Genomic DNA, 144,179 nt, shown 5'->3' with positions numbered 1-144,179 from the left:
CGAAGGCCTTCTCAGCGTCCATCGACACCAGGAGAAGAGGAGTGTTGCGGGAGTGAGCCAGTGCCATCAGATTCAACACCTTCATGGTATTATCTCTGGGCTCGCGTCCCGGAACAAAGCCGGCTTGATCACTGTGTATAAGCTTAGGGAGGAGTGGATTAAGCCGAAATGAGAGGATTTTGGCGAGGATTTTGAGGTCGACATTGATGAGCGAGATCGGGCGGTAATTACCACAGATCTCGGGGTCCTTGCCCGGCTTCGGAATGACCGTGATGTGGGCAACGTTAGCCTGAGGGTCAAGAGAAGACCCGGAGGCCAGAGCATTAAACAGGGACACCATGTGGGGGCCAAGGGCGCGCAAAAATTTACTGTAGTAGAGTGGGGTGAAGCCGTCTGGACCCGGGCTCTTGCCTTTCGGAAGGGACTTAACCGCCCTCTCCACCTCCTCTAGGGTAATAGGCGAGTTAAGGCCGGCCCTTTCGTCGGCAGAGAGTCTGAGTTTAAGGTGCTTGTCTAAGTAGGCTGCTATGCGGGGAAGCGCTGCGTCACCTGGGTCTTTACCCTCACCGATATTATAGAGCTTGGAGTAATAATCAGAAAAACAGCGGGCAATATCCCCTGTGTGGTGGTGCAGGGTACCGGATACGTCCCTGACCCTGGGGATGTATGTGGCAGCCCTCTTGACCCGGAGCGCCCTGGCGAGGAGCTTTCCAGGCCTGTCCCCTAATTCGTAAAAGTGTCTCCTAGTGAGGAGATAATTCTGTTTGACCCTGGAGTCCAGGAGGGCAGAGAGGCGAGTACGTAGGGCTTGGAGCTGTTCGAAAATTTCGTGGGACAAAGTCAATTTATGTCTAAGTTCCAGTTCCGCTATCTGACGCGTCAGGGAGATAAGGGACAAGCGATCCAAGCGTTTGAGTTTGGCGCCAAGCTGAATCAAGTGACCTCTCATCACCGCCTTATGGGCCTCCCAGACTGTCGGGACCGGGGTGCCACAAGAGGAGTTGTCAACAAAGTAATTCTTGAGGTGCTCCTCAAGCTCCGGAAGGAACGTGGGGTCATTAATCAAATTGGCATTAAGGCGCCAGCACCACACCTTGGGAGGTAACAAGGGGAGATGAAGGGTGGCGTGGACCGGAGCATGATCGCTAAGTGCCTGAGAGCCAATAGAAGCGGAGCGGAGATAGGACAGGTGGTGGTGGGACAAGAAGAGAGCGTCAATACGTGTGTAGCGGTCATGAGGGGGGGAGTAGAAAGTGTAGTCAAGGGTGGTGGGATGGGAGGCCCTCCAAACATCAACCAGTTGGTTGAGGAGAAGCATACGTTTAACTTTCTTGATGTTTGCATAGGAGAGGTGGTATGTACCCGTCGAACAGTCGAGTCTGGGGTCCAGGACCATGTTAAGGTCCCCCCCGAAAACCGTCACCCCCTCCTGACAGTCCGCCAACCTGGAAAGGAAGCGAACCAAAAAAGGGATTTGGTCCTTGTTGGGGGCATAGACAGTAGCGAGTGTAATTTTGTGCATGCCCAAATACCCTTTAACAATCAGACCCCTGCCCTCTGTGTCTCTCCATACATCGAGAAGCTGAAAAGGGAGGCTATTGTGCAGAAGGATAGCGACCCCCTTGGTCTTAGTAGTGGGGGAGCTGGAGAAATATGCCAAGTGAAAGCGGTTATCGGTAAGGTGAAACTCCTTCCCGGCCACAAAGTGGGTCTCCTGAAGGAAGGCAATATGCGTTTTGTAAGAGCGGAGGAGGTAAAGTAATTTAGACCGCTGCTGAGGTTTATTGAGGCCCCTGACGTTCAGAGATGTACAGTTAATGTGGGGGGCAGCCATGGGGTATAAAAGAAAGAAAAACAAGAATTAACGAGAACGGCGCAACACACCACCCGATAAGGCACCCTATGGCAAGGAATACAAATGATATCACGTACAATGAAATAAGAAAAACAAAAACGGAATCGAACTGGGCAACGAGAAGCCCGATGTAGCCACATCGAATTTTGAGCCGAGCGACCAGGGTAGTGGTCAGTGACCTAGTGTCCATGCCCAGAGGGCAAGGTAGGTAGGCTCTGGTGGGGGAAGTGGAACAGCTGAATGTACGGCGCAAAAAGGCAACAAAAAGAACAAAAACAGGACAAACCATGATGGACATGTGGTGGTGAGGCAGGATGCGTGAGCACCCTCTCCGTGTCTAAGTGTCGGCGTAAACGGCAGCGTGTGTGCGTGCGTGTGTGGGGGGAGAACGGCCATGAGGCCGGTAGGCGGTGGAGGCAAGAGGGCCCGTCCCGGGAAGGCAACCGGTCAGGGCTAACAACCGTACACCCCAAGTAATCAGAAGGGAGGGGGCAGAAGGGGGAGCAAGGCCCGACCAGACAACAGCACTGTGGGGCGCGGTGACAGAACACCATGCACCCCCGCAGGGGGACAGCGTAGCATCGGGTGAGCGGAGAGAAGGAGCAGACCCCTACAAAAAAGGCGCGTCACCCAAAACCGAACAGGGCGGCATAGGGCAGTATAATGGAGCGGGCCAGGAGGAGAGAGGCATAGGCCTGTGTGCAAGGGGGGGGGGGGAGGGCGTGTGGAAAGGGGGAACGAAGGCGACCCTATGGGCAACGGGAGCCAGGGGCGCCCGTGTATCAAGGGCACAGGGGCGGGAAAAAATAAAAATAAAAAAAAGGGAATCACCGTGGAACAGCGACTGGGGGGCCAGGGCCTAGCAGTACAGCAGAGCGTCCAGAAGAGAGTCCAAGGCCGCAGCCCACAAAAGTCCAGAAGAAGATCAACCCGACGGCGTCACGGTGCAGGAGCCGAAAAATCGAAGTGTCCCGGCGGTAATCCAGAGGTCCTCATCACGGGCGGGCGACGCAGCAGAGTCATGGCGTCGGGAGCTTCTGGCGCTTGGCCCTCCGAGGCTTGGGCATCCAGTCCTGAGCAGGGTCCCGCAGGGTCGTGGGAGCGGAAAGGGCCAACTCCCAGTCCGGAACGGGTATAGGGGGCAGTCCCAGGCTCTCTAGAAAAGACGGGGCGTCCGAGGCTTGGCGGAGGATGAACGTGTCGGCATCCTTCCGAGCGATCAGCGCGAACGGGAAACCCCACTGATAGGGGATAGAAGCCGCTCGTAGTGCCGCTGTAACCGGCCTCAGGACGCGCCTCGTCTGCAGGGTAGAGGGGGAGAGGTCCGGGAAAATGGAGATGGCGTGCCCATTCCACTTTGGGTCGCCGCTTGCACGGCAGGCTTTAAGAATACTCTCCTTCACGGAGTAGTAGTGGAGCCTGCAGACAATATCCCGCGGAGGGGCACCGGCATCACTACGCGGCCTGAGGGCCCTGTGAGCCCGGTCAAATTCGATTGGGGTGTCTATAGGGCGTTGCAGGACGCCGTTGAAAATGGCCTGCAGGGTCGAGGCGAGGTCAGTGTGGTTGACGTCCTCCGGGACACCGCGTACCCTTAGGTTGTTGCGCCTGCCCCGATTGTCTAGATCCTCAAATTTGCGAGCCAGAGTCCGCAGCATGTGTGAGTGATCAGTGACACGCGAGGAGAGAGTATCCACAGTTTCAGCGATCCGAGCCGCGTCGGTCTCTACCGTCGCCACGCGGTCACCGAGGTGCTGGACATCAGCCTTCAGCTCAGTTAAGGCGTCACGGATGCCCTGAGTAGCCTTTTCTATAAGCGGCACCATGTCGTCTTTCGTAGGTAATTGCCGGAGAGTATCGCGGAGGGTAGAGTATTCCCTGGAGTCTGCACCAGAATCCTCTGGGCCGTCGCTACACGAACCGGCAGGAGAAGGCGCCATTTTGTGAAGGGAGTCGCTAGAGTCATTGTCGTGGGCTCCTTGGAAATAGGAGCGGACCGAGGTGAGTGAGGACTTTTCCCTAGGTGCGGAGGGCTTCGGGGTGCCGGGAGGTCTGTTGGTCTTGCCCATGGCAGAAAAAAACACGCGGTTTGTGACAGAAACACGGAGAGGGGCTGAGGAGCAAAGTGCCTAAGCAGCCATCTTCGTCCGCAGCTAGCCACACCCCCTTCTGGCCTCAATTCTTAACAACAAACTACAACGCTCCTTTTTGAAAACCAAGGCCCTGTTTTATGAGCACGGTGACAAGCCCGGCAGGTACTTGGCCAGGGCTCTTCGCGCGGTTAGGAAGCCTACGTATGTCTCCAGGGTGCGCTCCTCCAGGGGCCGCATTCATTCTCACCCCCTTGATGTTTCCCGTTGCTTTCAGGACTATTACGAAGCACTGTACAATCTCCATCCGAACCCACACGGCAGCTCCCCCTCCGGTAGGGCAGCTGCTGTCGAGGCATATCTGTCTAAGACAATTCGCTGGTCGCTCAAAGCGGATGAGGCGGCTCTCATTGATTCTCCGATCACTTTACCAGAATTCCTACTGGCCCTGAAGTCCTCCCCTTCTGGAAAATGTCCCGGCCCTGACGGGTTGCCGCTACGTTACTACTCTGCGTTCCGGGATATCTTGGCCCCTCGCTTCGTGGATGCCTTCAATTCTATCTTAGAGGGCGGTCATATCCATTCCCATACCTTATCGGCCTCCATCACTCTGATCCCTAAGGAGGGCAAGGATCCCGAGCAATGCGGTAGCTACCATCCTATATCCTTACTGAACTCTGATTTAAAACTATTTGCCAAGATACTTGCTAATAGAATCAAACCTTTCCTGCCCTTTTTGGTACACCCTGACCAGACGGGCTTCGTCCCGGGTCATGAGGCCAGGGACAGCACTATTAGGGCTCTTTCCCTTATGCACTTTGCAAAACACACGTCTACCCCGACAGTGCTCCTCTCTACTGATGCTGAAAAGGCTTTTGACAGGGTGGATTGGTCTTTTATGTTTTCCACCCTGAATCACATGGGATTTGGCCCGGGTTTACTCACCTGGATCAGATCTTTATACTCTACTCCCACGGCACGAGTTCGGATCAATGGCTCCTTTTCTGACCCTTTCCCTATACGGAATGGGACTAGGCAGGGCTGTCCCTTATCTCCACTGCTCTTTGTGCTCTCCCTAGAGCCCCTCCTTCAGGCCGTCAGGTTGAACCCTGATATCTGTGGACTCCAAGTGGGTTCCACGCACCATAAAATCCTGGGCTACGCCGACGACCTCTTATTCGCTGTCACCCGCCCGGGGATTTCCCTCCCTAATATTCTTAAAGACCTTTCCCTGTACGGTGCCCTTACCAATTTTAAAATTAATTCATTTAAGTCGGAGATTCTCAATGTGAATTTGCCCCAGGCGGCTGCTCTCCCGCTTCAGACCTCCTTTCCCTTTGCTTGGCGTTGCCCCAAAACTTTTCCCAACTTTTCCACTATAATTTTGCGCCCCTTCTGGCCGCTCTTCAGGCTGATTTGGCTACATGGAAGAAACTGGCGCTCTCCTGGGTTGGTCGCATTAATACGATTAAGATGAATATTATGCCCCGTGTTCTTTATTTGTTCCAGGCTCTCCCTATCTCCGTCCCTCCCTCCTTTTTTGACTCGCTCCAGTCCACCTTCTTGCGATTTGTGTGGGGCATTCGTGCACCTCGAATTCGCTTCACCACGTTGATACTCCCCAAGTCTAAAGGTGGTCTTGCTTTGCCCTGCCCCCGCTCTTATTATAGGGCGTGCCACCTGCTCCGTGTTCTGGAGTGGGCACATAGTCCGCTCCATAAGCAATGGGTGGGCGTCGAGGCGGCCTTGCTGGATCTACCCATGAAGGTCTTACCTTGGTTGTCGATTCCGACAGCTCGCGCGATCACTTCGCCTCACCCTTTTATCCGGGCCACTTATATGACTTGGCTTCAGATCCTTCGGAAGACGCAACTTTCTTCTATCCCCTCCCCATTGACCTCGGTCAGGGATAATCCTGACTTTGCTGCCGGGATGGGCCGCGACCTTTTCCCGGCTTCTCCTGCTGTGGTGGGACAGGGGATTGGTTCCTTTCTGACCTCTGAAGGCCTTAAGCCCTTGGCCGTACTGTCCTCCCGCTCGCCCCCCTCTTTCTTCGATTCCTTCCGTTACGCACAATTGTGCAGTTTCTTCCGGTCCTTGCCTCGGAAACATGCTGTGTTGCAAGATCGCACACAGTTTGAGGAGCTCTGTGTGGCCTCCACGCTCCCGCCCCATGGCATCTCTAGGCTATACGGCCTTTTACTTGTGTCCTTTTACCCGATATCACCGCCGTTCATGGGGGGCTGGGAATCTGAGCTGCAGGTCATCTTCTCCGAGGTACAATGGGAGAAGATATGTGTCATCACCCACAGCTGCTCTAGGAGTAACAGAGACCGGGAAATGGCATACAAATTGTTGTCCCGCTGGTATCGACCCCCGGCCTTGACTTCCACTTACCGCCCAGATGTGCCTAACAGATGTTGGAGATGTGACGCCTCTCCTGGCTCCCTTCTCCACCTCTGGTGGCACTGCCCACGGCTCGCTCCTTTTTGGACCTCGGTCCATCAGCACTTGCAGCGCTTCACGGACAGGACCATCCCTTTTACGCCAGAATTCCTCCTCCTTCATCATCTGCCCTACCCTGTGCGCTGGTTCCGGAGATCGGTGATCCGTCACCTCTTGACGGCAGCTAAGGCGCTAATTCCTCAACGCTGGGGCAGCCCTGCCCCACCCACCCTTAAAGACTGGGTTCTACGGGTGGAACAGATACGCGTCTTTGATGAGTTGCAACTCCTGTCCGATGAGTCCATTGAGCGATATAGGTCCACTTGGTTCCACTGGCTGGAATTTGTGTCGGGGCCTGATATTCGTCCTTTATTGGACTAGCGGCATAGACATGTACCCCCTGGGTTGGGCAGCTGGGTCGCTGGGCTTTCTTCCCTTCTTTCATTCTTCCTCTCTTTCATTCTCTCAGTTTTCTATTTCTTTCATTCTTAATTTTTTTTTCTCTTTGTTTTCTCCCATTAGTTTTCCTTCCCTCCTCCTCCTCCCACTGGGCTCTCAGCTCGTTTCCTTGAGACGGTTCTGTACTATGCCACGTCTCGCTGTGCTGCCCGCGTGTGCCTGCTCCAGTTCATCTGTGGTCATGATGTTTCTCATTTCGTTATCACACTACTGTCTGGGGCTTTTCGACTAGCGCCCGAGGCTGCTGTCATGACTTCCCCCCCTCCACTAATTTGGTTGCTTTGTTGTTCCCTGTTGGTTTACCTCCCTCGTCTCTCCGAGTGGGCTCACAGCGAATTTTTCTGAGAGTGATGTGTACTTTACCATGTCTCACATGATTGCTCATGCTCTCCTGCTCAACTGTGTACCTTGCTCATGATTGCTCATGCTCTCCTGCTCAACTGTCATGATGTTTCTCATTTTGTTACCACAACCAGCGAAGAGGCACCAGACAGGTGCCTCTTCGCTGGCACCTTGTGTTGCTGTTCTGACTCCCCCTCCCCCCCTAATTTTTCCTTCTGTACCCTCCATCCACAAAAACCGATTTAAAATAAAGAAAAACTGATTTACCCCTAACCTTTACTAGCCATCCTGCACCATGGGCAGAAATAAAAAGCTGCAAGACGACTCGGAGACCCTAGGGGCAAGGGCAATCCAGCTTCCACCTCATTACGGGAATATTTTCAGATGCCACGAGATCTCACCTCTTAACCATCTGAAGGCCTTGAGGTTCCCTCGCCTGTGAGCACAGTGGGTACAGAAGACAGCAGGCAAAGTGGAGGTGAGGACTTCACACGGTGAAGGAGGAGATGGCGTCGCTGAGGGCAGAACTGCCTCGAGAAACGACTTACCCGCCTGATAGGAGGCCACCTGCCTGACCCATAATCTCTCGCAGGTGGTGAAAATATCCACACAACACACCCTTTACCTGGCAGATTACCGAAGGCGCTTAGGAGATCTGGATAACAGAGGCAGGAGGCATAACGTCAGAGTTCGAGGCCTGGCTGAAGCGTGACCCCAGGAGGAGGAAGACGTGTTTCAGGTACTTACCGAACTATTTAATTCGCTTCTCAACAGGCCCTGAGATGCGGTAGTCTGTATGGACCATGCTCAAAGAGCTTTACGGCCACGTGGCTCCCCGTCAGCCCCCCTACGAGATGTAATTTGCCATATGGTAGATTATCGGCTGAAGGAAACCATTATGACGCGGGCGCAGGAAGTGGGCTCTTGGCCGTATGAAGTATCTTTCTGTCACGATATTTCTGACTTGACCCTGCAAACCCGGCGGCTACTATACCCGTTGATGAGAGAACTGCAAAGGCGAGAGCTTAGGTATAGTTGGGGTTACACCTTCAGCCTGAATGTTTGGATCAATCACACCATTAAATCACTGAGATACAACCATGAGCTTCTAGAGTTTTTGGAAGACCTCGGGATTGCTGATCTACACATCGAGGACTGGGGACTGCCAGAGCTGCGCTTACCTGGGGACCCGGTAGATCGTCTATCCCGTCGGCGCCACCTTGAGACATCCAGACCCAGGGGACCTCCGAGACAGCTGGATTCGATTCCTTTCCCTCGCCGTTACGCTGATCTTCAGAGAGTTTGTGAGACAGTGATGGTTGTCCCGCGCAGTGAGTGGTCTCCGAGTTTTTCAGCCCTACGGTTCTTGATTTTTAGCCTGTCCGGCTTTGCTTAAGGCTTACTCCACGTTTGATTGACTTGCCTGTTAGGTTTAAGTTTTTTTTCCTTTTTTTTTATGTGTCTGGTCTCCGGACCTGCGTTCTACGGTGTGTGCCTCACCCAAGATGTGTGACGGGACATTTACCTTTAAATTACCTATTTTATTTTTGTTATGGGACCTTTGGGTGTTTGGGGTTATGCTCTTCCATCCAGCGGTTATATTTACGGACCACATCAGGGGAATGTGCGTTGCTTTGGCTGCTGGGTCACACACAAGTTATAGCTGCTGCCACGGATGTCATGCATATACTTTATGTAATGTACGATTTTGTTTTGTGATTTGCACTTCCTCAGTTCTGAGCATCCCTGAGGCGTGTGCTTCGGTTTCTCTGATTTATTTAGGGACTCGCACAGTCCTGCTTCATTCGATAGAGGGCTTTTTGCTTGCCTTTCACAGAGAATATACACAAATATATATATATTTTATATATATATATATATATATATATATATATAGCTATGCTCGTGATCAGACCCTGTTGCCGGAGCACTTGCTTTCTGGGTATTACTCCTCCCTGTCCTTCACTGGTTTCCTCTCCACACGATGTTGCTACCCTTGGTTGGGGCTCCGTGCCTGGATTTACTCTTATATTCTGCATATACTTTATGTACTGTAATATTTTGTTCCATGATTTGCACTTTCTTTTTTCTGAGCATCCCCAAGGCATGTGCTCCGGTCATGTGCTCCGATCTATTTGGGGAGTCACACACTCCTGCTTCATTCGATAGAGGTCTCTTTGATTGCCTCTCATAGATGATATACACAAATATATATACACGAAAATATACCGTATTTGCTCGATTATAAGACGAGGTTTTTTTCAGAGCAAATGCTCTGAAAAATACCCCTCGTCTTATAATCGAGGTCGTCTTCTAATCAGACCTCAAAAAATGTCCGCTGGGGCCAGGCTGCTTACCGGTGCTTTGGTCGCGAGCAGCGTCTCTTCTAGCAGCAGGAGAACAGGAAGCTAGCAGAGTGTCACATAATTCTGCCTCCCCCCTCCTTCCTCTGGGGGCAGGGCCAGAGAAGTTGCTCGCACAGCCGGGCCCCTGCAGAAGTCTTCGAGTGAGAGATCTGCAGTTCAGGTAAGGGGGTGGGGGAGGGTTTTTGAGCAAGTGTGTGTGATTAACCCCTTCGTGACAAAGGCTGATTTTACTTTTTGTACCCTTCGTGACAATGGCCGTTTTAACATTTCTGCGCTGCTCGTGTTTAGTTGTAATTTTCTTCTTTCCCGTTTACTGAACCCACACACATTAGATATTGTTTTTTTCAGGACAAGAAGGGCTTTCTTTAGATGACATTGTTTTGATTGTATCATATTATTTACTATTAAAAAAAGTATAAAATATGGTGAAAAATTTAGAAAAAAATGACTGTTTCTAACTTTTAGTTGAAAAATCTTTTACTCATCTATAAAAGGTAATGAAAAAACCTGCTAAATAGATTCTACTATTTGTCCTGAGTTTAGAAATACCCAATGTTTTTATGTTTTTTTACTTTTTTCTACACATTATGGGGCAAAAAGTACAGGTAGTGTTTTGCTATTTCAAAGCCATTTTTTCCAAATCTGGTAATTCTTCCCCCCATGTGCCATTTCAGGTATCTTTGAAGCCGGCCAATGCAATTTACCCCATCAAGTCATATATTTTTGAAAACTATACAGTCCAGGGTATTCCAAATGCTAGTATTTGAACCCTTTCCAAGCACTAATTCTACCATCAGCCTTTGTCAAACTTTATGGTAGTCATTTTTTTTGCATTTGTTTTTTCACACACATTTTACTTTAGGTATGAATAAACAGGTTCTGGTATATGTCACTATCATATAACACCCCAATATGTGTTTAGCAACATATCCTGAGTACAGCGATACCTCACATGAATGATTTTGCCTGGCTGTTTGGGGGCAAAAGGGCTACATTTGGGGCATGCGCATTTTCAATGTTGAACTTTGGCATTTGGGGATCCACTGCCCATGCCCTATTTGGTACATCTTTGAGCTGGGCCATTTCAGTATGCCCAATAAAGCCATATATTTTTGAAAACTAGACACCCCAGGGTATTTTAAATGCTGGTATTTTAACTCTTTGCATGCACACATTTTACCACCAGCATTTTTTCAAAGTTTGCAGTAGTATTTTTGTGTGTGTATTTTTCCCACACACACCTACTTTATGTATGAATGCCTGGTATATGCCGCTGTCACACGACACCCCAATATGTGTTCAGCAACATCTCCTGAGTACAGTGATACCCCACATGCATGGGTTTGTCATTTTTGGGGGGAACTAAAAGGCCACATTTGGTACGTGTGCATTTTTCTAATTGGAAATTAGATGTGTGGCCATCCTTCCATCCCCGTGTTAATTGGGACATTGTTGAATCCGGCCAATTCAATTTACCCCATCAAATCATACATTTTTTTAAAGTAGACACCCCATGGGCATTTAATATGCCAGTATTTTAACTCTTTCCATGCGAGAATTGTTTAAAGCTAATGTGCTAATTTTAGGACTTGCTCACAAAAATATATTTTTTGTATATATATTTTAATTTTTTTTTGCCTTTTTTAAAACATTTTTAACATTTTTTTTCAACTTGAAGGTTCCCCTGATAGTGACATCAGAGGGAAATTATTTTTACATTTTACTGGTTTTTTACTATTTTTTTTCTAATTATTATTAATTTTATTTTATTTTTAATTTATTTTTTCTAATCACAGTGATTAGAAAGCTGGGCTCCATTGACTTGCATGGTTGAATGCAGTACCTGTAATCAACCTGCAAGTGGAGCCAGAGTTCTCTAGAGGGTCAGGAGACCGTCTAGCGAACCTTTTCATCTTTATTATTTTTTTTCCCGGGCCGCCGCCATCTTGCTGATGGCGAAGATCACCGGCAGCTGCGGCTGTGACCGCTCTCCGGAGCGGTCACAGTCCATCAAGAGGTAAGTGTTTGGTGTCGCTGGATGCCTCCTGATCGAGGCATTCCAGCGACACCATTTATGTTTAGGAGGTGATCGTTGATCGCCTCCTAAACGCTTTTAAAACGGGCGTCAACGATCGCCTCCTAAACGCTTTTAAAACGGGCGTCATACATTGTATGGCGGATGTTGACGCCCCGGGGAGGGGCCAGACATGGCCCCTGATTCCGATCATGGCGTTGCTGAGCGTTTGGGTAAAAAAAAAAAAAAAAATCGATCACGGATCGATTTTTTTTACCCGTTTTAACAAATGACGGTCCTGGCACGTCATTTGTCGTTAACGTCATGTATTTCCGTGACGTGCCCGGACCAGCAATTGTCATCAAAGGGTTAATGGAATGAATGAGTATTTAAATGTCTGTGAATGAGTGTGTGTGTGATAGCATAGATGTGTAAGGGGGGTGGTGGTAGCATGGCATAGGGAGGCTGTACTCACACTCTTATCATCCCCAGGTTCCAGCATGTACTGGCTGCCTTGGCTTGATACACATATATACCTCCAGAAATGCCTTTTAACCCCCTATTTGCCACTCTGCCCCATGATATGCCTTTTAACCCCCTATATGCCACTCTGGCATATAGGGGGTTAAAAGGCATATCATGGGGCAGAGTGGCATATAGGAGGGTATAAGACATTTCTGGAGGCAGAGTGGCATATAGAGGGTTAAAATGCACATCATGGGGCAGAGTGGCAAATAGGGGGTAAAAGGCATTTCTGGGGGCAGAGTGGCAACCCTGGGGGCAGATGTGCATAACTGGGGGGGCAGGTTGGCAAATAAAAGGAAATAAAAAATTATATATTTTTCTCAATCATAGCTTTTATTAAATATGAAAAAATTGTTTACATGAATTAATATTTACTAGTAAAACCTTTTTTTCTATAGGGTAGTCTTATATTCAGGCTTTTTGTTTTTTTCCTAAATTAATATTTAGATTTTGGGGGGTCGTCTTATAATCAGGGTCGTCGAGCAAATACGGTGTATATATATATATATTTTTTAGATATATATATTGTAACACGCCTCCCTTTTTTGTCAAGGATCTTGGTTGTAACCACAGTCTTCTAGGGTAAATGAAGCCCAGGACACATCCAGCTCAGTTTCAATGTTTATTTTGCAGAAATAAACAACAGCAGTTATAAGCAGCACAGAATAACAAGTCTTTTGCTTGAGCACTTGCTTAGAACAAAACAGCTCCAAACATTCACCATTTAACAAGTCACAAGTTACCATCAAAACGGCATTTCAGAGAGAAACCGCTCCTCAGTTCATCAGCTATTCTAGCTGGCATAACAATGGCTTCCTCCTCTGTATCAGGCTCAAACCCTTTTACCCTCTGCCTGCTAATTAATCAACCACAGGCGAGCTGTTACTTAGTCCACACCTGTGGAGCTCCTGTCCAGATTGCAGACTCTGGACTGGATCAAAACAGCAATTAGTGCTGTTGGAGCGCTGGCCCACCCTGCTCTTCCAGATGCTCCGCCCCAGGGACCCTTACCATGTTTTGCAAACTGCCAGTAGTGCAGTTTGTAAACAAACAATATCTTTATTTTAACCCCTTCAATCCCCTATGGACGTACCGGGACGTCTAAAAAACGCCTCTTAAGAAACCCCTATGGACGTACCGGTACGTCCAGCCCTTCTTGCAGCGTCAGGGACACATCCCTGCCGCTGCACTTGAGATCAGGCTGTCGTTTGACAGCCTGGACTCCCCACTGACAGCAGAAGCCGGCATCTCCAGCTTGTTGCTGTCCGATCTGATGTAACAGCTTCCGGCATGGAGGGGATTTTCCATCACTTTACCTAATTTTGTGAGGATTCTGAGGAAAAATTGTCGCTAGTTTTTACTAAATTTCTCATTATAAATTTTCAGCTAATCATCCAACTATGGTATCAAAAGAAAGCTCTATCTCTCCTTGAAAAAACAATATATCGCTTACATGGGTACACTATTCACAGGAAAGGAGAATAATCGCTAAACCGACATACCGCAAAAATGGCAAAATTGCTATGGGACCAGGTACCAAAAACCCCTGGGATTGAAGGGGTTAAAGCAGGCTAGTATTGACCAAGGCTGGTCTAATAGACCTTCCATCTACCACACCTTTTGTCACAAAATATATATATATATACACACAAACCTATGCTCGCGGTCAAATCTTGTTACCAGAGCACTTGCTTTCTGGGAATTAGTTCTACATGTCTTTCATTGGGTTCCTCTCTCCACAATGTTGCTACCCTTAGCCGGGGCTCCACACTTGGATTGGATTTCATATTATATTGTGCATATGCTTCCTGCAGTGGGATATTTTGCTCTGTGATTTGCACTTCCCCATTCCCCGTTTATTAATCTTTTTGATTACCTCTTACAGATAATATACACAAATATATACATACACAAAATAACCCCCCCTTTTTTTTCCCTATATATAAAAACCCGGCTGCCTGGGCATTTGCATTCTGGGTATTATCCTAGAATGTCCTTCACTGGGTTACACTTTATGACAAATGCTGATCTGCGCAATCGCAACGGATTCCTTATTTCTTGCTTGATTATGATTAGGTTTGTTTTATGATTCCTTATCGGATCATTTACCGTTTTTGTTCTCAGTAAAGGGGCAACTGTTCAGTCCTGTTTATGTTGTTTCTTCCTCCGTCATTTGTTCGTTCCTGCGGGATCTGAATGTTAAGCTATATGTTTTGGGTGGTGGCGGACGCCTCCCGTGCCATTGTTATTTTTTCATTAATTTTCATTGGATGTAGTGCTCCTGGTCCTCTTTTGGGCAGGTGTTAGGGACCAGGAACCAGACGGACACGAAACGTAAAATGCAATCACCTTTATTGTAATGACAATAGTGAACAAAGCCAAATCGCGATCCAAAAGCATATACCAAAAGGCAAGCTGGGTACTCAGACAAGCCGGGGTCAGGAATACGGAGATCAACGAAGTCAGGATCAAGCCAGGAATCAGGAGCCGAGAGGGATGTCAGAGAAAGCCAGGTCATACACAGGAATTCAGGAACACAGAGATAGTACTTGCAGCCGGAAACAACACAAGGGCAAGGAGAAAGTGAAGTTTAGCTGCTTAAATAGCCAAAAGGGCTGAGTCACAGGAGTGTAGTCATGGCAACCCAGCCACGCTGTATTAGCCTCCAGTAATGCAGCAGAAAAGCAGCTAGACCAGAACAGCAGGTGACACTTACCCCCTCATTGGGAGTGCTTTACGATACTTGGGGTGGTTACGGCTGCTGTCCTTCCTTAGGGGTGGCGCGTTCCACTATCTTGTAGACACTCCAGGTGGTTTTCTTTCCCTTCTTAGCCTCCCTCCGCCCTTTATTTTTTTTTCCATTTTGCATACGTTTGCATTATAAGACCCTTGGCGACACGGCACCTTCCTTATGTGCACAAGACCTCACCATTGTTTCGTATAATGTGAGGGGTCTAAATATACCTCAAAAACATTCTCATTTGATGAGAGACCTGAAACATCATAAAGCATCCGTGGTCTATCATCCGGAAACCCATTTTAAGGTGCCAATGCCACCTACGTTACTCAAGGCTTCTTACCCGATGGGGTTTTCTAGTAATAATCTAGCATCTAAGTACAAAGGCACAGCTATACTTTTTGATAAACATACACCATTTATTGAGAAAGCCCACGTGACTAACCCCGGTGGTAGATTTGTTTTTGTGAAGGGTACTATCGCGGATTCCCTATATACCTTCGCTAATGTTTATTTACCCAATAGAGAGCAGCATCCCTGCGTTTCCGGGATTCTCAGATTACTGCGGTCTTTTCAAGAGGGTCTCTTGATCCTTGGCAGAGAGTTCAACGTAGCTTTTGAACCCAGAGTGGATACTTCTGAAGGGCTTTCCTTCACTCCTGCCCCGCATGTCTCCCAAAAGATGAAAGCAGCATTACATGACTTCCAGCTGGTACACTGCTGAAGGCTGCTACATCCCTGTGATAGGGATTATAGTTTTTATTCCATTCCCAGAGGGCTCTACACTAGAATTGATTGTCGATTTATGCCATATTATCATCTTACTAAATTGAAGACGGCGCACTACGGACTGATCACTTGGTCAGACCACGCATCGCCTATTAATGTATCAGACTAGACCAACTTCTGCGACGTGGAGACTTAATTAAGCGCTTTTTTCTGATGCGGGGTGCCAGGCTTAAAAGAAAATGCTTTTGACTATTTTTTGGACAACAGTTTGCCAGACGTTTCCCCGCTGACTGTCTGGGAGGCTCATAAATGTGTGGTTCGTGTGCATTTAATAAAGGTTGGTGCTGAAAGGAAGAGAGCTGATTCGGCCGTCTTTGGGAAACTATATCAAGAAATAGTGACTTTAGAACAAGCACATAAGGATACTATAACAGACACGACCTTTCAGCAGTTGGTTCTTTTTCGCAAAGACTTATCTTCTCTGCTTGTCGCTAGAGTGAGGCTTTCTTTTCTGAGTCTGAGGGCTTTGTATTATGAACATGGGGACAAAGCCGGTAAATTTTTAGCTCGGGCATTGCGTACTCGCCACAGGCAATTCTATATTCCTAAAATAAGATTCAAATCAGGACCCCATTGTACACTCCCTCACGAGATAATGGCAGCCTTCACAGAATATTATTCTGGTTTGTATAATCTGTCCGACACTACTTCCTCCGATGCACAGGCTGCTGCATCGGCTAAAATACATACTTACCTCTCTAGGACTCTAAGTAGGAAGTTATCTGTGGCGGAGTAGGGCGGTATGGAGGCTCCAATTGGGGGCAGCAATTAAGGAGTCGAAGTTGGGAAAATTCCCTGGGCCCGACGGGCTTCCTTTACTTTATTAGAAGAGACTGCTGGAGGTCTTGGGTCCACAGTTGGTGCACTCCTTTAACCCCTTCGTGACAAAGGCTGATTTTATTTTTTGTACCCTTCGTGACAATGGCGGTTTTAACATTTCTGTGCTGCTCGTGTTTAGCTGTAATTTTCTTCTTTCCCGTTTACAAGTTATATATTGTTTTTTTCAGGACAAGAAGGGCTTTCTTTAGATGACATTGTTTTGATTGTACCATATTATTTACTATTAAAACAAGTATAAAATATGGTGAAACATTTAGAAAAAAAAATACTTTTTCTAACTTTTACTTGAAAATCTTGTGCTCATCTATAAAGGTAATGAAAAAACCTGCTAAATAGATTCTACTATTTCATTCTGAGTGTCATTTTGGGTCTCTTTGAAGCTGTCCAATGCAATTTACCCCATTAAATCATATATTTTTGACAACTAGGCACCCCATGGTATTTCAAATGCCAGTATTTTAACTCTTTCCATGCACTAATTCTACCACCAGTCTTTGTCAAACTTTGTGGTAGCCACTTTTCTGCATTTTTGTTTCATACACATTTTACTTCAGGTATGAATTAACAGGTCCTGGTATATGTCACTGTCATAAAACACCCCAATATCTGTTCAGCAACATCTCCTGATTACAGCGATACACCACATGAATGGGTTTGCCTGGCTGTTTGGGGGAAAAGGGCCATATTTGAGGCATGCGCATTTTTCAATGTTGAACTTTGGCAATTGGTGATCCACTGCCCATACCCTATTTGGTACATCTTCATCTTGGCCATTTCAATATTTTTTTGACACAGGGTATTTCAAATGCTGGTATTTTAACTCTTTACATGCACACATTTTACCACCAGCATTTTTTCAAAGTTTGCAGTAGTATTTTTTGTGTGTTATTTTTCCCCTCACACCTACTTTAGGTATAAATTTCCAGCTCCTGGAAAGGCATATGGAGGCATATGTCGCTGTCACACAACACCCCAATATGTGTTCAGCAACATCCCCTGAGTACAGTGATACCCCACACGTGTTAATTGGGACATTGTTTAACCCTGCCAATTCAATTTACCCCATCAAATCATACATTTTTTAAAAGTAGACACCCCGTGGGCATTTAATATGCCAGTATTTTAATTCTTTCCATGCAAGAATTGTTTTATGCTAATGTGCTAATTTTAGGACTTGCTCACAAAAATATATATATATATACATACACAAATTACATATATATATATATATATATATATATATATATATTTATTTATTTTTTGCCTTTTTGATATTTATTTTTTTTTACATTTTTTGGAACTTGAAGGTTCTCCTGATGGTGACATCAGTGGGAAATTATTTTTACATTTTACTGTTTTTTTTTTAAATTATTATTATTATTTTTTAAATGTATTTTACTAATCACACTGTGATTAGAAAGCTGGGCTCTATTGACTTGCATGGTTGAATGCAGTACCTGTATTCAACCTGGAAGCCAGATTCTCAGGAGGGTCTGGAGAGACTCTTTTTGCGACTGGCAAAATCCCTCGCACTGGCAATTGTGACCGCTCTCCGGCGCGTCCTGGGGTGGGAGTACAGTATCGCTGAATGCCTCGCGATCGAGGCATTTCAGTGACACCTTTGAAGTTTAGGAGGCGATCAACTCTTTTAAAACGGGCGTCTGCCTCCATACAGTGTATGGCAGACGTTGACGCACCGGAGAGGGGCCAGACACTGCCCCTGATGCCGATCGCGGTGTTGCTGTAATGCCTCGACGTTGAGGCATTACAGCAACACCGTTTAGATGCAGAAAGTGAACGTAGATCAGCGTCAATTGTCATTAAGGGGTTAACGCCATCTTAGTTGGCAAGGACATTCACCCATACACCCTGATGGCTACTATTTCTTTGATCCATAAGGAAGGTAAAGATTTGGAACAATGTAGCAGCTTTCGGCCCATTTCCCTGCTCAATGCAGACCTTAAATTATTTTCTAAAATTGTGGCCACTAGGATTTGGCACTTTATCCCATCCCTAGTTCAAACCTGATCAAACAGGGTTTGTCCCGGGGCGAGAGTCCAGGGATAGCACACCCCGAGCCTTAAATTTGATACACTACGCGATAAAATCCAAGACTGAAACTATCCTCCTGTCCATGGATGCTGATAAAGCTTTTGACAGGCTGGATTGGTCATTTATGTTTGCGGTCTTGGATCACATGGGTTTTGGACCCAACCTGAGACGTTGGGTCGCATCTTTGTACTCTTTCCCGTCAGCCAGAATTAGGGTCAATGGGGTGCGTACTGATTCCTTTCCCATCACAAATGGGACTAGACAGAGTTGCCCGCTCTAACCCCTGCTTTTTATACTGTCCTTGGAGCCCTTTTATGGAATCCATCCGGCAGAACGTAGACATTCGGGGACTTCAAGTTGGGGAGACCACACATTAAATTTTAGGTTATTTGCTCTTCACTGTTATACATCCGCGGTTGTCGCTTCCGGTTATTCCCCGGGAGTTTAGGGAACACGGGGAACTGGCGAATTTGAAAATAAATAATTCCAAATCAGACATCTTGAACATCAATATGGCTGCAAACACCGCAACACATTTACAATCTAACTTCCCCTTCAAATGGTGTATGGAGAAGTTGAGATATCTGGGTGTCTGGCTCACAAGGGATCTGTCTGCTCTATATCGACATAATTGGCTCACAAGGGATCTGTCTGCTCTTATATCGACATAATTTCACCTCTATGTTGGTGGCCATATAAAAAGATCTTAATAAATGGATTCATCAACAAACATCTTGGTTTGGAAGAATCAACGCGATTAAGATGAATGTGATGGCCAAGCTTTTATTTTTATTTCAGTAGCTCCCGATCATGATTCCTTTATCTTTCTTTACGTCTCCCCAACCCACGAATGTACTCTCAGGCATGTCATTTTCTGAGGGACTTGGAGTGGTCCCATCGACCTACCCATAAACTTTGGATAGGCATTGAAACTCATGCAATTACTGTACCGTTACATCACCTTTTGTGGCTACCGCGGCATCACTCCAGAGCTCTTGCCCACAACCACCCATTTGTGACAGCTACACTACATATCTTACATTCCCTATATTTGACGCATACTCTGACGACATATCCCTCACCCTTGACGCCTATCAGAAATAACCCCGACTTCCCCAGAGTACAGGTCTTTTTTTGTTGACGTCACCAATGTACAAAGCTCCGATTTCAGTTTTTGGTTGACGCTACATTACGGGCCCCTAGAAGCAATTCTAGCAGACAGAATTCCCACCGTTATTCTCATTACCATCAATTGGCAAGTTTTTTTCTAAAGTTTTACGGAAACAGGCTATGGCGAGAGACCTTACTAGTTTTGAGCTCCTTGCCTACCCATGGAATTTTGCTGTTGTATCAGCTTCTATTACAAACACAGAATGCCATCCCGTTACGTTTTCAGGGCTATTGGGAGCAGGCGTTGCGGATCACTTTAGACCCAAAGGAGTGGGAAAAGATATTTCTTCTCACTCATAAATGTTCCCATACCACAAAGTTACAAGAAACTTTGTATAAACTCCTTACTCACTGGTACCGGTCCCCTGAAGCGCTCCATGGTGCCTTTCTGGATTTGCCAAATACGCGCCGGAGATGCAAGACTGAGGTGGGTACGCATTTACATCTATGGTAGGAGTGCCCAAGGATAGTTCCATTCTGGCGACAAATTCATGTGCTCTTGTTCGATACAGTTTTTGCCTAAAACATTACTATTGCACCATACCACTCAATCGATCTCAAGTTATAGGAAGTCGATAGTACCTCACCTACTGAACACCACAAAAGCTTTAATACCGCTTCATTGGAAAGACCCCTTACCTGTGACAGGATGTCATACAAGGCCCCAAGGTAGTCAGAGATGGCTGTCATACAAAGATTGCACAGGCAGGAACTCCATTGTGTAAACTAATCCCATTAACAGGATTGCTGCCAGGGGGAGATTCAGTAGCTAAAGGGGATTAAAGGTTGGGTTGTCTACATATACCTGTTTATCAATGTTAATTTATGTCAATGAAGTTCTGCGGATATATGAGTCTATGTTTTACAACAATAAACCACTCCACGCTGCCCCCCACATATGCCACTCCACGCTGCCTCCCACATATGGCACTCCACGCTGCCTCCCACATATGGCACTCCACGCTGCCTCCCACATATGGCACTCCACGCTGCCTCCCACATATGGCACTCCACGCTGCCTCCCACATATAATATTCCACGCTGCCTCCTACATATACCATTCCACGCTGCCTCCTACATATACCACTCCACGCTGCCTCCCACATATGCCATTCCACGCTGCCTCCCACATATGCCATTCCACACTGCCTCCCACATATGCCATTCCACGCTGCCTCCCACATTTGCCATTCCACGCTGCCTCCCCCATATGCCACTCCACGCTGCCTCCCACATATGCCACTCCACCTCCCACATATTCCACTCCACGCTGCCTCCCACATATACCACTCCACGCTGCCTCCCACATATACCACTCCACCCCCACATATGCCACTGTGCCTGATACGCCTTATACCCCCTGATACACCACTCCATCCTCCCCAGACAGGCCACACTGCCTCCCAGACACGCCACGCTGCCCTCCCCACATATGCCACTCCAGTCTACCCCCAGATATGCCACTGTGGCCCCAGATATGCCTTATACACCCTGATACACCACTCCGTCCTCCCCAGACATGCCACACTGCCCTCCCCACATATGCCTTATATAATGTATATGCCTTATACCCCCAGATATGTCACTCCGTCCTCCCCTGATATGCCTTATACCCCCCCAGATATCTCATAGTCCCCTCATAGAGTCACAGACCTGTTCACAGCACACTGACACCATACTTTTTTAAATAAGTACTGGGTTAATCTTCACTGCCCCCAGGATTTAGATTCCCCTTAGTCTGTCCCCCTTTATCTCTAACTGCACCTTAAGTCAACTTTATTAAATTAATCAAATTAACCCTCAGTCCTCATCATTAAATTAACCCTAAACACCCCATTAACCATAACTACCCCTAAATTAACTCTAAATACCCCATCAAAACAACTACCCTAAATTAACCCTAAACACCCCATTAACCATAACTGCCCCTAAATTAACCCTAAACACCCCATTAACCATAACTGCCCCTAAATTAACCCTAAACATCCATTAACCACAGCATCCCCTAAATTAACCCTAAAGACCCTGTCAACCACAACAGCCCCTAAATTAACCCTAAACATACCATTAACCACAACTGCCTCAAATTAACCCCAAACACCCCATTAACCACAGCTGCTCCTAAATTAACCCTAAACACCCCATTAACCATAACTGCCCCTAAATTAACTCTAAACACCCCATTAACCATAACTGCCCCTAAATTAACCCCCACCTCCCCTAACTTTCAGTAGCCCAAATATACATTTTATACTCACAGTTAGCTGAGTGTCACAGCCATGTGGTTCTGGCCTTCTGGGAGAAGGAAGGGGGCGGGGCCAGTTGTCACAGTGATTGCAGGGAGGGACTGGTAAGTAGGAGCTGCTGCTGTGAGTCACTGAAACGGTTTATATAATGAGGGGTATTTTTCAGAGCGTTTGCTCTGAAAAAACCCTCATTTTATAATCGATAATAATCGATTCAACTAATCGATAATGAAATTCGTTGGCAACGAATTTCATTATCGATTATTATCGATTTTATCGATTAGTTGTTGCAGCCCTAGTACACATAGCAGGGTTCCAAGGTGTGCATGCTGACTGGTGCTGGAAGTGATTTCAGGGACAACAGGAGGATACATGTGGGTGATCTCTGGGAGTTACTACAGCTCTCTTGGTGAACCGGTTAAACCTCCTTCATTCAAGGAGTGGATTTTGAAAGTGGAACACATAAGAGCATTGGCCTCTGATGACCAGAGTGAGACATACGGGAGAATGTGGTATTATTGGATGGAACATATCGCGAGTCCGGATGTTCAGTCCCTACTGGGAATGTAAGGGATGGAATGCTGTGTAGGGTGCTGTGTCGATTGTTGTTTGGGGGTGTTTTTTTTTTCTTCTTAGCCTTTGTTTCTCTGTTCCCTTTCCTCTTTGTCCTGTTTCTTGCCCTACCCTGTATGTCCTCCACTTGTTGTACTAGTTGGATTTTTGCTTTTCTGTGCTCAACAATGTTGACAGTCATGAGATGTGCTTTGGTTACTGACGCATGTATACACTTATGTGTTTCTGTACCTCATATGATATTGTATGTGGATGTTTACGGTTTTCCTTGTCCCGCTGCAACGGGTCTCATGTCTCCATTTTCCTTGGAGTGTTGTATTCCACCTATCCCTTCCCTTCCTGACCCTTCCTTTCCTCTACGCTTGTGAAAACCAATAAAATATATATTTACCCCCCAAAAAATATTCAAAACTTTGAACATCCCACAGAGAAATGGAAAGAATATAGCACCACAACAAACCTGCCATGAGAGGGCCACGCACCTAAACTTGTGGACCAGGAAAGGAGAGCATTTATCAGAGAGGCAACAAAGAGACCAAAGATAACTCTGAAGAAGCTGCAAAGCTGCACAGCGGAGTATCTGTCCATAGGACCCCTTTAAATTGTACACTCCACAGACCTGGGCTTTATGGAAGAATCAAGAATCAAGGAATGATTGATCGTGCTAAATTCTTGAGGGAAACCAGTTTCAGTCTTTCAGAGAGTTATGACCGAGATAGAGGTTCACCTTCCAGCAGGACAATGAACCCAAGCATACTGCTAACGCAACACTCCAGTGGTTTAAGACGTGACACTCAAGGGCAGAGCCGGCCTTAGGTGTTCCGGCGCCCTGTGCGAACTACTCCTCTGGCGCCCCCCCTCACTACCCCCCCCTCTACTATTCCGGCGCTCAACATGAAATGCCGGCACCGCGACGGAGTCACGGAGAGTAAGGGGCGTCGAGCGGTTGCCGAGAACTTCACGAGCAACCGCTCAGCACCCCTGCCCGGGACATAAATGAAAACATTGTTGGTTTTTTTTTTTTCTTTATTTAACATCCTCTATGTTAAATAAAGTAAAAAAAAACTTTATTTAACATGGAGGATGTTAAATAAAGTAAAAAAAAAACTTTATTTAACATGATGTTAAATAAAGTAAAAAAAAACAAAAAAAAACAACAATGCTTTCATTTAGGTGCACCCCGCGGCGGCGGCAGCGGCGTAGGAGGACCCCGCGGCGGCGGTGGAGGAGGAGGACGCGGCGGCGCTCCCCCTGGAGTGTGCGGTCACACAGGTCGCACACCCCAAAGGCCAGCCCTGCTCAAGGGACAAGGGACATGAAAGGGTATGAGGGTTAGGGATGAGAAACCCAGTATGCAGGAATATACAGTCAAATAGAAGTAATAGGGACAGATGCGCCACGTGCAACGAGGTCCAGAAACTTAGCCGAGTCAGGGTAAGTAAACACAGTCCAGTATACGAAGCCAATAGTCAGGGTAGGAGAGGTCAGCGAAATCCGTAATAACAATAGCCAGGGTCAGGATAATAGAAGTCAGCACTCTCCAAAGGGAATCCAAGGCCAGCAACAAGATAAAAAAAAAAACCAGCAATATGAAGAGGGAAGCTCAATAAGGCACAATATCTAAGCACTGAGTGATACTCAGTGCTGGTTTATAAATCCACCACCAGATGTCGCCCCGCCTCCGTCTACAGCGTCATCAGAGCGCGTTCCCCGCCATTCCAGGACTGGAAGGGTAAAGTTGAGGTGGGGGCGCGCGGGCACGTGCCTAGAACAGACTGCAGATGGCGCCGGAGAGGAAGCAGGAGCGGCATTGTCCCCGGCACTCGCGGGTGCTGGGTAATCAGGTGAGTTACTTTGTCGGGGTCTTAGATGTGGACCCTGACAAAGGGAGAACATGTCAGACGTGAGCAGTCTGCAGGGAAGGAAGGCAGCAAAAAAGTATTTAAAAAAAAAAAAAAATAGTTGGAGTGATAGATGGAAGGGGACCCATATTCAAAGGGTGGGGTGCCTTGGGACAACAATTAAATACAAAAAGAGGGTGGCAAGCAGTGTTCCATCTAAGCTGTCCGCTTGTGCGCGCGCACATAGCTTTTCGAGGGAGCGCACACGTTCTAACATTGTGCGCACAGTACCTAACGGGGATCAGGGTGACGCTGGCACTCCTCCACATACGGACATTAATGTCCGCCGCTGGAGGAGCAAGCTCGGTTGGGGAGATCAAAAATCTCACCCCAACCGGCTTAAAATCAATCAAGGGAGCGGGAGGTCTGTTAATACAGACCTCCGATCCTGCTCCCTTGCTATGCGCGCGGCAACTGATACTGTGCGTCGGGATTTGATGTCAGATCCCGGCACACAGCACTGAAGCCACGCCCACCTTCTTTACTGCACCGGAAGGACAGGACACAGAAGAAGAAGAAGAGTCAAGAGGAAGAACGAAGAGGAGGAGGAAAAGTAACTAACAGAGGAAAGGTAGGAAAACATTAAGTGAGAGTGGATTAGTAAGTGTGTGAGAGTGATGGGTGTTATGCTGTAGTTTATGCTGAATGTTTGTGAATGAGTGTGTGTGTGTGTGTGTGTGTGTAATAGCATGGATGTGTAAGGGGGGGGGGATAGCATGGCATAGGGAGGCTGTAATCACATTAATATGATTCCCAGGTTCCAGCATGTACTGGCTGCCTGGGCATGATAGGAGTGTGATTGCTGTTAGCAATTATATATATATATATATATATATATATATGTATATATAAACAAATACAAAAAGGAAGCACTCACCTGAACTAGCATTAATTATAAGGGGGTGCTGCTGAAGACCAAAATCATACACAATCTCTAAATCAGCGCACACACATCAAATAGATTATAAACTCTCATGACTGTAGTTAAAACTACTTAAAAACACCTTTCTAAGATGACAAAATTGGAGTTTTAGTCACATTATATGGCCATATTATGCTAAGCCCACCACTACGCCAAAGTACTCCAATGTAGGTGGGTCCTAACCTAAATACTGTTGCTTATATGGAGCTAAATCTTTGCAAGTACATTGCTTACCAGGAGCCAAAAGGCCTTCCTAAATACAGACACTCCTGCAATTTATAGGTTTCCAAGGACCTCACAAATGGAGCACCTGTGGTGGGGAGGGGTGCTGAACCAAAAACCTATTGGCTCCTGGTAAGCAATGTACTTGCAAAGATTTAGCTCTTATATAATATAATATAATATACACACACACACGTGTATATATATATATAAACACACACACGTGTATATATATATATACACACACACGTGTATATATATATATATATATACACACACACGTGTGTATATATATATATACACACACACACGTGTATATATATATATATATACACACACACGTGTATATATATATATATACACACACACGTGTATATATATATATATATATACACACACACGTGTATATATATATATATATACACACACACGTGTATATATATACACACACACGTGTATATACACACACACACGTGTATATATATACACACACATGTATATATACACACACACGTGTATATATACACACACACACGTATATATACACACACGTGTATATATATATATATACACACACACGTGTATATATACACACACGTGTATATATACACACACACACACGTGTATATATACACACACGTGTATATATATATACATACACACACACACACGTATATATATATACATGTCACGGAGCTGGCTTGTCCGACCGACTACCTCCGCTGTCTTGTGCTCCCTTAGCCTGGGACAACACACTTTCTTCGGTTCCCCAGTCACTAGCCGAGACTCAGTGTAGGGTAAAACCAAACGAAGACTGATTTATTTTAGACACACAGATCTGGATATATCCAGCAAAACACACATTAACATAAAACAAGATATTGGGACACAAACCGCCCCCTTAATCTGCCTCTCAGAGACAACAGGGGCAGTAACGGGATTAACAATACAATAGGGGGAAGACTGATTTATACAACATTAAACATCAAAGAATGGTGGTCACTCCCTGGTGGCAGATCCTGGCTGTCTGCTGGAGATAATCCCCTCAACCAGTGATGAGATGATACTGCTGGGGGTAGCCACAGAAGTCTTTACAAACCCAGGGCCCATAGTCAATAGGGAGGAGGCTGGCAGTCAGCCTTCTCCAGTGGCCCCAGTGATGGAGGCTTCCGTCACAATTCTCCCCCCTTCGAATTGGACTGACATAGGATGAGACCCCAAACGGGTTGACTCCGTAGTCAGTCAGTTTATTTGGCCCATTAATGCCCTCCCAAAATTGGTGCTCCTGATGCTGCTGGGGAGATGGGCCGGCTGCGCCATCTCCCGGGTACCGCTGGGGAGTGATGCCGCCTGCATCCCCTCCCTGGTGCTCCTGTTGCCGTTGAGGAGGGAGTTCCGGTTGATCCGGTCCTGGAATTAGGTTCTGCTGCTGGGGAGGCGGGTCGGCCGCTGTATCTCCCTGAACTCCTGCAGCTTTGGTAGGTGCTGGGCAGAGGCCAGCGATGCTCTGCCTGGTTGCCAGCACTTCAGCTGGGGTTAGGGAATCTTGTGGGTCGGCCTGCCGCTGGGGAGGGAGGGCCGGTTCCTCTGCTCCCGGACATGTGAGCTGCCGCTGGGAAGATGGACCGGCTGTCACATCTCTCGGTTCCTCCCACTGCCGCTGGGGAGGAAAAACAAGTTCCTCCGCTCCCGGACATGTGAGCTGACGCTGGGGAGAAGGGCCGGCTGCCACATCTCCCTGGATCCCTGTAGTCATTGCAGGTGTGGGGCAGTAGCCAGCAGTGCTCTGCCCTGTTGCCAGCTCTTCAGCTGGGACTAAGAGATCTGGGCAGACTGCCCAGCATTCTGAGGCCCCCGGTGTGGAGACCGCAGTGTTATCCACCCCTCTTGGGTTAACATCCTCAGATGTAAAATCAGTTAGATCCACAATCTCTGGATCTGGTTGTGGAGCACAGTCGCACAGCTCCAGTATCGGATCTGGATTAGCTGCCCAGTATCCCTCTGACTCAGGGGTGGAGACCGCAGTCCCATCCACCCCGCCTGAGTCAACATCCTCAGGTGACCACTCAATAACATCCACAAAATCCACACAATCCCTGGACACCGGGGCATTCTGTTGAACGCGGTCAAACAGTTTTTTATACGCCTTTTCCAGTTCCCACTCCTGCGTAATTAAAAAGTCTAAATCACCTTTAAGTCCTAGCGCATCTGGGAGGACCCACTCCCTGAAATCCCGGATGTCCTCAATCCGCCACTCCGCTGTACTGCCGAAGTCCGGATCCTCCTGAAGACTATCCCATAATAATCCCGGGCCACCAAAGTCATAGCCCTCTGGAGAACAATCTTTCGCAGTTCCCCAATATGCTTGTTCTGTATACCACTGCAGAGCCCTATAGTGATCTTCCAGCTCTACCTCCTGTTGGACCAGCTTGTCCAATTCGGATACCCATTGCTCCTGGGGTTGCTGTCCCAGGAAAGACATCCGTAGTTCCCGCTGGTCTCTAATCTTTTGTTCGGAGCTTGGAAGACACTGACCCCGGCGTATAACAGCCCTCTGCCATACTGACCGTCGAACCACTTGCCTCAGGTTCTGGTATTGTTCTGTAGGCAAAGCAGTGGTGTAGCAGGAGAGGATGACCCGCAGCAGCCCCTGGAATTCTGATACCACATCCATGTCCTTGTCAAGGCGACCGAAGTCTGCCGTCCTGTCGGTCAATCCCGGTAGAAAGTAAGTGTCCCTCAGACTAAGAAAAAATCCCGCCGCTTGCCACCAATGTCACGGAGCTGGCTTGTCCGACCGACTACCTCCGCTGTCTTGTGCTCCCTTAGCCTGGGACAACACACTTTCTTCGGTTCCCCAGTCACTAGCCGAGACTCAGTGTAGGGTAAAACCAAACGAAGACTGATTTATTTTAGACACACAGAGCTGGATATATCCAGCAAAACACACATAAACATAAAACAGGATATTGGGACACAAACCACCCCCTTAATCTGCCTCTCAGAGACAACAGGGGCAGTAACGGGATTAACAATACAATAGGGGGAAGACTGATTTATACAACATTAAACATCAAAGAATGGTGGTCACGCCCTGGTGGCAGATCCTGGCTGTCTGCTGGAGATAATCCCCTCAGACAGTGATGAGATGATACTGCTGGGGGTAGCCACAGAAGTCTTTACAAACCCAGGGCCCATAGTCAATAGGGAGGAGGCTGGCAGTCAGGCTTCTCCAGTGGCCCCAGTGATGGAGGCTTCCGTCACAATACACACACACACGTGTATATATATATACACACACACACACACACGTGTATATATATACACACACACACACACGTGTATATATATACATACACACACACACGTGTATATATACACACACACACACGTGTATATATACACACACACACGTGTATATATACACACACACACGTGTATATATATATACACACACACGTGTGTATATATATACACACACACGTGTGTATATATATATATATATATATATACACACACATGTGTGTATATATATATATATACACACACACGTGTATATATATATATATATATATACACACACACACACGTGTATATATATATATATATACACACACACGTGTATATATATATATATACACACACACACGTGTATATATATATATATACACACACACACACGTGTATATATATATATATATACACACACACGTGTATATATATATATATATATATACACACACACATGTGTATATATATACACACACGTGTATATATATACACACACACACACGTATATATATACACACACACACACGTGTATATATACACACGTGTATATATATACACACACACGTGTATATATACACACACACACACACACGTGTATATATACACACACACACACACACGTGTATATATACACACACACACGTGTATACACACACACACACGTGTGTATACACACACACACACGTGTGTATACATATACACACGTATATATATTAGGGCTGAAACAACGAATCGATAAAATCGATAATAATCGATAACGGAAATCGTTGTCAACGATTTCCGTTATCGATTAATCGAGTGATCGATTCGTTGTTGGAGCACTCGGCTCCTTTTATTTACCTCCGCGAGCGTTCCCCGCTTCCGCTGCACTCTCCGCCTTCTTTTAGTTGCGTGTGGCAGAGCGATTCGCTCTGTGCGAGTGGCTCCATTCGCACAGAGCGCTTCGCTCTGTGCGAGTGGCTCCATTCGCACAGAGCGCTTCGCTCTGTGCGAGTGGCTCCATTCGCACAGAGCGCTTCGCTCTGTGCGAGTGGCTCCATTCGCACAGAGCGCTTCGCTCTGTGCGAGTGGCTCCATTCGCACAGAGCAATTCGCGGGGGTGGGGGTGGGGTTTCAGGGGATGCAGGGCAGAGTGGGGGTGGGGGGGCAGGCCAGGGTAGGAGACTGAGTGCAGGGCAGAGTGGGGGTGGGGATGCAGGGCAGGGTGTGAGTGTGGGGGCAGGGCAGGAGACTGGGTGCAGGGCAGAGTGGGGGTGGGGGTGCAGGGCAGAGTTGGAGACTGGGTGCAGGGCAGAGTTGGAGACTGGGTGCAGGGCAGAGTGGGTGCAGGGTGTGAGTGTGGGTGCAGGGCAGAGTGGGTGCAGGGTGTGAGTGTGGGGGCAGGGCAGAATGTGGGTGCTGGGTGCAGGGGCAAAGTGCCAGGGCTGGGTGCAAAGTGCCAGGGCTGGGTGCAAAGTGCTGGGTGCACAGTGCCAGGGCTGGGGCAAAGTGCTGAGTGCTGGGTGCAAAGTGCCGGGTGCAAAGTGCCAGGGCTGGGTGCAAAGTTCTGGGTGCAAAGTGCCAGGGCTGGGTGCAAAGTTCTGGGTGCAAAGTGCCAGGGCTGGGGCAAAGTGCTGAGTGCTGGGTGCAAAGTGCCAGGGCTGGGTGCAAAGTGCCGGGTGCAAAGTGCTGGGTGCAAAGTGCCAGGGGTGGGGCAAAGTGCTGGGTGCAAAGTGCCAGGGCTGGGTGCAAAGTGCTGGGTGCAAAGTGCCAGGGCTGGGGCAAAGTTTCTTGAACAGTAATAGTCCACCTCTTTTCAGAATGTTTGGGGTTATTTTGTTTCATACATATTGTGTTTGGGTTTTTGTACTTTGAACATATTGTTTTTTTTATTACATCATAACAAAATAAAAATGTTAATGTAAATTTTAAGTTGTTTTTTAACATTCAGTTCATTAAATTTTAAATAAACAAAAAATTTGCATATTTTTTTTTTATCCGATTAATCGAAAAAATAATCGGCCAACTAATCGATTATTAAAATAATCGTTAGTTGCAGCCCTAATATATATATATATATATATACACACACGTGTCATATATATATATATATCTATATACACACACACACGTGTATATATATATATATATATATTTATTATATATATAATATTGTTGTTGGGGGTTTTTGTCCAATTTTGGTGTGTTATTTTTAATAAAGTGATTGCTGAATTTTCGGTCCAGAATTTTCATTTCGGTGCATCCCTATATACTAAGCCAGACACTGAAGCAGTAGTCCTACACCACATCAATGTTTGGCTTAGTATATAGTGATAGGGGTTATGCTACATAATTGGCAATGTCTGGCTCAATGTATAGTGATAGGTGTTGTGCTGTGCCTCAGTATACAGTGATAGGTGTTATGCTGTACCACCGTCAATGTCTGCCTCAGTATATAGTGATGTGTTATGCTGTAACCCAGTCAATGTGTGCCTCAGTATATAGTGATATGCTGTACCCCAGTCAATGTGTGCCTCAGTATATAGGTGATAGGTGTTATGCTGTACCCCTGTCAATGGTATGCAGTTTTTCCCAATAAAAAAAAAATAATAATATATATATATATATTGATCCTTTATGCAGCCCGGAGCCCCCGCTCATGATTCGCTCATAATTAATTTTTGCAGTGAGAATTTCACCTTTAGAATAGACCATGGAGTCAAAAGGGTTGGAAATATATAGCTCCACCCCCTTGCAATGTGATTTTTTTTTCAGCTCCACCAACTTTGGACTGTAGAAGCATATTGCACGCACAAAATTATGGCTCTGGGAAAAATTTTGCACAACAGAGATTTTCTGCGCACATCACAAGAAAAATTAGAGGGAACATTGGTGGCAAGGGGGTATAAGTACACAACAGGGTGGTTGGGGCAATACACATGGGTACATTAACCAGTACAAAAGGGAGGGGGGCTGGCTGGGGACATCACATTAATCAATACACAAGGGTGTTAGGGCATAAATGCACAAAGGGGGCACACAAGTGTGTGGGGGGAAATACATTAAAACCAAAGGGGGCATCAATACACAAAGGGGAAAAAACACAAAAAACAAACCAGTGTGGAAAGCATTTTTAATTCCTTGTGTAGATTAACCAGTACTGATGTGGGCGTCGGTGTTGCAGAGCTTGTCCTGGTGTGTGTGTTTGGGTGTCAGTGTGGCACAGCCTGTCCTGGTGTGTGTCTGGGTCTCTGTGTGGCAGAGCCTGTCCTGGTGTGTGTGTTTAGGTGTCAGTGTTGCAGAGCCTGTCCTGGTGTGTGTGTGTCTGGGTGTCGGTGTGGCAGAGCCTGTCCTAGTGTGTGTGTGTGTTTGGGTGTCAGTGCGGCAGAGCCAGTCCTGATGTGTGTGTTTGGTGTGTCTGTGTTGCAGAGCCTCTACTGGTTTGTGTGTGTTTGGTTGTCAGTGTCATGAATGACTCATATAATGTAGTGGATGCATGGAAGGGTAATCTTGCAGAGGTGGTTTGTTCCTTTGTATTAGCATTCCATGAGTTAATCTGATGTTGATTTAAATGTGTTTAAATACGCCCTCTGTATCTGTTCTGGCTAGAGGTGTCATCTTCCCAAAGGACCCCTGTGGTGATTCATGGTAGAGCCCTGCGTGGGACTGCTTTTTTAATCCCGCTCCAGCCCGTTCCCGCTGTTTTTAATCCCGCTCCCGCTGTTTTTAATCCCGCTCCTGCCCGCTCCCGCAATGTGGGTGTTCCGCTCCCGCCACATTTGTGGCCAATCCCGCACGCTCCCGCCACATTTGTGGCCAATCACACCCGCCTCCTTACCTGATTTCCCGCGCAGTCCCGCAAGGCTGCCCTCGAGTTGTTCCCTCACAGCGTCTCTTCTCTTGCTCCTGCCCGCAGCCCCAGCAAGACCGCCCGCAAGTTTTGCCTCCCAATGCAGTCCTCTAATTCATGGCCTAACAGACAAGGACCCTGAGAGGGGATTTCCATCACCTTTACCCCATCATAACTTATTGGCAGATCAAAGATGGGAACCAATTCTTGGAAATGTGGTCAGAGGGGCGTTTTCTTGCAAAAGAGCCTGATTTAGGGACAATGCAGAACTCCATGATATACTCTGATCGGAACAACATCATAAGAAACCGTCTGGATTTAAGGAGGTCCCACAGGCCTACTTATTGGAGAAACTTGTGAGTGAGAGCCCTGTGTTTAAGTCCCATTGTTTTTAAGAACTGTTTGCTTTTTTATTTTGTATGTCTTGTTTTTTGTAATTGTGGCACTGTGTAATATTCGTCTTTTTGTTATTAAAATATTCATAATCCATAAACCCTAAGAGAGGATAACTCGTTACCATATTGTTATTAAGTTCTACAGGAATATATTATATATATATATATATATATATACCGTATTTGCTCGATTATAAGACAAGGTTTTTTTCAGAGCAAATGCTCTGAAAAATACCCCTCGTCTTATAATCAGGGTCGTCTTATAATCAGACCTCAAAGTCTGACTATGAGACGACTAAGATCCATATCCCCACAGCCCCCCCCCCCGCCCCACTTACCGGTACTTCTGAGTCCCCGGTGTGTAGCTGGGGCAGCGTTTAGATGTCTACGCGATTCGCGTAGACAAGTTCCGTTGCAGCAGGAAGGAGGTGTGGCTAGCAGTGGGGGTTGTCTGCGTCCATCGTGCAGACCCTCCCCGGCTGTAAGAGATCAGAGTTCCCCGCACCGGTGCCGGTAACTCTGATCTCTGACAGCCAGGGAAGGTCTGCGCGATGGACGCAGACAACCCCCACTGCTAGCCACGCCTCCTTCCGGCTGCAGCGTAAGTGCGTGGGATCTACACGCTGCCCCGGCTATATGACAGGGAAGTCAGAAGCACCGGTAAGTTTGGGGGGGGGGGGCGGGGAGTGTTAAATGGGGGGCATAAGGCATTTCTGGAGGCAGAGTGCTCTGTGAAATGCCTTTTAACCCCCTAATGCCACTCTGCCTCCAGAAATGCCTTTTTAACCCTCTATACGCCACTGCCTCCTGAATGCCTTAAACCTCCCTATATGCCAATCTGCCCCATAATATGCCTTTTAACCCTCTAAATGCCAAGGTGGCATATAGGGGTATAAGGCATTTCTGGAGGCAGAGTGGCACATAGGGGGTCAAAAGGCATATCATGGGGCACAGTGGCATATAGGGTTAAAAGGCATATCATGGGGCACAGTGGCATTTAGAGGGTATAAGGCATTTCTGGGGCAGATGTGCATAATGGGGGGGCAGGTTGGAAAATAGAAGGAAATAAAACCAAAATATTTTTCTCAATCACAGCTTTTATTTAAAAAAAATAGTTTAGATGAATTAACATTTACTGGTAAAACTTTTTTCCTATAGGGTCGTCTTATATTCAGGCTTTTTCTTTTTTTCCTAAATTAATATTCAGATTTGGGGGGTTGTCTTATAATCGAGCAAATACGGTATATATATATATATATATATATATATATATATATATATATATTTGTTTGCCCGGGGTGGGTTGATAGAGATTAGATATAGAGAGCCAAATGTTCTAATTCGGATTTCTCACGTTATCAAAATCGTGAGTGGTGGCAGACTACCTGGGGGTATAGAGGCAGGATTTGGGGGTTAATTTGGTATAACTGATGCCTTGTTAAGGGTTGAAGTTAGTAAATCCAGAGGCCTGGTGCTATTAACCCCTTCATGCCCACACCCTCCACACAGTCACGGCTTGGCAAGTAGTCCTGGTGTTTGTGTTTAGGTGTCGGTGTGGCAGAGCCTGTCCTGGTGTGTGTGTGTGTTTGGGTGTCGGTGTTGCAGAGCCAGTCCTGATGTGTGTGTTTGGTGTGTCGGTGTTGCAGAGCCTGTACTGGTGTCAGGGCAGGCTGTTTGGGGACAAAGATGGATCACGCTAGGCTGTTTATGGACAAAGTTGGCTCATGCTGGGCTGTTTGGGGACAAAGTTGGCTCACTCTGAACTGTAATCTGCTTGTATAATGTGGGTGCTGGTAAGGTTCTATGTTGGCAGTGTGGACGCCTTTGGGGTATGTAACCTGTGATCAATGCCTTAATTTAGGGGGTTTATCTATACCTTTAATGCTGAGTTTCCAGTTGATCTATACCTGCAAAGCCTGGTTTGTGTGTTGTTCTGATGATCTGTATCTGCTATGCTGTTTCCATATATTGTTTATGTATACCTGCAAAAATAGGGTTTGCACATTTTACTCACTTGATCTATACATGCACGTGCTGTTTCCATGTGATGCTTATTTGATCTATATAACTACAGGGAGTAAGTAAAAGAGGGGTGTGGTTTAGTGAATGAGGGGGCAAAGGGGCTCGGGGGATGATTACGGGGGAGAGGACCTCTCAATGTCACGTAGGGTCAGACGGAGGTAAGACTGCACTGACTCTCACAGTCTCCCCCTAATGTGTGGCAAATATTTTTTTTGGTGTGGGAGTGGAGGGAGTGATTGCATGCTGGGGAGCGTGGCCCAAAAAAATGCTTTTGTTACAAAGATTATCTTTTTTCTATATTTAATGTATTAAACATACATTATTTTTACCAGTGTTTCAAGTTATATATTATTGTTCTTGTTTGCCAAAAAAGAGATGGGGAGAAAGTGGGGTAGGGGATAGTGAAGTTTGCTACAAAAGAGGTATCTGATGTGGTGAAAGAAGGGGGTATCTGATGGGGAATAATGCTATGCCCCAGATTTTTAGGGGTTCCGACACCCATGCTTGGTGTGTAAATACACACCAAACATGGGCGTAGGAACCCCTAAAAACAGAGGTCATCTGTTTCCTGGCACTTTACATTCTGTAGGGATAAATTGAACAAATTAAATTTTTTCTTATCCAGAGATAAAACGCCCTCCTAAATTTGTAGTCACTTCAGAGGACAAAACTTTCTAGGCCCAGAAATCAGTGAGAGGAAAAGTAAAGGTTTTGTGTTATGTACTCAATCTGCATATTTTATTAAAAGGATTAGTGGCGCTAAATTGCGGCTTTAGGTGTCCCGTGTACGATGACTTCTTTTTAGTGTACTGATGATTTGGTGGTGCAACAGGCCACTTGACTAGACTTGCCCCCCAGGCCTTAGTTATATGGGGCATAAGGCTTTTCTGGAGGCAGGTTGTCCCATGATATGGCTTTTAACCCCCTATATGCCACTCTGTCCCATGATATGCATTTTAACCCCCTATATGCCACTCTGTCCCATGATATGCATTTTAACCCCCTATATGCCACTATGTCCCATGATATGCCCCTGGCATATAGGGGTATAAGGCATTTCTGGCGGCAGAATGGCATAAAGGGGGTTAAAAGGCATATCATGGGGCAGAGTCCCAGTCCGGCCCTGTCTGTTGGAGAGCGGTTGTATATTACAAAAACTCTGTATATCCCTTCTAAATATGGAAATACGATAGAGTAACGTTTTTTTGGAAATAAAAATCACAATACCTACTTAATTCAGATAATGTGTTAATTTTGCAAATGAAGTAAAGATGATACCAGTACCTCCACTAACTAACTGAACCCCACTGTGGTCTCTTTGTTTTTCCAAGAATGTAGTAACTGAAGAAATCGCCTTCACGAACTTATTTGATAATAACGGCAGCACAGCAAATCGCTTGAAAGCGGTTCGCTATCACCCATACCTCGTTTACCTAAAAAAAAAATAATATATATATATATATAATTTTGTCACTCAATATTTGTTAACTTATACTACATTTATATATTTGGTACACACACACACACACACACACCCCCCGACACCACACCTTCAAGAAAACGTCACACAGATAAGACCAACCGGATACCGTACATACACCGGAAATATTCAAGACTCTATCCGGCCTTAGCTGTGTGAATGGTCACGTGGTGTGTAAGTGCAGCCGGTGAGTTATATCACGTGACGTCACTTTTTATTTTCTTTGTACTGAATTATATACATTTATGGAAATATTAATTTGTATATTCCGATCTTTACGCCACGCAGCTTTTCATAGATATATATATTTTTTTCTCTGTAACGTGGCCTACGTACGGAGTTGTGCCGTAATAAGACGAACATTAGTCTTTGTGCATTTTTAACGTGCAAACGTCTTAAAATGACCAGTGTACTATTTAGACTTTATATACTGCATGCTGTATATAATGGTTTATGGGTCGTTGTACAGCTATATGTAACCTGTTTGGTTTGTATGCAAGCCGTTTAACGTGTTTTCATTTTCTTTCGCTGTGTTTCGAGCGCCATATACATGCTATCTATTTGTGTCTTTTTAGAAATGTCAGAGTGTTCAGCGCTGGAGAGCCTCATAGAAATGGGTTTCCCCCAAAGCAGAGTGTAATTTTTATTTATTTATTTCTATAAAGCATCTAATTGTGTATCTTGATTATTTCAAGTGTTATTGTATATAGTAACATCTGCAAAACCACCATATCCAGATTATATTTCCTAAAAACAATAATAGAGTTTGATCTTTGCACCCCAGTCATGCTTTTTCTGATAAATTTGCACCTCACTAGTGTCACATTAAGTTGTTTTGGAGTAAAGAAATGCTTACTCTCAAAAGTGCTGTGGTAAACAGTGGGACGTCTGTCATTTTTTTTCACAATATATGCTGCAGCCTTTACATAAATCTCCATATTTCTGCAGTAACGCTTTACACTAATACAATTTTTTTTAAAAAAAAAACTCCCCCAAACTGTCTCCTCTGTTACCATGCCCTTTTATTACAGAGAGAAGGCTCTCGCTGCCACAGGGAATCAGGGGATAGAGTCTGCCATGGATTGGTATGTAAACAGTTCTCAAAATTGCCATGTTTTATGTCCGGTTTCAATATGGTGTCTTTCTTGTCAACACAGTTGGTTTTACTCTCAGGCTTGTTGAACATGAAGATGATCCTGTCGAAGAAGTACTAAATGAATCTGTCCATGAAGATTCTGAAGGGAAAGAAACAGACACAAGTGCAGGTCAGTGTGCTGTAATATATAATGTCAGGAATTTTAAAGATGCATTTTTAATAAAAGTCAGTCAAACATGATACCAATGGCAATACACGGGTCCCCCGAGAAGTTTCTTGGGGGAAACATTCCCCTAATTAACAAGGCACTCTGGTACCGTGTAGCCTCGCTATCATATGAGTATTAAAGTACTTTGTAAATATTTTAATAATTTCATGTACCTGACACCCCTACTATAGAAAATGCATACTAAGGTACACTGTCTGTACTTTTACCCCATGATGACAATTAAAGGTACGTCATCGGTTTTAAAGGAGAGTACAGAGATCAGCAATCCCTTTATTCACTCAGCTGGTATTGCTGCAATGCCTTGACATTGAGGCTAGTGATGTCCAGTTCACAAACAAATCGTTGTTTTGAACCGATTCTTTTCAATGATCCAGATGAATCGGTTCAGTAGACTGAACAATTCTTTTGTAACAGTTCAGTCTGTGAACATGAACTGCAGTTGTAATATGATCATAGAGTGAGTCATCGATTCACTGACTCGTTCAGAAGAACTATTAGTCATCGGTTCACTGATTTACCGAATCGTTCAGAGGAACTGAGTCATCGATTCACTGACTTGTTCAGACTCAGAGTAGCTCTGATTCATCAGTTCACTGATTCAAAGAACCGTTCAAAGCAGCTCTGAGCTACCAGTTCACTTATTCAAACCTTAGAGCATTTTCAAGTTATCAGTATACAGCACACTGACACAATTAGGAGCTGAAGAATAGGACATTTTTGTAAATGCTTATTGCAGATACATTAAATAACAAAATCATATACCACACAAGCATTTTAGCCCCCAACACTGTACTCAGGAGATGTTGCTGAACACATATTGGTGTGACAGTGACATATACTAGGACCTGTAAATTCATGCCTAAAGTACATGTGTGGGGAAAAATACACACACAAAAATACTACTGCAAACTTACAGGTCCTAGTATATGTCACTGTCACACCTGCCTCCAGTAATGCCTTTTAACCCCCAATATGCCACTCTGCCTCCAGAAATGCCTTATAACCCCCTCTATAGGAGGGTATAAGGCATATCAGGGAGGCAGAGTGGCATATGGGAGGGTATAAGGCTTATCAGGGAGGCAGAGTGGCAAGCCTGGTGGCAGGTTGGCAAATAAAAGGAAATAAAAACAAAAATATTTTTCTCAATTATAGCTTTTACTAAATATGAAAAAATAGTTTACATGAATTAATATTTACTAATAAAACTTTTTTCCTATAGGGTCGTCTTATATTAAGGCTTTTTCTTTTTCCTAAATTAATGTTCAGATTCAGTCTTATAATGTAATAAATATGGTAAAAAGTGTGTGAACAAAAATGACTACCACAAAGTTTCACAGAGACTGGTGGTAGAACCAGTGGATGGAGAGAGTTAAAATACTAACATTTGAAATACCCTGGGGTGTCTAGTTTTCAAAAATACCGTATTTGCTCGATTATAAGACGACCCCCCAAAATCTGAATATTAATTTATGAAAAAAGAGAGCCTGAATATAAGACGACCCTATAGGAAAAAAGTTTTACCAGTAAATGTTAATTCATGTAAACTATGTGAACAGTTGTTTGTTAATAAAAGCTATGATTAAGAAAAATATTTTGTTTTTATTTTATTTTTTCAACCTGCCCCCCCCCCCAGTTATGCACATCTGCCCCCAGGCTTGCCACTCTCCCCAGAAATGCCTTATACCCTCTAAATGCCACTGTGCCCCATGATACGCCTTTTAACCCTCTATATGCCACTGTGCCCCATGATATGCCTTTTGACCCCCCTATGTGCCACTCTGCCTCCTGAATTGCCTTATACCCCTATATGCCACTCTGGTATTTAGGGGGTTAAAATGCATATTATGGGGCAGAGTGGCATATAGGGAGGTATAAGGCATTTCAGGAGGCAGAGTGGCGCATAGAGGGTTAAAAGGCATTTCTGGAGGCAGCGTGGCATTAAGGGGGTTAAAAGGCATTTCACTCTGCCTCCAGAAATGCCTTATGCCCCCCCCCCCCCCATTTAACACTCCCTCCTCCAAACTTACCGGTGCTTCTGAGTCCCCGGTGCTTAGTCCGGGCAGTGTGTAGAGCTCTACGCGCTTGAGCGGAAGTTGTCTACGTGAATCGCGTAGAGCTCTATACGCTGCCCGGTAAGTTGGGGGGGGGGGGGCATAACACAGGAGGAAGATCCAGGTCCCCTGCATCGCTGCGGGGGATCTGGATCTTAGTCTCATAGTCAGACCTATTTGAGGTCTGATTATAAGATGACCCCGATTATAAGACGAGGGTTTTTGTTTTTTTGAGCATTTGCTCTGGAAAAAACCTCGTCTTATAATCGGGCAAATGCGGTATATGGTTTGATGGGGTAAAGTGTATTAGCCGGCTTCAAAGATACCCAAAATGGCAAATGGTTTTGAAATAATAATAATGTGCAGAAAAAGCAAAAAAAACATTGGGTATTTCTAAACTTAGGGCAAATAGTAGAATCTAATTAGGGTTTTTTCATTAGCTTTTATAGATGAATAAAAGATTTTTCAAGTGAAAGTTAGAAAAGGTATTTTTTTCCCCTAAATTTTTCACCATATTTTATACTTTTTTATTTTTTTTTTATAGTAAATAATGATACAATCAAAACAATGACACAAAAAAAGCCCTTCTTGTCCTGAAAAAAAAAACAATACATAACTTGTGTGGGTTCAGTAAACGGGAAAGAAGTGGGGCGCGGCTAACCAGCAACCAAAATGGACGCTTAAGTCTGGAGCTCCTGCGTACCTAGCCCGTTAATCAGCCTCAGTTCACTCGTAAATCCCGTTATGGGCAGCAATAAGAGAGCCATCCTCACCCCCATATAATGTCTAGTTAGATGGTTCCTGACCTAATTAAAATCACCTCATTGAATGTGAGAGGATTAAATAAACCCCAACAGAGGTAAAAACTTTTACATACTCTACAATCATTTAAATCACACATTCCTACAGGAAACACATTTTAAATCCTATAAAGAACTCAAAATTATTAACAAACATTTCTCGCAAGTGTTCTTTTCGAGTTCGCCCGATTCAAAAACTAAGGGAGTGGCAATTCTCATCCACAAATCTTTACCCTTCTGCTTAATAGATGTCTGGAAGGATAATGAAGGTAGAGCCCTTTTTGTTAAATGCTATCTAAGGAACCAAAAGGAGACCCTGAGTAATATTTATGGCCCCAACCATAGCCAATCTCTCTCTTTATGCCATACATTGACAAAACTAGGGGACTTTCAGGAGGGCCTTACTATTTTTGGTAGGGACTTGAATATGATTATGGATCCTTCAAAGGACTCCTCTTCCCAATATTCACATATCCCTTTTTCCATTATCAAGAAAGTCAAAAAGGAATTACATTTTAATCAATTGATAGACGCTTGGAGGGATTACACCTTTTATTCCACAACTCATGATAGATATACGAGAATAGATGCGCTATTTATTTCTCATCATCGTCTTTTACACCTACATTCATCTGCCATCGACATTCAGACTTTCAGTGATCATGCACCCATTCACTTGACACTTAAGTTGACACGACCCTTACGCAAACCATGATGTTGGCCGCTTAATGAGAATTTACTAGACAATCCTACTAGGGCTGCAACTAACGATTATTTTCATAATCGATTAGTTGGCCGATTATTTTGTCGATTAATCGGATAAAAAAAAAGAATGTAAATTTTTCATTTATTTAAAATAATTTAATAAACAAATGATGTTAAATACAAACAGCAGAATAAAAAAAACTTTGATAAAATGCATGAAGTTGTAGGGGACATGTTACCACAATCATACACAAACACATACTTTGTATCCAAAATTGTAATAATAAAAACGCAACAACAAAAATTTGGATGAATCAGGCCGTGGACTTTTATTTAGTTTAACAATACATACAAAGACTTCACTCATAACTTGAACTTTATAAACTGATACTATACATTAACCAAAACTTAACTCTTGGCATAAGCCCCAGAGCACATCTTAAACATATCACCTTGCCAACCGCCCTATAAGCCAGCTGGCCCAACTCAAATTAGCAGTTCACCCCATGTTCATAGGGTAACCTTACCCCAATAAAAGCCACGACAATTTATTATACATTATTTCTCTTTTTTTTTTTTTTTACAAAAACAAACTTCAACAATATCAAGGGAGGGTGGGTGGGCGCATCTCCATCAGCTCGTCCATCTTCAGCGCACCGCTTCGACACTGCTCACCAGTCTCGAGGACAGTGCAGTATCGGCTATGCGGCACGCCAGGTAAGTAAAAAAGACACCTCAGGGACGCACCTTATATAGATAGCTTTCCCGCCCTTAGCGCAGCGCGAGGCAGGCACAGCCTATCTAAGCGCAGCGCGAGACACTCGCGAGCCGGCACGCGACACCCGAAAAAAGGCAGCAAGCGCTAGCGCAGGCGCAAAAGCACATTTAGTTATATAACCATTTGTTTTATTTTTTTTTTATATACTGACCTTTCATTGACCCCACTCCTATTAAGTCCTATGCAAAAAACACCTTACTTAGTCCCCACACCTTCATGTCACCCTGCCCTATATGGTGCAGGCTTTATCATGAAGTTGTAGGGGACATGTTACCACAATCATACACAAACACATACTTTGTATCCAAAATTGTAATAATAAAAACGCAACAACAAAAATTTGGATGAATCAGGCCGTGGACTTTTATTTAGTTTAACAATACATACAAAGACTTCACTCATAACTTGAACTTTATAAACTGATACTATACATTAACCAAAACTTAACTCTTGGCATAAGCCCCAGAGCACATCTTAAACATATCACCTTGCCAACCGCCCTATAAGCCAGCTGGCCCAACTCAAATTAGCAGTTCACCCCAACCGCCTCAAATGTTTTTTTTTGTTTTTTTTTATTTTAATAAAAACCATTTGAGGCCCCTTCCCACAAAACCACGGCCTGTTCAACCATACTCTGCACATCTACATTGAAAATATCTCATCCAATATCAGACAGATGAATCCCATCCTGTCTGTACAAACCAAAACTCCCACCTTCCAATTCTTTATGTCTAAATGAAAAACCTCCTTCCAAGAGCATAAATTTTTCCATAGCTCTGTTAAACTTCCTGCGAACCCTTTCCAGCGCCCGAAATTCTGGCCACAGCAGGCGAGGAATGATCTCGGACCAAATAAATAATACATTATTAAAACATTCTTTTAAACATACAATTAACTCCTTACAAAAAATAATTAACTCTAGCGATTTCATTTTACCTAAATCATTACCCCCACAATGAATAATTATAGCATTAGGCCACGGCAATCGATTTACACACTCATCTAAACAATCCTTTAATTGAGCAATCCTTAAACCCCTTATGCCCACCCAATGAATAACTACATCATCCTTATTGAAACCTAAATTCTCGCCATAACTTCTTAGCACCGCTCTTCTCTGTGACCAAAACACGAAAGAATGGCCGATAATCCATACTATGAACTTCCGATGACCTGCAAAAAATTACAATTAACCCAACATATGAAAAACAAAATTCACAACAGATGTGGCCTAACATATATTTTAAAACGCTCTGAACGCCATCTACCCAATCTTCTAATCACAGACTCATCTAAACCCAACAATGACGCTTCCGTAGCCGCACCAATCCTAAATGAATGCGTAGTATATCTTTTATCACTCAAACCTAACTCACTCAAACCCAAACCCAAAACCTCTGAAACTGAAATCTAGTTAAAGGCAAGCCTGAACGATGGATCAACCAATTACCGTTTGACCCCAGGCCGAACCGCATTAAAACTTTCTGCTGCCAAGTACCGGACAAATATCCGAACCATCCCAACAACCTTTCTTATCCCTATCCGTCTTTGATGCCCTAATAAACAGTCTCAAAACCTTGCTACAAACTACATCATCATCTTGCAAACCCGAACCACCCTTTTTGCTATTCGCCACCAACTCACTCACCCGAAAAGCAACGAAAAACGCTACTACAAAAGCTGTTTTAAACAATAAACATTCAAACTCATCCCAACAAACTTTAGATAACACACCTATTAAACTTCTTAACACTACTGATGAAAGAGGTTTCCTATCATCCGGAATTTTTAACACATTATTATAACCTTTCAGCACCTGCCTTATCAAAAAGTATTTGAAGGAATGCTGTTTCCCTGCCAAATTAAAGAAAAAGGCAATACCAACTAAATACCTTCCAATACTGGATCTTGCCATCCCCTTATCTATTAAACTAAGAACAAAAGCTAACGCACCATCCATCCTTCCGTCAAATATGTCTAAACCGTTTTCCTGAACAAAAGCCTTCCAAGCCTTGGAATAAAACTCCCACGTGCTTTTCGACACGGATTTTGACAATAAACCGCTCAGCCGGGCGAAGTCAAATCCCATACGCATTCTGGGACTACCGTCCCATCCTTTTCTGCTTCCGGAGCCAACGATCTGAAAAGCTTAAAATTGAAGCGGGACAAAGCATCAGCCAAAACATTCTTGCTTCCCGGAATGTGCTTAGCCTTAAGCCATATATTACCTCTTAAACACAAAAATACCAGACGTCTCAACAAATTTATTACTGGAATTGATTTCGCATTTAAAGTATTAATTACCCACACCACACCCATATTGTCACAATTAAGTAAAATTCTCTTATTAACCCATTCCTTATACCATAACTCAAAAGCAACTACAACCGGGAACAACTCTAGAAGAACCATATTTTTAACCCACCCCTCCTTGACCCATGAATTAGGCCATTCCGCAGAAGCCCATTTTCCTTTCCAAAATATACCGAAACCCGTTGCTCCGCAGCATCGGTAAAAAATTCCATAGAACTGCTATCAACAAATTCATCCTGCCAAATAGCAGACCCATTAAATTCACTTAAAAATAAATCCCAGACTCTTAAATCTTCTTTAATCTGCTTAGTCAACCTAACCCTATGATGTGGTATTTTCATCCCTGATATTGCTCGAGACATATGTCTGGAAAAAACTCTGGCCATCGGCATAACTCTTGCTGCAAAATTAAACATACCCAAAATTGACTGAAATTCTTTAACCTTTAACTTATTACAACTCAACGCTCTCTTAATCAATAACCTCAACTTATTAATCTTATCAACTGGTAACCTAAAACACATGCTATTTGTATCTATTATTATCCCTAAAAATTGTAACTGAGTAGTGGGGAAAAACCGTTTTCTCATTAGCTAAAGGTACCCCAAAATCTTTTGTTACACGCAAAAATGCTTCCAACATCTCCAAACAATCATCTGTACCCGCTTTTCCCATAAATAAAAAATCATCTAGGTAATGTACCATAGACGCAAAACCCGAAATATCCTTCAAAACCCACTCTAAGAATGAAGAAAAAGCTTCAAAATAAAAGCACGAAACCGAACAGCCCATAGGCAGGCACTTATCAAAATAAAATAAATTATCAAATTGAAAACCTAATGATGGAAAACACTCCGGATGAATAGGTAAAAGACGAAACGCCGCCTCAATATCAACTTTAGCCAGCAAAGTATCTTTACCCAAAGCTCTAACCCACCTTAGGGCGTCATCAAAAGATGCATAATGCACCGAAAATTCATCCTTTGAAAATTTCATCATTCAATGAATCACCATAAGGAAAAGACAAATGGTGAATCAGACGAAATGACCCCGGTTCCTTTTTAGGCACCAAACCTAATGGAGATAAACGAAAACAGTCGAAAGGAGGTGCAATAAAAGGTCCCGCTATCCTCCCCAGAACCAATTCTTTGTCAATCTTTGCTTTAACCACCTCCAAATTGCACCGATTTCAAATTATCAACCCACACAAAACCTTTTTTATCATAAATAGGAATCCTGAAACCTTCCAGAAAACCACTGCGTAATAATTCAGCCATCTGTATGTTTGGGTACCGCTTTAAAAATGGAAGCAGACTTGCCGGCTTCACCAGAGTCACTGCTTTTTGACATATCCTTTCCGATATTCTGCAAATTTTTCCGAAAACATCGAAAAGCTGGATGATTCCCAGCACAAACCGTACATTCATGTTTGAATTTACAAGTGTTGGGCCATTTACACTGGTTCTCATTAAACGCCCAACAAACACCTTTCTGTCTAGGATGCATAGCTGCATTTCCCACAGGCCTGAGACTATTGGTGTGTTTCTGGGGTAACATGATGCTGACCCACGATCCCACATCTTTCATCCCCCACTTTAAGTTCTTATGTACTGACAGCTTCTGTCTAAATGTCTCGTCATAGTAAAACCAAGCCAAGCCACCAAAATTTTTGTAAGCTTCCAGCACAGTATCAAGATGCTGAAAAAGGCCCGTACAACACTCACTATGTTTTTCACAATAAACACTAGCTAATATACCAAAAGACTGTAACCAATTATTAAATGACCGTACCACAGGTCTACGTCTTTCTTCATCCTTGTCATTCTTAATAAGAAATTCTTTGGAAGCAGGTAATAGAGACAAAATATCCAAATATTCATTGTTCCAAATTTTTTCTTTAACTGTTTTACCAAGGGGTGAGACCTCACAAGACATCACCTCCTTCATACACGACTCATTAACCACATTAGACCGTACAATCTTATTCTCAGGAACCCAGACCTGAGCTGAACCTTTCTCCTGCACTTTCTTCAAAACGTCAATCAAAGCAACAACAGCTTCATTTAGCGTAGTCATAGTTAAACCGGCACACTCACCATTAGTTGCCTCAGCTCTGACCTCAGATGCCTGCTCTCTTCTTTCTTCCTCCGCCAGCTGAGCCGATTTCGGATCAGCCTGTAAATTCTGCCTTCCCCTGGAAGGGAAATGATGGCTGCATCCCTCATCAGGATCATGCAGCGATTTTGCCCTCTTTGTAGAAACCTTCACCCGAGAAGCGGGTCTTTTCTTCTTTACACTGGTATCTGGAGCTCTTCTTCCGGGTCCGGCACGTCTATCCGACGTAACAGACGCCCGGTCAGCTGACAATGCACGCCGCGATGAAGCGCCCTCTAGCGGGAGATCCTCCGCTATATAAACAGCCTCCGGCTCCACCTCCGCAATCTCCTCTTCGTCTCCGGCACAGCACGGATCCCCTTGATGTTCGTCCGACGATGCAGCAGCCTGAAGACATCCCCGCAGCCAATCTTCACCTCTCTCCGCTATCGGGACCTGAAGCATCTCCATCAGCTCGTCCATCTTCAGCGCACCGCTTCGCCACTGCTCACCAGTCTCGAGGACAGTGCAGTATCGGCTATGCGGCACGCCAGGTAAGTAAAAAAGACACCTCAGGGACGCACCTTATATAGATAGCTTTCCCGCCCTTAGCGCAGCGCGAGGCAGGCACAGCCTATCTAAGCGCAGCGCGAGACACTCGCGAGCCGGCACGCGACACCCGAAAAAAGGCGGCAAGCGCTAGCGCAGGCGCAAAAGCACATTTAGTTATATAACCATTTATTTTTTATTTTTTTATATACTGACCTTTCATTGACCCCACTCCTATTAAGTCCTATGCAAAAAACACCTTACTTAGTCCCCACACCTTCATGTCACCCTGCCCTATATGGTGCAGGCTTTATCATTTCTTGTCTTTATTTCCCAACCAGCCCCCCCAATTTATGCACATTTGAGCCCAGGCTTGCCACGCTGCCTCCCAGACATGCCACGCTGCCTCCCACATATGCCACTCCACGCTGCCCCCCACATATGCCACTCCACGCTGCCCCCCACATATGCCACTCCACGCTGCCCCCCACATATGCCACTCCACGCTGCCCCCCACATATGCCACTCCACGCTGCCCCCCACATATGCCACTCCACGCTGCCCCCCACATATGCCACTCCACGCTGCCCCCCACATATGCCACTCCACGCTGCCCCCCACATATGCCGCTCCACGCTGCCCCCCACATATGCCGCTCCACGCTGCCTCCCACATATGCCGCTCCACGCTGCCCCCCGCATATGCCGCTCCACGCTGCCTCCCACATATGCCGCTCCACGCTGCCTCCCACATATGCCGCTCCACGCTGCCTCCCACATATGCCGCTCCACGCTGCCTCCCACATATGCCGCTCCACGCTGCCTCCCACATACGCCGCTCCACGCTGCCCCCCACATACGCCGCTCCACGCTGCCTCCCACATACGCCGCTCCACGCTGCCCCCCACATACGCCGCTCCACGCTGCCCCCCACATACTCCGCTCCACGCTGCCCCCCACATACGCCGCTCCACGCTGCCCCCCACATACGCCGCTCCACGCTGCCCCCCCACATACGCCGCTCCACGCTGCCCCCCACATAAGCCGCTCCACGCTGCCCCCCACATACGCCGCTCCACGCTGCCTCCCACATACGCCACTCCACGCTGCCTCCCACATACGCCACTCCACGCTGCCTCCCACATACGCCACTCCACGCTGCCTCCCACATACGCCACTCCACGCTGCCCCCCACATACGCCACTCCACGCTGCCCCCCACATACGCCACTCCACGCTGCCTCCCACATACGCCACTCCACGCTGCCTCCCACATACGCCACTCCACGCTGCCTCCCACATACGCCACTCCACGCTGCCTCCCACATACGCCACTCCACGCTGCCCCCCACATACGCCACTCCACGCTGCCCCCCACATACGCCACTCCACGCTGCCCCCCACATACGCCACTCCACGCTGCCTCCCACATACGCCACTCCACGCTGCCTCCCACATACGCCACTCCACGCTGCCTCCCACACACGTCACTGTGCCTGATACGCCTTATACCCCCTGATACACCACTCCGTCCTCCCCAGACATGCCACACTGCCCTCCCCACATATGCCTTATATACCGTATATGCCTTATACCCCCAGATATGTCACTCCATCCTCCCCAGATATGCCTTATACCCCCCAGATACCTCATAGTCCCCTCAGAGTCACAGACCTGTTCACAGCACACTGACACCATACTTTTATAAATAAGTACTGGGTTAATCTTCACTGCCCCCAGGATTTAGATTCCCCTTAGTCTGCCCCCCTTTACCTCTAACTAAGGTGTTAAATTAACTTTATTAAATTATTTAAATTAACCCTCAGTCCTCATCATTAAATTAACCCTAAACACCCCATTAACCATAACTACCCCTAAATTAACTCTAAATACCCCATCAAAACAACTACCCTAAATTAACCCTAAAAACACCATTAACCACAACTGCCTCAAATTAACCCCAAACACCCCATTAACCATAACTGCCCCTAAATTAACCCTAAACACTCCATTAACCATAACTGCCCCTAAATTAACCCCCACCTCCCCTAACTTTCAGCAGCCCAAATATTAATTTTATACTTAGTTAGATGAGTGTCACAGCCATGTGGTTCTGGCCTTCTGGGAGAAGGAAGGGGGCGGGGCCAGTTGTCACAGTGATTACAGGGAGGGACTGGTAAGTAGGAGCTGCTGCTTTGAGTCATTAAAACGGATTATATAATGAGGGGTATTTTTCAGAGCGTTTGCTCTGAAAAAACCCTCATTTTATAATCAATAAAAATCGATTCAACTAATCGATAATGAAATTCGTTGGCAACGATTTTCATTATCGATTATTATCGATTTTATCGATTAGTTGTTGCAGCCCTAAATCCTACACATTTATCTGAACTGTCCACCCACCTACGGAATTATTTCCAAGATAATCTGACTGATGACCTCCCCTTTCCTACAGTTTGAGAAACCCACAAGACTGTAATTAGGGGACATTTAATTAAATTGGGGTCCACCCTCAAGAAATTAAATAAATTATAGGGCAATAAGTACAAGTAGCGTTTTATGATTTCCAAACCTTTTTTCCAAATCTGGAAATTCTGCCTCCATCTCCTCTTTGGAACATCTTTGAAGCCGATTAACTCAATTTACCCCATCAAACCATATATTTTTGAAAACTAGACACCCCAAGGTATTTCAAATGCTGGTATTTTAACCCTTTTCATGACTGAGGTTCTACCACCTGCCTTTGCCAAAGTTTGTGGTAGTTGGGGTTTTTTTTTTTTTTTTTTTTTTTGTATTATATTTCACACAAATTGTACTTCAGGAATGAAGGCATAGCTCCTGGTATGCATCAAACACCCCAATATGTGTTCAGCATACCCCAAATGCCTGACAGCTTGATCTCCCGTGCAGAGGCAGGGATGTGTCCCTGCCGCTGCAAGAACCTGTACGTCCATAGGGAATTCTTGGGATGAGTTTCGGTCCACAATTTTCATTCGGTGCATCCCTACAAATTAACCCCTTGGCTGCTAAGCCATTTCCCACCTGGGTGCTAAGCTGGTTTTCGGCATTCTGGTGCATCTCACGTTTCAACGCGTTTTAGAAGTAAATTTCTTGGGAATAAACTATACAAACCATATATTGTTTTTTTTCAGCACACCCAGCAGATTCCAAATATACCATTTTTATATGTGTATGTCTCATTAGGTTTGCAAAATAAAGCCAAAATGGGAAAAAAGTGTATTTTTTTTCACTTCCGACTCAATAAAAACTAGTTTGTCATTTTATTTTTCTAAACTCTAATATCAAAACCTGTGTTGCTAAATATTTGTAGTAGGTAACCGGTCTAAAATAAACAGAAATTGAGAACAGTAGACTGTGTTTTTCTACTATTTTATAGCTAAAAGTAAAATTTATTAGACTATCACAAAAGACATCTTTAAATTTAATGCATGGCTGCCGTCAATTAAACAGCTCTAGCTGCCCGGGATGTTAAAATATGCCAACAAAACTATATATTTCTAGAAACTACACCCCCAGCTGCAGCAAATGAGGTCTTATTTGTATCACAAATCTGACATGCACAACAAATAAGTGAATATCACACTTATAAAAATAAAACAAAAATTAAATTAAAAGCGCCAAGTTCATTTATGTCTTGTGCTACGAATACATGCAGCCCCTCATTTGATGCGCCAAGGGGTGTAGTTTTTGCAAATTTGTACTTTTTGTGCCATAATTTAACTTCTTAAGTTAGCAGTAATGCCACGTCAAGGATTCAGCCCTAATTACTGACCATTCACACGCCTTTCATATCTCCATTCACTCGCAGAAGCACACACCATACAATCTGTACATTCACTCACAGAAGCACACACCATTCTTTCCCCTTACAATCCCGAAGAAATTATGGTAAAGGGAGAGGAAAAAAATCACTTTTACAGCAAAAATAAGTTTTGCAGTAAAAATGCAAGGGGCTCCAGGCTGCTTTTACTACCGTATTTGCTCGATTATAAGACGAGGTTTTTTTCAGAGCAAATGCTCTGAAAAATACCCCTCGTCTTCTAATCGGGGTCGTCTTCTAATCAGACCTCAAATAGAGTCTGATTAGGAGACTAAGATCCAGATCCCCCGCACCGCTGCAGGGGACCTGGATCCTCCTGTCTCACCCCCCCCCCCATCATACACACACTTACCGGTGCTTCCTGCTGTATTGCCGGGGCAGCGGGTTGACGTCTACGCGATCCGCGTAGACAACGTCCGCTGCAGCCGGAAGGAGGTGTGGCTAGCAGCGGGGGTTGTCTGCGTCCGTCGCGCAAACCTTCCCCGACTGTCAGAGATCAGAGTTCCCCGCACCGGTGCGGGGAACTCTGATCTCTGACAGCCGGGGAAAGTATACGCGACGGACGGATACAAACCCCCGCTGCCAACTCCACCTCCTTCCGGCTGCAGCAGAAGGCGACGTCAACCTGCTGCCCCGGCTGGAAGCACCGGTAAGAGAGGGCTGAGAGGGGAGGGGAGAGTGTGTGTGTGTGTGTGTGTGTGTGTGTGTGTGTTAGTTAAATGGGGGTATAGGGTGTGTGTGTGTGTGTGTGTTAAATGGGGGCATAGGGCATTTCTGGAGTGGCGTTAAGGGGGCATTTAATAGAGCACTCTGCCTCCTGAAATGCCTTATACACCTATATGCCACTCTGCCCCATAATATGCATTTTAACCCCCTAAATGCCAGAGTGGCATATAGGGGTATAAGGCATTTCTGGAGGCAGAGTGCTCTATACAATGCCTTTTAACTCCCTTAATGCCACTCTGCCTCCTGAAATGCCTTATACCTCCCTATATGCCACTCTGCCCCATAATATGCATTTTAACCCCCTAAATGCCAGAATGGGATATAGGGGTATAAGGCATTTCTGGAGGCAGAGTGGCATATAGGGGTATAAGGCATTTCTGGAGGCAGAGTGGCACATAGGGGGTCAAAAGGCATACCATGGGGCACAGTGGCATATAGAGGGTTAAAAGGCATATCATGGGCCACAGTGCCATATTGGAGTGGCAAGCCTGGGGGCAGATGTGCGTAACTGGGGGACAGGTTGGAAAATACAAGAAATAAAAACAAAAAAAATATTTTTCTCAATCATAGCTTTTATTAAAAAAAATAGTTTACATGAATTAACATTTCCTGGTAAAACTTTTTTCCTTTAGGGTCGTCTTATATTCAGGCTTTTTCTTTTTTTCCTAAGTTAATATTCAGATTTTGGGGGGTCGTCTTATAATCAGGGTCGTCTTATAATCGAGCAAATACGGTAATATTTACAGTTCATCAGGATTTCAAAAATTGCTTTCTTCTACTATTGGCTAAATTTAAAAGGGATCATGGGGTTAAAATTTAGTATCGGCCATTTTTAAAAAGGGAATGTGACTTTTCATAGCTATATGATCACATTGTCTACCATAGTGATCCTTTAGGTAGAATACGTAAACTTTTTTTTTTTTTTTTTAGTTTTTAAGTTAAGCTAGTTTATGTTTAGATAATTTTAATTTGGGGGTCTCTAGGCAATTTTGATCTTTATTTATCTTCCTTTAGAGACCCCCAAATCATTTTTTTTACTTTTTTTTTTTTTACATTTTAATTTTTTTAACTTAATAGTTTTTATTATTTTTTCACAAGCATTATACCGTTGGAAAGGTAATCGCCTCACCTTTCCAACGGTATATGTTGGGGGTCTGTAGCTGCTTAGATGCCCCCATACCGCTTTAACTGACAATTGTCGGTTATTAATAAAGTTGCGCGGTGACGTCATTGCACGTGCCGTCACCGGCCGGATCGGGTGGCCCCGGTGATGCCCTTCAGTGTGAGGGGCAGATCTCCGGCGTAGGTGGTGATGGGGGTCCACAGACCTCCATCAAGGTAAGATATGCATGGTGCCGTCGTTAGCACCTGACTGGGACTGCTAGCGACGGCACCATGCCGTCGTTAGCAGTCAAGGAGTTAATGTCTATGTATTTCGAATGTCATAAAAGTCCTTGTTGGTGTAATGGTCAGGTGTCATTTGTCCATATAGTGTACTCTTGGTCATATTGTATTGATAAATGAATTCCCAAGTAAGAATTAGGAGTTTCTAGTGCCAGTTTGTTTTTCTTAAATGCAAGCAGTTAATGAAATCAGTGTATGTTTTACATTAACAAATAAGACCTAGTGTTCCTTTAAAAAATGTACTGTATTTGCTGGATTATAAGGTTTTTTGTCAGAGCAAATACTCTGAAAAATACCCGTCGTCTTATATTCAAGGTTGTCTTATAATCAGACCTCATATAGAGGTCGGACTATAAAAATAAGATCCGGATCCCCTGCAGCGCTGCAGGGGACCTGGATTCTCCTCTTTATCAGCCAGTGGACGCCTGCACGATGTACGCGGACAACCTCATAGAAACATAGAAAGTGACGGCAGATAAGAACCAGCAGGCCCATCCAGTCTGCCCAACCTCTGAGTACTTTCCTTTAGTACCTGCCCTTATCCTATATCTAGCTTGGCCTTATGCCTATCCCATGCTTGCTTAAATGCCTTTACCGTATTAACATCTACTACTTCTGCTGGAAGGCTGTTCCAATGCGTCCACTACCCTTTCCGTAACATTTTCTGATGTTACCATTACACCTATGCCCCTCTAGCTTATGACTATGTCCTCTTGTTGTGGTGGTATTTCTCCTTTTAAATAAACTCTTTTCCTTTATCTTGTTCATTCCCTTTAAGTATTTAGCCCCTTGAATCCCAGAGCAATTTTGCCATTTTTGCGCTATGTCGGTTCAGCGATTATTCTCTTTTCCTGTGAATAGTGTACCCATGTAAACTATATTTTCTTTTTTTTTCAAGGAGAGATAGAGCTTTATTTTGCTACCATAGTTGGATGATTAGCTGAAAATTTAGAATGAGAAATTTTGTAAAAACTAGCAAAAATTATGGAAAATCCCCCCCAAGTTTATCAATTCAGGTGTCCTGATTTCAGAAATACCTAATTTATATAGATTTTCCATACTTTCCCAGCACCAGGGATTTTTGTAGAATTTTTATGCTTATGGCTTAACGGGTTTGGGGTTTGTGAACGGGGGCAGGAGGGTTATACTGGCTAGATTTTATGCTAGGGGAATGGGATGTAAGGTTTTTAAAAAAAAAAATAAAAAATGTATGATTATCTTTATATAATATATATATATATATATATATTTTAAAAATGGTTAGAGATCCTCTTAGGGACCTCCTGAACATCCCAGTAATGTCACAATGACATCAATTAGCTCACTTTTTTATTATTATTTAAATTTATTTATTTTTTTTATTATTTTTTAAATGAATAACAGGTTTTTTTTTTCTCCTTCTCTGTTTCAGGACGGGAGGGGGGCTAAGAGACATGGTTTCTCACTCCCCTCCCCGCGATCCCCCTGCACCGATCACACTGTGATCTCTATGCAGGTCCTCACAGATGTGCATAGAGATCGCAGCGTCTGTGCCTCATCGGAGGACAGGATATCCCCTGCAGGGGATATCTTGTCCTCCGATGAACTTCCGGGTTATGTCAGCAGTGATGCAACCCGGATGGAAATTCCCGATTGGGCATTTTAAACTGCCTGATCGTGCGATCGGGCAGTTTGAAATGTAACAGCTTTCGTGCGTGCATCAGATCAGACAGCAAAAAGCCGGCGATGCCGTCAGGGGGGAGTCCAGGCTGTCAAAGGACAGCCTGATCTCCAGTGCAGCGGCAGGGATGTGTCGTTGATCACTTTCTAAGCTTATTTAAGACTCATGACGTGTCAGGCACGTCATAGGTCGTTAAGTGATCGTTTTGCATGACGTGCTTGACACAGCAATGGACGTTAAGGGGTTAAATCCTCAGAAATAATTACCGCTAAATCCCTATACTCTGGCTGTCACGGTCAGGACTACTTGCCAAGCCGTGACTGTGTGGAGGGCGTGGGCATGAAGGGGTTAATAGTACCAGGCCTCTGGATTTACTAACTTCACCCCTTAACAAGGCATAACTTACACCAAATTAACCCCCAAATCCTGCCTGTATCCCCCAGGTAGTCTGCCACCACTCACGATTTTGATACCGGATTTGTGAGAAATACGAATTAGAACATTTATCTCTATATATAATATATATATATATATACTGTAGAACTTAATAACAATATGGTAACGTGTTATCCTCTCTTAGGGTTTGTGGATATCAATACTAGAGCCCAAAGACAGACTTGGATTATGAATATTTTAATAACAAAAAGACAAAGATTACACAGTGCCAAAATTACAAAAAACAAGAAACATACAAAAGAAAAATAAAACGGCGAACAGTTCTTAAAAACAAAGGGACTTAAACACAGGACCCTCACTCACGAGTTTCTCGGTCGCTGCATTGTCCCTAAATCACACTCTGTTTCAAGAAAACACCCCTCTGACCACATGTCCAATTATATGACACCTTTTCCAAGAATTGGTTCCCATCTTTGATCTGCCAATAAGTTATGGTGGGGGTAAAGGTGATGGAAACCCCTCCATTTAAGATAGGAATGGAATTCCTTATCTGTTAGGCCATGAATCACCACAGGGGTCCTTTGGGAAGATGACACCTCTAGCCAGAACAGATACAGAGGGCATGCAAAAAGAAACACATTTAAATCAACCTCAGATTAACTCATTGAATGCTTAAAGAAAGAAACTAACCACCTCTGCGGGGTTACCCTTCCATGCATCCACTACGTTATTAGTTAATCATGACACTGGCCTTGGGTTTTTATGCCCTAGATGCATTATCCACATTAAATTCCAGTTGCCACAGCTGTGACCATTTTTTCAGTTTATCTAAATCATTTGCCATTTGGCTTCTTCCTCCAGGAACATCAACCCGGTTGCAAATTTTTGCGTCAGCAAATAGACATACCTTTCCATCAAGACCATCTGCAATATCACTAGGGCTGCAACAACTAATCGATAATGAAAATCGTTGCCAACGAATTTCATTATCGATTAGTTGAATCGATTTTTATCGATTATAAAATGAGGGTTTTTTCAGAGCAAACTCTCTGAAAAATACCCCTCATTATATAATCTGTTTCAGTGACTCACAGCAGCTGCTCCTACTTACCAGTCCCTCCCTGTAATCACTGTGACAACTGGCCCCGCCCCTTCCTTCTGCCAGAACCACATGGCTGTGACACTCATCTAAGTATAAAATTAATATTTGGGCTGCTAAAAGTTAGGGGAGGTGGGGGTTAATTTAGGGCAAGTTATGATTAATGGGGTGTTTAGGGTTAATTTAGGAGCAGCTGTGGTTAATGGGGTGTTTGGGGTTAATTTGAGGCAGTTGTGGTTAATGGTGTGTTTAGGGTTAATTTAGGGGCTGTTGTGGTTGATGGGGTCTTTAGGGTTAATTTAAGGGATGCTGTGGTTAATGGGGTGTTTAGGGTTAGTTTAGGGTAGTTGTGTTTGATGGGGTATTTAGAATTAATTTAGGGGTAGTTATGGTTAATGGGGTGCTTAGGGTTAATTTAATGATGAGGACTGAGGGTTAATTTTAATTAATTTAATAAAGTTAACTTAAGGTCCAGTTAGAGATAAAGGGGGAGCAAACTAAGGGGAGTCTAAATCCTGGGGGCAGTGAAGATTAACCCAGTACTTATTTATAAAAGTATGGTATTATTGCGATGCGAACGGGTCTGTGACTCTATGAGGGCACTATGAGATATCGGCGGGTATAAGGCATATACAGTATATAAGGCATATGTGGGGAGGGCAGCGTGGCATGTCTGGGAGGCAGTGTGGCATGTCTGGGGAGGATGGAGTGGTGTATCAGGCACAGTGGCGTATGTGGTAGGCAGCGTGGAGTGGCATATGTGGGAGGCAGCGTGGAGTGGCATATGTGGGAGGCAGCGTGGAGTGGCATATGTGGGAGGCAGCGTGGAGTGGCATATGTGGGAGGCAGCGTGGAGTGGCATATGTGGGAGGCAGCGTGGAGTGGTATATGTGGGAGGCAGCATGGATAGGCATATGTGGGAGGCAGCGTGGATTGGCATATGTGGGAGGCAGCATGGCATTTGTGGGAGGCAGCGTGGAGTGGTATATGTGGGAGGCAGCATGGCATATGTGGGAGGCAGCGTGGAGTGGCATATGTGGGAGGCAGCGTGGCATATGTGGGAGGCAGCGTGGAGTGGCATATGTGGGAGGCAGCGTGGCAAGCTCAAATGTGCATAAGTTGGTGGGGCTGGTTGGGAAATAAAGACAAGAAATGCATTTTATCAAAGTTTTTTTTTTTTATTATTCTGCTGTTTGTATTTAACATAATTTGTTTATTAAATTATTTTAAATAAATGAAAAATTTACATTTATTTTTTTTATCCGATTAATCGAAAAAATAATCGGCCAACTAATCGATTATGAAAATAATCGTTAGTTGCAGCCCTAAATATCACCTAATAAAAATATTAAAGAGAATAGGTCCAAGTACGGATCCCTGAGGTATCCCACTGGTTACAAGACCTCTCTCGGAATATACGCCGTCACTCAGCCACTCCTTAATCCATTCAAAAACATTGGCACCACTCGGTAGTTTAGTCACCCAATCAAAAAAATCAATAAGATTTGTTTGGCATGATCTTCCTGAGGTAAATCCATGTTGTTTTTGATCTTGAAACCCAAGTGACTTCAGATGTTCAACAATCCTTTCCTTTAATATTGTTTCCATTAATTTCCCCACTACAGATGTAAGACTAACTGGCCTGTAGATGCCCGACTCCTCCCTACTGCCTTTTTTGTGAATGGGCACAACATTCGCTACTTTCCAATCACCAGGGACGACTCCCGTTACCAATGATTTGTTAAATAAATCAGTTAACGGTTTTGCTAATACACCACCAAGCTCTTTTAATAACTTGGGGTGTATCCATCAGGCCCCATTGACTTATTTGTCTTTACCTTAGACAGCTGAAGTAGAACCTCCGCCTCGATAAACTCACATATTTCAAATGACTCAGTCTTTTTTCTTAACTGAGGTCCCGTTCCCTCATTTTCATTTGTAAAAACAGAAGTATTCACTAAGGCAGTCAGCTAGACCTGTATCCTCTTCTACATACATTTCTTTTGTTTTTAATCTAACTAATCCTTGTTTTTACTTTCCTTTTCTCATTTAGATATCTAAAAAATGTTTTATCTCCATTTACTCTTCTACATGTGATTTGGCAGCTCTCTTTGCTTCTTTCTGCCGAATTTTATAGATCTGTCTATCTTCCTCACTTTGGGTATTTTTGTATCTTCTAGAGGCTGACTTCTTGTCTTTTAGGATGTTGGCCACTTCTGCAGAGAACCACAGCGGTTTCTTGATTTTTTTACTCCTACTGACCAGCCTAATACAATTTTCTGTTCTCTTCAATAATACAATTTTTACATAATCCCATTTCTCCTGGACTCCATTTAAATTGCCCCAGTCTGATAATGACTCCTCTACACATTCTCATTTTAGAAAAGTCAGCTTTTCTAAAATCTAACACTTTTTTGTTTTTGTGTGGTGTGACTCGGTCAGTGTTCGTATATTAAAACCACACAGACTGATGATCACTAGATCCCAAACTTTCACCTACAGAAATATCTGTTAACAAATCTCCATTTGTGAACACTAAATCCAATATGGCCTCCTTGCGAGTTGGTTCCTCAACTACCTGTTTTAAAGATAATCCCAGTAAAGAGTTTAGAATATCCGCACTCCGGGTACAACCAGCTACTTTCGTTTTCCAGTTCACATCAGGGAGATTAAAGTCACCCATGATTATAACATCCCCCTTCACTGTCATTTTAGCTATTTCCTCCACTAGTAGATTATCTAGTTCTCGTACTTGTCCTGGGGGTCTATAAATCACACCTACGTGAGTTACTTTTACTTTTGCCAAGTTGGTGAGGAGAACATAGAGTCGGTTTGGGTTACAGTACAATTGTAGTGTAACCCAAACCGACTCTATGTTCTCCTCACCAACTTGTTTTAAGTTAGATTTTGTTATTTTTCACATATAGGGCCACCCCTCCCCCTTTCTTGCCCTTTCTGTCTTTTCTATATAAAGAGTACCCTGGTATCGATATTTCCCAGTCATTTTTCTCATTATACAATGTCTCAGTAACAGCCACTATATCAACATTCTCAATTGCCACAACTGTTACAAGTTCATGGATCTTAATCCCTAAACTGCGAGCATTTGTAGACATGACCTTTAGCTTGTCGTTTAACTCTGATGCTGCAATCGCTTTCTGTTTTGGGGGGGCAAAATATATACTTCTCCCTATTATCTGTATAGACCAAACCCCCAGATCCACCCACCTGGTTACTAAGTAAATCACCTTCCCTTTCTATACTGTCTAGCCCGGTATTTATTCCCCCCCCCCATTCCTAGTTTAAAATCTCCTCCAACCGTCTAGCCATTCTCTCCCCAAGCACATTGCACCTAGATGCAAGAGGGTCCAATCTATCACGACTATAGAGATTGTACCCCAAAGCAAAATCAGCCCAGCCCACCTTGGAGGTCCTTTGTTTAATCTTACTCCCTAAATCCCTAAAATTACCTTTTAGGACACTCCATCTTCCTCTTACTGTGTCATTGGTGCCAATGTGCACCAAGACAGCTGGAGCCTCGTCTGCCCCTCCCAATAATCTATCCACTCTGTCCGCAACATTCCGAACCCGGGCAGACAGCAAACCATTCGGTTGCTGCGATCAGAGCTACAGATTACCCTGTCTGTTTTCTTCATTATTGAATCACCTACCACCACAACCTGCCTGGGCTTGCCTTCCTTTCGAATCCCCTGCACACTAGATGAGCTGCTCTCCCGGCTGTTAGAGAGAACAGCTTTTTCCGGAAAGCCTACCTCTGAGTCTGCCTCCCCAACATGCTCACTTAAAAGGGCAAATTTGTTGGGAGGGAGAGACTCTGGGCTGGCTTGCGTCTTCCTCTTCCCCACTGCAACCACATCTTACTGTTACCCAGCTATGTGTCTGACTCCCTTCTGACTGATCTCCTCCCTCATTGCTAGGGGCCCCATCTAAACACTGCTCAGTGAGCAAGAGACTCCTCTGAAGAGTGTTAATCTCTCTGTGTTTCAATGTGCCTCTTCAGAGCATCAACCTCAGCTTCCAGACAGACCAATTGTTTACACTTGCCACAGCGATATGGACCCAGGAACTGCTGTTCCAAGCATGCATACATATGGCATGATGTGCACTGAGTGAGATCTCCAAGCTTGCTCATACTTTAGGGAGGGACGTGAGCACTTACAGAATTTAAACAATTAATTTATGGCCCTTACCCTCCTTTCTCTTACCCTCTTGTGTTGCACGAACTGCTGTGGTGCACAAACTGGTCACTTACAGAAAGCAAGTCACTTAGAGAATGCAAGCCTCTTACTTACGCTGCTGCTTGCCGGTACGTCCGCCGGACTTCTATGACGGAGCTCCAACATAGAATCCTCGGCGGAAGTCCTGGGTAGCGGCGGAGGTTGCACACTAGCATCACACAGATGTCCACCAGCTGCCCCCACTTGACACCAGGGAGTCTGGAGCACGGGTGACAAGACTAGGGATGCATCGGTAAACGGGGGGGGGGCACATATCAGGGGGCAGATTGGCAAACGGGGGAATAAGCTGTATCTGGCAGTGTGGTAAATGGGGGGGTATAAGACATATCTGGGGGGCAGAGTAGCAAGCTGTGGGGCAGATGTGCATAACTGGGGGGGCAGGTTGGCAACTGAAATAAAAACAAGAAATGCATTTTTCTCAATCATAGTTTTTATTAAATATGGAAAAATTGTTTACATGTGAATTTAAAAGATGAGAGTTGGTACTGTGTTAGCCGTAGAATTACAGGACTCTAAGTGCGAGGCCTTAACCATTAACCTGGGAGACCACGTGTTGCAATCCATCGCAGCTAGCTTCAAGTTTACATGGAGATCCATGTCGCTCACCTTTTTAGGCATCAAAATCACCAACTCCCCTTCGACAATGTACCAAGCAAACTACACGCCACTACTGACTTTCTTGCGCTCGGAAATGATGCAATAGTCTAAGTACTCCATTTCCTGGCTCAGGAAAATGTATGCGATCAAAATGAACGTCTTGCCCAAACTACTATATTTATTTCGCGCTCTACCTATCCCCGTACGCAGATCCGAATTGGATTCCTTCCAATCCTTCGTATTCCGATTCATATGGAACTTTAAAAGGGCTAGAATCAACAGATGTACTATATACATGCCCAAACACAAGGGAGGCCTCAATGCACCAAACCTATACCTTTATTATCTGGCGGCTAGAATTTCACAGTTGGAATCCTGGTCCCTCCCAGAAGGGACTCTCCCGTGGGTAGACATTGAAGGGGGCTTTGTTTCACATCATCAACTTCAACACATTCTCTGGACGGATGTCTCGGCTCTCCCTGGCGTTACATCTTTATCGTCAATGAAGGCTTCTCTCTCCATCTGGAAGTCGTGCCGTTTTGCCCTAAACCTCGCCAGTGATACCTCCCCTTTAACTCCCTTGTTTTATAACCCAGCATTTCCAGTGGGATTGGAGCCGCGGAGTTTCCAGTGGTGGCTGGGGAGAAGGGCATTGTGCGACTGGGCCTACTGGTTCAAAAACATACAGTCACACCGTGAGACGCTGCATATTCCACCCACGGAACTATTTCGGTATCTCCAGGTCAGACACTTTCTGCTATCACTTTTGTCGAAACACCATCTGGCCGAAGCTACATTGTTTGAGAAACGCTTCCTTGCGTGTAAACGTTTGAAACATGCAATATCTACCTACTACGACCACTTTCTCGCGACTACATACGGTGAACCGCCTTCATATAGACAACGTTGGCACTCAGACCTGAACAAAGACTATCCAGCCGAAGCGTGGGAAAAGGCGGCGTCCACAATCCATAAAATTGCAGCATGCACGGTCGTGAAAGAAAGGCTCTACAAGGTCATAGCACATTGGTACCTCTCCCCACTGCGCTTATCCAATATATTTCAATCAGTCAATAAGGCCTGCTTCAGAGGCTGTGGCTTGCCAGGTACTTACCTACACGCGTGGTGGTCTTGTACATCCATCCAAGCGCTTTGGCGAGAATCCTTCCACAAGCTCTCCCAAGCCTTAGGTCTTGCGCTCAGTGGAACACTGGAGGTTGCCTTGTTGGTGATGGACGTTGCAGAGCTGGGATTATCAGTCCATAATCACAAACGCATCCATCGCATCTGCACGACTATTAAGCTAACGATTGCAAGGAGATGGAAGGGGAAACCACCTACCTCAGCCGAAATACAGTCCGCTATCTGGGACCTCATTGTTATGGAACAACTTACGGCCAAATTGAAAGATGAGATGTCCAAATTTGAAGCCATTTGGGAGCCATGGCTCGCTATACACACAGGTGTTGCCGTCAAATCGACCCTGCTCCATCTCTAAATAGCCACATCTCCTGCCAGTGTTGACATCTCCTTCTCCCTATTCCTTATCCCTTCCTCCTTTTCTTTTCCCACTTCCGGGTCTTTCTCCCCTCTCTCTCTCTCTCTCTCTCTGACTTACTTTTCTCACATACCACAAAACGAAAAACCTCTGTGAGGCTCGATACTCTTTATTATATAAACAGGTTGCTTTGTCCACGTCAGCAGTCATGTTATACGATACTTGTACATCTGTAACATTTTGCTATGTACACCACTGTGTTCTTGAACGTTTTGATGTGATGCTTCATTGTTGTGATGTACATTTGTAACTTGATTATGTATCTATATATGCTCTGGCCCCGCTTCACAGAGGCTAATAATTTTTTTTTATTTTTTTTTTTTAATCAAAAGAATTACAGGAGACAAGTGGAGTTTCAATGATACCTTTTATTGGCTAACTGAGCAAATATACCGTATTTGCGTAATTTATAAGACAAGGTTTTTTCCAGCGCAAATGCTCTGAAAAATACCCCTCGTCTTATAACCGGGATCGTCTTATAATCAGACCTCAAATAGGTCTGACTATGAGACTAAGATCCAGATCCCCCGCAATGCTGCAGGAGACCTGGATCCTCCTGTCCCGTCCCCCCCCCCAACTTCTGAGTCCCCGATGTATAGCAGGGGCAGCGTGTAGACTTCCGCTGCAGCCGGAAGGAGGTACGGTTAGTAACCCAGACAACACACCGGTCAGAGTCGGAAGCACCGGTAATTTTTTTTGTTTTTTTTATTGTTTTGGGGTTTTTTTGGGGGGGGGTGATAAATGGGGGTCATAAGGCATTTCTGTAGGCAGAGTGCTCTATGAAATGCCTTTTAACCCCCTTAATGCCACTCTGCCTTCAGAAATGCCTTTTAACCCTCTATATGCCACTCTGCCCCATAATATGCCTTTTAACCCCCCTAAATGCCAGAGTGGCATATAGGGGTATAAGGCATTTCTGGAGACAGTGGCACATAGGGGGTCAAAAGGCATATCATGGGGCACAGTGGCATATAGAGTACGGCTGAAACAACTAATCGATAATGAAAATCGTTGTCAAAGATTTTCATTATCGATTAGTCTAATCGATTTTTATCGATTATAAAGAGGTTTTTTTCAGAGCAAATGCTCTGAAAAACTCCTCTCCTTATATAATCCGACCTCAAACAGAGATCGGATTATAACACTAGAATCCAGATCCCCCGCAACGCTGCAGGGGACCTGGATTCCCCTCACTGTCGGCCGGTGGGTGTCCATGCGATGCGCACAGACAACTTCCGTCTCTCCCCTCCACTTCCATACACCCCTCTGACTCCTCCCATACACTGCTCTGCCTCTCTCCCGACTCCCTGGTGTTTTGTGAACCTCCGTTACTGACAGGCGCTTTCACTACAGCTTCATAGAAGACTTAGCGTAAGTGAAGGTGAGTAACGGAGGCTGTCTGTGCACATCGTGCAGACCCCCACCGGCTGACAGAGAATCGAGGTCTCCTGCAGAGGATCATCACCTGGTAGGGGTCTGCACGATGTGCACAGACAGCCTCCGTTACTGCCCTTCACTTACGCTGAGGCTTCTATGAAGCTGCAGTGAAAGTGCCTGTCAGCAACGGAGGTTCACAAAACACCAGGGAGTCGGGAGAGAGGCAGAGTGGTGTATGGGAGGGGGGAGGAGTCAGAGTGGTGTATGGGGGGTATAATGAATTTCAGGGTAGCAGAGTGGTGTATGGGGGTGTAATGAATTTCAGGGAGGCAGAATGGCATATCTGGGGGAGTAAGAGTGGTGTATAGGGGGAGGGTAGAGTGGTGTATGGGGCGTATAATGAATTTCAGAGTGGCATATCTGGGGGAGGCAGAGTGGTGAATCAGGGAGTATAATGAATTTCAGGGTGGTGCAGGGCATTTATGGGGAGTGGAGTGGCATATCAGGGTGCACAGTGGCATATAGGGAGGTATAAGGCATAAATGGGGGCAAGTGGCATATTGGAAGTTATAAGGCATATAGGGGGTATAAGACATATCGATATTAGGCATATCAGGGGGGCATAAGACATATCTGGGGGTAAAAGGTATATCAGGGTTCTCAGTTGCATATAAGGAGTATAAGGCATATCAGGGGCACAGTGGCATATCAGGGGGCACAGTGGAATCTGGCATATAAGAGGTATAAGGCATATATGGGGCAGAGTGGCAAGCTGGGGGTCAGATGTGCATAACTGGGGGCAGTTTGGTAAATAAAAGAAAATATAAACAAGGCTTTCTTCTCATAGTTTTTATTAAATGTGAAAAATAGTTAACATATGAATTAATACTTACTAATAGCTTTGTATTAAAACCTAGTTTGAGAAACACTGTGTTTGGGTTCTTGTAGCTTTTATTATTATGTCAGTAAAATAAGAAGGTGAATAGAGAGAGAGAGAGGCCATTACAATTGTTGTGGAAATCAAACGTTGTGCTGACCACCAGACCACCAGCTGCAGGGAGATCTGCACAAAAGCAGGCAAATCTGCCAGCTTTACATTTTCACACACTATATATACATTGATAACAAAATACATAAGTAAACTCCTACTAAAGGCTGGCACACTTGTAATATTTCTGGGTTTACCATAAAAGGCAAAAGCCTAACCTACATATCATTAATATGTATGATATGGGTGGGGTTTCAGTTATTTAAAGCAGACATCCTGTGCCCTGAAGTTGACCCTGAGTCTACACTTATGGTCCAGTTTCTCACCAGCTGTGTAATTTGACTTATGCCCTCTACCATATATCACGTTCCTCAACAGAACAATACTACCTCCCAGTGTATCAGACTCTTATCACCAAATTGCAGAAAACAGTTAACCTCTTCCTACCCACACTCTCCACATCCTGAGATTCCACACAATAAAGAGATGAAAGTGTAAATTGTACGTTTTTTATTACATTATTTTAAGTTAAAAAAATAGCATTTTTTGTCTGATTAATCGAAAAAATAATCGGCCAACTAATCGATTATTAAAATAATCGTTAGTTGCAGCCCTAGTGTGAATTAAACCTTTTATGCAACGGCTGGCCTGTTTCACCCACATAGAGGGCTGTTGGAAACTTTTTTGATATGTACTGATGAATTCACTGTGATTTATTTATTATATAATAGACTTGGTTGCCGGCGGAAAGTTACTGTTTGTTTTCAGGGCAGGGGGAAATTTCTTCGGGTTTGACAAAATCCGTACGTCTTCTGTTCAGACGAAATTTGTGGGTGCAAAGTGGACCCACATAAATTTCCACTGCACCTATAATGGAAAAACAAATGACTTGCCACTGCACCCAATTTGCTTCTCCATAAATTGCAACTGCACCCATGTTGCGCCTAAAGGACTTTTCATTAATTTAATATTATTCCTGCACACATTTATATTTTTTTCTGTTAAACATACGTTGTACAAACATAAATATTCCCTGGTTAGTGCTGCTTTATTGTCGCATGCAGCATTCCATATTGAGTAATAATGTTTCAGAAGGATCCTACTGAAATATTATTACTCTGTGGATGCGTACAGCATGCTGTATGGAGAGCATTGGTGCTGGAAAAAGGGTATTTCTTATATCCTTGCATTAAAGTGTTACAGCAGCTCTGATGTTGTTAGACTTTAAAGGATATAAGGAAAAATTTTTCCCCGCTACAGATGTCCTTTAACCCCTTGATGACAATTTCCGGTCCGGGCACGTCACGGAAATTCAAGTCGATAACGACAAATGACGTGCCAGGACCGGCACGTCATTAAACGGGTGCAGAAAGCGATCTATGATCCATCTCTGGCCCCTCCCCGGGGCGTCAACATCCGCCATACTTTGTATGGCGGCGGACGCCCGTTTTAAAAGCGTTTAGGAGGCGATCAACGATCGCCTCCTAAACTTAAATGGTGTCGCTGGAATGCCTCAATCAGGAGGCATCCAGCGACACCAAACACTTACCTGGGGATGGACTGTGATCTTCGCCATCTGCAAGATGGCGGCGGTCCGGGAAAATTCAATAAAGAAAAACAATAAAGTCTAAAAAGTTCGCTAGACGGTCTCCAGGCCCTCTAGAGAACTCTGGCTCCACTTGCAGGTTGAATATAGGTACTGCATTCAACCATGCAAGTCAATGGAGCTCAGCTTTCTAATCACAGTGTGATTAGAAAAAATAAATTAAAAATAAAATTAATAATAATTAGAAAAAAAATAGTAAAAAAACAGTAAAATGTAAAAATAATTTCCCACTGATGTCACTATCAGGGGAACCTTCAAGTTGAAAAAAAATGTTAAAAAAATAAAAAAAAAAGGCAAACAAAAAAAATATCCTAAAATTAGCATATTAGCTTAAAACAATTCTCGCATGGAAAGAGTTAAAATGCTGGCATATTAAATGCCCATGGGGTGTCTACTTTTAAAAAATGTATGATTTGATGGGGTAAATTGAATTGGCCGGGTTCAACAAGGTCCCAATTAACACGGGGGGGAGGATGGCCACACATCTAATTTCCAATTAGAAAAATGCACACGTACCAAATGTGGCCTTTTAGTTCCCCCCCAAAAATTACAAACCCATGCATGTGGGGTATCACTGTACTCAGGAGATGTTGCTGAACACATATTGCGGTGTCGTGTGACAGCGGCATATACCAGGAGCTGTAAATTCATACACAAAGTAGGTGTGTGTGGGAAAAATACACACACAAAAATACTACTGCAAACTTTGAAAAAATGCTGGTGGTAAAATGTGTGCATGCAAAGAGTTAAAATACCAGCATTTAAAAAACCCTGGGGTGTCTAGTTTTCAAAAATATATGGTTTTGTTGGGCACACTGAAATGGCCCGGCTCAAAGATGTACCAAATAGGCACAACGGGCAGTGGATCCCCAAATGCCAAAGTTCAACATTGAAAAATGTGCATGCCCCAAATGTGGCCCTTTTGCCCCCAAACAGCCAGGCAAAATCATTCATGTGAGGTATCGCTGTACTCAGGAGATGTTGCTAAACACATATTGGGGTGTTTTTTGATAGTGACATATACCATAACCTGTTTATTTATACCTAAAGTAAAATGTGTGTGAAAAAACAAATGCAAAAAAATTACTACCATAAAGTTTGACAAAGGCTGATGGTAGAATAAGTGCTTGGAAAGGGTTAAAATACCAGCATTTGGAATACCCTGGGCTGTCTAGTTTTCAAAAATATATGATTTGATGGGGTAAATTGCATTGGCCGGCTTCAAAGATACCCGAAATGGCACATGGGGGGAAGAATTACCAGATTTGGAAAAAATGGCTTTGAAATAGCAAAACGCTACCTGTACTTATTGCTCCATAACGTGCAGAAAAAAGCAAAAAAACATAAAAACATTGGGTATTTCTAAACTCAGGACAAATAGTAGAATCTATTTAGCAGGTTTTTTTATTACCTTTTATAGATGAGTAAAAGATTTTTCAACTAAAAGTTAGAAACAGTAATTTTTTTCAAAATTTTTCACCATATGTTATACTTTTTTTAATAGTAAATAATATGATACAATCAAAACAATGTCATCTAAAGAAAGCCCTTCTTGTGGTGAAAAAAACAATATATAACTGGGTAAACTGGTTCAGTAAACAGGATCTAATGTGTGTGGGTTTAGTAAACGGGAAAGAAGAAAATTACAGCTAAACACGAGCAGCGCAGAAATGTTGAAACGGCCATTGTCACGAAGGGTACAAAAAGTAAAATCAACCTTTGTCACGAAGGGGTTAAAATGGCAAGATTCTTCTCCTCCTAATGGCAGCCGTGACGGGTGAATGACCAAAGATTTTCATATTGTGCGCATTTGTTTTCTTTTTCTTTAGTCCAATGTTGGGTCCGTTCGTTGTTTGGACAAAATTGTCAAATTCGGTACGAAAATGAATGCGCATGTCTATTATTTAATCGTATTTACTCCTTGATTTATATGTATTGTGATTGATTTATGTAGATATTCTAAATTCTGTACACACAAAATATTTAAAATTGTCGGGGTCAGCACAAAGGTCAATTTCTAGTACATTTTATTTTAGGCCTCACCCACCGTGAATACCACAAGTATACCTCATAGAAACATGTTTCTTGCTGTTGGTACTATCTCTTCACCTGTGTGAAGTGTGGGTGTCAAAAATATATATTAATAATCTTTTTTTACATTTTCTTTATTTTAAAGTGAGACCTACCCTTACTGAAGAGGAGAAAGAAGTGCAAAGAAAAAGGTGCGTTATCCAAACTTAAATCAGCTAAACTAAAAATCCGCTTTGTACCTTTTTAGTATAGTCAGTTGCAGCATTGTGTAGTCTGTTAATGCTCATGGCATGACCTAATAATAAATACAAATGAGGTACCTTTGCTCTTATGGCAAACAGAGAGCAGAGCACCTATGCCTTTTATTATATTTTATTATCTTTTATTTATATAGAGCCAACAATTTGAGCAGCGCGTAATACAATACATATATTCAAAGGATATGACAAGACGAGAATTGAGACTAAGACAAACCGATACATTAGGTGGAGAAACCCCTTCTCGCAAGCTTACAATCTTTTGCAAAGAAGTATACAAATTGTTTTATTTACTATATTTCATGTTTCACTTACTCAAATGTGGCACTAGTTAACAAATTTAGCATCACCGGGAAACTCCCAGGTTTTGTGAGTTGAGTGGGTATTGAACTCAGGAGCGGAACATAATAGCTTATGGTGCTTCTGTATTGTCTGTAGGTCTACAGTAATCAAACTATGACAATTGCTCTTTTCTAGCGAAATAGTTGATGTCTGAGTTAGTGTGGGACCCTGATGCGTTTCAGGCATGTAAATTTTCATTAACTACATAGGCCACCTCTGGCCTCTGTGTGAAACTTGGTATATTTCTGTAATACATTTTTAAAATCTATGTGCAGGATGATGGAGCTGATTGCCCAGAAACAACAAGAGCGTGAGGAGCGAGAGAAAAGGGAGTGTGTTGAGCAAGAAAAGCAAAGACGGAAACAGGGGCAAGAGCTGTCGGCAATCAGACAGAGACTACAGGAGCAAGAGATGCAGAAAATTGCAGAGGACAGGAGAAGAGAAAAACAAGAAGCAAGATTGGCCAGGTGATTATATTGATGAGTGAAAGAAAAGGTAAAATAATGCGAGATCAGCACCTTAAGGACAAAGGCAGTTTACACTTGTGGATGGACCCTAGTGTTCCGACACAAAAAACCCATTTCTCCTAGTTTTAACTATTATAAACCTCATGTATTAGCCTCATGCAAATAGAAAAACACAAGTGTAATTATTCACTTGTTTTGAGCTTAGAAATGCCACACATGGCTTGAATTTTAACCTGTCCTTGTAACTATAGGGTTAAATACAGTAAGATGCACATTACTGTTTCAACACTGTTTAAAATTTGATATACTGGGAAGTGTTTTTTAAATATTTTGGGGGGCTCGAAATTGGAACATGCAATTTGTGACTTTTAACAGATCTCTATTGTGGGTCCACAGCCTGATTAATTGTAGTGTAGTGGTCCGATGTTTCAACTTAACCCCATAAATCTAAATATTTATGAGGATTAGACAACCTACCTCACAATATACTTAATGTAAACTTTTCCACAGCAAAAACATAAGTTTTTCACATATATTTTACTCTGCGATTATGCTATGCTACACATTGATAGGTTTGACACATTTTAATCTACAGTGCTGTAAAAAAACTTGACCAATTTCTTCTGTTTTTGCATATATGGGAGATCAGGCTGTCTTTTGCCAGCCTGGACTCCCTCCTGTCAGCTGAAGCCAGCATCTCTGGTTTCCTGCTGACCTGAGCGCCGGTAAGGCGTTACATAAGGAATGGCTGATCACATGATCGGGCATCGCCTTCCAAGAGACTTCACTGCTGACATCAAGCAGAAGGTTAAGGAGGACAGAATATCCCCTACAGGGTCGGCCTACTGGAGTCTATGGAGACTTGCTCGGTGAATGATACCTGTGTGTTCAGAACAGAGGGATCGCAGGGATAAGCGTGAAAAATAATGTGGAAAAAGTAAAAAAAAAATTTAAAAAAATGCATAACTAAACAATAAAGAAAGCTAAGTGATTGCGACATTGCTGGCATTGCTACATGTTCGAGAGGCTTCTAGAGGGTTCACTGTCTGTTGCATCGATACCAGTACAAATAAAATAATTTAAAATACGCTTATTTGATTTAACTAGCTCTACATGTAAAAAGTATAACCGCCTCACCTGTTCACTTCCCCCAAACAGGTTGAGCAATAATTAAAAATACTACTAAAAATATTGTATGTATGTATGTGGGGTGCATCTTTAATCAGGTTATTGTGCAACAGGGGCACCTAAAGTGTAGAAGAAACAAAAAAAATATTGTTTGCAATTTTCTTAACTCCTTAATGACAATCGACGGTCCGGGCACGTCGCCTGAAAACAAAGGGTTAACCACAATTCACGTGCCAGAACTGCCATGACTTCAAAGGGGTGGAGAAAGCGATCTACGTTCACTTTTTTGCGCCCAAACGATGTTGCTGTAATGCCTCGACATCGAGGAATTCAGCAACACCGCGATCGGCATCAGGGGCCATGTCTGGCCCTTCCCCAGTGTGTCAACATCCGCCATACACTGTATCAGAAGAGGGGGAAAAAATAGTTTAAAAAAATAATTTCCCGTGGATGTCACCATCAGGGGAATCTTCAAGTTCCTAAAAATGTAAAAAATAAAAAAAGGCAAAAAAATAAAATATATATAAATTTTATGAGCTAGTCCTAAAATTAGCGCTTTAGCTTAAAACAATTCTCGCATTGGAAAGAGTTAAAACACTGGCATGTTAAATGCCCATAGGGTGTCTACTTTTTAAAAAAATTATGGTTTGACGGGGTAAATTGAATTGGCCGGGTTCAACAATGTCCCAAGTGGAAGGATGGCCACACGTCTAATTTCCAATTTGAAAAATGCACATGCCCCAAATGTGGCCTTTTAGCCCCCCAAAAACCCGACAAACCCATGAATGTGTCCTGTACTGGAGATGTTGCTGAACACATATTGGGGTGTTGTGTGACAGTCGCATATACCAGGAGCTGTAAATTCATACCTAAAGTACATGTGTGGGGGGAAAATACACACACAAACAAATACTACAGCAAACATTGAAAAAATGCTGGTGGTAAAATGTGTGCATGCAAAGAGTTAAAATACCAGCATCTGAAATACCCTGGGGTGTCTAGTTTTCAAAAATATATGATTTATAGGGCACACTGAAATGGCCGGGCTCAAGGATGTACCAAATAGGGCATGGGTAGTGGATCACCAAATGTCAAAGTTTAACATTGAAAAATGTGCGTGCCCCAAATGTGGCCCTTTTGCCCCCAAACAGCCAGGCAAACCCACTTATGTTGCTGAACACATATTTGGGTGTTTTATGACAGTGACATATACCAGGACCTGATAATTCATACCTGAAATAAAATGTGTCAAACATTGTGGTAGTAATTTTTTTTCCAAAGACTGGTGGTAGAATTAGAATTAGTGCATGATGAGAGTTAAAATACCGTATTTGCTCGATTATAAGACGAGGTTTTTTCCAGAGCAAATGCTCTGAAAAATACCCCTCGTCTTATAATCGGGGTCGTCTATGAGACTGAGACTAAGATCCAGATCCCCCCCCCAACTTACCGGTGCTTCTGAGTCCCCGGTGCTTAGTCCGGGCAGCATGTAGAGCTCTACGCGATTCGCGTAGACAACTTCCGCTCAAGCGTGTAGAGCTCTACATGCTGCCCGGACTAAGCACTGGGGACTCAGATGCAGGGGACCTGGATCCTCCTGTGTTATGCCCCCCCCCCAACTTACCGGTGCTTCTGAGTACCCGGCGCTTAGTCCGGGCAGCATGTAGAGCTGTACGCGATTCGCGTAGACAACTTCCGCTGCAACTCTTTATTTGAAAAATATTTTACTCATCTACAAAAGCTTATTACCTGCTTAATACCATATTTGCTCAATTATAAGACCACCCTGATTATAAGACAATCCCCAACAATTTGAATATTTAGGGGGGAAAAACAGGCCTGAATATAAGACTGTTATAAATATAAAAACGTGTCTGTATCTTACTGTGATTACTGAATAACATTTAATGTATGAATATATATATATACACTGTTATGCTATCAATAACCACTAACTATTGAGTGTAAAGTCAGAGTCCACACTCCTTGTTTTCTGCAATTAACAATATTTATTAAGAGAGGCTAAACAAACTAACAATACATATACAAATTACTATAAGTTAGTATATGCTGTTACCAAACTATCTATTCATTGATTGAATGGAAATAACAAAGAAACAGCAGGATAAGCCTGTAAACACGTGATACAATTACCACTCCCTTGTGATCATCTCCACGCAGACTCAGAGAGAGAGAGAGAGAGTTGGCAGGACTTTATAAACACAATAAGTCCTCCTTCTGCTGGACACTCCCCTGGTAACCTACCGTATTTGCTCGATTATAAGACGAGGTTTTTTCCAGAAAAAAACTTCTGAAAAACCGACCTCGTCTTATAATCGAGGTCGTCTTGTAATCAGGCCTCAGATCATCCCCCACGATACCTCACAATTCCATCGGCAGCCGCCGCCGCCGTATCAGCTGCAGCCACCGCCGCCGCTTCTGTATTCGCGGCAGCTGCCGCCGCCGCCGCTTCTGTATTCACGGCAGCCGCCGCCGCTTCTGTATTCGCGGCAGCCGTCGCCGTTTCTGTATTCGCGGGAGCCGCCGACTCCGTATCCGCGGCAGCCGCCGCCTCCGCCTCCGTAATCCGCGGCAGCAGCCGCCGCCTCCGTAATCCGCGGCTTCAGCATCCTCCGATGCGGCCGAATCGGAAGCTGTGACCATAACAGATGCGCGGGTCACGTGGGTCGCGCTGTTCTCACCTGACCCAGCTTCGTTTTTTACGTTTTGTGCCTATGATTCTATGCAAATCAGTCCTACCTGACAGTCTGTGCTCCTGTTCACAATTTGTGAAGAGGAGCATAGACTGTCAGGTAGGAATGATTTGCATAGCTGGTTCAATTAGGGGCACAACCTAGTGAACTACATTTCCCATGATTCCCAGACCCCTTTAAGCGTGACTGAGGAGCATGGGACATGTTGATGGGACAAGTTGATGGGACATGTTGATGGGACATATAGATCTGCTATTCCCACTGACAGGTGAGAAAGAAAAAAGAAAAAAACACAAAAACAGTGGTTTTGATTTTTTTCCCATTAGGGTCGTCTTATATTCAGGCCTTTTCTTTTTTTCCCCAATAAGATCCAAAATTTGAGGGGTCGTCTTATAATCGGGGTCGTCTTATAATCGAGCAAATACGGTATCTTCTCCAGTGACCCTTAGAGACCAAGGTGATAGAAAAGGGAAAGGACATTGCACTGGGGGAGGGAGTGGAAGGTGACCAAATGCCCTAACTGATTTGCCATGTGCTCTGCAGAGAAGAATCTCCATTAATGTTTGAGACCAATTTAAGGTCTTGTATAGAGAGGCTTTGCCCATTGGATCTCTGCATCATAACACCATTTCACTTCATTGGCATACAGTTGGTTGTCAATCATGCCTTCCTTTTTACAAAGACTACCCTATAGTTCACAATAAATCACATGTAAACTATTTTTTCATATTTAATGAAAACTATGATTGAAAAAATATTTTTGTTTTTATTTCCTTTTATTTGCCGACCTGCCCCCCAGATATGCCTTATACACCCATATATATATATGCCACTATGCCTCCAGAAAACCATTGAACCCCCCCCCCATGCCACTCTTAACCCCCCTGACTTACCAGTGCATCGCTTTTACTTGTGACCAGTGCTTTGGACTCCCTGGTGTCTAGTGGGGCAGCCGGTGGAGGTCTGTGCAATGTAGACCTCCGCTGCTGGTGGCCAGTACTTCCGCCGGGGCTTCTATGACTGAGCGCCGGCATCACATGACCTTCCAGTGCTCCGCCATAGAAGTGCCAGCATAGTAACATAGTTCATAAGGTTGAAAAAAGACCAAAGTCCATCAAGTTCAACCTATATCCATATTGTGTCCCTACTGTGTTGATCCAGAGGAAGAGAAAAAACCCTTATGAAGCAGATGCCAATTGCCCCATACCAATCAGAAAAAATCCCTGGATCAACGTTCTGTCCCTATTAATCTAATATCCATAACTTGTGATATTATTTCCTTCAAGAAACGCGTCCAGGCTCCTTTTGAACTCTTTTATTGAGTTTACCATTACCACTTCCTCTGGCAGAGAGTTCCATAATCTCACCGCTCTTACTGTAAAGAACCCCCGTCTGTGCTGGTGTAGAAACCTTCTTTCCTCCAGCCGTAGAGGATGTCCCCTTGTTATAGATACTGTCCTGGGTATAAATAGGTCCTGGGAGTGATCTCTGTACTGCCCCTTATATATTTATACATAGTTATTAAGTCCCCCCTAAACCGTCTTTTTTCCAAACTAAATAACCCCAATTCTGATAATCTTTCTGGGTACTGTAGTCCTCCCATTCCCCTTATTACTCTGGTTGTCCGTCTTTGAACCCTCTCCAGCTCCACTATATCTTTCTTGTACACTGGTGCCCAGTACTGTACACAGTATTCCATGTGTGGTCTGACTAGTGACTTGTACAGTGGTAGAATTATTTCCTTGTCGTGGGCATCTATGCCCCTTTTGATGCACCCCATGATTTTATTTGCCTTAGCAGCAGCTGCCTGACACTGGTCGCTACAGGTAAATTTACTGTTAACTAAAACTCCTAAGTCCTTTTCCATGTCAGTCGTCCCCAGTGTTTTCCCATTTAATACATATTCCCAGCCTGGATTTTTGTTCCCCATGTGCATAACCTTACATTTATCTGTGTTGAACCTCATCTGCCACATCCCAGCCCAAGCCTCCAACCTATGCAGATCCATTTGTAACCGTGCACTGTCCTCTATTGTGTTAACCACGTTACAGAGTTTAGTATCGTCTGCAAAGGTCATTAATAAATATATTAAAAAGAATAGGACCCAAAACTGACCCCTGTGGTACCCCACTAGCAACAGTCACCCACTCAGAGTATGTACCATTAATAACCACCCTCTGTTTCCTATCACTGAGCCAGTTACTTACCCACATACACACATTCTCCCCCAGCCCAAGCATTCTCATTTTATGTACCAGCCTTTTATGTGGCACCGTATCAAATGCTTTGGAAAAATCAAGATATACGACATCCAGCGATTCACCCCGATCCAGTCTTGAGCTCACCTCCTCATAAACGCTGATCAGGTTAGTTTGACAGGACCGATCCTTTGTAAACCCATGCTGATATGGAGTCATACATTTATTTTCATTGAGATATTCCAAAATAGCATCTCTTAGGAAACCCTCAAACAGTTTACACACAACAGAAGTTAAACTAACAGGCCTATAATTCCCCGGGTCACTTTTTGTCCCCTTTTTGAATATTGGCACAACATTTGCTATGCACCAGTCCTGGGGAACAGACCCTGTCACTATAGAGTCCTTGAATATTAGAAATGGGGGTCTGTCTATTACATTACTTAACTCCCTTAGAACGCGGGGGTGAATGCCATCTGGACCTGGTGATTTGTCTATTTTGATTTTTTTTAGGCGGCACTGCACTTCTTCCTGGGTTAGACAGGCGACATGTACTGGGGCATTTATCTCATCCTGCTGTATATTACCTGGCATTTCATTTTCCTCTGTGAATACAGCAGAGAAGAATATATTTAATAGATTAGATTAGCTTTTTCCTGATCCCCATCTATAACTTCTCCCTCATTACTTTTTAAGGGGCCAACCCTTTCATTTTTAACCTTTTTACTATTTATATAGTTAAAGAACGTTTTGGGGTTTGTTTTACTCTCTTTGGCAATGAGTCTTTCTGTCTCCAATTTTGCTGCTTTTATCTGATTTTTACATATTTTATTTTTTTCCCCGATAGCTTTTTAGTGCTTCCTCACTGCCTTCCTGTTTTAGTAGCTTAAATGCCTTTTTTTTGCCATTTATTGCCCCCTTTACATTTTTATTTATCCACATTGGTTTTCTCTTGTTCCTGATTCTTATTCCCATACGGTATGTACCTTTCACAGTGAGAATTTAAGATATTCTTAAAAATCTCCCATTGAGTGTCTGTACTCTTGTTTTTGAGGACATTTTCCCAATTTACAGTGTTAAGGGCTTCTCTTGTTGATCAAACTTTGCCTTCCTAAAGTTCATAGTTCTTGTGGCTCCTCTAAGAGTTCCCTTATTGAAGGACAAGTAATAATGTATCATATTGTTATCACTATTTCCTAGATGCCCCCTGACCTGCACATTAGTTACTCTGTCAGGTCTGTTGGTTAATATTAAGTCCAGTAGGGCGCCCCCTCTGGTCGGGTCCTGTACCATTTGGGACAGATAATTATCCTTACTTATAGTCAGAAACCGGTTTCCTTTATGAGATTCACAGGTCTCGGTTTCCCAGTTTATGTCGGGATAGTTAAAGTCCCCCATAATAACCACCTCATTGTGATTAGCTGCCTTGTTTATTTGCTTTAATAATTGATCTTCTGCTGCTTCCATTATATTTGGTGGCTTATAGCAAACCCCGATCAGTATTTTATTATTTTTCTTTCCATATATTTCTACCCATAATGACTCCACATTATCATTTCCCTCACATATATTCTCCCGCAGTGTGGCCTTTAGGCTGGACTTTACATAAAGGCAAACTCCTCCCCTTTTCGTTTTTTTCGATCCTTCCTGAATAGACTATACCCCTGTATGTTAACCGCCCAGTCATAGCTATCATCCAACCATGTCTCTGTTATACCCACTATGTCATAATTTTCTTCGGACATTATTAACTCCAGTTCGTCAGTTTTATTGGTCAGACTTCTGGCATTAGTTAGCATACAATTTAGAGGTGTATGGTTTTTTTCCCTATGAAGCCTATCCCTATTAACTATTCTAACCCCTCCCTCCGCTCCACCCCCAGGTACATTTATAAGCCCCAGCTCTCTATCTACACTATCTTCCCCTTCTATATTGTAGTTTCCCTCCCCCCCCTTTCCCTAGTTTAAAAACCCTTCTGGCCATCTTCTCCCCGAGCACAGCTGCACCCTCCCCATTGAGGTGCAGCCCGTCTGAGGTTGTCTGTGCGCATCCCGCAAACGTTCCCCGGCTGCGGGATGTGCACAGGCAACCTCCGCTGCTGCCGGCATTTCCTCCGGAGCTTCTATGGTGGCGCACCGGAAGGTCATGTAATGTCGGCGCTCCGTCATAGAACCCCCAGAGGAAGTGCCGGCAGCAGCAGCAGCTACCAGAGAGGAGGATCCTGGTCCCCTGCAGTCCTGCGGGGGATCTGGATCTTAGTCTAATGAGAAGACGACCTCAAATATAAGATGAGGGATATTTTTCAGAGCATTTGCTCTGAAAAAAAACTTGTCTTTTAATTGAGCAAATACGGTAGATATTAGCATTTGTCCTGAGTTTAGGAATACCTATTGATGATATGTGTTTTGGGGTTTTTTTGCAAGTAATAGGTAAATACAAAACTGGTCATGTCCTGTTCGGGACATCTTTGAAGCCAGTCAGTTCAATTTATCCCCATCAAACCATATATGTTTGAAAACCAGACACCTCAGAGTATTTCAAATGGTAGTAATTTAACTATTTCCATGCACTTATTCTACCACTGGCCTTTGTCAAAACCTGTGGTAGTGATTTTTTTTCTGTTCTGCATAACTGGGGGGCAGATTGGCAAATAAAAGGAAATAAAATCAAGAAATGCATTTTTCTCAATCATAGTTTTTATTAAATATGAAAATTGTTTACATGTGAATATTTACTAGTAAAATGTTTTTCCTATGGATAGTCTTATATTCAGGCTTTTTCTTTTTTGTCTAAATTAATATTCAAATTTTGGTGGGTTGTCTTATAATCAGGGGAGTCTTATAATCGAGCAAATATAGTATTTCAAATGCTGGTATTTTAACACCATGCACTAATTCTACTACCAGCCTCTGTCAAAGTTTGTTTTTTTTTGTTTCCCCCCACACACACACACACACACACACACCCACACATTTTACTTCTTACAGCTCCTGGTATATGTTACAGCCCATGCATGGGTTTGTCGGGTTGGTTGGGGTCTAAAAGGTCACATTTGGGAAGTGCACATTTTTTTATTTTTTTTTAAATTTTGGAATCTGGTCAGTTTGCGCCTGTGCCCTATTTGGAACATCTTTGAAACCAGCCGTTTCAATTTACCCTATCAAACCATATATTTTTTAAACCAAACATACCAGGGTATTTCAAATGCCATGATTTTTAGGAAGATACGCTTTTTTACATATTTTCTTTGAACTGGATGGTTCCCCATATGATGTTTTACGGATCACATAGTTATTAGTGAGCTCCGCTGAGCTATGTGGTTGGCTGCATTACCTATAGTTGCAGTTGTGCTGTTCTCTATCGCATTAGTAACACTTAGTATATATGGGCATATCAACCTTAACGGGTGGTGAATAAGATAATACTATGTAAAATTATCTAGACAATGTCCAGCTGTACACGCTATAATATTATGCCTTGGTAGCTACCTTTCTGTGTTTTAATGATTTTAAATGCGCTGATAACCACGTTAGATGCCTTGTTTGGTAATATTACAACTGTGAAAGTCGTAACATCAGCCATAGCAAGGCAGAATACCCATGTGCAATATGCAATTGAAGGGAAAATGAACTAATCAGAGTATGGAGGTGTGTGATGAACTATCCAATGACATGCACGGAGGACGGAGTGGCATATCTGGGGGTATAAGGCATATCAGGAGATATAAGGCATATCTGGGGAGGACAGAGTGGCATATCAGGGGGTATAAGGCATATAGGGTATATAAGGCATATGTGGGGAGGGTGGAGTGGTATATCTGGGAGGCAGTGTGGCAAGCCTGGGCTCAAATGTGCATAACTTTTGAGCCCAGGCTCAAAAGTGAAATCAAAACAAGAAATGCATTTTTATCAGTTTTTTTATTCTGCTGTTTGTTTTTAACATCCTGTTTTGTTTATTAAATTATTTTAAATGAAAAATTTACATTTATTTTTTTATCTGATTAATTGATCATTTGTAAAAATAATCAGCCAACTAATAGATTATGAAAATAATCGTTAGTTGCAGCCCTAAACATTGGGTAACAGGCCAAATTCCCTTAGTCATTTATCACAATGGGTAAGACCAGGGCTGTGATATGCTGGAAAAGGTTGTTGAGCTTCACAAAATGGGAAGTGACCATAAGAAAACAGCAAAAGCATTGAAAATGCCCATTTCCACCATCAGGGCAATAGTTAAGACGTTCAATTCAACCAAAATGTTATGAATAAACTGGAAGTAGATGTCTGTCTATATTGTCTCAACCCACCGGGAAGAGTATATAGTTCGAGTGGCCAAAAAATCTTCAAGGATCAGTGCTGGAGAATTGCAGACGTTAGTTGAGTCTTGGGGTCAGAAATTCTCCAAAACTACAATTGAACATCACATACATCATCACAAGTTGTTTGGAGGGATTTGAAGGAAAAAGTCTTTACTTTCTTCCAAAAACAAACTCAACCATCATCCATTTGCCAGACACTACTGGAACTTAAAATGGGATCAGGTTCTATGGTCATATGAAACCGAAATAGAGCTTTTGGGCAGTAAACGCTCAAGGTGGGTTTGGCGCACAAGAGGTAGCCATATGAAAAAGTACCTCATGCCCACGTTTAAATATGGTGGTGGCTCTTTAATGTTTTGAGGCTGTTTTTCTGCCCAATGACCTGAAAATGCTGTTACGATGCTATGTATTCTATGAAATGTCAACAGATATTAAATAAACATCATCTGACAGCTTGAACCCCTTTGTGACAAAGGCTGATTTTATTTTTTGTACCCTTCGTGACAATGGCCGTTTTAACATTTTTGCGCTGCTCGTGTTTATCTGTAATTTTCTTCTTTCCTGTTTACTGAACCAGTTTACCCAGTTATATATTGTTTTTTTCACCACAAGAAGGGCTTTCTTTAGATGACATTGTTTTGATTGTATCATATTATTTACTATTTAAAAAAAGTATAAAATATGGTGAAATATTTTAGAAAAAAATGACTTTTTCTAAATTTTTGTTGAAAAATCTTTTACTCATCTATAAAAGGTAATGAAAAAACCTGCTAAATAGATTCTACTTTTCGTCCTGAGTTTAGAAATACCCAATGTTTTTTTGCTTTTTTTCTGCACGTTATGGGGCAATAAGTACAGGTAGCGTTTTGCTATTTCAAAACCATTTTTTCCAAATCTGGTAATTCTCCCCCCCCATGTACCATTTCAGGTATCTTTGAAGCCGGCCAATGCAATTTACCCCATCAAGTCATATATTTTTGAAAACTAGACACCCCAGGGTATTTCAAATGCTAGTATTTTAACTCTTTCCATGCACTAATTCTACCACCAGTCTTTGTCAAACTTTGTGGTAGTCAATTTTTTGCATTTTTTTTTTTTCACACACATTTTACTTCAGGTATTAATTAACAGGTTCTGGTATATGGCACTGTCATAAAACACCCCAATATTTGTTCAGCAACATCTCCTGAGTACAGCGATACCCTACATGAATGGGTTTGTTTGGCTGTTTGGGGGCAAAAGGGCCACATTTGGGGCATGCACATTTTTCTAATTGGAAAATAGATGTGTGGCCATCCTTCCCTCTATGTTAATTGGGACATTGTTGAACCCGGCCAATTCAATTTACCTCATCAAATCACACTTTTTTGCTTTTTATTTCAATTTTTTTCATTTGTTTTCTTTGTTTTTCACGTCAAGAATACAGAAAGGGGCAGTTACAAACAATGCACCTTCAAGTCCATAGCAAATCTCTGATTACAATTACATTCACACAATTTATATGAAAGGGTACAGAATTGTTACAACATGACTGTCGCAGAATAATTACTGTTAAGAACACATGTAAGTTGAATATATGTAATAAAGACAACAATGGTGCAACATGGCTTCAGTATCATGAGTAATTCCCAACATTAATTCCCTGAGATACAGGCATCTAAGCAGCATGCCCCCATACCTCTTTAACTGACAATTGTCAGTTTTGAATAAAGTTGGGCGGTGACGTCATCGCGTCATTACAGGCCGGATCGGGTGGTCCCAGTGCTGCCCTTTCAATATGAGCGGCAGATCATCTGGGTAGGTGGTGATGAGGGTCCACAGACCTCCATCAAGGTAGGGTAGTGCTAGCGACGGCATGGTGCCATCGTTAGCACCTGACTGGGACCGCTAGCGACGGCACCATGCCATTGTTAGCAGTCAAGGGGTTAATATTCTCCGGTAGTGAAAGGTATGGTGTGTGCAGTAGGACAGGTAGCATGTGTGGGGTACGTAATTGACTCTCCAGAGAGGTATCTGTAAATTTGTGGGAGAACGACAACCAATCAATTGCATGTCGTGTCAGAGCAGCTAGGTTATGTTGTTCAATATCCAGGAAATTAAAACCTAATGTCTGTGGGGCGTGTTTTAGTTTGTATAAGTTGATCCTGGGTTTCTTTCTTTTCCAAAGGTTAAATTGTTTATCTAAAAATTTTAGATCAGTTGATTTAATTAATAAGGGTAGGGACTGTATAGAGTAAAGCAGTTTAGGAAAACTAATCATTTTAATTAGATTAATCCTGCCCATCAGTGTCAAGTGTAGCATGTGCCATAGTTTCAGTTCATTCGTAACATCCTTAATGATTCTGTGAAATATTTAATCTATAGAGTGGGTATTTTGGCAAAGTGATGCCTAGATATTTAATTGAGGCTATCGCCCAATGAAAATCAAAACTGGGGGTATCCGGAGGCAAGACAGAGGAGCCCAAATTAAGTGCTTCCGTTTTGTTGATGTTAATTTTGAAACCTTTAACCGACCGTCCCCCCCCCCCCCCCGGTGTGTAGCAAAGATAGAGTATGTGGGATAGCTGTTTTGGGGGTCAGAGATGTATAGGAGGATGTCATCAGCAAAAGCCTTTAATTTGTGTTCCAACACCAAATAAAAAAGGAGCGGGTTGAGAGGACATCCCTGCCTAACCCCTCGCCTCAGGCGGATTGTCTCATTAAATTAAATTGACATAATTCCATTTGTAATGATAACTGTTTCTGGACAAGTATATAAATCGCGTGTGAAGTTTAGAAAGTTTTGTCCAAAGAAATGATTTTTTAAGATTCTGTAAAGGTGAGGCCATGCTACAGTATCGAAAGCCTTTTCAGCATCTAGACCAGGGCTCGACAAATCCCAGGTCGCCATGGCGACTGATAATTTTGTCCTGGCGCCTGGGTGTTTGTGAGCCAAACCTATAATTGGGTCCAGATCCCCGCGGCGCTGCAGGGGACTTGGATCCTCCTTTCCGGCAGCAGCGGACGTCTGTGCGATGCAGACAACCCCGCTGCTGCCGGTGGCTCCACCCACCCGCCTCACTGAACAGGGCCGTCACCGCCCACGAAAGGTCACTGAGTCGCGCTGGCCAGATGACACAATTCTATTTCGGATCAACGGGGACGGCTTCTTAAAATGCCACCCCTGTCGGTTCGAACTTTTGTGTGCGGCACCAGCGCTGCTCAATGACCTTTTGTGGGCGGTGCCAGCCCCGTTCAGTGAGGAGGGTGGGTGGAGCCGCCGGCAGCAGCAGCGTGGTTGTCTGCATCGCACAGATGTTTGACAGCGGGAATCCAACAGAGTGCACATCGGGGTCTTCGGTCAGGTAAGTTGAAGTAACTGGGGGCATGCTTGGCAGTGGGAGGCTGGGACAAAGATGGCTATGGGAGACTGGGGCAAAGGCAAACTCTGTCCCCAATTTCCTATAGGCATCTTTGTCACTAAATAGCTTCCCATAGTCCCATGTTTAGTGACAATGGGAAGCTAGTTAGACAAAGATGCCTATGGGAAACTGGGGACAGAATTTGCCTTTGCAAAGTTAATTAATGGGATTAATTAATGGTAATTAAAAGTATGCACTGGCGCTTTTTAGTGTGGGTGCAGGGCGAAGTGAGGGCTAGGGTAAAGTGTGAGACTGTGAGTGTAGGGCAAAAAAAGTCCTGGCTCCTAACATTTTTAGCTGGCTCCTAGATTTAAAACAAATTTGTCAAGCCCTGGTCTAGACTTAATAAGGCTCGGGAATGCTGATGTGGGTCAGAACTGGATGTTATTACAGCCGCCAGGGCCGTACGGATACCCCTAACTGAGTTGCGACCTTTTACGAAACCCAATTGATGGTGAATTAATAAGTTTGGCAGTAATAATTGTAGTCTGGAGACAATTAATTTAGTTAAAATTTTCAAGTCTTGGTTGAGAAATGAGATGGGTCGATATGATTGAACTTTTGTGGGGTCTTTATGTGGTTTGGGTATCAGTATAGTACTTGGAGCGTGTCAAGGACTGTATAGGGCGATTATTTTTGCCATTATATAATGCAGTGAGGGATGTTACAAGGTGGTGTGAAAGTATTTGTAGTATTCAGCAGAGAAGCCATCAGGGCCAGGGGCTCGACCATTGGATAGAGAGTGAATAGCGTGTTTAACCTCTTCTGTTATGATAGCATTTAGATTGTCCCTTTGTTCGTTGGTAAGTTTTGTCAATTTTGCCTTCTGTAACAGTTGAATGCCTAACTCTGTGTTATCCTGCTCTGCCGTATATAGGTGTGTAAAAAAAAAATAGTGGAGAATGCATGATTAATGTCTTTAGGTTTGAAAATGCTATTTCCCCCATCCGTAACTATTTTATGGATAATATGCTTTGGTTTACAGGATTTCGTCATATTGGCCAGTAATTTCCCAGCCCTATTTCCCCATCGGAAAAATTATTTTTTTGTGTAGTCTTTTGTAGAGTTTGTGATTTTTCTAGTAACAAAGAGTTGTTTACATTCCGTATACCTGGTTTTGTGGGAGTCATCTATGTTACAAGCATCCTGGGCAAATTATCAAGATTGGAACACATTGATAACCACATGCTCTTCTGGGAAGCCTCTAAAGCAGTGATAAGAGGTAATATTGTATCTTACAAGGCAAATCAACGTAAACACTGGTACCAGAGGTATGACTCCCTGCTTGCAGAGGTGCAACGTGCTTTTCTTAACTACTCCATATATAAAGATGACTCCCACAAAACCAGGTATACGGAATGTAAACAACTCTTTGTTACTAGAAAAATCACAAACTCTACAAATCGTCCCTGCTGGCATAGTGGTAAAATCGTCCCTGCTGGCATAGTGGGCGGGGAATCTCCATTGTCTACGTGATCTCGGTGCGTTAGGCATATTGACTGTGAGATGGATGGGTGCATGATCCGAAACTACTATTGCATCTATTTGTGTGTCAGATATAAATGGTAAGAGCAGAGATGATGTAAGAAACATGTTGATTCTAGAAAAGGAGTGGAAAAGCAACTCTAGATGCATGGGTGTATTCTTTGTGTAGGGTGTGTGACACGCCACGGGTCTACCAGGTGTAGTGAGTTGGTGAATACTTTCCGAGGAAGTCAACGAGCATACAGGCTGTCCCGTTCTGTTCAGTTGGTCATCTAAAACTAGACTTGCGCATTCGTCTTCGGGCGAACATGAAAACGAGCACGAAGAGGCCGTTTTTTTGTTCGTTCCGAAGACACGCCGAAGAGAATACAGTGCCGGCAAAACGTAGGAGAAGACGAAGACTCACAACCACGAAGAATCGAAGATTCGTCTCTCCAATCAGCTCACTCTTGTGACGTCACGCTAAGGGTCTCGTCCAATGCCTGTGCTGCTGTTTTTTGAATTCTGAAGGCGCCTTTATAAGACCAGAGCTTGCCTGAGAGATCCATTCATTTTTCGCTGTGACTGCTTTGGCAACACTCCTGTGCTGCATCCGAGCGTTACAGAGAGATTGTTCTGTTCTGTGTGAGACTGGTAAGCCTTAGCCTGCCATTTCTCACAGTGTACTTCATCCTCACTTCAGTGCTACTTAATATAATTAATAATAATAATTTGATTAATTTAATTTTTATTTAATTTGTCATCAACTGTAGTGTAAGTGCTGTTGAGTTGACAGTGCACCCAGTGTCTCAGTGGCACTGGGGTGCCCTTGCCCTGGGCTGGCACTAGTGCCTACTGCCTGTCCTGCTTAAATAAATTAAATAGAATTTATAAATAATAATTTAATAGAGTCTATAATTTAATAGTTCATTATAATATTATATATATATATTTGTCAGTCATATATATATATACTATAGTATACTAGTGTAGAGTGTACTGTAGACATTCATCTACTAGTGTCTAATTTAAAATCAGTAATATTAATTAATATAATTAATAATTGAATTCATTATAAAATTATATATATATTTGTCAGTTATAGTTAGTAATAGTATACTAGTGTAGAGTGTACTGTAGACATTCAAGACATCTACTAGTGTCTAATCTAAAATCAGTAATATCAATAATTCTTTCTTATCTTAATAGTTAATTAAATTAGCTATAAATAAAAGTAATAATTAATTAATTACTACTAGCGTATAGTTCAGCTAATCTTATTAGTACTGGTGCTGCAGCTCTATAGTTTGTGCTTTGTTTTAGCAACAGCAAGAGACCAAGTCAATTTTTCTTAATTAATAATCTTTCATTTTATTTCATTTGTTTTGCTCACCTCAGTCCATCAGTGAAGTGAACTTGTTGGGCTAGTGAGTGCAGCCGCATAAGTGCTGTGTGTTTTTGTTCAGCAAGCAGTGAAGCTAACTGTTTTGCTGTGACATTTTATTTTATTTCTAATTCTTTTCAAGAAAAATTGACTGTGACGAGCTGTACTAAGCAAAGCTTCAAGCTACTAGCTGTAGTACTAAAATAATTCTAATCTTCTTTAATCTTAATCTATAATATATTATAAATATATAACAATATAAATTCTAATTCATAATCTATAATATAAGTAATTCTAATTCATAATCTATATTCTTCTATCTATAATACATAATATATAAGTAAATTATTTCTAATCTATTAATATTATATAACTTAATATTAATTAATAAATCATACTGAATCTGATTTAACCTCACTTTAGCTTAGTGGGTTTGAGAGCGTCTGCCTAGAGGTAGACTTATAGTAAGGAAATATAGCTTTAGGCTAGCATAGTAGTAGGCTAAGCTCTTAGGCCCGTGTCAATTCAAATTAAAAATAAAATACTGCTAGTTATTAAATAGTTAATCTTGAGTTAATAATTTAAATAACTTTAGCACTTTGCCAGATTGCACACAACAGCACAGTGCAGTAGTGCATAGTTTTACTTTTTAAGCAGTAGCACTGAAGAGAACTTCCTCTAATTTTTTTGTCTTTAATTCGTTTTTCCTTTTTTTTATTTTTTATTTTTTTATAGTTTTTTAAACACTACACTACACTACACACACAACACAAAATTTGAAATGGATCCTCCTTTTGGGACTAAGGAGGGACAAGCTCCATCTACCACCAGCACCACCACCAGTTCTAAGATGCAGCCTTTGCGTCAGTCTAGTCGGCCAAGTAGGCCAAGCTCTCGCTTATCATTTGGGGAAGCATTGCTTGAAGGATCATCAAGTAAAGGAAAGGCACCAAAAGCAGGCAGTAGTAGTGCGGCTAGGCCCACAAGCTCTATGTTTTTTTTACGGAAAGCCTAAAGCACCAGAAGCACGTTCAAAGTTAAAGGGTAGCACAAGTAGTACCAGCCCAGTGACTAAAAAGAAGTGCCTTTTGCCCCAAGCAGCATCTTCCCCATCCACAAGCAGCATGCAAGGTACCAAGCAGAGCCAAATTAGCAGCAAGACTCAGAGGGGTCCCAAACAAAAGCGATCTCATTCCTTTGTAGGGAAAACCACCACCACCCCCACCGCCTCTACCACCACTAGTGCTGCGCCTACTGTTCCCACTGGTACCGCCACGCCATGTCCTCCTAGTACCTCTAGCAAGCCACCAAGTCCTTACAAAATTTTTGTAAAGACAGTTAGAGAGAGGGCTACACATAGTGGGACTCCACCTAGCGAGGTAGTAGAGGAGCCTGAGACTGAGAGGCCAAGTGCAGAGTCTATTCTTCCTGCTCGCACTACTACTAGTCACGAATCTCACGACGATATCAGTCTTAGCTCCAGCCTAGCAGGAATTCCATTCGATCTGGCTAATGAAGAGCTAGACTATGAGCCAGAGGAAGTAGAGGAGATGAGTGGTCATGAATCAGATTCCTCAGGGAGCAGTGTCCAAATGACTAGTGCACAATTTTCCCCTGAGCCTCCACCTTCTCTGCTACGATCATCACCATCACCACCACCACCAGCAGCAGCAAAACCTAGCAAATCTAAAGCATTTAGCAGTCCCACTATGGCCAGTACTGTTACCACCAGTCCCACCACCACTAGTTCTGCCTCTGTTCATCCACCCCGAGCAGTAGGAGCAGCACCCAAGGCACACTCCAAGGCTATGCGCGCCCCAATTTGGGAGCACTTTGAAAATGTTGAAGAAGGGCGCTATGGAAAGTGCAAACATTGTGGGAAGCTAATAAGCAGAGGGAAAGTGTCTGGCCATTTTACCAGTGCTAGCATGAAGCATCACCTCAGCACTCAACACAACGCTGTGCTATTGGGGAAAGATGCAGAAGTAAAACTTAGTGCAGGCAGCATAGCTGGTGGCCGTGGAAAAACCCCAACAGCTTCTTCTTCTGAGCCAATAGCAGCAGCAGCAGCAGCAGCTAGTGCTGGCAGCCAGAGACCAAGGCAGGTTGGAGCACTGCATGTCCAGCCCACCCTGGAACAATTTGTGGCATTCCAATCCAAAAGGTCAATGCCCAAACAGCAGGCCAATAAAGTAACGCGACTGATTGGTCAGTTCATTGCTGTTGGAGGGGCATCCTTCTCTATGATCGAAGGGGAGCCTTTCAAACAATTGATGGCGGCTGTGGCTCCACAATATACAGTTCCGTCACGTTCCACTTTCAGCAGGAACATTGTCCCCTCATTGTATCGGTCCTGTGTTGCAGCAGTGAAAGAGGAGCTTTCCAAGGCTGCTGGTCAGTGTGTTCATTTCACTACAGATTTGTGGAGTGCACCTAGCGGCCAGCATGCCTTTCTTTCTTTGACAGCACACTGGTGGCAGCCCGGTGTGTCTAAGGAAGCTGCTGCAGCAGGCTACCGATCTTTCCTTCTCCATGCAGAAGTGATGGATGAAAAGCACACTTCCCAAAATATTCTGCATGCAATGAGGAAAATGTTTAGCCTTTGGGTGGGAGCAGAGGCGGGCACCAATGTTGAAGTTGGTTTTGTGGTAACTGACGGAGGTGCCAATATGGTGAAAGCGCTGCGAGATGGTCATATTGTTGGTGTGCGCTGTGCAGCCCACATCATACATCTTGTAGTGAAGGCAGCAATGTCAGAAGGAACTAATGTGGCTGCAGAAAGATCGCTGGGCACTTTCACCATAGTGTTAAGGCTAGCCAACTTTTGAGGGAAGAGCAAGAGAGGTCAGGTCTTCCCGTACACTGCCTACGTCAGGATGTCAGTACACGGTGGAACTCCACGTTAGACATGCTGGAGAGGATTTTGGAGCAGCAGAGGGCAATCCATAATCTTGCCTCAGAGCACAATATTGGGATTACCTCTCCATTGAATAGAGAGGATTGGACAGTGATCGCCCAGCTAGTGGCAGTCCTTAAACCATTCAGGGATGCCACAGAAAATTTAAGCTCAAACACTGCCAGTCTGGCCCAGGTAATCCCAGTGTTCTCCCATCTAGGCAGCAAGATGTGTTCCTTGGAAACCGTGAGGCTGTTCAAGGTGGCACTCTACATCCTGACGTAGCAGCCATAGCCAGGAAGCTGAAGGATCTGCTAAAAGTACACCTTCGCAAACGAATGGAAGAGAGTCCCGAAATGATGCTAGCGTGCCTTTGCGATCCAAGAATTAAGGGAAAGCTAGCTTTGAAATTTAATGTTCTCAGTAGCTACCGGGAGCAATTGGTCAACAAGGTGCGTGACTGGCAACGTAAAATGGGAATGCTGTCCGAGGAGGGAGAGGTGCAGGAGGAGGAAGAGATGATGTGGTCTGCTACTCCTAGCAGCAGCATCAGCAGCAGTGCCACAAGCAGCACAACACAGCTGAGTGGAGCAGCTGCGTTTTGGGAAGAGGCACTTGGGAGTATAGTTGGACCATCTGACAGAGCTAGCAGCAGAAAGGAGAGTAGTGCTGCTGAAATGGTCAAACTTTACCTCTGTGAAGTTCCTTCTGCGCCTAATGTTGATCCTCTTAGCTACTGGGATGAAAAGAAGAGTGTGTGGCCTGCACTCTCATGGGTTGCGCAGCAGCTACTATCATGTCCGCCAACCACTGTTCAAAGTGAGCGCGTGTTTTCTATGACTGGAAACATACTGAGTCCACAGCGCTCACGCATGGCACCTCATCTGATGGAGCAGATTGCCTTTCTTAAATTCAATCTGCCCAAGTTGGGTTACCCAGCTCTTAGCTTGGAAAGTTAATTTTTTTTCTCTGTAATGTTTAAGGTAGTTTCTCCCCCTGGTTGCACGTGTTTGTGGTGTGGCAACGTCTGCTACCTCCGCCGGTGTAGCCAATTTACGCTAGGGCCTAGTGTCTGAGTTCTGGAAGTCCGCTCCCAAACGCCATGGACTGACAGACTTTCATGCTTTGCCCTGGGGTGAAACAGGTGAGCGGGTCGTCAATTGCCCACTCATTCACCTTTTTCCGTTTCCAACGCTGCTGCTGGTGGTGGTGCCAGTATCTTTTGCCAGTTCGCTTCCTGGCTGAAATCATGCCTCAAATGTCCCTAATGGAGAGGGTAGTTTCTCCCCCTGGTTGCACTTGCTGCGGTGTGGCAATGCCTGCTACCTCCGCCGGTGTAGCCAATTTACGCTAGGGCCTAGTGTCTGAGTTCTGGAAGTCCACTCCCAAACGCCAAGGACTGACAGTATATGGATGCTTTGCCCTGGGGTGAAACAGGTGAGCGGGTCGCCAATTGCCCACTCATTCGCCTTTTCCAATGCTGCTGATGCTGCTGGTGGTGGTGGTGCCAGCGTCTCTTCTCTGCCAGTTCGCTTCCTGGCTAGTGTCATGCCTTAAATGTCCCTAATGGAGAGGGTAGTTTCTCCCCCCTGGCTGCGTCTGTTTGCGGTGTGGCAACGCCTGCTACCTCCGCCGGTGTAGCCAGCTTACGCTAGGGCCTTGTGTCTGAGTTCTGGAAGTCCGCTCCCAAACGCCAAGGACTGACCGTGTTTGGATGCTTTGCCCTGGGGTGAAACAGGTGAGTGGGTCGCCAATTGCCCACTCATTCGCCTTTCCCAATTCTGCTGCTGCTGCTGGTGGTGCCAGCGTCTCTTCAATGCCAGTTCGCTTCCTGGCTGGTGTCATGCCTCAAATGTCCCTAATGGTAAGGGCAGTTTCTCCCCCCTGGTTGCACTTGCTGCGGTGTGGCAACGCCTGCTACCTCCGCCAGTGTAGCCAGCATACGCTAGGGCCTAGTGTCTGAGCTCTGGAAGTCTGCTGCCAAACGTCTAAGACTGACAGTGTTTGGGTGCTTTGCCCTGGGGTGAAACAGGTGAGTGGGTCGCCAATTGCCCACTCATTCGCCTTTCCCATTTTTCAATGCTGCTGCTGGTGGTGGTTGTGGTGGTGCCAGCATCTCTTCTGTGCCAGTTCGCTTCCTGGCTAGAGTCATGCCCAAAATGTCCCTAATGGTAAGGGCAGTTTCTCCCCCCTGGCTGCGTCTGTTTGCGGTGTGGCAACGCCTGCTACCTCCGCCGGAGTGGCCAGCTTACGCTAGGGCCTAGTGTCTGAGCTCTGGAAGTCTGCTGCCAAACGTCTAAGACTGACAGTGTTTGGGTGCTTTGCCCTGGGGTGAAACAGGCGAGTGGGTCGCCAATTGCCCACTCATTCGCCTTTTCCATTTCCTTTTCCATTTCCATTTCATTATTTTCCTTCTGATACACAACCAACCAACCAAACATAACACAATAACACAAATAACACAGTGACATAATACATAACACATATAACACACAGTGACAACACACAACACACATAACACATACACGTACAATGCACAAATCACAAGGACCTTTCCTCTTGTTATTTGTCCTGGCCTTCACTTCTACACTCACTAGCATTAACGCTATAACTCACACTTCATACTATAACATTTTTCCATCCACATACCTGCCAACAGACCCAACTTTTTCAGGGACAGTCCTGCTTTTTTCCAGTCCTGTCCCATCTAATTTAGCTATCTAGGTATGCAAATACACGTTGGTAGTTATAGCTCGGTAGGTAGCACTAGTATAAACATTAAATAAATATAATAAAGTACTAAATAATAAATCTAACTTTAAAATACATTTAAATAAACCCCTTAATTTTTTAAAACCCATTAAAATTAAAATTAAATTATTATTTAGACATAATACATCTTTAACCAAACCAGTGCACTGCTACTAATCTTAAACATAACCGTACATTAACCCTAAGCTATTTTTTAGTTCTTGTCCAACATTTTTCCATCCGCATACCTGCCAACACACCTAAGATTTTGGTGGACAGTCCTGCTTTTTTCCAGTCCTGTCCAGTAAAAGTTGGGTTGTTGCAAAGTATGCCATTGTGAATAGGTAGCAAATGTTAGGCATGTATTACAAGTGGTCCAAAATCAATTTAAAAATGTAAAATAATCCCTATTCTTTTATTAAACATCTATGGATGTGTGACTGTGTATGATAAACGGAGGCCAAGTTCCTTGGAGCATTTGTCTCTATGTCATTTTGTGTACAGTACACCTCAGTACCTGTGTGCAACTCTATTGGTCGTTTCGGCGGGGGGCTGGCCTGCCATCAACGAATGAAGTGCGTTCTGCAATTCACTTGTTGATGCCAGACCAGCCCCCTGCCGAAACGACCAATAGAGTTGCACACACGTTCCTTCACGGCAGCTGCTGCTGCTCCGAGGTGTTGTTAACCCCGTATTAACCCCTGCTAGGCAACCGGGAAGGAAACGAAGATTAAACGAGCACGAAGAATGTCCGCGAATATTCGCCCGAAGAGAAGACAGGAACGGGCGAATATTCGCGGAATACGAAGGTTTTTTTCCCCCCGAAGACGAGCACGAAGACGAACACGAAGAGCCCCCTGGTGCCCAAGTCTATCTAAAACTGTATTGGAGTCGCCGCCTATGAGGAAGTTGGAGGGGAAAGAGAGATTGATAAGCAATTCATAGAGTTATACATAAAATGAATGATTCCGGTAGTTTAGGAGCATATAAATTAACAATATTAAACCTCTGGTGATGTATGGTAAAATCTAAGATTATGTATCTGCCGTTAGGATCAATAATAGTATTATGAATTTCATAAGGTAAGGATTTACTAATTAAGATTAATTCGTTTTATAAGGGGCTGAGTTTCAAGCTTCCATCCAATTGGTTCTGCAACTAACTATGATTTTCATAATCGATTAGTTGGCCGATTTATTTTTTTCGATTAATCGGATAAAAAAAACAATATGCAAAGTTTTCATTTATTTAAAATAAAAATGTTAAATTTACATTAAGATGTGTCATTAACACTTTTTTCTCTTTATCACAATGGCATTTCTCTATCCGCCTTCTTATTTTACTGACATAATAATTAAAGGTTTATTTTTTGTATTTAGGTACAACCCAAAACACATTATTTCTCAAAAAGTTTTACCAAAATACCAAAAAAGTTTTACTAGTAAATATTAATTCATGTAAACTATTTTTTCATATTTAATAAAAACTATGAGAAAAATGCCTCTTGATTTTATTTCCTTTTATTTGCCAACCTGCCCCCAGTTATGCACATCTCACCCCCAGCTTGACACTCTGCCCCAGAAATGCCTTATACCCTCCTATATGCCACTCTGTCCCTTGATATGCTTTTTACCCCCGATATGCCTTATAGCCGCCTGATATGCCACTGTGCCCCCCCCCGATATGCCTTATAGCCCCCGTATGCCACAATGCCCCCTGATATGTCCTTTACCCCTTATATGCCACTGATATGCCTTATACCCCCTGATATGCCACTGTGCCCCCGATATGCCTTATACCCCCTGATATGCCACTGTGCCCCCTGATAAGCCTTCTAGCCCCTTTATGCAACTGTGCCCCCTGATATGCCTTATACCCCCTGATATAAGAAAAACTGACAGCGCTAAAAAGGGTATAAAAATATATGCTTTAATAAATACAGACAAAAATAGATAATACACAATATAAATATAAATATATGGACAATGCAAAAAAAATCAAATATTACAGCAATCAAAAAAAACACATTAAAGAATGCACACAATTAATAGATCTACCTGCCCCACCAGGGGTTAATATATCAACAGAAGAAACACAGGGCAAATAAGCATAAAAATAAAGATAATACTCCAGGCGTAGCTTACCCTGTGGTGCTTATTTGTCCCGTTTTTCTTCTGTTGATATATTAACCCCTGGTGGGGCAGGTAGAAGTGAAGGGAAGTAGAGGTGATCGCGCACTAAAATCCAAATTCCCTGCAGCACTGCAGGGGACCTTGATCCACTCCGGGTTTGATCAGATGGTGAAGTCATAGACATCTAGTAATGGAAATAGGGAGGAGGAGTTACATAGATGTCGAAAAAGTATTGGAACAATATAAATCCCTGTGTGTCCCAGCTCACACAGGAGGTCGGGTAATGTGGGCAAACCAAAAATATGAAAAGGAAACGAAAAACAGCTATACCTGTATACACCACGCAGGAGCATTACAAAAATTAAACAAAACAAATAAAACCGTAAAACCTTAAGGAAGCAGACGGAGTAGGTGATGAAGTCATCGTGTCCAGGTGCAGCGCTGCTTCTTGGGGCGAAGCTAAGCCTTGCAGGATAGAGCATTAAAAACTTTATTTGACCTTCAATCAGCCGTTTGCAAATCGGAGCGAATTCGCGCCTCCTGGCCGCAACCAAAGCCGAGTAATCCTGGAAAATTACTATTTTGTTGGATTCAAATCGAAGATCAGGAACGTTACGATAGGCTGTTAGTATTTTTATTTTGTTTACGAAGTTCAGCAACTTGACAATGACAGGTCTCTGTCAGGTATTGTTTGTCGGTTTCTCAGGGCCCAAACAATGGGCTCTTTCAATTTGAATGGGCAAGCCATTATCTTGTGTCAGTTGCAGCGCTCCTGGGAGCCAGAACTAGGAGTGTCGCGAGCAGAGAGTGTGGCTTGACAGACTCCGGAATACCCACAAATCTCAAGTTACTTCTTCAGCTTCTGTTTTCAAGGTCATCCAATTTTTCAGTGAGTGTTTTAATCTGTTGGGCCTGAGTGGAGAGGTCAGTTTCCATTTTAGCAACGGAGTTTTCACTATCACTTTGTCGTTGTTCTAACGCGGTGAGTCTGGTAGTATGATCTGTTACTTCTTGTCTTATAGTGAGCAAGGTTTATTTGAGGTCTTGGAAGCGTTGATCCAGCATTGGCATTGTGATGTCAGAGACTGCTTTCACTAGTGCCGGAGCCTGTGGAGGAGCAGTGCTGTCTTCTGAGTCTTCTTCAAATAAGACTGTTTTGGGAGAAAGATACTGTGAGTCCTCACAGTTGGGATGACTGCAGCTTGGTTAAATGTTTTTTTTTGTTTGGATTTGCCGGCTGCTTTTACTGAAGAGTTAAGAAACGTATCCATCTTCATGTATTTTCAATTGTCTTTGTCACTTCCCTTTTCCCTTCTTTTTGGTCAATGTGATGGTCACAAGCAGGAAAGTATAAGTCGCTGTTGTAGGTAGTGACATTCCGGCACAGAAAGAGTTGGTGTGGATATTGTGACTTGCTAGGTAAGAATATTGCCAATAAAGTGAAGACTTGTAAATGTCCCACACAATGTGTTGTTGCCCACAATGCTGGGGTCAGTGAATCAGGCTCTGGACGCTTGCTTGTAAGAACGTAGAGAATAAAATTAACACTTTGCAACACTTTTCTGTGTATGTAAAAGCCTTCTGTTGTAGTGTGTATTCAGCACAAATTTAAGGGAGTGTTATGTGGTGACACTCAAGTTCGTATCAACAGCCTTGACCAGGGATCTTGTATGTAAGGCCAGAATGTATAAACCGTTGCTGGATGTGATGATCTTTCAATGTGTAGAGGGTTCATTGGAATTTTTGAACTTGCTAGTTGAAAATAACATTGACAAGGTACAGGATTTTATGAGCTTATAAGGCTTATATGAGCCCCATGTAATGTGCTATTTTCCAAGTTATTGGAGTTATTAAGAGGATCAGGCCCAGGGCTCCATCATGAAGAATGTATAGTATAAATTAACTCCTAGCAGCACTCCACTGTATATGTAAAAGCCATTTTTTATATAGTGTTTACTCACTGTGGAAACAAGTGAGTATGTTGTGGTGGTATACTTATTTTATTAATCACACTGATTAGAAAGCTGGGCTCCATTGACTTGCATGGTTGAATGTAGGGCTGCAACTAACGATTATTTTCATAATCGATTAGTTGGCCGATTATTTTTTCGATTAATCGGATAAAAAAATGAATGTACATTTTTCATTTATTTAAAATAATTTAATAAACAAATGATGTTAAATACAAACGCAGAATAAAAAAAAAAACTGATAAAATGCATTTCTTGTCTTTATTTCCCAACCAGCCCCCCCAATTTATGCACATTTGAGCACAGGCTTGCCACGCTGCCTCCCAGACATGCCACTCCACGCTGCCTCCCACATATGCCACTCCACACTGCCTCCCACATATACCACTCCACGCTGCCTCCCACATATACCACTCCACGCTGCCTCCCACATATACCACTCCACGCTGCCTCCCACATATACCACTCCACGCTGCCTCCCACATATTCCACTCCACCCTGCCTCCCACATATGCCACGCTGCCTCCCACATATTCCACTCCACGCTGCCTCCCACATATGCCACGCTGCCTCCCACATGCACAATTGAGCCCAGGCTTGCCACGCTGCCTCCCAGACATGCCACGCTGCCTCCCAGACATGCCACTCCACGCTGCCTCCCACATATGCCACGCTGCCTCTCACATATACCACTCCACGCTGCCTCCCACATATGCCACGCTGCCTCCCACATATGCCACGCTGCCTCCCACATATGCCACGCTGCCTCCCACATGTCCCACATATGCCACGCTGCCTCCCACATGTCCCACATATGCCACGCTGCCTCCCACATGTCCCACATATGCCACGCTGCCTCCCACATGTCCCACATATGCCACGCTGCCTCCCACATATGCCACGCTGCCTCCCACATATGCCACGCTGCCTCCCACATATGCCACGCTGCCTCCCACATATGCCACGCTGCCTCCCACATATGCCACGCTGCCTCCCACATATGCCACTCCACGCTGCCTCCCACATATACCACTCCACGCTGCCTCCCACATATTCCACGCTGCCTCCCACATATTCCACTCCACTCTACCCCCACATATGCCACTGTGCCTGATACGCCTTATACCCCCTGATACACCACTCCATCCTCCCCAGACATGCCACACTGCCTCCCAGACATGCCACGCTGCCCTCCCCACATATGCCTTATATATCGTATATGCCTTATACCCCCAGATATGTCACTCCATCCTCCCCAGATATGCCTTATACCCCCAGATATCTCATAGTCCCCTCAGAGTCACAGACCTGTTCGCATCACACTGACACCATACTTTTATAAATAAGTACTGAGTTAATCTTCACTGCCCCCAGGATTTAGATTCCCCTTAGTCTGCCCCCCTTTACCTCTAACTGCGCCTTAAGTTAACTTTATTAAATTAACCCTCAGTCCTCATCATTAAATTAACACTAAACACCCCATTAACCATAACTGCCCCTAAGTTAACCCTAAACACCCCATTAACCATAGCTGCCCCTAAATTAACCCTAAACACCCCATTAACCATAGCTGCCCCTAAACACCCCATTAACCATAACTGCCCCTAAATTAAACCCCACCTCCCCTAACTTTCAGCAGCCCAAATATTAATTTTATACTTACAGTTAGCTGAGTGTCACAGCCATGTGGTTCTGGCCTTCTGGGAGAAGGAAGGGGGCGGGACCAGTTGTCACAGTGATTACAGGGAGGGGCTGGTAAGTAGGAGCTGCTGCTGTGAGTCACTGAAACGGTTTATATAATGAGGGGTATTTTTCAGAGCGTTTGCTCTGAAAAAACCCTCATTTTATAATCGATAAAAATCGATTCAACTAATCGATAATGAAATTCGTTGGCAACGATTTTCATTATCGATTATTATCGATTTTATCGATTAGTTGTTGCAGCCCTAGTTGAATGCAGTACTTGTATTCAACCTGCAAGTGGTGCCAGTTCTCTAGAGACCGGAGACCCTCTGGCAAACTTTTCCAACTTTGTTGTTTTTTTTGTTTTGTTTTTTTTACAGGGCGGCCAACATCTTGTGATTGGCGAAATCACTCGCAGTGGCGGTTGTGACGGCACTCCGGAGCGGTCACAGCCCGTCCTGGGGTGATTGTTTGGTGTTGCTGAATGCCTCGTGTTCGGGAGGTGATCGAGGAATGGGCTCATCCTGAAAAAAGTTATCCATGTTCAGGCACACTAGATTAGGGCTGCAACTAACGATTATTTTAATAATCGATTAGTTGGCCGATTATTTTTTAGATTAATCGGATAAAAAAATTACATTTTTTTTCAATTTAAAATAATGTAATAAAAAACGTACAATTTACACTTTCATCTCTTTATCACAATGGCCTCTCTCTATTCACTTTCTTATTTTACTGACATAATAATAAAAGCTACAAGAACCCAAACACAGTGTTTCTCAAACTAGGTTTTAATACAAAGTTATTAGTAAATATTAATTCATATGTTAACTATTTTTCATATTTAATAAAAACTATGAGAAAAAAGCCTTGCTTAAATTTTTTTTATTTACCAAACTGCCCCCGGTTATGCACATCTGACCCCCAGCTTGCCACTCTGCCCCCATATATGCCTTATACCTCTTGTATGCCAGTGATATGCAACTGAGCCCCCGATATACCTTTTACCCCCAGATATGTTTTATGCCCCCCTGATATGCCTAATATCGATATGCCTTATACCCCCTATATCCCCTGAAATTCATAATACCCCCCCATACACCACTATAACTCACCCATACACCACTCTGGCTCCTCCCCCTCCCATACACCACTCTGGCTCTTCCCCCCCTCCCATACATCACTCTGGCTCTTCCCCCCTCCCATACACAACTCTGGCTCCTCCCCCTCCCATACACCACTCTGGCTCCCCCCATACATCACTTTGGCTCCTCCCCCTCCCATACTCCACTCTGCCTCCTCCCCCCTCCCATACTCCACTCTGCCTCCTCCCCCTCCCATACATCACTTTGCCTCCTCCCCCTCCCATACTCCACTCTGGCTCCTCCCCCCTCCCATACTCCACTCTGCCTCCTCCCCCCTCTCATACTCCACTCTGCCTCCTGTCAGCTGCGGAGGTTCACAAGACACCAGGGAGCCGGGTAGAGAGGCAGAGTGCCGTATGGGAGGGGGAGGAGCCAGAGTGGTGTATGGGAGGGTGGCTCCCATACACCCCTCTGACTCCTCCCCCTCCCATACACCGATCTGCCTCTCTACCCGGCTCCGTTACTGACAAGCACTTTCACTGCAGCTTCATAGAAGCCTCAGCGTAAGTTAAGGTGAGTAACGGAGGCTGTCTGTGCGATGCAGACCCCCACGGCTGACAGAGAGGATGATCCTCTGTCAGCCGGTGGGGGTCTAAACGATGCACACAGACAGCCTCCGTTACTGCCCTTCACTTACGCTGAGGCTTCTATGAAGTCAGTAACGGAGCCGGGTAGAGAGGCAGAGTGATGTATGGGAGGGGGGAGGAGTCAGAGGGGTGTATGGGAGGGGGAGAGAGACGGAAGTGAGAGACCGGCCGACAGTGAGGGGAATCCAGGTCCCCTGCAGCGTTGCGGGGGATCTGGATTCTAGTGTTATAATCCGATCTCTGTTTGAGGTCGGATTATAATATTTATAATCGATAAAAAATCGATTCGATTAATCGATAATGAAAATCGTTGACAACGATTTTCATTATCGATTATTATCGATTTTATTGATTAGTTGTTTCAGCCCTACACTAGATGACTTTTTCCTATAGAAGCTAATAAATACGAAGTTCCTAAGGTAGATGCTGCAGTAGCTAAGGTCCCATAAATAAGAAGACGAAGGGTTGACTTCCAGCTTCAGACCAGGCGAGTGAAAATTCTGGCTAACTTAGATTGAAGATCTAGCATCCAAGGTGCCAAGAGTTTAGAGAACATGACTGCTACCCTACTGGATGCATTGTGAGAATCTGTGCCAGGGCTTCTGCCTTTTCTGTATCTTCAAGGAGAGCCTAAAGGCTTGGGCAGCTGATAACTTTCAAGGTGGCAATCTTTTTGCTCCTGAATTAGATTTATTGCTTGATTCCATTACCTGGGACCGAGATTGGATGCCCCAAAGCAAACATCCAAAGCTCAAGATTCACCCAATCATTGAGCTCCTGTTATGATATTTGATTGCTGAAGTTGGCCTTCCTAAAATTTAGAGCAAGAATGTACAATTATTGTACGTTACACTGCTGAATTATGTGGCATTTGCCTCCATGTTAATTTTGAGCATACAGATACAGATTACATAGTGGACTGAAGAAACTGGAAGTCACTCCTATAGAAATCAGTTGGTGCACATAGTAGTGGAGACGCCAAACCACAGCTGATCATTTAACCCCTTAATTACCAATGATGTGCCTGGCACTAAAATGCCCCGCTAGTGAGCCATTTAGCGACACCGAAAACCCACCTCAGGAAAAATGTATGGTTTGATAGAGCTAATTGAATTGGTTCAAAGATGTCCCAAATAGGGCATAGGTGCAAACTGACCAGATGTCCAAATCTGAAAAAGAAAAACGCACCTCGCAAATGTGGCCCTTTAGCCCCTAGAAACCCAATAAACCCATGCATGAGTGGTATCACTACAAACAGAGGATGTTGCTTAAGACGTATTGGGGTGGTGTTTGACAGTGACATATGCCAAGGGCTGTACATTCATACCTGAAGTACAATGTGTGTGGGGGGAAAAAACACAAAAAATTGACTACCACGAACTTTGACAAAGGCTGGTGGTGGAATTAGTGCATTGAAAGAATTAAAATACCACCACTTGAAATATCCTTCGGTGTCTATTTTTTTAAAATATATGGTTTGATGGGGTAAACTGAAGTGGCTGAAGTGTAAAATGCGTCGAGGAAGCACGTTGGTCCCTTTTTGTGAGAAGCTGTAATAACTTCACTCTTTTATTGAGTTAGATGTAATAATATTTTTACTGTTAGAGGAGAGTATAAACAAAAGAATGGGCAGAATAGGTGAGATATGGTGGAGACTAAAGTAGCCACACCCACTATTGGGGTCACAACAAAAATTCCTGTACCCAGGCAACTGACTTTTTGCTAACTATTGCACATAGCTTCATTACTGAGACGGAAACCATTTCATTGCATTTGCAAAGTCTATTTTGGTTGCTACGATTTAGAGGACTGCATTGGGAGGCGGGCCCCACGGGCAACGGCGGTCTTGCTGGTGTTGCAGGCGGTCAGGAACTGTACCTGCGGGTCCTGGTAATCCCGCGCAGCGGGCGGGAGCGGGATTAAAAAAGCAGTCCCGTGCAGGGCTCTACTACGGTTAATAGGAATAAATACATGTGTAAACAGAATAGGTAGCTCGACAATATAGAGAGTAGGACCAAATGAGAACTGGTATTGAGATGAGGTTGTGTACCCTGTACAACCTAAAGCAAATGAGTATAAAGACTATTACTGTTCTCTAATGAGGTCCCTGAATGGTATGTTAGCATACAGCTGGTGTTGTTGTATAGAATGTTTAAAAGTATCCAATCAGTAGAACTGTGTGCAGTGGTTTAGAAACAGATACATTTATTAAAACAGGGCCCTTGCAGCTAGACTCTAAAATAAACTGCATAAAATAACTTTCCTATAAGATAGGGTATCTCGTTATGATAAAAATTGAAAAATAGGTATAAAATGGGGGAAAAAACTGGTTATTGAAATGACACAATATGCTCAAGGCAGTTGATTATTGCATCAAGAGATAATGTCTTTCTCATGTGAAATATGTACAAATTTCATATAGTTGGTTTCTCTAAATATATCAGAGACCGAGTGGATGACACAATAGTACTGTTTGTTATGTAAAGTATTTCAAATACAGTCCTCTGTGGAAAAAGAGTATATCATATTATTTACAGTTTGTAGGTGATAACACTTATCAGTGTTCGGTGTGTCTTCTGTGAAGACTTCCTTAGCAATCCTTTCTATGAAAATGTTTTTAGATACCGTGTGTCTTTATTGTGATTTTTCAGGAGAATTAAATATGGTGCTGTGCACCTCTCATAGATCTTCTTATGCTGTGTCCCGCGGAGCTCTCACACTTACCCTGAAGGCTTTATCGACCATGCCTAGCCGCTGCCGAGTTAGCGGGTTGCTGGCAGTTGTGGACGCAGGGAGGGAGAGGTCTGCTGAGTAGGTTGATGGAGGTCCTTAGTGTCAGCAGTGTTATCCCACATTGCGGGAGCGGGCGGCATTGGTCTGCCCATTAAAATTTTCATATGGTGCAAATCCTGTAGATCTACAGGGTCTTGATCTAAGTCGGGCACATACTAAAGGTATGTATATGTCCCAAGCTTGCCCATGCTCTGCCACCAACTTTTTCATCTCTCCTTTATTTATTGTGTCATTCATCCTTTCAACTTGACCTGCTGCTTAAGGATGGTATGGGATATGATGTTTTAGTTCAATACCCATCTTGCAAAGTTCTTTCATTACATTCCCTATGAATGCAGGGAATTTCTTGGTCGTGGTCAATGCTGTGCAGTTTCTTGTTGGGGTTGCTATCATCCATCTTGAGAAGCTGTCCACTATAATGAGACTGTACTTATTTCCTCTTGTGGTTTTTGGCAATGGTCCGGTGTAATCAATTTGAATTCTTTCCCATGGTGTCATCTGTCTCATTAATTCTCCTCTTTTTTTCCTGTTAGATGGGTCAAATCTTGCACAGACAATACAACTATCCACAAACTCTTCAAGATCCTTGTTACGTCCAATCCACCATCCCATATTTTGAATCATCTCTTTTGCTTCTCTGATCTTTGGGTGTCCTCCTGCCTGTGACCCATGTATCCATCAGAGCAAGTCTTTACTTACTTGTTGTGGTACAATCCAAATTGGTGTGCCTGTTTCTGATACACATATCAGCCCTTGCACATCCATCACTTTTCTATCCCCGTATATCACTTCTCCTTTTTGTAATCTCTTCCGAATCTCTTTGAGTTCCTCATCATGGTTTTGTAATTCTTGTAGTTCCTTCATCCTAATCTGAATCATCTTGAGATTCACTACTTGTAGTGGAAGCTATTTGAAATGTGTTTTTTGTGAATTTCCAATCTTCTGCTTGGACAGCTGCCTCTTTCAATACCGATCAGCAAGGTAATTTCCTTCTCTTTGAGATAATTTCTCTGTCATCTGCCACGGATCTTGGAATTTAACAGGAGATCCATCTGTGGCAAGGAATTGGTTACTATCCCACCATTTTAGCAGTAGGCATGTGCCTCTGAACACCCAGTCACTATCCAAGACAATAGTTAATATGTCACTGACTCTTCAATGACCGCAGCCAGTTCTGCATATTGTGCTGAATATGCTTTGATTTTAAATCCAAATTCTTCTATGATATCTTTACCCAACATTTTTACTCCAGCCATCCCTGATATTCTCTTCCCTTGTACATAATGACAGCTGCCGTCAGTATACCATACAGGATCTAAGGTCATGGCAAGATGAGTGGCATCTTTGAACACCACATGGATTTGGCATTCGTGAGATTTTCCTTTTATACAAATTCCAGCCACCCATTCTTTTGGTTTCCTTAAGGCATGTGTTGAAATCAACAAGCAGTGCCATAGTCCATTTCTGAATACGGGCATTATTGATGTGACTAATTGCCAGACTGCCTTGTCTGAGGACCTGCAATGGTGTATAATGTGTACAGATAAATCTTCTTATAGCCCAGTATACTGCTAAGATCAATCTCTCACCATTCAAATTTCAGCTCTACAGCAGACAACATCTGAGATCCAAAGCCGACTGGATGTTCTGTCTGTCCTCACAATGACTGCTCCTTGTAATTGGGTATAATCTGAATTCCGTTTCATGGTCTGGAGATGCCAGAGTTGGTGCACTCCCCAGTTCGGTTTTCAATTCATGTACTGCCAGAGTGTGTGCCTCTGTCCAGTCCTAATTCTGTGCTCTGAGAATTTCATAAAGGGGTTTTGCCAGTTGTGCATATCGTGGGGTAAATTCACGACAAAATCCCATTATTCCAAGCAATGATTGGAGTGCTGTGCGGTCTGTGGGAATGGGTAATTGAGCAATTACTTTTGCTCTATCGTGATCAATTGATCGTCCATCTCCTGATATGGTGACTCCTAAGAAATTGACTCTTTGGCATGCCAATTGTGCCTTAGCCCCATTTAGTTTAAGTCCAGCTTCCATTATGCATTGTAATAATATTGCCAGATCTTCTTTGTGTTCTTCCATGTTTGGGGATTGTAAAAGAACATAATCAACATATTGGATGATGCGTTCTGGTCGGGGGAAAGCTGTCAATGCATTTTTCATGTATGTGTGAAAAATGGCTGGGGAGTCACAGTACCCCTGTGGTAGTACTGTGAAAGCATACTGTCGTCCCTCCCAGGTGAATGCAGTCCGATAGTGGCATTCTTCAGCAAGGGGAATAGACCAAAATCCATTTGCCACATCTATTACACTAAACACTTTAATTTCTGGGAAAATTTTGGACATCATTTCACAATAAACAGAAACAACAGGAGCCATTCTTTTTGCAAGTTTGTTCACAGCCCTGTAATCAATGGTAAATCTCCATGATGAGGCTGCTTTTCCATCTTCATTCCCAGATGAAACAGAACAGGCTTGCTCTGTGAAAGGATGCTTGATCCACCACTTATCAGCTCTAGTTAGTACCATTTCTAAGTCTGTTGGCGTTGGGTCGAAAAGCCTGACAAATTCTTGACGCTCCCGGGGAAGGGCTTCCATTACTTTAGCTATGTGTTCAGGTGACCCCAACACCAGGGGTTGTTGTGGTTGACGGAATGTCCACCAGAAAAATATTCTTTGAGCTACCTCTCTAGGGCCGTCTGTTGCTCTCATGGTGACATTAGCTATCGATTTCTCAATAGTGAGTAGATAGAAATTTGTTGCAGCAATTCTGCCTGCCTGGTCAGACACACTTTGATTAAACCCCAATAGTCTACTAGCCATAGGGCCCATAGTATATTCTAAAAGTTCTGTCCATTCCTCTAAGTTGCGGCCTCCTTTTTAGCTCTTTCTGCTCCCCTCATGAACCAATGTGTAAAATTATTAAAGTTGTTACAGTACAGAGATCACTCCCAGGACCTATTTATACCCAGGACTGTATCTATAACAAGGGGTCATCCTCTACGGTTGGAGGAAAGAAGGTTTCTACACCAGCACAGACGGGGGTTCTTTACAGTAAGAGCGGTGAGATTATGGAACTCTCTGCCAGAGGAAGTGGTTATGGTAAACTCAATAAAAGAGTTCAAAAGGAGCCTGGACGTGTCTCTTGAAAGCAATAATATTACAAGTTATGGATATTAGATTAATAGGGACAGAACGTTGATCCAGGGATTTATTCTGATTGCCATATTTGGAGTCGGGAAGGAATTTTCCCCCTGGTATGGGGCAATTGGCATCTGCTTCATAAGGGTTTATTTGCCTTCCTCTGGATCAACACAGTAGGGACACAATATGTATATAGGTTGAACTTGATGGACTTTGGTCTTTTTTCAACCTTATGAACTATGTTACTATGTTAGTTGGCATACTTCCCCACCATTTCTGAAAATTGTCTTTATCTGCCATAGTCATGGGTCGAGTCTGCATATAAAACCCTGTTGGTGTTAGCCTGGCATTGAATAATTCTGATATAGTAACCGGTGCTTGTGGTTTGGTATTTATTTGTGGAATAGAGGAACAGAATAACTCTTTGCCACTATTTTTTGCACTGATTCTTTGTTTTGTGCCATGAACAAATTCAGGTCTGGATACAATTTGGGACTATCCCTGACTTCTTCCTGTCTCCCTTCTAACTTTGTTCTATTTTTGAAATCTAAGATTATGTTTTGAAGTTCTGTTATTTTTATTCTATAAGCATCCCTCTGCTCTTCTATTTCTCTTAATTCATTTTCTAGTTCTGTAACAATTGTAGTTGTTCTCAAAGCTGCTATTTTTTAAACAATCCATATTGTTCATGGCTTTGCCCATTGTATTTGTTGCTTCTAAACTATGCTGCCGTAATTCTATTACTATATCAGCTAGGCCCCCTATTGTGGTTACAACAGCTTGTTTGACCAAACATTTCCTTTTCTTTGTACTATACATTTTGTTATTCACCACTTGTGTTAGTACATCCATTAATCTCTCCTATCTATCGCAGCTTGGTTTTGCTGGCTCTGGAAGCTCAATATGGACCATCATGTTTCTGAATGTATTTCCTAAAGTACTCACGTACTTCTGATGAAAAATATTTGGCCCTTGGAAAAGACATTCCTACTCTTTCACTTAAATGTGACCAAAACCTTCACAAGTAAATATACAAAATCACTAGCTAAACCCTGGAGATGAATACGATAAAACACTTGCTAATTAGCTTCAACGTAATTATAACATGTACTTTACAAATACCAAAGACCAAGTAAAAAGCCAGTAGAAAAATCAAGGCCTGGATGGTCTGTAAAATCTAGGCCCGAACTAGGATAATTCAAAAACAAAAGTGGAGTCTGGTCTTTTCAAAATGGAGGCCTGGACTGGCACATTCAAACACAAAGGCAAATAGCATGAAGGCCTAAGCTGATATGTTTAAAAATGGAGGTCTGAACCAACACATTCAAACACAAAATAACCTGTTGTTCCTCAAAACAATAACTTTGCCACAATAAAATTAATATGTAAATACTTGCTACTTAACTTAAAATAGTTAAAACATGTAATGTACAAAACAATAATGTTATACAATACTAAGACTTAATACTCTATTTTGTAAACCCAAAGAACAAGAAAGACAAGTAGCATGATGGTTTTTTACCCCCAAAAGCTATATCTGACTTTCTATTAATGTTATTTCCTCATAAATACCCTTTGTAGAAGTCTGAAATTCGTGGTCGCCAAATGTGGTGATAAACCAAATATATTGTCTACATTCAAAGGTATCTATTATAAGGTAACAACACAGAAAACACATTTATCTCGTATACACACGCATAGCCAAACCCCACAGGACAACAACCCCCTTTTATCTCTTGCTCTCTATACATATAACAATTCCCTTCAACACAATTTGATCTCACTCACTGTTAAGCCTCCAGATCCGATAATAGTTCACTGCTAGGAGCTGACACTTACCACATCCACCATGGAGGAAAAGGAAAGAACTGTAGGAGTTCATGTATGCCGTTATATTATATACCCTTCATTTCACATCACATGCTGTTTCATCACTTCCTTTAGTGAACTGTGGGGGGGAAGGATTCTAAGAACGCCCACCTTAACCTATTTCCTTTGTTTATGGGGACAAGACAAGTTACCACCATACACAGAATGACCTGTCATACAGGGCCCCAAGTACTCAAAGATGGCTCCAGCCTGGCTGCCAAACAGGCAGAAACTCCATTGTGTAAACTAATCCCATTAACAGGATTGCTGCCAGGGGGAGATTCATTAGCTAAAGGGGATTAACCCCTTCGTGACAAAGGCTGATTTTACTTTTTGTACCCTTCGTGACAATGGCCTTTTTAACATTTCTGCGCTGCTTGTGTTTAGCTGTAATTTTCTTCTTTCCCGTTTACTGAACCCACACACATTAGATATTGTTTTTTTCAGGACAAGAAGGGCTTTCTTTAGATGACATTGTTTTGATTGTATCATATTATTTACTACTAAAAAAAGTATAAAATATGGTGAAAAATTTAGAAAAAAATGACTGTTTCTAACTTTTAGTTGAAAAATCTTTTACTCATCTATAAAAGGTAAGGAAAAAACCTGCTAAATGGATTCTACTATTTGTCCTGAGTTTAGAAATACCCAATGTTTTTATGTTTTTTTGCTTTTTTCTACCCATGATGGGGCAATAAGTACAGGTAGCGTTTTGCTATTTCAAAGCCATTTTTTCCAAATCTGGTAATTCTTCCCCCCATGTGCCATTTCGGGTATCTTTGAACCCGGCCAATGCAATTTACCCCATCAAATCATATCTTTTTGAAAACTAGACAGCCCAGGGTATTCCAAATGCTAGTATTTTAACTATTTCCATGCACCATATCTACCACCATTTTTTGTCAAACTTTGTGGTAGTCATTTTTTTGCATTTGGTTTTCCACACACATTTTACTTCAGGTATGAATTAAAAAGTTCTCGTATATGTCACTATCACAAAACACCCCAATATGTGTTCAGCAACATCTCCTGAGTACAGCGATACCTCACATGAATGATTTTGCCTGGCTGTTTGGGGGCAAAAGGGCCACATTTGGGGCATGCACATTTTTCAATGTTGAACTTTGGCATTTGGGGATCCACTGCCCATGCCCTATTTGGTACATCTTTGAGCCGGGCCATTTCAGTGTGCCCAACAAAACCATATATTTTTCAAAACTAGACACCACAGGGTATTTTAAATGCTGGTATTTTAACTCTTTGCATGCACACATTTTACCACCAGCATGTTTTCAAAGTTTGCAGTAGTATTTTTGTGTGTGTATTTTTCCCACACACACCTACTTTATGTATGAATTTACAGCTCCTGGTATATGCCGCTGTCACACGACACCCCATAATGTGTTCAGCAACATCTCCTGAGTGCAGTGATATCCCACATGCATGGGTGTGTCATTTTTGTGGGAACTAAAAGGCCACATTTGGTACGTGTGCATTTTTCTAATTGGAAATTAGGTGTGTGGCCATCCTTCCCCCGGTGTTAATTGGGACGTTGTTGAACCTGGCCAATTCAATTTACCCCATCAAATCATACCTTTTTTAAAAGTAGACACCCCACGGGCATTTAATATGCCAGTATTTTAACTCTTTCCATGCGAGAATTGTTTTAAGCTAATATGCTAATTTTAGGACTTGTTCACAAAAATATATTTTTTATATATATATATATTTTTTTTGTCTTTTTAAAAAAAAAATTGTAACATATTTTTCAACTTGGAGGTTCCCCTGATAGTGACATCAGTGGGAAATGATTTTTACATTTTACTAGTTTTTTACTATTTTTTTTCTAATTATTATTAATTTTATTTTATTTTTTAATTTATTTTTACTAATCACACTGTGATTAGAAAGCTGGGTTCCATTGACTTGCATGGTGAATGCAGTACCTGTATTCAACCTGCAAGTGGAGCCAAAGTTCTCTAGATGGTCTGGACCATCTAGCGAACTTTTAAAATTTGTTGGTTCCTGTTACAGGGCAGCGGCCATCTTGCTTGATGGCGAAGATCATCGGCAGCTGCGGCTGTGACCGCTCTCCGGAGCGGTCACAGCCCATCGAAAGGTAAGTGTTTGGTGTCGCTGGATGCCTCCTGATCGAGGCATTCCAGCGACACCATTTCGATCGCCTCCTAAACGCTTTTAAAACGGGCGTCCGCCGCCATACAAAGTATGGCGGATGTTGACGCCCGTGGAGGGGCCAGAGATGGCCCCTTCGTTCCGATCGCCGCGTTGCTGAATGCCTCGAGGTCGAGGCATTCAGCAACGTTTTTTGGGTGCAGAAAGCGAAAACAGATCGCTTTCTGCACCCGTTTAAAGACGTGCCGGTCCTGGCACGTCAATTGTCGTAAAGCACATGCTTTTCCGTGTCGTGCCAGGACCGGCAATTGTCGTTAAGGGGTTAAAGGTTGGGTTGTCTACATGTACCTGTTTATCAATGTTAATTTATGTTAATAAGGTTCTGTGGCTATATCAGTCTATGTTTTACAACAATAAATTGTTCATTCCTGCTGTACTCAGTTCAAGGTAGTTGTGTCTACTTATTTGGTACACATAGCAGGGTTCCAAGGTGCTGGTGCTGGAAGTGATTCCCGGGACAACAGGAGGATACATGTCGGTGATCTCTGGGAGTTACTACAGCTCTCTTGGTGAACCTGTTACATTGGCGGCAGCGGCGGGAACCTCCTTGCAAACGTACCAGCGGGTATACCAGCAGCAAGCTAAAGATGGTTCCAGCACAACAGGACGTGTTGGTGACCAGCAGAGCCGCGAGTTACATAAATGCCTGGATGGAGGCTCTCAGAGTGGACCAGGGTGTCCGGGGAATAGCCCTCCCATCCTCCAAGGAATGGTACGTGCTACAACTAGATTGGCGAATGCAGTACCTGGGAGAACAGCCTCAAGAGGACTTGGTGGCTGAGTTGGAGAAGTTGCTTCCACTTGAAATGACTGTGGATTGTGGATATCGGGCCCTGTATTGGCAAGCCGTGCAGTGGTGTCCAGAGCTGAAGGATCACTACATGCCAGAGGGCGATGACTTTGGCGGTCGGGATTGATAATGGAAAGCCTACAGGAGGACCGAGAATTTGGGAGCCCATCGAAATATCGGTGCGAGGAGATCCGGGAGTTCAGGGAAGGGATTCTCGCAGATGTGCCCTGTTACCTGCCCGACTTGTGGACAGATTTTGATTATTTGGTTTACCAATAATGGATCCTGGAGCAGGCCTACCGAGAACTCTTTGACCGTGCTCACAGTGGATCTGTGAGTATTGTGGCCCCACTAGAAGCACAAACATCCGAGCAGAGCGCAACTGGCCTCTGCCCACTCCCTTCCCTCGCCCCAGACACTTTGCCATTTTCCCCACAATATGGCCCAGAAACTGACGGAGACCTCCCCTGCATGTCCCAGCCAGATCCCCCAGCTGAACTGCTGGCATTGAGGCAGAGCACTGCTGGCCTCTGCCCACCCCTTCCCCTTGTTCCCAAGCCTGACCACAGCAACCAAGGAGGGTCTGGTCAGGCAGCCCCAGAGTTGGTGGTTGCCCTGGATTTTACAAATACAGCTGAAGCCCTAACCTCAGGGCAGAGTGCCGCAGGCTTCTGCCGGCCCCCCTCTGTGACCCCAGCTCCATTGGCTTTACCCCCGCAATGTTGCGCAGAGGCGGTGATTTCTATGGATCCTGTAACCCCAGCAGAAGTGTTGGCAATGGGAGAGAGGCAGATCGACATCTCTCCCCAGCAGATGGAGTACACAGGAGGGGATGCATGTGGCTTCCCTCCCCTCGCAGCGGATCATACAAACATTTGTACCATGCAGGTGGATTGGACTACGGTCGCCACCTGCAGTCCCCAGAGGTGCCGGTCAGCCCAGAACCCCATATGGAAGGGACCCCAGCCTCTCTGTCTTCTCCCCAGCGGCTGAGAGGACTCCAGGGAGAAGGCACATTTGGCCCTTCTTCCCAGCGGCAGTTAGATTATTTGGGAGAAGCAGAGTGTGGCTGGGTGAGTACTGCTCTTTTGTTAAATTGTTTTGGGGAGTACCAATTTGTGGCTGGCAGTGGTGGTCCAGATATACAGACTAACTTCGGAGTCAAACCGTGTGGGGTCTTATCAGACGTCAGTCTCCCCCAGAAAAAGGAGATATGTGATGGAGTGTGTGACAGAATTGTCCATCACTGGGGCCCCTGGAGAGGACTGAAAGCAAGCCTGCTACCCACAGATTATGGACCCTGTCTCCCTGCCCTGGCGAGTGGGACTGTTGTCCTCGTCTGGGACCCGAACTCTCCAGTGTCTAAATGCACCCCAGTGCTGGTTAGTGGGACAGGTGCCTCTTGCCAACCCCTGCGTCCACAACTCTAGGAGCGGCGGAGCTGTGCTCCCCGACTGAACTGGTTGCAGACCCGGTTGGGGTCTGGCCCCAATTCAGTCTTCTTTTTAAAAGGGGAGATATGTGACAAAACATCCGAGCAGAGCGCAACTGGCCTCTGCCCACTCCCTTCCCTCGCCCCAGACACTTTGCCCTATTCCCCACAATATGGCCCAGAAACTGACGGAGACCTCCCCTGCATGTCCCAGCCAGATCCCCCAGCTGAACTGCTGGCATTGAGGCAGAGCACTGCTGGCCTCTGCCCACCCCTTCCCCTTGTTCCCAAGCCTGACCTCAGCAACCAAGGAGGGTCTGGTCAGGCAGCCCCAGAGTTAGTGGTTCCCCTGGATTTTACAAATACAGCTGAAGCGCTAACCTCAGGGCAGAGTGCCGCAGGCTTCTGACCTGTCATACAGGGCCATTCTGTCATTCTGACCTGTCATACAGGGCCCCAAGTACTCAAAGATGGCTCCAGCCTGGCTGCCAAACAGGCAGAAACTCCATTGTGTAAACTAATCCCATTAACAGGATGGCTGCCAGGGGGGAGATTCAGTAGGATTAAAGGGGATTAAAGGTTGGGTTGTCTACATGTTTTTGTTTTTTTGTTTGTTTTGGGGTTTTTTTTGGAAGCCCGAGGTGTCGTGCTTCTCTTGGGTGTGCTCCATGAATCTTGTGAAAGACGCAGCGAAGCTCAGGTCCGTCGATAAACTGTCGCTCGGCAATCCCCCATGGAATATGCCAGAGCTTTTCCTCCCCACCCCGGCCAAAAGGCCTGCAGGAGGGTCGGATCTTCATGGTTCCCTCCGAAAAGGAGAACCTCTATAGGGAAAAAGGTGGGTAGCCAAAAGACTTCTCCCACCAGACTACTGGAAACCAGTCCTCACTGCGATGCAGTGGTCCAAAAACGTCAAAACTGAAAAACGTGTCCAAAGGAAAAACATTATGCAGGCCGTGATCAAAAAAAATCCGTGATCCATCCTAATTAGTAGGCACAAGTGCACCAACGGAAAGTGCAATTAGTGAATAATAAATAAGTGTCCAGCCATTTTCCGTGAGGCAGAAAAATAAAAAATTATTCACACACATGCCCGTATGGGTCTTGGAGTGAAGAGTGCTTCATCTGTAGCATTTGGCCTTCAGTGCTCCTCGTGCTCACACATTTCACAACTGTAGTGCAGGGTTGTGAATGTGACGCCAGAATTCCTCTGGGGCTCAAGTGGACACCTCCGGCTCCATGCTACCGCGGCCAAAAGGCCAGAGGATCAAGCTTTACCCCCCTTCCCGTAGGGTACTACACTTGATCTTAGCCAAAAGGCCGAGAAGCAATTATCTGTGTTAATAAGGTACTGTGGCTATATCAGTCTATGTTTTACAACAATAAACTGTTCATTCCTGCTGTACTCAGTTCAAGGTAGTTGTGTCTACTTATTGGGTACACATAGCAGGGTTCCAAGGTGCGCATGCTGGCTAGTGCTGGAAGTGATTCCGGGGACAACAGGAGGATACATGTGGGTGATCTCTGGGAGTTACTACAGCTCTCTTGGTGAACCCGTTACACATACCAACACACAGAGCTTGCTGTACTGCTTTCCTTTGAGATAATAGTAGATAGTCTTCCATCCAAGAAAAGATTGTAGTACAATGCCAGATGTCAAAATTAGAGTATACAAAATGCTGTCAAACACATGAACAGCAGTCAGAGCCAAGAAATAATGCTCCAGCAAAGGACACTGGGAGCAACCCTTGTTATAAAGTCATTTGATTGTGGATGTGCAGCAGTTTTGTCAGGAACCCAAGCATGATGGGGAACATGGGGAAGACGGGAATCAAAGCAACTGAAGAGACTACTGGTGTTGATGTGGGTTGATGAATGATCTCCCACACACAAGATCTCTTGGTTCTTGACTTTGAAAGAAGAATGTGACTTACGCAACATGGAGACATGGCAAACATCCACATCTGGAAAGCATGTTCCAGTAGTGGGATACAGAGTAGTGCAATAGAAATTGGCTGCCAGCTATACCTCATGAAGCAACTGGTAAAAAGTGCTTCTGTTTTTTCAGTAGCCATTGCTTTAGCATGCTTATTTGGAAAAATGGACAAGATAATAAACAAAAATATAATATGGTCTATATATTATTGTGTGTAGATGCGATATATTCCAGTATACATGATCTATTGTATGCTTTGTCCTACTTAAATGCAGTGAAATTGTTCATTAAAAAGGTGAGGGGTCAGAAGGGTTTGACTTTTTGGGGGGGTTTTGTTTTTTTAATCACAGGGAGCGTGTTAAGGAGAAGATTGCAAGGGACAAAGCAGAACGAGCAAGAAAGGTGAGTAAAATCCCCAGTCCAACAAACAGAAACAAGGAATTTAACATCAGATAAGAACCATTTGGCCCATCTAGTCTCCCCGTTTTCCTGATGTAAGGATTTAAACCCCTATCAGTGTATGGTCAGGTCCTATAGTGAGGGAAGCATTCCCTCACTGTATTGGCCTCCACCACTGATGTTGGGAGACTGTTCCATTTATCTACTACCATCTTAGTAAAGTTTTAAGTTTTAGACCATAGCCTCTTGTTTTAACATTGCTTCTCCTTTTTAAATACGCTTTCTTCCTGTTAAATCCCTGTAATTTAAATGTTTCTATTGCATCTCCACTCTCTTCTTTCCTCCAATCTATACATATTAAGATCATTTAACACTTCCTCATAATTTCTGTCCTGAAGAGACCACTTACCATTTTTGTAACTCTCCTCTGAATTCTGTCTAATGAGTCAATATCCTTCTGGAGACAAGGTCTCCAGAACTGTACGCAATACTCTATGCCACTTTACAGATCTCACCTATTCACCTCCCTCTTTCTGCTACTAATGCCTCTCCCTGAGTAACCCAGCTTGCTTGCTTTTTGAGATACTTTATTGCATTGTCTGCTTACCTTTAAGTCATCAGAAATAATTACTCCTAAGTCCCTTTCTTCCATTGTTCCTGACAGTACTGTGCCACCAATGCTATATTCTGCCTTAAGACTTTTAAGTCCCAAGTTATTCCCAACATTTATTAATATTAAACTGCAGCTGCCAGATTCTTGACCATTTTTCTAATTTACTTAACTCATTCGCAATTTCAGTTGTTCCACCCAGAATGTCTACCTTGTTGCAGACATTTGTATCATCTGCAAAAAAATATCATACCATTTAGAACTTCTGTAATATTAATAAAAATATTAAGTACAGGTCCCAATACTGATCCCCGAGGCACCCCACTGATGACCTGAATATACACCATTAATTACTACCTTTTTTTTTTTTTTACTCCTATCACTCAACCATTTGTTTATCCATTCAACTATTCTGGCATCCATACCCATAGACTGCAATGAGGGAGAAATAAATTTAGTTTGACAAGACAACAACTCCATGGTTGTCTTGTCAAAGTAGCAAGATGAGGATGAATTTTAAGTTTGTGGCCAAGTAGTTCTTGTTTTTTGATGGAATGTTTTTTTTTATGTAACTGGTGGCAATAATATGTACTTCTGTATTTGATGTAAAGGTGCTTTTTAATCATGTTTTGTCCTTTTTTAAGTTTGGTGGAACAATGACTGGTCCAATTTCACCTCCACTAGAGTCTCCTATCCCATCTGCCACACAACATCCATCTTCCCTAAGACAGGACGGGCCCAGTGTGAAGGAATATGATCAATGCCGTATACAGGTCTGGTGCAGAATATGTAAACATGTATCAACTGCATATTAAATTGCATCTGTATGTAGAATACATAATTCACAATGAGGACGTTATCCTAGTGAAGCCTTTAAATTTTAATGTGACAGATACAAGATACAACATGTGACATAGCAGGAGGCATCCCTCAGAGTAACAGAGGCGTTGCAGATATGCTTTGGGTCTTTGATTGGACTTACATTGGTGCTGATCACAATCAGCGTTATCAAGGAAACAGGGTTGCAAAGCTTTGCTGCAGGGACAAATTAAAGTACACTGCAGCCCTATAATGGCAAAGAGAACCTTCTGTAGCAGTGCCATCATGACAACATTGGGTGTTCATTTGTAGCAATCTAGACGTGCAAGCCCTTGATTGTAACCATTCCAATTATACCTCTTGCTACACTAAAGAAAAAAATAATAATTTAAATAAAAAACAAATGAAGTGGAGGTCTCGAAGACCTCCGATTAACCAGACGTGGAGTGACTTTTTTACCTACATGCTAAAAAGTAACAGTTGCTTTTTTGTTACTGAAGACAATAATGGGAATGCTTGAATTAGGAAATACGAGGTGACCAATAGAATACAAAATAAGAATAGCAGCTAGGGCACACAATCCTATAAAATAAAACAAAATGCAAGCATAACCCTGAGCAAAGTGACACTCAAATGTGAGACACCCACATTTGCATACAATATAATACATTTTGCAGTTACAGAAATATTTATGGATTTTTGTTGTTTTTTTGTCCCTCAATACTCTAGGTTATCTAGTTTTCAAAAACATATGGTTTGATGGGGTGAATTGAATTAGGCAGCCTCAAAGAAGTCCTAAATAGGACACGGGGACAGGATTACCAGCTTTGGAAAATTGGTTTTGAAAAAGTAAAACATTACCTGTATTTATTGCCCTATTATAACTTGCAAAAAAATATATAAAAACATTGGGTATTTCTAAGCTCAGGACAAATAGTACAATCTACTTAGCAGGTTTTTTTTCATTAGCTTTTGTAGATGAGCAAAATATTTTTATTAAAGTGAGAAAAGTTGTTTTCTTTATACATGATCAAACAATGGTATCTGAAGAAAGCCCTTCTTGTTCTGAAAAAAAACAAAGAAAATTGCAGCTAAACACGAGCACTTCAAACTTCACATTTTTAAAACGGCCTTGTTCACAAAGGGTTTAAAAACCACCCTGGTCCTTAAGGGGGTTAATGATTTTTGATGAAAATGTTTAAAGTATTAATATTGTTTTAATAGATTGAGCAGTGTAAGGGTTAATTATGTTTGCGTACGTAATTGTCTTTTGGAGACACCATAACTGATCTTATGTCATTGGGGGCATGTGATCCTGAAACCCGTAAGTCGTAGTGAAACAACGTTATAGAGTAAAAAAAAATTTTCATAAAACATTTTCAATTATTTTTTTTATGCATAATTGGGTCTTTTTCATGTTTTAGAAATGTCACTTTACACAAGGTTATTATTGTATTTTGTTAACTTAGTTGGATCTGAAACACTTAAGTGTGACAAATATGCAAAAATAGAAGCATATCGGGAAGGGGGCAAATATTTTGTCACAGCACTGTAGTAATTTAGGTTGGAGAAAAAAAAGACAAAAATAAATTGTGTTCAACCCTGCTGGTGATCTGGAAGAAGGAAAATAAATGCATTTAAAAAAAAAAGTCATTGATGCAGTTTCCAATTGTACCTTGAAAAGAGAAAACATTCCCTCCTGACTTGTCACTTGATCCACTAGCTCTGCTTAATTGTGAACTTAGAATTCCTTTTGTACTTGAAGATAAACACTCCAACTTACAGTGTCCTAAAACAATATTATACTTGATTCTTACTGTACATGATAATTTCCCTGTATTTAAATTTTCAGGTGCGTCTCCTGGATGGTTCAACAGTGTCTCAGACATTCCGTGCTCGAGAACAGTTGGCTGCAGTCCGTCTATATGTCGAGCTTAATTGGCCTGGTGGTGCTGTAGAACCATTCAGTCTCCTGACCAGTTTTCCACGAAGGGTCTTTACAGAGAATGACATGGAGAAGCCTTTGCATGAACTGGGTATGTGTATAAACACGCTTCCATCATTTAGTATTTTTTTTTTTACTTGTATTAAAGTCCCCTCATTACTCATTACAGGTTTGGTACCTTCAGCTGTTCTGATTATTGCCAAAAAATAAGGTCCAGCCCTAAAGCAGCACAGACAAGAAAATGGAAACGTGTCTCCGTGTCAGAAACATAATACAGGCTTCCTCCCTCTGACCAATTTCTATAATATGGAGCAGTGTGTATTAAGACAAATAAACCAGGCTAACATTGTCTGTGTGAAGTGTGTTGAAAACCAGTTATTAAACACTTTTACAAATGTTACTAAACAAATGTGGTAGTGTCAGATGTAGTGGTTATTACAGGCATGCCTACATCTATACTATTTGTATTTATTTATGTTGCACTAACATTTTGCAGTGCTATATAGTGCAGCTTTTATCATGCAACTATTACTAAAGATTTTATTATTATAAGACAAGCCTCCAAGCCATATAGTTCAGTGGAATGTAGATTGTGTTCATTAATTACATTTTTCAAATAGTATAATGAACTCTTTGTTGATTTCACATCACTCTTTCAAATACTACTAATCTGCATGTAATGTCCTGATATTTCATACACAATCTGTTTGCAACTGAGACGGTTGGATTTTAAGACTTGATTTAAGTTATGATTAACAAATGTAAAAACTACAGTAAGTCTTGCTGGTAGTTATTAATATTTGTATCCAGATGAAGATTTCATATTCTGGACGGAAACCGAAAATACACGATACAAATAACTCCACCCCCCACACACACCTTTTTAAAATAAATAAATAAAAAAGTAGTTTCCACACTGTGTTGTCATTAACCCCTCCCTTGCCCCTTGTGTATTGTCCCCAGTCAGCACTATGTGTATGTGTATGCCCCCAGCCTGTCCCTAGTATAGATTCATGTAATGGCCCTCTTGTGTGTTGATGCTGCCAGCACAGATAAAATGCTACCCTGCAGGATGGGGTCTGCATATCACTTACAGCCTCCCTGTGCCATGCCCCCCCACTTACACATCCATGCTATCACACACACATTCATTAATTTACTAATTCACAAACATTCATTCACAGATACTCATTCATTCTCTCAATCATGCATACTCTTTTATACACCCTCCTCCACCCCCTTACCTGAACTGCAGAGTTCCCGGTGCTGCTTGCAGACTTCCGCAGGGGCCGCTGCTTCCCTCTGCGTTGCTCGCACCCTGTGCGAAGAACTTCTGTTGTTCCACCCAGGGGAAGCAGTAACGGAGCAGTCATGTGACGTAGCTAGGTTCCTGCTTCTCCTGGGCAGAACAAAAGCGCGACACAGGTAAGCAGCAGTAAACAATACTACAATATAGATATTCTTCAAAGTGTGCTTACAAATAGGGCTGCAACTAAACGATTATTTGGCCGATAGTTTTTTACCCGATTAATCGAAGAAATAATGTGCAAATTTTTCCTTTATTTCAAATAATTTAACAAACAAACTGGGCGTTAAAAACAAACTGCAAAGTAAAAAAAAACTTAAAATTTACATTAACATGCGTCATTGTACTTTGTGCACACAACACTTACCTCTATCACAATGGCATTTTTTTAATTGCCTTCTTATTTTACTGACATAATAAGCTATATTTTACAACAACTGAAAAGGTATTTCTCAAACTAGGTTTTAATAATTTAAAAAGGTTTAACTGGGGAATATTCACATGTAAACAATTTTTGTTCATATTTAATAAAAATGCGTTTCTTGTTTTTAATCCCTTTTTCTTGCCAACCTGCCCCTCAGTTATGTACATCTGACCCCAGGCTTGCCACTATGCCCCCCAGATATGCCTTATATACCCCCTCAGTGCTCCACACTCCCTGGTGTCTAGTGGGGCAGCCGATGAACGTCTGCGCCATGCACGTAGACAAACCTCAGCTGCTGGCCGGCACTTTCGCTGGAGCTTCTATGACTGAGCACCGGAAGGTCATGTCATGCCAGAGCTCCATCATAGAAGCCCCAGCGGAAGTGGAGGGTCGTAGCAGAAGTTGTGTGCATGCATCGCGCAGATGTCCACCGGCTGCCGAGTGGAGGATTCAGATCTCCTGCAGCACTGTGGAGGATACTTCTCTCTGGCAGCCGGTGAATGTCTGCGTGATACACGGATACAACCTCCTCTGCTAATGGCTGGCACTTTCACTGGAGCTTCTATGACTGAGCACCAGAAGGTCATGTGACGCCAGTGCTCCATCATAGAAGACCCAGCAGTAGTGGAGGGCAGTAGCGGATTTATAAATGATCTCCCAAGCTGGATTGAGAGCCATGTCACAGTTTTTGCTGATGACACAAAATTAGGCCGGGTAATTCAGACTAATCTTGATGTTTCTTCTTTGCAGGAAGATTTAGACAGAGTTGGGGACAGGGCGTACAAGTGGCAGATGAGGTTCAATATAGAGAAATGCAAAGTTATGCATTATGGTAAAAATAATAAAAATGCAACCTATTCGTTAAATGGAATATCCTTGGGGGAAACTACCAATGAGAAGGACTTAGGGATAACGGTTGACAACAGACTTGACAACAGTGCGCAATGCCAGCAAGCAGCTGCGAGGGCCAATAAGGTTTTGGCATGCATAAAAGGAGGTATTGATTCAAGGGAGGAGGATATTATCTTGCCTCTTTACATGTCATTGGTAAGACCTCACCTTGAATATGGGGTACAATTCTGGGGACCGGTCCTTAAAAAGGAATAGAATTAGAAAAAGTGCAAAGGAGGGCTACGAAATTAAGGGGATTGGGAGATACTAGATATGAAGAGAGACTAAAAAAGGTAAAATTATATAGGCTAGAAAAACAGTGTCTCAGAGGGGATATGATAACATTATATAAATATATGCAGGGCCAATATAAAGAGCTCTTCAGTGACCTGTTCATTAACAGAAATATACAAAGAACAAGAGGTCACTTAAGACATGGAGGTAGATGTGTAGGACCGGATGTTAAAGTTCCAAGTTGAAAAATGTGCACTTCCCAAATGTGCCAGTTTACCTCCTTAACAACCTGACAAACCCATGCATGTACTCTGTACTCGGTATTACTGTACTCAGGAGATGTTGCTGAACACATATTGGGGTGTTGTTGGACACTGACATATACCAAGAGCTGAAAAGCCATACCTTAAATTGTTGTGATTAAAAAAAAAACCAATGGTTTGATGTTCATTGATAGAAACATAGAAAGTGACGGCAGATAACAACCAGTAGGCCCATCCAGTCTGCCCAGCCTCTGAGTACTTTCCTTTAGTACTTGCCCTTATCCTATATCTAGCTTGGCCTTATGCCTATCCCATGCTTGCTTAAATGACTTTACTGTATTAACATCTACCACTTCTGCTGGAAGGCTATTCCATGCGTCCACTACCCTTTCTGTAAAGTAATATTTTCTGATGTTACCATTAAACCTTTGCCCCTCTAGTTTATGGTTGTGTCCTCTTGTTGTGGTAGTATTTCTCCTTTTAAATCTTCCTTTACCTTGTTGATTCCCTTTAAGTATTTAAATGTTTCTATCGTATCCCCCCTCTCACGTCTTTTTTCCAGGCTATATAGGTTAAGATCCTTTAACCTGTCCTGGTAGGGTTTATCTTGTAATCCATAAACCATTTTAGTAGCCCTTCTCTGCACTTTCTCCAACATTTCTATATCCTTCTGGAGATACGGTCTCCAGTACTGTACACAATACTCCAAGTGAGGTCTCACCAGTGATCTGTACAACGGCATGAGCACTTCCCTCTTTCTACTGCTAATACCTCTTGCTATACAACCAAGCATTCTGCTAGCATTACCTGCTGCTCTACTACATTGTCTGCCTACCTTTAAATCCTCAGAAATAATTACCCCTAAATCCCTTTCCTCACACGTTGAGGTTAGGACAGTATCAAATATTCTATACTCTGCCCTTGGGTTTTTATGCCCCAGGTGCATTACTTTGCATTTATCTACATTAAATGCCAATTGCCACAGCTCTGACCATTTTTCCAGTTTACCTAGATCGTTTGCCATTTGGCTTCTTCCTCCAGGAACATCAACCCTGTTGCAAATTTTTGTATCATCAGCAAATAAACATACCTTTCCATCAAGACCATCTGCAATATCACTAATAAAAATATTAAAGAGAATGGGTCCAAGTACAGATCCCTGAGGTATCCCACTGGTAGCAAGACCTTGTTCTGAATATACGCCATTGACTACAACCCTCTGTTGTCTGTCACTCAGCCACTCCTTAATCCATTCAACAACATTGGGATCTAAACCCAGAGATTGCAGTTTATTTATAAGCCTTCTATGTGGGACAGTGTCAAAGGCCTTACTGAAATCCAGATACGCAATGTCTACTGCACCACCTTGATCAATTACTTTAGTCACCCAATCAAAGAAATCAATAAGATTTGTTTGGCATGATCTTCCTGAGGAAAACCCATGTTGTTCTTGATCTTGAAACCAATGTGACTTCAGATGTTCAACAATCCTTTCCTTTAACATTGTGTCCATTAATTTCCCCACTACAGATGTAAGACTAACTGGCCTGTAGTTGCCCGACTCCTCCCTACTGCCTTTTTTGTGAATGGGCACAACATTCGCTACTTTCCAATCCCCAGGGACAACTCCTGTTACCAATGATTCGTTAAATATATCAGTTAACGGTTTTGCTAGTTCACCCCCCGCTCTTTTAATAACTTGGGGTGTATCCCATCAGGCCCCATCGACTTATTTGTCTTTACCTTAGACAGCTGAAGTAGAACCTCCGCCTCGATAAACTCACATATTTCAAATGATTCAGTCTTTTTTCCCAACTGAGGTCCCATTCCTTCATTTTCATCTGTAAAAACTGAACAGAAATATTCATTGAGGCAGTCAGCTAAACCTTTATCATCTTCTACATATATTCCTTTTGTTTTTAGTCTAACTAATCCTTGTTTTACTTTCCTTTTCTCATTTATATATCTAAAAAACGTTTTATCTCCATTTTTTACTGAGAGGGCAATTCGCTCTTCTGCATGTGATTTGGCAGCTCTTATAACTTTCTTTGCCTCTTTCTGCCTAATTTTATAGATCTGTCTATCTTCCTCGCTTTGGGTATTTTTGTATCTACTAAAGGCTAACTTCTTGTCTACGATTTTGGCCACTTCTGCAGAGTACCACAGGGGTTTCTTAAATTTCTTACTCTTACTGACTAGCCTAATACAATTTTCTGTTATCTTCAGTAATACAGCTTTTACAAAATCCCATTTCTCCTGAACGCCATTTAAATTGTCCCAGTCTGATAATGATCATTTTAGAAAAGTCAGCTTTTCTAAAATCTAAAACTTTTGTTTTTGTGTGGTGTGACTCAGTCATTGTTCGTATATTAAACCACACAGACTGATGATCACTAGATCCCAAACTTTCACCTACAGAAATATCTGTTAACAAATCTCCATTTGTGAACACTAAATCCAATATGGCTTCCTTACGAGTTGGTTCCTCAACTACCTGCTTTAAAGATAATCCCAGTAAGGAGTTTAGAATATCCGCACTCCGGGTACAACCAGCTACTTTCGTTTTCCAGTTCACCCATGATTATAACATCCCCCTTCACAGTCATTTTAGCTTTTTCCTCCACTAGCAGATTATCTAGTTCTTCTACTTGTCATGGGGGTCTATAAATCACACCTATGCGAGTTACTTTACTTTTGCCAAATTGTACTGTAACCCAAACCGACTCTTGTATTAAGTTAGATTTTATGTTATTTTTCACATATAGGGCTACCCCTCCCCCTTTCTTGCCCTTTCTGTCTTTTCTATATAAAGAGTACCCCGGTATTAATATGTCCCAGTCATTTTTCTCATTATACCATGTCTCAGTAACAGCCACTATATCAACATTCTCAGTTGCCACAACTGATACAAGTTCATGGATCTTATTCCCTAAACTGCGAGCATTTGTAGACATGACCTTTAGCTTGTCATTTAACACCGATGCTGCAATCGCTTCCTGTCCTTGCTTGGGGGGCAAAATATATGCTTCTCCCTATTATCTGTATAGACCAAGCCCCCAGATCCACCCACCTGGTTACTAAGTAAATCTCCTTCCCTTTCTATACTGTCTAGCCCGGTATTTATTCTCCCCCCCCCCATTCCTAGTTTAAAATCTCCAACCGTCTAGCCATTCTCTCCCCAAGCACATTGGACCCTCTTGCATTTAGGTGCAATCCATCACGACTATAGCGATTGTACCCCAAAGCAAAATCAGCCCAGTGCTCTAAAAACCCAAAGCCCCCCTTCTTACACCAAGACTTCAGCCATGCATTTAGCTGCCTAATCTCCTGCTGCCTTTCTGGTGTAGCGCATGGCACAGGTAGTATCTCTGAGAATACTACCTTGGAGGTCCTTTTCTTAATCTTACTACCTAAGTCCCTAAAATTACCTTTTAGGACACTCCATCTTCCTCTTACTATGTCATTGGTGCCAATGTGCACCAAGACAGCTGGATCCTCACCAGCCCCTCCCAATAATCTATGCACTCTGTCCGCAACATGCCGAACCCGGGCACCCGGGAGACAGCAAACCATTCGGTTGCTGTGATCAGAGCTACAGATTACCCTGTCTGTTTTCCTGATTATTGAATCCCCTAGCACCACAACCTGCCTGGGCTTTACTTCCTTCCGGATCCCCTGCACATTGGATGAGCTGCTCTCCCGGCTGTTAGAGAGAACAGCTTTTTCCGGAAAGCCTACCTCTGAGTCAGCCTCCCCAACGTGCTCACTTAAAAGGGCAAATTTGTTGGGAGGGAGAGACTCTGGGCTGGCTTGCGTCTTCCTCTTCCCCACTGCAACCACATCTTACTGTTACCCAGCTATGTGCCTGACTCCGTTCTGACTGATCTCCTCCCTCATTGCTAGGGGCCCCATCTAAACTTTGCTCCGTGAGCAAGAGACTCCTCTCAAGATTGTCAATCTCTCTGTGTTTCAATGTGCCTCTTCAGAGCACCAACCTCAGCTTCCAGAGAGACCAATTGATCACACTTACCACAGCGATATGGACCCAGGAACTGCTGTTCCAAGCATGCATACATATGGCATGATGTGCACTGAGTGAAATCTTCAAGCTTGTCTTGTACAGCGGGCAATTACTTTCAAGGAATCCATGTATAAAGTGGATATAGAGGCAAAGGTGATAATTGTTAACCTTGTTTGCATGTGCCTACCCAGAATCCCTTGTGGTTGTGAAAGCACCATGAGATATCTGAGGGAAAAGCAAGCCTTCTGGCTTGTCTGGTGTGTGTAGATGAGTGTTTAACAATACTTCTACTGCCCCTTAAATTTAAGTGGAAGGGTTTCTGTTACCTTTTACCCACCACAACTTATGTAATGATATTTCTTAGTTACCCCAAGCCTCATACTATTAAGCCAGTATCACAACCTCATGCTGACGAGTCCCATGAAGGACGAAACAGCTGTCCATGAGTGGTGATCTGGCTATTGTACCTCTTCCTGAGTTTTGTCTAAAGGCTGTCTTGTACAGCGGGCAATTACTTTCAAGGAATCCATGTATAAAGTGGATATAGAGGCAAAGGTGATAATTGTTAACCTTGTTTGCATGTGCCTACCCAGAATCCCTTGTGGTTGTGAAAGCACCATGAGATATCTGAGGGAAAAGCAAGCCTTCTGGCTTGTCTGGTGTGTGTAGATGAGTGTTTAACAATACTTCTACTGCCCCTTAAATTTAAGTGGAAGGGTTTCTGTTACCTTTTACCCACCACAACTTATGTAATGATATTTCTTAGTTACCCCAAGCCTCATACTATTAAGCCAGTATCACAACCTCATGCTGACGAGTCCCATGAAGGACGAAACAGCTGTCCATGAGTGGTGATCTGGCTATTGTACCTCTTCCTGAGTTTTGTCTAAAGGCTGTCTTGTACAGCGGGCAATTACTTTCAAGGAATCCATGTATAAAGTGGATATAGAGGCAAAGGTGATAATTGTTAACCTTGTTTGCATGTGCCTACCCAGAGTCCCTTGTGGTTGTGAAAGCACCATGAGATATCTGAGGGAAAAGCAAGCCTTCTGGCTTGTCTGGTGTGTGTAGATGAGTGTTTAACAATACTTCTACTGCATCTTCAAGCTTGCTCATACTTTATGAAGGGACGTGAGTACTTACAGAATTGAAACAATTGCTTTATGTCACTTACCCTCCTTTCTCTTACCCTCTTGTGTTGCACGAACTGCTGTGGTGCACAAACTGGTCACTTACAGAAAGCAAGTCACTTAGAAAAATGCAAGCCCCTTACAATGAGCCCGAAATAGCACATGGTTTTCAAATAGCAAAACACTACTTATTGCTCAATAACTTTCAGAAAAAAGCAACAACAAAAAAACATTGGGTAAACTGAGAACAAATTGTAGAATCTATTTAGCGGGTTTTTTTATTGTTTTTTTAAAATTTTCAAATAACAGTGAGAAAATGTTTAAAGGAAATTAGAGGAATATCTGAGGAAAGCCCTTCTTGTCCTGAAAAAAAACAAAAAACTTGTGTGGGTAGACTAAATGGGTGAGGAGAAAATTACTTTTGTCACAAAGGGTACAAAAAATAAAAAACAGCCTAGTCCTTAAGAGGTTATTTATCTTTAAAGGGTTTATAAACTGAGGACTGCAAACACTAACTTTGAAGAGCAAAATATTATTTAAGATATTGATAATAGACAGTTTGAAATATATTTTATTTACTCACTAATTTACATATTTTTTTATCCAATGTTATCTAATCTCATGATAAGAAACAAAATGCTATATTTATAGAACACTAAAGAGGTTACTTTATTGAAATTCAATACTGGAAATTAGAAAGATATTATAATGGTATAGCCGTGGCCAAAGGTTTTGAGAATTACACAAATATTCATTTTCACAAGGTCTGCTGCCACAGTTTAGATGATGACAATTTGCATATACTCCACAATGTTATGAAGAGTGATCAGATAAATTACAATCAATTGCATAGTCCCTCTTTGCCATGAAAATGAACTAATCCCACAAAAACATTTCCACTGCATTTCAGTCCTGTCCCAAAAGGACCAGCTGACATCATGTCAGTGATTCTCTTGTTAACACAGGTAAGAGTGTTGACGTGGTCAAGGCTGTAGATCACTCTGTTAGATTTGTAGATCACTCCCCCTGTGGGAATTCCCGGCAAGGGAGATTGTTAAAGCACATTGTGCAGACGTGCCAGCAGCGGAGGCTGTTTACGCGCATCGCCGCTGCCGGTGAACGTCTGCACAATGCGCTTAGAGAAGCTCCCGTGCCGGCACTTCCCCCGTGGAAAGTGCTGGCAGGGGAGGCTGTCTGAGCGTATCAGAGAGTAGGATACAGGTCCCCTGCACCACTGCGGGGGATCTGTATCCTAACCCTGCTGCCTGCATGTCCCGGGCGCTGGGCGCTAGACCCCGAATTATATATATATATAAAGACTTAAAGTGGGGGGAAAAAGTGCGACCAATATTCGGACAAATACGGTATATTTTTTTGAAAGTTGACATCCCAAAGTATTTTACTAGGGGCATTCTAACCATTTTAGTTCCAGTCTGTCCTAAACATTGCAGTAAGATTCCTTTTTCATTTTTAACAAACCCATTCTATCTAAACACAGTATTTCAGTAATTTTTTTCCCCTGGGTACACGAAATTACTGTAACAACTTTTTGTGATTTGTATTCAGAAACACCCTTGAGTACAGGAATACCCCATATGCATTGGTAAGCTACAGGCCCTCTTTGGCACTGCAGATTCAAAGTTGGAACATGTGCATAGGAGCACAGCATTGACTCATATTTAGTCCCCACAAGCTTGTGGGGACAAATATTAACCCCTGCAATGCCGTGATGGTGTCATACACCATTGTGGCATTGAAGGGGTTAATACTGCACAATCTCTCTTAATTGAGCAATCAGGCAGCAGGGGAGGGATGGAGCTGGTATCCACTCAGGTGAAGACTGAAGAAACCTTTCTCCCTGTCCCTGAAGCTGCGACACAATCGCAGGTAAACCGGTGATTGCTGGGAGAAGTCTCTGATCACTCCTGTAGGAGTTATCAAAGGGCTTGTGGGGGCGCTTTTTTGCTTTTGCTGGTCTGCCAGCAGCAGCAGAGCCCCGTACCAAAAGGGTATTAACCCCTAAAATGCCACGCCATTGAAGGACTTAACGCTGCACTGCCGCTCTCATGGAGGGAGCAGGAAAATGTTGTGGCAGGTCCCCACATAGGTCCCTGTCACAGCAGAAGTTTGGACAGGCTAACGTAATTTTTAGCAGCAATGGGAATCAAAGTGAATAAAATAAAAATGCAATACATTTTTTTAAACACACCAGTGATGTAAACATGGCATCATAAGGGTCATCCAGTTCCAAGAGAGATCCCTGAGGTCTTTAAAGAGCTCAAAGGGCTCTCCAGTAAAAAAAATAACTAAATAAAACATAAAAGTGAGAGAAAAAAAAAAATAGGTGCACAATTTGTCCCCCTCCCACTAAAATATACTTGGACCAACCTTTCTGCTCCTAATCCAAAGTTAAAAAAAAAAAAATGGTGTATGCAGGGGGAGGGATTTTGCTCCCTTATACTCAGTGAACATTGTTGAACGTAAACAATTTTAATAATAGAATCAAAACCACACAAGTGTCTGTGCACCAAAATAATAAGTGAGTAAATTATATGTGCAACACAAAAAAAATATGTACAAAGATATCCTTCCAGCGAGAGTTCCCACACACAGTATCCAAAAGGCTCATATATAAAGGGAAGAGAAATAAATAAAAAAATTATGGTGTAGTATATCAAAATAGGTCTCAAAAAACCACTATTAAGCAGATCGGACCCTTACAATTTAAAGGGCATAAATATATGCCTGTACATAGACTATGATGATCTCCTTAGGAGTTTCTTTATCCCACACTGGTACTTGTAGATAAAGAAGGTAGGCAGCCGAGGGGAGTATATAAAAACTATAATTTTAATGTATAAAAGAAAGGCAAACTTGTTGTCCTCCGTTTCGGATGTTACAGAGTCCAGGCTTCAAACCTCGTAGCAGCGCTACTACAAAGAGACACCGCCTTAGTCCTCTGATCCACTTCCGTAATACTAACTCCTCCTCCCAATGTCATCAACACGCACTATGCATTTTGCTTATCGCTTCATCTGGTGCATGCTCTTGACGCTCTGCCTACTGATAAATTGAAGAGCTACTTTAACAAATAGTTAATAAAGATATATTTTTTAAACTAGCACTAATGTTTTTTTCAAATGTGGACTTTGTTTGGCCTCACTGCAGTAGAAGGGAGACTAATGGATACCAACATAAACAGTCTAATAAGCACAACTCTAATACTGTATTTTTTCAGACAAATAAGTGGGTAGAAAATTTTAATCAAAAGAAAAAAACACCAAGTACAGCATGATGATTATAAACAACAGGGGGAGAGATCAAATAAAAGATATTCACATCAGGTAGGGAATAGATCAACATATCGGGACTATGCTCATAACTAAATATCAGGATAAACTTGAAACCAGGGATAGTCCTCACACTCTCTTTAGAAGATATAACCATCAAACCCCCATAGAAAAGACAACACATACGTGTCATATTAAGGTGCTCAGCAGTGAAGCAGCGGGCACTGCAACAGTGCAGGAAGACAGAAGCCTCCTGCTCCTGTCGCTGGACCTCAAGGTGAGAGAACTACAAAGAGGGAGAGGGGTTAGAAAGTGATAAGGGAGGGAGAGGGGTTAGAAAGTCATAAGGGAAGGAGAGGGGTTAGAAAGTGATGTCGCTCGTGTATCACTAGAGGTACTCACCGCAGGAGTTATTCTGCCCAGAAAACTGCTGAATAGGGAGAAGCCCCAACAGTGGTAATCCAGGACTTAGATGATCCCAACAGTGAGACACTCTCCGTGAACACAGGTAGCAGGTAAGTACTGAGTATGGCAAACAGGTACAGGTGAGGATGTCAGACAAGCCAGGTCGGTATACAGGAGCAGGTTAGCAGGCAAGCCGGGTCGGTACACAGGAGCAGGTTAGCAGACAAGGCCAGGTCGGTACACAGGAGCAGGTTAGCAGACAAGCCGGGTCGGTACACAGGAGCAGGTTAGCAGACAAGGCCGGGTCGGTACACAGGAGCAGGTTAGCAGACAAGGCCGGGTCGGTACACAGGAGCAGGTTAGCAGACAAGGCCGGGTCGGTACACAGGAGCAGGTTAGCAGAGGTACAAAATCACAAAGGCAAAGGGAGGTCAAGCAGGCAAGGGTCCAAAAACAAAGATCAGCAGCAAAACTCAGAGTCACAGGCAAAGACCAAAACAGGGTGCCTGTGAAAGGACAGCAAGGATTTTAAATCTGGCGCCAAACAGAAGATCCCGCCTCCGAGCAGAGTCAAGGCCACGCCTCCAGACGTCCATCACGTCCACGGCACCAGCCAGAAGGAGTAGCTGAGCCCCTAGTGGACGGACCGGCGGCCGGACAGCAGGTAAGGGAACCCCTCTGGGAACTCCTGCATAGACGGGCAGCCTTAGATCTGCTCGTCGAGGAGTTCCCGGATCCGACCCTCCTTCTCCCGTGTCGGCGGTCGATCTGTTCGCCGCCGGCACGGAGAGAACGTGTACGTCCCTCGGGTGCCCGTGCGCCGCGAGCGGTAGTCCGCTCGCCGACCACGGGTCCGGAGAGAGAAGTATCGGGTCCCTGTGATCTGCGAGCAGACCCCCGCCCGCGGCTAACAGGACCCGAGGACGTGACAGTGACATTACCCCCTCCCCGAGGGCCGGCCGAAGGCCGTAAATTCCCAGGTTTATCAGGATTTTTAGCATGAAAGGAGCGAAGTAAGGCAGGGGCATGTAAATCCGAGGACGGAACCCATGACCTTTCCTCCGGACCATAACCCTTCCAATGAACTAAGTAATGAATAGAATTTCTAACTTTTTTAGAATCTAGAATAGATTGTACTTCATATTCAGTGTGGGAATCCACAATCACAGAATGAGGATGAGGGGTAAATTTGGAGAACCGGTTACAGGTAAGGGGTTTAAGCAGGGAAACATGAAAAACACGGGGTATTCTAAGGGAAGGGGGAAGGAACAACTCATAGGCGACAGGATTAATTTTACGAAGAATCCTGAAAGGACCGATATATCGAGGGGCGAGTTTCATGGATGGGACTTTAAGTATAATGTTTTTGGTAGATAGCCAGACTCTATCACCTGCCATAAATGAGGGACCTAAACGACGATGACGGTCAGAGTGGCGTTTGAAATTACAGGCTGCCTTATCTAAAGATTGGTGAACCTTTTCCCAAACTAACGGTAATTGTCGAATATACAGATCTACAGCAGGAACCTGGGAGTCACCGAGTGAAGCGGGCAGAGATGACGGATGATAGCCGTAATTACAGAAGAAAGGAGAAACAGCAGAGGATTCATGAACGACATTATTTCTGGCAAATTCTGCCCAAGGCAGGAGTTGAGTCCAATTATTTTGGTGATCATTAATAAAGAGACGTAAAAACTGTTCTAAGGTTTGATTGGTTCTTTCCGAAATACCGTTAGTTTGGGGGTGATAAGCGGAGGAAAAGGCTAAAGATATGCCCAAGGAGGCACAGAATGTTTTCCAAAATAAAGCCGTAAATTGTACCCCACGATCAGATACCACTTGCAGCGGAATGCCATGCAGACGGATAACATTGGCAACGAAAACAGGCACTAACTCAGGAGCCGAAGGTAATTTGGGAAGGGGAACGAAATGCGCCATTTTAGAAAACCGATCAACCACCACCCAAATGACAGTATTGCCCTCAGACGGCGGGAGGTCGACGATAAAGTCCATAGCTAAGTGTGTCCAGGGTCGAAGGGGAATGGGCAAAGGTTGAAGCAGACCGGACGGCTTGGCATGAGAACCTTTGGCGATTGCGCAAGCGGTACAGGAGGCAACATAATCCATACAATCAGACCTGACATCGGGCCACCAAAACTGCCTACTCACAATCTCAACTGTACGACGGGCACAAGGGTGGCCAGTAGGTAGAGAAGCATGTGCCCAGGACAAAACATTTTCCCTTTCAGATGCAGGAACAAAAAGAGTACCCATAGGCCATTTACTATGAACCGGAACCTCAGTCTGAGCCTTAAGGATACGGGAAACCGCAGAGATAATCCGGGACGGTGAAATAATGGGTTCGGACTCAGACTTAGTATCCGCATCAGATACGAACTGTCTGGACAACGCATCAGCCTTGACATTCTTGGATCCTGGACGGTACGAGATAAAGAACATAAATCTAGAAAGAATCTGGCTTGCCTAGGATTAAGTCTTTTAGCATGGCTAAAATACTCAAGGTTCTTATGGTCAGTTAAAATAGTTATAGGATTTCTTGCCCCTTCAAGCAGATGTCTCCACTCTTGAAGGGCCATAACAATGGCTAACAGTTCACGATTTCCCACGTCATAATTCGTTTCAGTTGTAGAAAATTTCTTGGAAAAATAGGCACACGGATGGAGTTTAGAGTAGAAATCCCTGCGCTGTGAAAGGACAGCTCCTACCCCCACCTCAAAAGCATCCACCTCAACAATAAAGGGTTTGGAAGCGTCAGGATGACATAATATCGGCGCAGTAGCGAAGGCATTCTTAAGTAATGCGAAAGCCTGAAGAGCCTCTGCTGACCAGTGTTTACAATCAGAACCTTTTTTGGTCATATTGGTAAGAAGAGTCACAATCTTGAAAAAAAATTTCATACATTTTCTATAATAATTAGCAAAGCCCAAAAATCTCTGAAGAGGACGTAATGCTTAAGGTTGAGGCCATTCTGAGATGGCGGAAAGTTTCGCAGGGTCCATCTCAAATCCAGAGGCTGAAATTATGAATCCCAAAAAAGAGACGCGAGGTACTTCAAATAGGCATTTCTCGAGTTTGGCGTATAATCTATTTTGACGAAGACACTGCAGTACAATACGAACATGGGAACGATGCGACTGGAGATCCGGAGAATGAATCAAAATATCATCCAAGTAGACAATGACGAATTGAAAGGATATATCACGGAAAATGTCATTAATGAATTCCTGAAACACCGCGGGAGCGTTACATAATCCAAACGGCATGACGGTGTATTCATAGTGTCCCATCCTAGTATTGAACGCCGTCTTCCACTCATCACCCTTACGAATACGAAGTAAATTATAAGCTCCACGGAGATCCAATTTGGTAAACACGGTAGAACCCCTTAAGCGATCAAATAACTCAGGAATGAGTGGGAGCGGATACTTGTTTTTAACAGTGATATTGTTCAAACCCCTATAGTCAATGCATGGTCTTACATAACCCTTCGATAAACTGGGTTACTGGGGACATTTTAGGATGGGGTCCTGCTTGTACCCAGCACTGTCTTCCTACTACCATTATTAAAAACACCTCTATTTCATCTTCTTTTCAACAAAAAAAAATCCTGCACCAGCAGGAGAGGTCGATTTGCAAATGAACCCCCGCTTCAAATTGTCTTTGATGTAATCTTCTAGAACTTGGGATTCGGGTAAGGACAGTGGATAAGTACGCCCACGAGGGGGTAATGTGCCCGGTAAGAGTTCAATAGGGCAGTCATAAGGCCTGTGGGGAGGTAAGACCTCCGCTTGTTTTTTATCAAAAACATCCCGGTATTCCAGATATGCCCAGGGTATCAACGAAGCAGAAACAGATGAAATAGAGGTGTTTTTAATAATGGTAGTAGGAAGACAGTGCTGGGTACAAGCAGGACCCCATCCTAAAATGTCCCCAGTAACCCAGTTTATCGAAGGGTTATGTAAGCGTAGCCATGGAAGGCCTAAAACCACAGGACATGACGGGGATGAGATGACATGGAAAGATATAGTTTCCTGGTGCAGTATCCCGACAGAAAGTAATACTGGAGAAGTAAGTTGAGTGATAAACGAGGGCTGCAACGGATGGCCATCAATGGCAGAAATGGCAATCGGGGGAAAAACCTGGAGAAGAGGCAACTTATTCAGGAGAGCAAAAGACTTGTCGATGAAGGAGCCGGCAGCCCCAGAGTCCAACATAGCAGACGAAGAGATTTTCCTTCCGCTCCATTCCAACGAAACCGGAACAATCAAATTATTTTCAAAATTAGGAGCTGAATGCTGTTCTCCCAGGCAAGGCTCCTTTACTTGGACTGGGAGTGGGCATTTCCCGGTTTATTGGTGCAAGAACGTACAAAATGACCCTTCTGCCCACAGTATAAACAAAGTCCTTGTGACCTGCGACGAGACTTCTCAGCAAGCGACAATTTAGTAGCTCCCAATTGCATGGGTTCCTCCGGAGGCACAACAGGAGGAGACGGACTCTGAGGAGAAAGGGAGCGGCGTTGATAAGAAAAAGTACGTTCATATCTTTTCGCTTTGTATGACTGTCTTTCTCGGATACGGTTATCTAGTTTTAATGTCAGGGAGACAAATTCCTCAAGGTCAGAAGGTTGGTCACGGGTAGATAACTCATCCTTCAGACGCTCAGATAACCCATCATAGAAAGCTGCAATAAGGGCTTCATCAGACCAGTTAACTTCGGCTGCTAAGGTTTTAAATTCAATTGCGTAGTCCGCAACCGAACGAGAGCCTTGGACGGCGTGTAGCAAGGACAGAGAAGCGGTGGCGGCTTTCCCAGGGACATCAAAAGTTTTCCGAAACGCCGAAATGAAGGAAGCACAGTTGTAAATCAAATGAGAGTCCTTTTCCCACAAGGGTGATGCCCAGGCTAAGGCTTTACCGGACAATAGTGAAACCAGATAACCCACTTTGGCCTTCTCAGATGGAAACTGGTGAGGAGTGAGTTCAAATTGAATTGAACACTGGTTGAGAAACCCACGACAGGACTCAGGTTCACCACTGTAACGGGCAGGAGCCGGAAGCTTAACAGGAGCTGACATGGAAGTTGATCCAGAAGCCACGGCCGGAGAAGAAGGATTGGGTGCCGACGAGGAACCGGGCGTTGAAACAGAACTCCCGGTCCTAGGGTCTGACCTGTTGACCAAGACTTGAATGGCTCTGGCCATTTGGTCCAGAGTGTCCTGCATATCTTTAAAACGGATTTCATGGGAGTCCAACATCTGTCCATGTGACGAAAGTACCTTGTTTAACTCAGTAGGATCCATGACCCTGTTGTAATGTCGCTCGTGTATCACTAGAGGTACTCACCGCAGGAGTTATTCTGCCCAGAAAACTGCTGAATAGGGAGAAGCCCCAACAGTGGTAATCCAGGACTTAGATGATCCCAACAGTGAGACACTCTCCGTGAACACAGGTAGCAGGTAAGTACTGAGTATGGCAAACAGGTACAGGTGAGGATGTCAGACAAGCCAGGTCGGTATACAGGAGCAGGTTAGCAGGCAAGCCGGGTCGGTACACAGGAGCAGGTTAGCAGACAAGGCCAGGTCGGTACACAGGAGCAGGTTAGCAGACCAGGCCGGGTCGGTACACAGGAGCAGGTTAGCAGGCAAGCCGGGTCGGTACACAGGAGCAGGTTAGCAGACAAGGCCGGGTCGGTACACAGGAGCAGGTTAGCAGACAAGGCCGGGTCGGTACACAGGAGCAGGTTAGCAGAGGTACAAAATCACAAAGGCAAAGGGAGGTCAAGCAGGCAAGGGTCCAAAAACAAAGATCAGCAGCAAAACTCAGAGTCACAGGCAAAGACCACAACAGGGTGCCTGTGAAAGGACAGCAAGGATTTTAAATCTGGCGCCAAACAAAAGATCCCGCCTCCGAGCAGAATCAAGGCCATGCCTCCAGACGTCCATCACGTCCACGGCACCAGCCAGAAGGAGTAGCTGCGCCCCTAGTGGACGGACCGGCGGCCGGACAGCAGGTAAGGGAACCCCTCTGGGAACTCCTGCATAGACGGGCAGCCTTAGATCTGCTCGTCGAGGAGTTCCCGGATCCGACCCTCCTTCTCCCGTGTCGGCGGTCGATCTGTTCGCCGCCGGCACGGAGAGAACGTGTACGTCCCTCGGGTGCCCGTGCGCCGCGAGCGGTAGTCCGCTCGCCGACCACGGGTCCGGAGAGAGAAGTATCGGGTCCCCGTGATCTGCGAGCAGACCCCCGCCCGCGGCTAACAGGACCCGAGGACGTGACAGTGACAGAGGGGTTAGAAAGTGATAAGGGAAGGAGAGGGGTTAGATATCAGTAAAGAGTGTGAATGAATGTGTGGATGCATTGAGTGAATGAGGGAGAGCATGAGTTAATATGTGGATGAGTTGTCTGTATGAGGGAGAGCATGAGTTAATATGTGGATGAGTTGTCTGTATGAGGGAGAGCATGAGTTAATATGTGGATGAGTTGTCTGTATGAGGGAGAGCATGAGTTAATATGTGGATGAGTTGTCTGAATGAGGGAGAGCATGAGTTAATATGTGGATGAATTGTCTGAATGAGGGAGAGCATGAGTTGTCTGAATGAGGGAGAACATGAGTTAATGCATGCCCGGACTGGCCATCGGGCACACCGGGCATTTGCCCGGGGGGCAGGGCCGTGGCCGGGCCAGCCCAGGCCATGGCAGGGCCGGATTGACTTAGGGGCTAATGGAGCTGCAGCTCCAGGCCCCTACCTTAAAATATGCGGCCGTCCTTAATGCAGGGCAAAAGGGGCACCTTATATAGGGCAGTTGATTAATACCTGCAATGCTGTTTCCATGTATTTGATCTATACCTGCGATGCTACGTTTCATATATTGTTATTGTATACCTGCAAATACAGGATTTGTATGTCTGATTCTGTTTATTTGATATATACCTTCAGTGCTGAGATCACAAGTGAATTTCAATTGATCTGGGTTTGTGTGTTGATCTTTACCTGCTATCGGAAGCAGGGTGTAATATTTATATATTTATATATATGGGCAGCAGGGGCTAGTAAATTGGTTTTAGATATTTGGACAGGGGCGCAATTTCAGTGCTTGCCATAGGCGCTATTTTCAGTAGATACGCCTCTGGCTAAGGGTATAAATGGGCAAGACCTTAGTGAATCAGCCTCTTTCTCTCATTAACCACGTAATTTGTGTCAGACGCACTTACCTGTGTTCTTTGAGATGGAGCAAGCACTGGCAAAAATAATTACCCCTAAATCCCTTTCCTCACACGTTGAGGTTAGGACAGTATCAAATATTCTATACTCTGCCCTTGGGTTTTTATGCTCCAGGTGCATTACTTTGCATTTATCTACATTAAATGCCAATTGCCACAGCTCTGACCATTTTTCCAGTTTACCTAGTTCGTTTGCCATTTGGCTTCTTCCTCCAGGAACATCAACCCTGTTGCAAATGTTTGTGTCGTCAGCAAATAAACATACCTTTCCATCAAGACCATCTGCAATATCACTAATAAAGATATTAAAGAGAATGGGTCCAAGTACAGATCCCTGAGGTATCCCACTGGTAACAAGACCTTGTTCTGAATATACGCCATTGACTACAACCCTCTGTTGTCTGTCACTCAGCCACTCCTTAATCCATTCAACAACATTGGGATCTAAACCCAGAGATTGCAGTTTATTTATAAGTCTTCTATGTGGGACAGTGTCAAAGGCCTTACTGAAATTCAGATATGCAATGTCTACTGCACCACCTTGATCAATTACTTTAGTCACCCAATCAAAGAAATCAATAAGATTTGTTTGGCAAGATCTTCCTAAGGAAAACCCATGTTGTTTTTGATCTTGAAACCCATGTGACTTCAGACGTTCAACAATCCTTTCCTTTAACATTGTTTCCATTAATTTCCCCACTACAGATGTAAGACTAACTGGCCTGTAGTTGCCCGACTCCTCCCTACTGCCTTTTTTGTGAATGGGCACAACATTCGCTACTTTCCAATCACCAGGGACAACTCCCGTTACCAATGATTCGTTAAATATATCAGTTAACGGTTTTGCTAGTACACCCCCAAGCTCTTTTAATAACTTGGGGTGTATCCCATCAGGCCACATCGACTTATTTGTCTTTACCTTAGACAACTGAAGTAGAACCTCCGCCTCGATAAACTCACATATTTCAAATGATTCAGTCTTTTTTCCCAACTGAGGTCCCATTCCCTCATTTTCATCTGTAAAAACTGAACAGAAATATTCATTGAGGCAGTCAGCTAAACCTTTATCCTCTTCTACATATATTCCTTTTGTTTTTAGTCTAACTAATCCTTGTTTAACTTTCCTTTTCTCATTTATATATCTAAAAAATGTTTTATCTCCATTTTTTACTGAGAGGGCAATTCGCTCTTCTGCGTGTGTTTTGAGGGTTCTTTGGGGGCACATCTCAAGGCGGATGTCAGGCGATTTTAGCTAGTGTTGCGGGTGAGAAGCACCCTGAATCTTGTTCTGGCCTTTTCTGTTACTTGGACAGTATTGGTGAGGCTTATCGAGTCTTTGGGGATCAGGGGTGGCTTCGTTATGACGAATAGTTTCGGATGGCCGTTCGTCCCGGGATGCGGTGGGACCACAAAGAAATAGCTTTATGGTTGCGGGTGTCTGCTCCTGAGTCGTCCTTTCAGGGCGCGGGTGGTTCGGCTACTACAGGACCTACCTCGGGTTCCGGTAAAAAAGGTATTTGTTGGCAGTATAATGAGGGGCAGTGTAGGTGGGGGTCGACGTGCAAATTTCGCCACAAATGTTCCACTTGTAATGGCTTCCATCCGCTTACCCGTTGTTTTCGGAAAACTAAGTATTCCCCAAAGGCACCCGAGCCTGAAAAATAAGGGGAGGACGCCGGTGAGCGTAGAAAGTATGGGTCCGTGGCTTCATATCTCTCATAAGTTGGCTGATGCGGCGTTGTTGTTCGCTGATTGTTCAGCTGGTTTTCGTATTCCTTTTTCTGATGCAGTTGGTTTTTCAGGTCTTAAAAATTTGAAATCTGCCTGGGAGCACCCTGATGTGGTCGCTGTTAAACTGGCTAAGGAGGTTGAGTTGGGTGGTATGGCCGGCCCGTTTGTGGAGTTGCCTTTGCCTCACCTGCGTGTTTCTCCTTTGGGTGTGGTCCCAAAAAAGGAGCTGGGTAAGTTCCAGCTTATTCACCATCTCTCCTATCTGAAAGGGGATTCCGTGAACGATGGTATTGATCCTGAGCTTTGCAGGGTGTCTTATACGTCTTTTGATGAGGCTTTGGTCTGGGTTCGGAAATTTGGCCGCGGGGCTCTGTTGGCTAAGGTGGACGTTGAGGCGGCCTTTCGGCTGTTGCCCATTCATCCTTCCTGTTTTCACCTCTTGGGCTGTTTCTGGGGTGAGGGTTATTTTGTTGACAAGTGCCTTCCGATGGGGTGTTCTATTTCCTGTTCCTTGTTTGAAACGTTTAGTTCCTTTGTGGAGTGGGTGGTCCGCACTGAATCAGGGATTCCATCGCTTTTGTGTGTGGGGTCTGATGTCTGTGGGGTTTTGCTGGCTACGTTGCAGCTCAAGGCTGCTGCTTTCGGTATTCCATTGGCGCCAGAAAAGACTGAGGGCCCGTGTACGGTGTTGAAATTCCTTGGAATTGAGATTGATACGTTGGATATGGTTTTTCGTGTGCCTCAGGATAAATTGGCCGATCTGCTGGAGCATGTTATTCAGGTGCAGTCAGCCGTGAAGGTGACCTTGCGCAATTGCAGTCGCTCCTGGGCAAACTTAATTTTGCCTGCCGCATAATGCCCATGAGTCGTATTTTTTGTAGGTGTTTGGCCCTGGCGACGTGTGGTGTTCGGGCTCCTCATCATTTTATCAGGGTTACGCAGCCTTTGAAGGACGACTTGCAGGTGTGGCTTTCCTTTTTGGAAGGGTTTAATGGGCATTCCGTGTGGTTAGGATCGGAGGAGTTCCAGGCCGATTTGGAACTTTTTACTGATGCGGCGGGTCATGGTTTTGGTGTGTTCTTTGCGGGTAGTTGGTGTTTAGCTACCTGGCCAGATTCTTGGGTAAAGGCTGGCTTTACCAAAAATCTTACACTGTTGGAACTTTTTCCTATCGTGGTGGCGCTGGAGTTGTGGGGGGACAGGTTGGTTAATAGACAAGTTTATGCTTTTTTGCGACAATATGTCCGTTGTGCAGGTCATTACTAACTTAACCTCTTCCTCTCCCCCTGTCATTGCTTTGGTTCGGCACTTGGTTCTGCGTTATTTGTGTCTTAATGTCTCTTTGCGGATGCGTCATGTAACAGGTGTCACTAATGAGATTGCCGATGCGTTATCTCGTTTCCAGTGGGACCGTTTCCGAATGTTGGCTCCGGCGGCAGACCGTCAAGGGACTCCTTTCCCGTCCATGATGTGGGACTTGGTCTTCAGTGGGCTGCCGAGCTGATCAGGCTCTGGGCACGTGGTCTGCTTATTCCGCGGTATGGGAGGAGTGGGTCCAGTTTTTGGTTTCGAAAGGTCTGAGCGGTTTGGGCCCTCCTGACGAGGACGCTCTTCTTTGGTTTATCAGCCTGGCTTTTGTTTGCGGGGCATCTTTCGCTTCCATTTCCAGGAAGTTGGTGGGTTTGGCGTTTTGTTTTAAATATTTTAAGTTTCCTGATGTTACAAAGTCGTTTAAAGTGAAGCAGGCGTTGAAAGGTTTTCGTAGGGGCTTCCTTCGGCGGGATAACCGGGTACCAGTATCCTTGTCATTGTTACTTGATCTGGGGGGGGGGGGGGTTTGTCTTCGGTATGTATGTCTTCTTATGAATCTTTGTTGTTCCGGCTGGTCTTTTCTTGGGCATTTTTGGGGGCCTGTAGGATCGGGGAGTTGGTGAGTCCTAGCAGGACTCGCCGGGGTGGTGTGTTGCTGGGAGATGTTACCGATTTCGCTGGCTTGGTGGAGTTCTGGTTGTGGGGGACTAAGATGGATAGGCCAGGCAGGGGCTTTAAAGTTGCCCTTGGTAGCCTGGATGGGTCTTTTATGTGCCCTGTGGCGTGTTTTTGGGAGTACGTCCTGCGTCTGCTCAAGATGCCCCTCTTCTGATTCATGAGGATCATGAATCCTCTCTTTTCCGTTTTCCGTAAATCGTTGGGGGTTCTGGGTTTGTCGGGTAGGTGTTACAGCTCTCATTCTTTTCGGATTGGGGCTACAACGGAGACGTCTCGTTGGGGCCTTCCCGAGGGTGCTATTAAAAAAATCGGGAGATGGGAGTCTCGTCGTTTTTGCTCTTATGTCCTCATTTGTTGTGACTTACCCCCTCTGTCGGTTCTGTTCCCTTTGTTTAGGTCCTGCTGTGTCTGTTTGGATTTTGGGACACTCCTTTATCTACTGGGCATCCAGGAGATAGGATGTTCGTTCCAGCGGGAAGCAACTCGGCTTTCCGCGGTCGCGGGCTTTGCTGCACTGGATTGGAGTCCGTGGTGTGGTTTGGTGTTCTGTCTGAGGTCATGCGGCGGTCGTGCTTGGACGGACATCCCAGCATTCTTTTGGTTCACGCGGGGGGTAACAACTTGGGTTTGGTTCCGATTCGTTGTTTAATCAAGGATATGAAGTCGGATTTGTTGCGGCTATAGTCACGTTTTCCAGGTTTAATCATTGTTTGGTCTCAAATAGTTCAGAGAGCGTCTTGGAGGATGGCGAGATCCCCAGCAGCCTTGAACAAGGCTCATATAAAGGTGAATAAGGCGATGTCTCAGTTAGTAGCCCTTAATGGGGGTGTTGTGGTTTGTCATCACTCCCTTGAGGGTGATAATTCGGATTTATTGCGGGTACATCTTACTGATATCAGGTTGGATATTCTGTGCACGGATTTTCAGGAAGGTATTGAGAAGGCCTTATTGGTTTGGGGGAGTCGGTCAGTTTGAGGTGTCAAACTATTATAGATCACACTAAAGAATGTGAAGTAGTCCGAAAGATTTTGGAGGAGTCTCCATTTCAACAAGAACAAATAGATTTTATCATTGACGGGATCAGGTTTGTTCTGGAACATAATAATTTTTGGTTCCAGGATGATTTTTATCTCCAAACTAGAGGGATGGCTATGGGTACCAAATTTGCCCCGAGCTATGCCAATTTATTTATGACAGCTTGGGAAGACACCTACATGTATGCGGGTCATGAGCTTGTGGCAAATCTGGTGACCTAATAAGCATTATATTGATGACCTGTTTTTTTTGTAACAGAACCAGGTCCTATGGAAATCAGAATAAATGGCATACATTGAAACACAACAGATATTCCAAAAGACAAGAAAGGGACACTTTCGACACTGGAGTAGCAGCAGGACCAAGGGGGGAAGAGAAACAGAAACAAACTAAAAATGGAGATCAGAGCGGGCGGACGGTTCTCAAACCCCAAGGGGTATGCATGTCAGGAATTAGAAAACCAGGGGGAGTATTGCGAAAGGAATCCAGATAAAAGTGGTCCCATCTGTTCCCAGGTCGCCTGAAAGACATGTGAGGTACCCAGCACCGAATATGCCATGCATTCATACGTACGGGTAGTGGCCACAGAGTATAGCACTTCTTGTAGAGATGGAGGCACAGGATTTTTCCAATTTCTGGCAATACAACTTTTAGCCGCTAAAAGAACATGAACTAGGACCTTACGACATGACGAGTTCAGATCAGGAGGGAGCATATCTAGGAGGGCGACCGAGATGGAACTGACAATCGAGACTGGAAGCAAGTGATTATTAAGCGCAAAGACTTTGGACCAGAAATTTGTCAGTAAAGGGAAGTCCTGCAAGACATGGGCCATCGTTCCTCTTTGACCACAGAGTCTCCAGCAAAAGGGAGAGGCAGACAGGAAAATCTTAGATAGCTTGGAGGGGACATAGTAACGCCTGAAGAGGACCTTACGATTAGTTTCAAAATGGATAGAACAATTAAGCTCATTTTCCCATGCTTCAATGTAGGGAAGTTAAACGTCAGATCTACAGTCCAACAGCACCGTGTAGCTGGTGGAAATGGCGTGAGGAACAATGTGAGCCTGAAGACACAATTTGACAATCTGTGGTGTAGAAGCCAGAATCCAATATTTCTGGATAACGTTGCGGAATTGTAGAAATTTACAAAAAGTCCTTATTGGACAGACTTCAATTCTTGAAACGAACGGACATGATCCTGCGAAATAAGATGGCGGATGGACAGTATACGAGCTTGCATCCATGAGTCAATGAACCGTGATGGGTGCATGTTCAGACAGTGTGGATGGGAAGCCAAGACGTGAACGGTATTTATCCCATAGGGACAGCGACAGTTTTGAGGTAGGTAAAAGACGTGGAAGGGCTGGGCGAACAGATTTTGGGAGCCATAAAAGATCTCTTAAAACCGAAAGATGGGCAAAAATGTTTTCAAGATCAACCCACACCACCTGTGCCGCATCTGAGAACAATTGGAGAGCCTGTGCGGGGGCAGCCACCAGGTAATATTTCTTAACATCCGGGACCCCCAAGTCACCCAACATCTTGGGGCACTGTAAATCCGAATCGAGAGCCGTGCTTTGTATTAGTCCAAATGAAGGCTGACACCGTCGACTGAACTTCACGGAGGAAGGTAGGTGATATAGGTACCGGCAGAGTTCATTTTCAAGGAGACTATTCCACTAGTTCATGATAATTCAAATTTAGCCCAACGCTGGAGATCTTCCTTAATTGCCCGCCAAATGCATTGGTAATTCACTTTAGTAAGAGTGTGGATGGATTTAGTGAGCCTAATTCCCAAGTATGTGAGGTAGTCAGACCTTCAGTCATACGGGAATGCTTTTGATAATTGCGCAACCATCTCTGCAGGCAAGCCTAGGTTCAGAGCCTGAGATTTACTGATGACCTGTTTTTTATTTGGAGTGGGATGATTAACGAATTAAATATTTTTTGGCTAAAATCAATATGGGGTTCAGTTGTCCTCTACATCAGGCCCGGACTGGGACAAAAAATAGGCTCGGGCATTTAAGCCTGAGCAGCCCATTTTTATTTATTTATTTGTTATTAAAGCCCACCCATTATGTACCATCTTTGCATTTACTCACTCATTCACACATTCATTAATGTAGTCTCACAAATCATTCAAGCAATTCATCCACACAAATTCATTCATTCTCATACGCATTCACACAATTCATCCACACATTTATTCATTCATTCTCATACGCACTCACACTACCCCCTCTCCCCATCTTATCTGCCCCTTCTCACTATGTTCCCCCTTTTCACTATGTACCCCCTTCTCATGTACCCCCTCTCACTATCTATCCCCTCTCCCCATTTCTCACTATCTAACCCCCCTCCCTCACCCTACTTACCTTGTTGCCGAAGCAAGCAGCAACCGTGACTGGGCCCGCAGCAGGGCCGGATTGACTTAGGGACTGATGGAGCTGCAGCTCCAGGCCCCTACCTTAAAATAGGCCCAGTCAGGACCGGACTGACTGGGCCTATGCGGCCTGTACGGCCGTATTAACGTAGGGACCCTTAAGCCCGCCGCAACTGCGACCGGGTCCGTCACTCTAACGGGCCGGGAAGCCCCCACCAGGGCCGGCCTTAGGGGTCTGCGGCCGCACAGGGCTTAAATTAAAACATCGGGTTGTTTTTTTTTAACTTTATTTAAAATCCTCCATGTAAAATAAAGTTAACAAAAACTTTATTTA

The 144,179-nt window shown here is 43.8% G+C and overlaps 1 protein-coding gene and 1 pseudogene across 1 annotated transcript; one reads left to right on the top strand and one right to left on the bottom strand.

Moving 5' to 3' along the window:
* The first annotated feature begins 36,728 nt into the window (after positions 1–36,728).
* LOC149298609 (UBX domain-containing protein 1-B-like) lies at positions 36,729–117,706 on the top strand. The gene is made up of 11 exons (XM_089487416.1): positions 36,729–36,752; positions 37,141–37,201; positions 37,597–37,650; positions 37,739–37,836; positions 60,271–60,291; positions 68,866–68,911; positions 69,595–69,786; positions 114,074–114,125; positions 115,377–115,505; positions 117,404–117,587; positions 117,666–117,706. Exons 2-11 carry the CDS (start codon positions 37,143–37,145, stop codon positions 117,704–117,706), a joined length of 876 nt encoding a protein of 291 aa, XP_089343542.1. The 5' UTR covers positions 36,729–36,752; positions 37,141–37,142.
* On the bottom strand, positions 112,940–113,119 carry LOC149298610 (U2 spliceosomal RNA; annotated as a pseudogene).
* Positions 117,707–144,179: the final 26,473 nt, after the last annotated feature.

The sequence above is a fragment of the Sceloporus occidentalis genome, unplaced genomic scaffold (genome assembly GCF_023333645.1).
Source record: "Sceloporus occidentalis isolate IW3139 unplaced genomic scaffold, rSceOcc1.0.p SCAF_32, whole genome shotgun sequence".
NCBI lineage: Eukaryota > Metazoa > Chordata > Lepidosauria > Squamata > Phrynosomatidae > Sceloporus > Sceloporus occidentalis.
Note: the sequence above shows the minus strand (reverse complement) of the source record. Positions and strands in the feature narration are given on the sequence as shown.

Bases quoted from the DNA above. Each gene is read 5' to 3' on its own strand.
- LOC149298609 (XM_089487416.1), top strand. From the start codon at position 37,143: ATGTCAGAGTGTTCAGCGCTGGAGAGCCTCATAGAAATGGGTTTCCCC. The intron at 68,912-69,594 runs GTGCGTTATCCA...ATCTATGTGCAG, and splicing joins AAAGAAGTGCAAAGAAAAAG to GATGATGGAGCTGATTGCCC. The intron at 114,126-115,376 runs GTGAGTAAAATC...TCCTTTTTTAAG, and splicing joins AAGCAGAACGAGCAAGAAAG to TTTGGTGGAACAATGACTGG.